A 115239-nucleotide genomic window follows, 5' to 3' on the forward strand; every position below is an offset into this window, starting at 1 on the left:
GGCCATGAAAGATCCCCAGTTTGTGCGTAATGGGCAGCAGCCACTGCAGTTGGTAGGGGTCTATTCCCCTGTCATTCAGGAAGCAGCGGGTTGTTATTCCCACCCCATCCTCTTGCATGAAAAATCTCTGGTGCAAGGGGAAACTGAAACAGAGACTCAGTTTCTGCCTATCACAATGGAGATTGCTAAATGAAAGGGGTGAGATGGACCATTGGTTAGCTGCTTCCCAAGTGAGAGGGGAACAGACCCCTATCGACTGCAGCAACTGCTGCCTGGTCCGGAGGGAATTGTGGGGAAGATTGCATCAGAATTCAGTGGGCAGCACCATAACTGCTATGCTTACACATATGCAAAGACCATATAGGATTCCAGCCATCATCATTATGATGATTATGATTTGTGTCACATCATTTTTCCATCATGGAGACTCATGGGGAGCATAATATAGGAGGCATGGATTCAGATTTTGAAATTCTATCTTTGTTTCCTGCAAATGTACCACATTTTGAACCTGGGCAAAGTTTCTTTCAGCCCTGACAAGACCATGAAAAGAAATATTGGACAAGGTTTCTAAATTTAGGAATTTTTGTAGTATTACCTGTTGTGGTTATGTACCAGACACATAGTAATATATAGAAACCTAGCTAGTATGCCTCCTTAAGTCTGAGGCCAAACCATTCACAATTCTCATGCCCAAGTTAAAATTGGCGATCAGAGCAGTCAACAAAAGCTTCAGTTAATTAATCTTCTACTTAAAGTGTCAAGTTGTTTCTCTGAAAGATGAATATTTTTGGATGATGTATACTAGCTATACAGGTATTACTCATGTGCCTGATCAACAGGTGGGCAGCAGGGGTGGAAATACCACCAAATCTACTCCCTAATCACATCAATTACTTTTTAAAAAATCTCAATTTAGGTCTAGAATGTGCTCTCTCCATTCAGGTTTGGGGAGCCTATCAAGCAAGAGACCCTCCATTGCCCCCTTCCTCCTCACCATCATGCCCTTCTCAGTTTCTCTTTACCCATCTCATCACCCCTAACATCACCCAGATGTAGGGCTGCCATATTCCAGGCTCTCATATCTGAACATTACATACGATTCAAATTACATTTGTGCAGTAGCAACTGGAGCCTGCAAGGAGGGATGAAGCACTTTCCAGTGCCAGTCTTCTTGCACAGTTTTTCTATTTCACTACCACTGCCACATTTTAACCTACCCATTGGCCTGCAATGAAGGAGAACTGCAATGAAGGAGAAATCCAGGATTGGCCCAGCCAGTCACGACATTTTTTTGGTACCTTCAATCTGGGATTTTTCAGGTTTTCCTAGACAAATGGCGACCTTACCCATAGGAAAATGTTGATTCTTGCCTCACTGTCATTGCACACTTTCTCATATTATCTATTGGGGGCACAAGGATGAAGGAGGCGAGTGGGTGGCAGTGGAAAGGAGGAGCAGCAATAACTTCATCAGGGGGCATTGGTAGTCTGTCATGGGCCCAATTTTGTCAACCATAACTCAAAGCCAATGGTTCTCAAACTCTCTCCACCATCAGGGACCAACTGAGTCACACTGGACCATGCAACGGCTTTTTGTTCCACAAATCAAAATAAGAACATAGGAAGAACCATTTTGTATCAGAACAAAAGTCTTATCCAGCATTCAATTCTAGTCCAGCATTCTGTTGCCCACAAGAAACTTTCCAGGAAGACATGAGAGCAAATGCCCCCCCTGAGCCCCCTCCATCTTGCACTCCTTAGCAAAGAATAACAGAGAGGCATATTGCTTCTTATGCCAGAGGTGATATATAGCCATTTTGGCTAATAGCCATTAACAGTCCTGTCTTCCATTATTTTATCCAATTCCCTTTTAAAGCCATCCAGGCTGGCAGTACATCTGGTGCCAGTGAGTTCATAATTGAACTATGAACTATGTCATACCCATCAACATTTCACAGATGAAAGCTGTAGGGCATATGGCCAAGCAATATCAGAATGTGGTCAAGATGGATAACATTATTAAGCAAGGAGGGACTGCAGCTGTTTGCTTTTGCCTGAGTCTGCAAGGTAGGACAAGATCCTGCCCTTTCTGTCCTCCTCTAACCACAGATTAATTGAGTGCAAACTACTTATGACCTTAGTTTTCAGCAACTGGAGTAAGCTGAGGACAAAAGGGAAAAGTGGGAGGAGGAGGAAAAAACTGGGACATTTTAAATGCAGGCAAAAAAGTGGGATGACAGAGGATTAATAGAGACTGCCCCTGCCAAATTGGGACATTTGGAGGGTATTCTGCATGAAGACGTACTTCCTTTTATCTGTCCTGAATCTCTCGCTATTGAGTTTCCATGGCTGACACTAGGTTCTAGAACTATGAGAGAGGGGGAAAAGTTTCTCTCTGTCTACTTTCTTCACACCATGGATAATATACGTCTATCATGTCTCCTCTTATCTTTATAATAATTTAGTTATTTTTTTGCTGCCAGAAATGTATTATGAAATTCAGGACACACCACAGAGATATAGTACTGTTAATTGCTTATTCTTTGTAGGAAAAAAACTGCACATCACAATATTATGAAATTCACATGTCTCAGGCCTTCTTAGCCTGTCCAGTATCCTGCCCTTGAGTGACATGGCCTCAGTCTCTCTTATCAGACAAAATAAACTGAGTGCAAGGTCAAGTGCAGATATTCTCAATTGTTCAGTAACCTTTCTATGCACCATGCAAAAGGAACTTGCAGTGCACCATTTGAGAATCTCTGCTTCTAGGCTGTATGCTCCTGCTCTCTGAGACGAGTACTAACAGCCTGTATTGTTGGTTTGCTTTTTTAACTTCCATGAATAGGCTAGGCCATACCTAATTCCTCTGACAAAGAATATCACCATTTGCCATGTGTTGGTTGGGAGACTGGGTATGTTGTGGAAACAATGCTTGACTGGATCAGGTGCTAGGAGGACTGGCCCCTGGAGAACATGTGGCCCTTCAGATATTCCTTAACTGCAGCTCAAGGCATCTCTAGCTAATATAGTCAATACTGAGAGTTTGTGGGAGTGGTAGTCCAACAATATTAGAAAGGCCGCATGTTCAACACTTATGCATTAGGCAAAATAAGGCAGGTATCATGGACAGGAAATGCTAGCTCTTCTTCCTGGACTCCACAGCTGTTTCCTATGTCTTCCAACTGTCCCAGGTAATCCTCTGCTGTCTCACTTTCTCAGCTGCCTTTAAAATGTCATAGTTTCTCTCTTCTGCTTCCACTTTCTTCCTTTGCACTTGAAATTATTTTAATTACTGCAAATTGAGTTGTACATGCAGATGTTGTTTGTACTCAACTTAGCAAGGGCAGAGTCTTGCCCTTCCTGGTGGTGTCTTCTTCTCCCCCAGGCTTTCCTAAACCCTGAACAAAAATTTCAGTTTCTCTGCTTAAAATAGTAGTTTTGAGTGTTCTTTCCCATTCACAATGCTTGACCTTTTGATGCCAGACAACATCTATTCAACCACATTCAGATGTTGCTTAGCCAAACACGTTCTGGTTTTCATCTGCAAAATATTGGAAAGTATGGCTGCATCTGCACTGCATAAATAATCTGGTTGGACACCACTTTAACGGCCATGGCTCAATGCTATGGAATTCTGGGAACTGGTGCCTCAACAAACTACAGTTCCTAGAATTCCATAGCATTGAACCATGGCAGTTAAAATGGTATCCAATCGGATTATTTATGCAGTGCAGATGCAGACTACAGTTTCTCTTTTCTCGTGGACCCTTTAAACTAGACTGATGATGCTTCTCGAAGATGCTCCAATGGCCAGTGTTGAAGTAAAACTAATCTGCCAGTCCAGCCAGTACATGGAATTGGAGTAGAGGATGGTGCTGGTCTTGTCCTTTGCCTCAGGCAACAACACACACACACACACACGCACGCACACACACACACCTCTTTTTGTCATCTGCAAAAGCTCTGAATGTTCCTATGTTTTGGGGATGTTCTGTTAACATGAACAAGCCACCAAAGAATTGCTGTTGGGCTGTCCGTTCTACTTTTCATCTAGTGAATTTCTCAAAGGAAGGGGATAAGAATTAATTTTGGAGTGTTTTTCCCCCTTGGTACACTCTGTTCCCTGAAAATTCATGTGTTGCCTCAGGTTGATGGGAAGAGACGACTGTCAAGTTTTAGCATCAGTGATCCAGGTGATGAGGAGAGCAGAAATCTAAGGTTAAGAAAGCAAGTTTTGAGAATGGAGGCGAATGATACTTTCTGCAGTGGAGGGAAGGATCTATAGACCCACACCGCAGCACTCAGCAAAAATTCAGGATCATGTGTGTGTAAATATAGTATATCATGTTAAAATCGTCGTTGTGTGCCTTCAAATCATTTCCAACTTATGGTAACCTTAAGGTGACCCTATCATGGAGTTTTCTTGGCAAGATTTGTTCAGATAAACTTTGCCATTGCCTTCCCCTGAGGCTAAGAGAATGTGACTGACCTAAGGCCAGACAGTGGGTTTTATGGCCAAGCTGAGAATCAAACCCTGGTCTCCAGAGTCGTAGTCCAACTCTCAAAACACTAAGGCACGTTGGCTCTTTACCATGGTAAAAACACTACTCAGAATCTGAAACTATATAATGTTTGGCCTCTAGTTCAAGCAATGTCAACAACACTGAAGCCTCCAGTTCTTTTTTAAAAAGAACATTTTAAAAAATGGAAGATAGATGCCATGGCTCAATGCTGTAGAATTTGTAGTTTTTGTAGATATTTAGCCTTCTCTCACCACAGTAACCTACAAACCCCAAAATTCCATAGCTTTGAAACCTGAAGGAAGATAGAGATATCAAAGCTAGCTTGCTTAATCTAATTCTGGTCTAATCAGATAGACGTTCAATTCATATGTTCTGAAGAATCAAAGAAATTATGCGGAAAAATTATATTGGAGGAGGGGCCATTGCACAATATTATTTTGTCCTTTTATTGCTGAGTCAATTTCACAGATATTTGCTTCAGACTCTCATACAGAGGTCCATGATTCAATGGCTTATAATTTAATGTGAAAATTATCACCCATGAACAAGAAAGCAATTGTCTAAAACAGGGTTGGGAAACAGGCGGCCTTCCAGAGGTTGTTAAACTAAAATCTTCATCGGCCATACCCTGCATAGGGCTGATGAAGACTGCTGGGAGTTGCAGTTCAAAAATAACTAGAGGCCACATTTATTCACATACGTGTGTGTGTGTGTGTGTGTGTGTGTGTGTGCCTTCAAAGTGTTTGTCAAATTATGGCATACCTGGCCTAAAGGTATCTATGAGTATCAGGTGTAGTAGTGCTTTCATACCTCTCACTTCGGATGTTTGCATGATATTAATTTGGGAACAAAAGTAGAAGAAATGGTTGGGCTTTTTTTTTAAGACTCTAAAGGACTACATCGTTCTTTGAATCAGTGCATTATTCTCATTACAGATACAGGAATTGTCATACATCTATTTAAGCCTACATACGCTCCAACATTTCAGATGAAAACCAGGACATGTGAGGCCACACAACATCAGAGTGTGGCCAAGATGGTAAAAGTTATGAATGGAGAACTGGCACGTTAGGAGAGAGCGCAGCAGTTTGCTTTTGCCTGAGCCTACTGGGAAGGGTGAGCTTTCGCCCTTTCCACTCCACTCTCTTGCCACTGAGTGAATTGAGTGCAAACTCCTTTTGCATTTGAACTCCATTTGCGGCAACTGAAATAAGCAGTGAATAAAGGGGGAAAGTTGGAAGACGAGAAAGAAACTGAGACATTTTGAAAGCATTTGAAAAGGTGGGATGAAAGAGGATGAACTGGTGCTGTTCTTGCCAAATCTGGACAGTTGTAGGGTATGAACCTGACCTGACCTACCAAAACAAAGGACAAAAAACTCATTGACAAAGAAATACGTTTTTCATTACTGTGACCCAGTAGAAACTCTGACCAAAAAGGTAAATTCATGCTTTTAATTATGCTCAAAATGGAGGGCATTTTGGAGGTCCTCCTGCATAGTAGGCTGAAATGTAGGACATGTCTTGGAACAAGAGGACACTTGGTTACCCTGCTGGCATAGCTCAGTGCTATGGGATTCTGGGAATTATAATTTGTCGTGGCACCAGAACTCTCCGGCAGAGAAGGCTAAATGTCTTACAAAACTACAATTCTCAGAATTCCATAGCATTGGGCGTGGTGGTTAAAGTCATGTCAACCTAGATTATATCTGTAGTGCGGAGGCAGCCTTACTGGTCTTATTTGTGCTCTCTAATTGGTGCCCACTTGAAAAGATGGTATACAGGCTGTGCTGCACTAGCTGACCCTTCTGTTGGTTTGGAATCCTGATAAAACCACTGGTTGAAAGTTTGTTGTTGTTGTTAACCACCCTTAAATTGATCTCAACCCTGTAGATGAGACTCCCTGTCTTCCACTGCTCTGATTATTACCTGCAAAGTCATACCTGTGACCTCCTTAACAGAGTCCATCCATCTAGCATGTGGCCTGCCTCTCTTTCTAATTCCCCCCACCTTTCCTACATTATTGTTTTTCCCAATGAGTCCTCCCATCTCATGATATGCCCAAAGTACGACAGCCTGTTTTGTCATCTTGGCTTCCAGGAAGATCTCTGGCTTGATCTGCTCTAGGACCCATTTGTTTGTCTTTTTGGCTATCCACTGTATCCTCAGCAATCTTCTCCAGAACCACATCTCAAATGAGTTGATTTTCTTCTTGTTTCTTAACTGTCTAGCTCTCACATCCATACATGATAATACATGAATACAATGGCATGTATGATTCCAATTTTTGTGCTCAGTTGTGTATCTTTGCAGTTGCATATCTTTGGTTGAAAGTACTGTGAGGGAAAGAGTTTCAAGGCACTGGCTGTCAAAATATGTGTCAGGTTTTCTCCAACCGGTGCTACAGAGAGAGCAAAAAGGACATCTTCCATTCCTCCTTGTCAGCATCTCAGCCCCTGGGACAGGGCGTCCCCATTGGAGGGAGACGGGGTTCTCCAGCAAGGCACATGGCTCTCTCCTTGGTTATTCTGGTCCTGCCCTCAGCCTCTCCAGTTACACCCTGAGACATAAACAGGGCATTGGAGCTTTTTTTGGTCTCAGCAGAGGTTTGCACAGCAAGGAAGAGGCTAGTCAGGAAAATACAAGCCCAGAGAGTCCTGTTTCTTAGCAACCTCTGGGAACTCCAGTGTGCAGCATATCCTTTAACCTCCAGTCTTTAATAAGGAGGCCTAGCAAGAAATTCAAAGTAGTGAGCCCTTGGCATCCTCTGGGGTTTGGTTCCAGGACCCCCTGTGGATACCAAAATCCGTCAATGCTCAAGTCCCATTATATACTGGGGCATAGTCCAACAGTGTCCCTTATATAAAATAGTAAAATCAAGGTTTGCTTTTAGTATTCTTATTCTTATTATGGAATATTTTCAAGCTGTGGATGGTTGAATCCATGGATAAAAAAATCTGTGGATATGGCCAACTGTACAAACACAGTGTAGTGATTCGAATCCTAGATTAGGATTCTGGGAAACAAGGGTTCAAACTCCTTTGCATCCATGGATGCTCACTTGGAGATCTTGGTCAATTCACACTCTTTCAGCCTAAGAAACAGGCAAACCTCCACTAAATAAATTGTGCAAAAAAACCAAACAAACTTGTGATTGGCTTGCCATAAGCTGGAGTCGACTTGAAAGCACAAAAGAACAACCAAGTACAAAATCCATTCTTCAGAAATGAGAAAAACCATGAGAAAATGCACAGAGAAGATGCAGTGATGATAAATGCTTCACCTGTAAATTTCTTCCTCTTAGTTGTTAAAGACGCAAGAGCCATGCACACATGTACTCATCAGGTTTTTATTAGCTGGCTTAACAACCCTCACTTCCTATACTTACACACACATATATACACATATGCACATTCTTCTCGGCATACCCATAGTTCTGGCTCCAAGAACAACCGGTTGTAGGAATTTTGATCAAGCCTGAACTCTCCCTGGAAGCCAAGATGATCAAACTGAGGCTGTTGTACTTTGGACACATTGTGAGATGACATGAATCATTAGAAAAGACAATAATGCTAGGAAAAGTGGAGCAAAGTAGAAAGAGAGGTAGACCACACACCAGATGGATGGACTCAATTAGGGAGGTCACTGGTATGAATTTACAGGACCTAAGCAGAACAGTGGAGGATATGGATGTCTCATCCACAGGGCCATCATAAGACAGGATTGACTCAAACAGAGTTAACAATAAAAGCTAAATCTAGGGTTGCCAGATTGAAAACTGGAGTAGGCTCCTATGCCTTTAGTGCAATGGTTCCCAACCTGTGGGTCAGGACCCCTTTGGGGGTCAAATGATCCTTTCATGGGGGTTGCCTAAGACCATTGGAAAACACCTATTTAATTATATTTTTGAATTAGCAATGAAAATAATTTCATGGGTTTGGGTCACCACAACATGAGGAACTGTATTAAAGGGTTGTGGCATTAGGAAGGTTGGGAACCACTGCTTTAGTGGTTGTGCAGAAGATAAGTTTCAGCACATGTTCAGCTGGGAATTTCAGCCCGACAGCCTGGCTCTCATGCAACCAGGTAACAAGCAACACGATACTGAAATTCCCTCTTCTGCACACCCATGAAAAGTACAGGAGTCCTCTCCAGTTTTCACTCTGGCAACACTACAATTGCTTCTAAGGAACAAGATTGTCACCTCATCATTAAAATCCACCACCTAATTTCTGAGTAGCTTGATCTGCAGATATCAGCGAGTAAAACATATCAGGGCATGGAGTTACATTGGCTGCCTCAGGGACGTAGCCAGGATTTTAGGAAGAGGGGGTCCAGACTAAGTGCCACCATTATAATGGGGCTTGGGGGCAGCGGCACAGAAACACACACCATTCATTTTTCTAATGGAAATGGGGGGTCCGGACTCCAAGGACACCCCCCCCCCCCGGCTACGTCTCTGGCTGCCTTTCTGTATATCAAGCAAATGTCAAAGGTAGAGGAGCAAGGGTCAATAAAGAAATTGGCAACTCTGTTATAGAACCCAGGATTCCTGTATTTCAGCCATGCCAACACATTGCTGTAAGCTCTGATGTTACCCATCCATTTTTAAAGCATCTGTCTGGATATTTCCAACAGCCTTCTTCTCTACTAGCTGGCTACACTGTAATTCCTCGTTGCAATTCCTCATGAGCGCCCATCACTCCTTAGCCATTATACCTATTTTACATACTGGCTTTTTCTATCATTGTTGCTGCTGCTACTACTGCTGTTATGGTGACCCTAAGGCAAATTTATCATAGGGTTTTCTTGGCAAGATTTACTTATTCAGATTTATTCGCCTTTGCCTTCCTCTGAGTCAGAGAGAGTGACTTGCCCCTGGTCACCCAGAGGGTTTTCATGCCAAGCAAGGATTTGAACCATGGTTTCCCAGAGTCCTAGTCCAACACTCAGACTATTCACATACTGGCAAGTTGTTGTTCAACAGTCCTATTGTCCTAGCTATTACTCCCACACCTGGGGAGGGCTAGGGTGGTTGTTTCCGTTTGGTGTTGATAATTTTCCTGTACATACTGTGGAGGTGCTGGGGAAAGGGAGTGGAAATTAAAAATATTTTCACAGCTGTCCAGTTTTTTTTCACAATTTAATCTTGAATGACTTCAAAAACAGAGCTTCGAACCTTTTTCAATCCTGTTTTCTATACATACACACACACCTCTTCCTGCCCCCCCTACCAAAAAATATAAGAGAGATGCCCTCCAGTTTTCTCTCCTGGAGCTAGCTGCTCTCTTGCATTTTTAGTTTTTTGGTAGGGAAAAGACAGAGGGCAGAGGAATGCCCAGCTGTCTCAGTGTAGACCTAGTAGTTGGTGACTGGAATGAGAATGCACAACCACTGCAGACAGTGACGTCACAAGCACATAAACACTTCTCGCTCTCTCTTTCTTCATTCCCCCCCCCCCGACCCACACACACAATCTCTCACACACAGGGAGAAACAGAGCACAACAGCCCTGACACCAACCGATCACAGAGAGACACCTCACAAAGGATAGGAAGCAACCTCTATGTACTTAGATAAATATCACCCTCCCTGCAGAAAAGAGATATCAGGCAGTCAGCATGCGGATAGACACAAACACAGGCCCAGTGATGTACGAAGTTGTTTTAAAAGCCATCATCTTTTGTTCGCAAAGGCAGTACCAGTGGAGGAAACAATATCAGCTCTCTAGTAATGCAATTCACGTCGGCATGGTGGAGGAAAGCAGCCAACATTCACCAACATCCACTTGCTCTAATATTGCCACCGAAGTAAAACTGTTTTATTGTGAATGCCTTCCAAACTGGAAATGTAACATGAGGTACAGCCCAACCATCAGATGCCTATCAGAAACCAAAAAGGGAAAAAAGGTTATCTCTTAAATGTACAGCAACCAGAAAAACATTAACACATGGAACATGACCATAAGCATTTTTAGATAGAAATAAGACCGACCAGTTCTCCTCATTTTCCATATATGACACAGGCAATGAGTATGAATATACACATTTGGCTTGGCTGAATATGCAAAGAGGCATGGCTACATTGTCTCACCAAGTCTGATCCCCCAGGTTTCTGTCTTCAAGTATAAATACCTGCAACTATATTTGATCGAACTACACCATGATCAACATTTGTATGGCATGGCTGGGAATTATGTGATGGTGTTCCAGCTGTTCTTGGAATGTGAGTCCCAGTATCCATAGTCAACATAGCCAAAAGTGAGGAATATTGGGAGTTGCTGTCCACCCACGTTAAGAAGTTACCTGATTCCTATCCTGGATTTAGATTGTAAGCTCCTTTGGGACAGGAGCCACCTTTTTCATTTATCAAAGCACCATGTAAAGCGGGGAATGCTATCTAACAAACACCTCTGGCCAGAACACACAAAACCTGGCACATCAACTGACTCATGATCACCCCACAAAAGACATGCACAACACTTGCCCTTATTAAAACAAAAAGCATTGGCATGGAAAAGTAAGAATGCAAAATTTTGAGTTAATTTTGCTTTGATAATGTAGTTGAGTTACTAAAGTCCAATCATTTCTATATCAGAGGGCATCTTAGGGTCCCTGCAGAACCTCCTTTGCCTACCCTGTTATAGTACTTTAGACAACATCAGAGCGAAGGAGCTCCCCGTCTTCTCACAAATGTTTCCCTTTTCAGGAGTCCACCTCCAAAACTAATTTCTCACCCCTCTATTCCTGAAGGCTCTTTGGCTGCATCCGCACTGCAGAATTACTCCACTTTGATGCCACTTTAACTGTAATGGCTCCATGCTATGGCATTCTAGAAATTGTAGTTCGTTGTGGCACTAGAGCTCTCCGACAGAGAAGGCAAAATCTGTCACAAAAGTACAATTTCCCAAGCTGCACGAGGTACATGGTTCCATGCCTGGTGGCGATGTCCCAAATTGAAAATCTATTGGAAATGTCTACATATAACAATTGAAAAAATGCTGAATATAAAATTTGAACTAAGACCTGAAATATATTTACTAAATATGGTAAATAAAACATCACCGGAAATCGAAAGGAAACACTGGCGAATTCTCCTCCACTTAGTAACAACAGCAAGACTCCTAATTGCTCAATTTTGGAAGAGAGAAGAGGTACTGGACTTAGACCTATGGTTACAAAAGTTAATAGACACAATAGAGATGGACAAGCCGACAGCTTATGTGAAGCAAAAGAATATTGATAAAGTTGAAAGAGATTGGTATCCAGTAGTATCATATTGTAAATTGAGATGGTTATAAGTAAGGGGTAAAGGTGAAAATTGAATGTATTCGGTAATAAGAAATTATATATATATTTAATTAATTAATTAATTAGCACATTTAAGGACATAAGAAATTTCGGATGTACTAATGAATGTTAGATAACTGATTTATAGATGTAAACAGACGGAAAGGGAACAAGAATCATAAGGCGGGCTGAGGGCAAAGGGAAGGTTTATTTTTGAGAAATATTACGGAAGGGGATTATGTACGAATCAAAGTATGTAACCCAGATAACAATTTTAAGAATCATGAATTTATGTTGAAAATACACAATAAAAAAAGGGGGGGAGTACAATTCCCAGAATTCCATAACATTGAACCATGGCAGTTAAAGTGTGTCAAACGGGATTATTTCTTCAGTGCGGATGCAACCACGTCACATTGGAATTCTACATATGTGGGCATCACAGTGCCCAAGAGATGCTACAGAAAATGGGATTTTTCTTTGTTTTTAAAATCCTAGGCTAGGCAAACACATACTGCACATTAAATCAGATTATTTCCAGTGTCATCCAGAAGAGAATCCTTCTGATGTTCTGTTCTGAAGCCTCTTGTTCTTCTTTCAGGGTAAGCTTTCTAGACCTAGATCAGAACCAACATATACATACATATCCAGATGAATGCTTGATAAAATGATCATGTATTGAATTTAAAAAAACACACACACCCTTTCCCTTTCTTCCTTCCCTCATTATAAATATCTCCAGATTATTTGAGTGTTGGACTATGACTCTGGAGACCAAGGTTTGATTCCCAGCTCGGCCACGGAAACCTACTTGGTGACCTTGGGCAAGTCACACTCTCTCAGCCTCCGGGAAAGGTCATGGCAAGCCTCCTCTGAAATCTTTCCAAGAAAACCCCATGATACTGTCACCTTAGGGTCACAATAACACCACAACAAGGCACACATAAGCCACTACACCACACTGGCTCAGTTTCCACCTGTGTCAACAAGGTATGAGGGAGAGCTTTTAAAAGAAATTCAATAAAGAGACATTACTTTCTATCCTCCAGCTCCCCCTGGTGCCTGCTAACTTTAATTTCAACCAGAACAGAGTGGTCTACAATTGAGAGAACAGGGTTATTAATTTGAAACCATACACTGACTTTTCTTGAGAGCATAATTTTAGAGGAGCATGTTTGTAAGAAGGGAAGGCCATGCATTTTATCTATTTATGTCATCAGCAAAAGTAAACCAAACCATTAATTTGTTGCACATGGATAAGTTGTTTTTTTTAATTATTCAGTTCTACTTACCTTTTGGGTCTTTCCTTCCTATTTCTAGGGAGTTCTATTAGCTTTCAACAATCCTTCATATCTATACTAATAATCTGAATACCTCCTGAACTACTGACCCATCATAGCTGTGTCTTTGTTTAATATAGATATGGGGAACAGTGGAGAGCTAGGAAAATAGCATGATTCAATTCTGCTTTGGTCTGCTTCTCCTGTAATATTGCATCCAGTTCTGGACACTGACAAACTGGCTTATGTCCAAAGGATGACAAAAAATGGCCAAAGGTCTAGAAACCAAGCCCTTTGAGGAACAGATGAGGAAACTGGATACATTTGTTGTTGTTGTTGTTGTTGTTGTTGTTGTGTGAGTCAAGTCGTTTTGGACTTATGACAACCCTAAGGCAAACCTGTCATGGTTTTTCTTGGCACGTTGCTTCAGCAGAGGTTTGCCCTTGCCTTCCTCTGAAGCCAAAAGAGTGTGACTTGCCCAAGGTCACCAGTGGGCTTCATGGCCAGACTGGGATTCAAACGCTGGTCTCCAGAATCCTAGTCCAATGCTCAAACCACTACACCACTCTTGGCTCTCATATTTAGTCCATGAAATATTTGAAGGGTTGTCATGTAGAAGATGAATGCTGCTGCTCCAGGGGATAAAGGTAAAGGTAGTCCCTTGACATGAATGTCTAGTTGTAACTGACTGAAGGGGGTGGTGCTCAGCTACATTTCTAACCCAAAGATCCAGTGTTGTCCAAGGACTACTCCAGTGATCATGTGACCAGCATGACTGCACCGAATGCTGTTGCCTTCCCACTAAAGGGATACCTCTTTATCTATTTGCATGCTTTCGAACTGCTAGGCTGGCAGGAGCTGGGACTAGTGACAGGAGCTCACCCCATCATGCAACACCCGGGCCTCAATCTGCCAACCTTCTAATCGTCAGTATTGGCATCTTAACCACTAAGCCACTGCATCCTATCATCCAGAGGATAGGACACTCAAAATTACCAGAAAGAAGATTTAAACTAAACATTAAGAAGACCTTCCCGATGGTAAGAGCTGTTTGACAGTAGAACACACTCCTGCGAGGTGTGGTGGAGTCTCCTTCTTTGGAGGTCTTTAAACAGAGGTTGGATGGCCATCTGTTAGGAGCATCAATCTGCTTTGTGTATTCCTGCATGGCAAGGGGCTAGACTGGATGACCCTTGTGGTCTCTTCCAACTATATGATTCTACAGTTCTAAGAACTCATAACAATAAGAGCTATTCAACTGTGGAATATCAGAAGATGGACTCTCCTACATTAGAGGTTTTTAAACAAAGCTTAGCTGGACACCTTTCAGGGTGCTTTAGCAGTAGGTTCCTGCACTGCCAGGGGCTGTCCTTGGGGTATCTTCCCATTTCATGTCTGGGCTTCTCCTTGGGAGACTGTGGCGTTTGTTGCTGTAGTTCTCTTGTTCATACACACACACACAATCTCTAAATGACATTTCTGTTGTCTTAGGAGATTATCACACACAGCTTTTAAACCGTGATTCCCATTGGTGATGGTGATCACACAATGCCACTTCCCTCATCTAGCTGCCCCATCCCTTTTCATTCACGAGGGAAACTCATGTATGAATTGCCAATCACACAATGCCAAGGGTGCGAAAAGCCATTCCCAGGACATTTGTGCAATTGGCAGTCATGTGGTGTCATTGTCCCCCCATCCTCCTCATTTTTAAAAAGTTTCCCCTTTTTTTGTGCAATTTCAGAGCCCCAAAGCCTCAAAATTTTGAAAATTTTTTTAAAAAGCTTACAACAAGGCTGAAGAGCTACGTAATTGTGCAAAAAATTGAAAAAATAAAATAAAAACCTAAAGGCATGCTGGGTAAGTTATAAAGGACAGGTTATGGGACAGGATGCAAAGGGAGTACGATGGTGGTGGCAGCTCCAGTAGCGCAAATGGAAGAAGTGTGGTGTTGCCTGCTCCAAAACCAGTATTTTGCCCTTTGATTTCGGCTTGCAGGATTGCAGCATAAAAGAGTGTAGCATGATCATCTTTTCTGGCAGTTTCTGATACCAGCTGCAACAGCTCGACCCTTTTTAATTCCAAGACATCTCAGAACAAATATGTTCCATTTTCTTCTATCTGTCTCTCTAAAGCTTCAGTGCAATTTCACTTCTGCTCAAGGATTGTAAAAAAAGTTTTTAGAATCATTTATCTTTCAAACCTCACACCGCATACTTTAAAAAGTGAAACTGCTACAAACACCCATCCCTCAGAAAAGAATGCATGGACAAGGAGACAATAATAATGGGCAAAATCTGTCAAAATCCAAGAAGTCCTACTTCTTTAGTCTGGAAGATCCCTCTGCTTCTCTTTCACAGACACATACACACATACCTTACCACAAGAATTCACAGTCTAAGGCTGCAGTTCTATCTACATGGGATTTACTTCTGAATTGACAGGTATGGCAGATATAAGGATGAGCTTACTTTGCCTTGGGCCTACTTTGGGGCAGAAATCCAGAAGCTCACTCTACAAAATACAAAGGGACCCCAAATATGGAATATCCAGCTAGTTTACCAAATTTTAAAGAAAACAAGGGAATACAATCACCATCTAAAGAGACACATACGTATATACAATATCTTCTAGCTGCCCTGGTTTGGCAGGAACAGTCTGTATTAACTACTCCCTTTTTAAGTTGTTATTAAAATATCTCTGTTTCTCTGTTCTCCTTGCACTCCTGCTCCCTTTCATCTTTGGCTTACTTCAGTTGGCGCAAACAGAATTAAAAGTGCAAAAGTAGTTTGCATTCAGCTCAGCAGGGTGGAATCTCATCCTTCCCTGTAAACTCAGGCAAAAACAAACTGCTGCAACCTCTCCTAGCTTATCTAATGCTCCTTATTAATAATTTTTGCGATCTTGACCACATGCTGATGTTGTGTGGCCACACGTCCTAATTTTAATCTGTGAAGTGTATAATACACAGGGAGATGGAAGGAAAGAGGGTGGGAGGAAGGGAGGGATCATTGAATCTACTGTTAAATAACCATAGTGCTATGTTTCGATGACACTTGGGCACTTACAGACGTGTAACCAGTTATGTAGCTATGCAGTAACTCCTGGCCCAACTCTACTCAATCCCCACCTATCAAACCAGGGATTGTGAGAATTGTGAATGCAAATACGGATAATGAATACAAAACGATAACAAACAAGTAGCTCTAGGTTACGCATTTGACTGCCCAAGTGAATTCTAACCTTTTGATTTTAGTAAAACTTACTCTTTAATAAGAATATTTAAGAAAAGTGAGGCAATAAAAGAAAGACAAGAGAGAGACACGTTTGGTTGGATAAATATCTTTTATATTGAAATGCATAGGTGAATCCAATAGTCTATGGTACTCGCTACAGGGACCCACAAACCAGAGGGGAAAAGTGGGAGAGATCTGGTTATTCCCAAGCTGGAGGTAAGCAAAGAGAAAAGACTGAGGCAGGAAACTGATGGAAGACTAACGTGCTGGAAGGACTGAGAAAATCACAGGTGAGAAATTGCTGTGGAAATGCCTTGGGATGGGAAAATATCCTAGCATTCTTCCAGTCTTATTAATAACATTGCTCACCATTCATGAATCCTGGAAACCAAGCATGAAAACATTATTTTTGGGCAAGGGAGTTACGACACCCTGAATTCTCCTGCCAACAAGACCACGGAACATGCTGGCTGGGGGATTCTGGGAGGTGTGCTCCAAGCAACCATTAACTTTTCCAAACTCTGTCCAGTTTAGACTGTGTTCTCTTCTCCTTTGCTTCTTTATGTTAGGCATAAATGTACTTGTGGTCTGAGGCCCTTCTTTTCTGTTAGCCCACTCACTTTGTTTGCTATATTTGTTGCTTATGAGACTCTGAACCCTGGCATCACTATCTAACTGCCACCCATCCATGTCTCCAGGTTTGGAGTCCTTGATCTGGCACACCAAATACATAAGACTCCGCTGGTCATGCTATCTGTACATTACAGCCTGCTGTGCGTTTTCTAAAATTCCTCTGCATTTACAGCCTGCCACAGCAGGACTCACGAGGAGGATAACTGGCTGGCATGGTTGCTTGAGCAGAATTAGAGGTTCGATGCAACCTCAAAGTGAGAAGGAATAGACTAAGAGGGACTACCAAACCAGGCACACCAGGATCTGAATCTTGTGCATGAAATGGCACCTTAATTTTCCAACAGAATGAGTCACCCTCTCCCCATGACCCTTCCCCTATTGACAAGCAAATTCCCTTTTTTTCCCCTACCATTTTTGGTACAGCTAAAATTGCCCTGGGAGGTTTCATCAACATTATTATTTTATGGTTAACTTTATTTACACTCCAAATCCAGGATTCATGGCAGCTTAGCACTGAGTTATACCAAACTCAAGGTTTTAGCAACTACATAGCATGTTAAACATTGCCTTTTGAATGTGCCATCCCATGCCAACAGCTGCTACTTGTTCTGATGGGTTTTGATGAAGTATAAATAAGGACCACTCTTTTCCTGCCTTCACCACACAAAACAGATAAGCCTTTCCCACATCAAAAGGTAAAAGTGAAAAATCATGACAGAGTTTATTGGCTACAATCAGGGAGAGGCAGCTCTAGAGAATTCAAGAAGGGGATAAAGGTGCCATCTTGAGCTGCCCACACCTCCTTTTTCACACTGGAAAGAGACTGACAGGCGTAGCTTGGGAGAAGAGATGCAGACGGTTAGATGCACATCTTAGCAGGGCAGAAAGCCGGAAGATATGTAGCAATAAATAAATATATGTATAGTATTCATATAATAGTCCATGCACCAAAGAGAAGAAAAAGTTTGCATTTCGACATGCTGTGTTAATGGAAGAAGGGAAATATTTTCTCCTCAGAGTCTAGCACCACCTCCATTGCTTGTCAGCACTTCCTTCCAAAGTTTGATTTTTAACAGCTGAGTGGGTGACAAGGGCAGCTATGTTGGAGAAAGTGAGGCAAAGGTGTCAGTGAGAGGGATTGAGACAGCAGGACTCAAAAGGGTGAGGACCGTGCCACAGAGAGCGAGGTGTCATGAGGATGGGCAGGGGAAAGGGCTGGTTAGGATTTCATAAGAAATTGTAGAATTGGGCATCCTAACTATGGATGAGGTATGAGGAATTAAGGGATGACGTTCAGTTAGTTATAACTAGTTTAAGATTACGTTCTAACACTGTAGCAGACAGGACTTGGGAAAGCTCCATGTGTGAGACATTAAGGATTTAGATCTAGGGATGGGACAAAGAAAGACCACTGAAGAGATAAGGGGAAATCATTGAAATAAGAGTTTCATTGAGGAAGTAAAGAAGTGTTGATTCCTGATACTTTCCCAATTAAAAATTTACTCCAAGGGAACACAGACTCCTTATGACTGAATATACAGTAGCATATCCCATAATATTTTGATGAAGCATGTGAAGAAAAGTTCATCCTATGTATACACTACTTCAAACAGGTGCCCTTCAGTGACCATGCTGGTTGGGAATGATGGGGTTTGTAGTCCAACATATCTGGAGGGGACCTCATTGGGAAAGGTTGTTATATACAACCTAGACAAACAACAACAAAATAGATTCCTGCACTGCTTCACTGTAGATCATGACCGTGGGCAAATTTCTAGGAATTATGACCATGCCTTTGGGCTCCGGTGATTTCCGGAATTATGACTTTGCTTTAAAACAAGGTGCAGCTCCCCTGCACTTTGTTTGCTACCCCTTAAAGGGTTTTTTTAAAATTTGTTTTACAAAACTAGAGAGGGCTTTGCAGCAATTCCAGCTTTCTTTTGGGGAGGGGCAGTATGACCTATGATGGGTGCTGTTGGCCAAAAACTCTCCCCCCAGACCTCCTGTCTTGCCCACCTTTGGTATATATTGGAGCAATAATTCACAGGTGAGTGGGGGTCATTGATCGTCTTATTATTGTTTCTTAATTTAATTAAATTCTCTGCCTTTTACATTACAGTATCAGGATACAACACTCGTCAAAAAAGAAATCACCGGAGCCCAAATGGCATGGCCTTTAAAAGGATGAGTTAAGCAGCTGCTTCAGATTTGGATGTCAGTTTTCATGACACAACTTCATTTGAGTATGTCACTACTCATTTCATTTTCCAAAGGCAGCCCTGGGGAAAACCATGGAACAGGGCAAAGGCCAGGTCCTGGGTGGCCCCTAGTTAAATTTCAGCCATATTACCCATCACTTCTCACAAAGCAAATACAGCCTGGTCTATTGCCCCTTACTCTTTACTCCTCCCACCCAATAATCACAGCATAAAATTAGCCAGAAAATAATCCACATTCAGGTCGAAGTGGGTAGTTTCTCATCCTACGGAAGTTATCAAGTACTCCAGTTGCAGATGGGTCAGGGGGAACTGGAAGCTCTTCTTAAAAATTGCAAGGCTCCACTCCTCTAAATCCATATTTGAGCAAAGGTATAATCTCTTTGGGGCCTTTTAAAAACAGTCACTCAGGAGACCTTCACAGGCTGGGTTGTGCAGCACCTTTGTACCTCAAGCACTGGCTTTACTGCAGAACAATTTGTACTGTAATGACAGGCACCGTTTGAGACAACACAAGATCAGTGAAACTTGGGAACATTCAAAAAGGGTCACTGTGACTGAGGAAGCACTAGGGGCATTTCTAGGGGACTGCAGGGGGCATGGAGAACACCGAGTGACACCTCAAAGGGGGGCATCTACCTTCTGGTGTGGAGTGTACCGCTGTGCCTCTCCACAGGTAGACTGGGATTCCTGGAGACTGAAGGTTCTGGGAAAGACCCAGTCCACCTGCCTGGAGGCATCAACGAGGCCAGCCAGGGTGCTGTCGGCACTCTACAGCAAATTCTGGAGGCCTTTCCCATCACCAAATGGTGCCTAGACCCCTTCCAGACTTGCAACCAAGGCAGGTAGACTGGAAGAAACTGGGACATAGAGAATCCCTTCATGTGCCCTGGTCCACCAGCCATTGGCAAAAAATAGACCAGGGCCTTTCTTGCCCATAGCAGCCCAATTTACTCCCAAAGGACCACTGTCCTAGCAGCTCTGAGCCTGGGAGGTTACAGCATGAGTTACCACATTGGGGTGACTCCAACCCTAGTGACACCATTGGGAAGGACTCCTATTTAACCAGAGTATTAAAAATCTACAGACAGAATTCTCTATTGTATACCTTTTACATTATTAACTACATAGCAGAGATGCTAAGGAACCCTGTTAGTGAACTGTAAAGATACGTAACAGGACGCCAGCAAGAATTTCCTGATGTGCACTGGGCTTTAACAAAACACATTGGCATTCTCTAGCCAATGTCCCAATGTGCATTAGTCCCACTGTGCACTGGGGCTGGTTGTGCCTTGGGGCTACTTGTTCATTGGTCCCAATGCACACTGGTCCTGATGTGCATCAGTCATTTTACTGGCTCCACTACATAGTAACATATCAGCAACCCCCTGCTGAATACGGACTTTGCAAAACTGTTCAATTCAATTTTCCGCAGACGTAAGTCCACTAACAAAAGACATAAGAAGTCCCCAAGTGAATTCTGGCCTCTGTTTCTCTATAGACATATATAGAGTCAATGCGTGTGTGTGTGTGTGTGTGTGTGCTTTCATTGTTAACCTCACCAGTTTGGTTCCATCGAAGGGAGGTAAAGGAGGAGGGAAGCAACACACTAGAAGAGGCATTTAACAAAATGTGAATGTGAGAGAGGTTGTATAAGGTCAGGGTTAGGGCTGGGTTTCAAGCTGGAGTCATGCTCTCAGGAGCAAATTTCTACAGGCAAGGCTTGACTTAGGGAAGTTTAGTATCCCGGGGTATGAAGAGGACTCATTCTCACACTAGGGAGGTAGGGGAAGGTAGGATTCCAGTTGGGGAGAGGGGCAGACCCGTTGGGGAGAGAGGCAACCCTGTTGGAGACAGGCTTCCCCGCCGCAATGTAGAGGGGTGCACAAAATCAGGGTTGATGTAGGTGAACCCTTGGAATTCACTCTGGTCAATGCTTGCCAGGACCAACTGGTCTGGGGGTGTCAGCGCTGGTGGTGCCCGTGTGAAAAATTTGTCAAAGTTTTCTCCGCTCCGGCCACACTGCAAGGGAAGGGGGAGAGTGGGAAAGGGGCAATGAAAATGAAAAGAGAAAGAAAAGAAGAGTTATCTCTCAATCCATAATACAACTTTTCCTCATTTTTTCCCATCTTACTTGCCCAGTAGCTATGCTACATTTAACTACAATCCTATACAGATTTACATGGAACTGAGGTACTTTGAATTCAGTGGAGCTACAATCTGAGTAGATATGCACAATTCCATTGTTAATGAAATGAAATTGAAATGAAGTTAAAATGAACTGTGGTGTGTAACATGAACTTTCATAGACTTGGTCTGCTTCTTCAGATACATGGAAGTAGAAGAGGGTCCAAAACACACTGCAGAAATATTCCAGTTTGGGACTATTTTAACTGTCCTGGCTCAGTGCTAGAGGATCCTGGAAATTGTAGGGTTTTTTTGTGGTACCAGAGATCTCTGACAGAGAAGGCTAAATGTTTCTCAAAACTACAGTTTCCAGAATTCCCTTAATGTGTGCATTGAGCCAAAACAGTTAAAGCTGGGATTTTGAGAAATGCAGTGGAATTGAGTTGGATAAATTTTCACATCCCAAGGAGCAAGCTGGCATAGCTGAATGGGTCCTGTGAGGAAAGCTACTCACTGGCCTGGGGATGAAAGGTGGAGGAATTTCCAGCTGCTCTAGTCGCTCCCAGTCCATCCAGCGGAAAAAAGCATGTTCCCGAATATCCCGCTCCCCATCTATCCCTGAGCCCAGACGCTTCAGTGGATGTTTGGTCAAGAACTGGGAAAACAGACAGAAAAAGAAGTTTGTTAGTAGTGTCTTCCTCTTCTAAGAACATGCAGATTCCAATCCAAGAATAATTCAGGGTGGAACTAAACATTAGGAAGCAAATGGTCCCAAGTATGTATTTTCCAAGCAGATTGTAATGTGTAGGCTGAGCAAACATACTGGAGAAGACAGAGGAAAGGGGAAAATGTTTAAATCCCTCTGAGACCAGCTGATTCCTCTCTGCAAATGTGTACTCCAGCCATATTTGCACAAAACTGGATTTGATTCTGCGTCAGAGCCCAGCTGAAAAAAAATCCATTAAATCTCCTGAGCAAGCATTTTGCAACTTGTGAAGGAAGGGATATGTGCATACACAGCCCATCCCTGTCCCCATCAGCAAACCAAGATTTCTCATCTTGTTTAGTTACAATGGGGTTAGCACCAGAGGTCAGGCTGCGGGGGGATGGCCACCAGATACCACCACAAAAAAATTTAAAATGCTCTCAACAGCTCCAAACTCCTCTGGAACCTTGGTAGGCAATTTTGCTAGTTTTTTGGACCCACTTGTACCATTCTAGGTCTAGGACAGGTCTTTTTTAACAACACAAAGTGAGTGAAAGTCACTTTCTGGTTTTTTCCTGGCCTTAAAATAGTTGTGGGGGACAAAAATATGGCAGAAATGTTTCCCAAAGGCATTTGGGAGCAATTTTTATTGTATTTAAAAATATATAAATTAAGCAAGAAGGCTAGGACCCACAAAATTGGCCCTAGGACCACATGTGGCCCATGGGCTGCATTTCACTCACCCCTGATATACTACTACCTTTCATAGCACGACAACATCAGGAAATATGAAAAGCTGGTTTTCCTCTGGATTGTGAGAGTTCTGATCCAAAACTCACCCCTTTGCAGATAGAAACAGCTTCTCGTGAAAGAGATTTGGGATAGGACACTGTATGCTCCATAATTGACTGGAAGAGTTCATCTTCATCCTCTCCATCAAATGGTGGCTATGGTCAGAGAGAACCAAAGGGATAGGTGAGAAGGGTTCCCTTTTTTCAGAAAGAGAAACAACAGGAAAACACCAGGTTGGACACCCCACCTTTCTATGCACTTCAAATGCAGGACTTCCTAGCTTCACTAGGATTCATCTTCCAAAACATTAATGTCTTCTCCCTCTTATTAGCTCCATAGTCTTTGGGATCCAGTATGGTTGGCACTATAGAAACCTACTCCCAAAATCCATTTACCAAAGAAACCAATCTTTAATTACAATCCTGTGGGCCATGTGCACAAACACAAATGTGCCCATGAGAAAACAAGATTTTGTATCCACTGGGACTATTGTCTTGGGAAAATCTATTGTCTTTGGGAAATGTGTGGAATATCCACACATAAACCTCCCAAAGGACTGGATCATCTTCATAAGGATCCAGGGTCTGTGGGTTTCTTGCTCGCCTTGTGATTTCATTGTTAGAATCAGATGTCACTTTCCTCAGATACCACAAAGATAATCCTTGAACTGAGTGACTTGAATTGAATAATTGACTAGTCCTTAAACTGAGTGATTTCCTGTCTAGACCATGGAAGGTTACTTTTCAAAAGTATTTAATTGCAGTTATAACCCCAAGACTCAAAGTTGTTGATTGTAAATTTTAAAAAGTATTTATTAATTTACTTTCTCAAAAGCATGTAAAATTGTTAGCCTAGAAGCCTCTGGTCTATGATATCAAATGTTTTCCCCTTCCACTGCCTCAGCATCAATGAAAGGTTGCAAGGCAGTAGCACAAAGCAGTAATTGAACCATGTAATATTCCTTCTTCACAATTTAGTGAGAACATACCCCCATAATGATAAAAGTAACTAAAAGTTGCAGTTACATAGTAAAAGGAGTGAAACCATGTCTCGGTAAGTTACCACAGTAATGTCATGTAATGTAGGGCCTCCATTAGTGGGGAAAGGAACTAATTACAAGTGACTAGTCAGTGTAGGAGAGTTGTTTGAGCATAGAACTACGATTCTGGAAACCAGGGTTCGAATCCTCACTCAGCCATGGAAACCCATTGAGTGACCTTGGGCAAGTCACACTCTCTAGGCCTCAAAGGAAGGCAAAAGCCAAGACAAGACAATCTCATGATGGATTCGCATTAGGGTTGCCATAAGCTGGAAACTATTAGATGGCATACAGTAACAACAAGTTACAAGAAATTAATTACTTCAAAGCTATACTCCTCCTTGATCACACCTACCTGCCCAGCTAACATTTCATACAGAAGGACACCAAATGACCACCAGTCCACAGACTTCCCATATGGCTGATAGGCAATGATCTAAATCAGGAAGGGATGGAAAATGAAGTCACTTCAAGTATTATTTTTAAATTAACACTCTCTGATGTGAACAACTCCAACAATGCAGCTTACATATATACTTGTGTATGTCAAGAAATTTATGTCAAAAAGAATGACCCCAAAAACCTGGGTTGACTTATACACAGGTCAATACAGTACTTGACCCAAGCCTCTTCCTAGCCAGGCTGCCTCCACAAAGGACAGCCCAGCTGGGGAGAGGCTGGGAAGGGCGACCAACTGCCCTGTAGCCTGTATCCCAGCAGGGCTGCCTCCTGAAGTCTGACCCTTGACTTATCCACAGATCATATCGATACCCATAATTTTGGCCCCAAAAGTTGACCTCGACTTATATATGACTTATAGTTGAGTATATAAGGTAACTGAAAACTTTGAAATATAATACAATATTACTGTGACACTACTTATTGTTAGTGCTGTATACAAATTATAATTTTAAAAAAAACACAATAAATTCCCAACCAAAAGTCAATAGAAGCACTAGTACAGCTCAACTAATTATAAGAACCCAGTGAAATATCATTTAGTTTCCAACCAAATGTTAGAAAACTAGTGGAGAAGGTGTTAGAAGTGTAACTCTGGGAAGTAAGTTCCACCATGTTTGTTTTGCTGGCACCAAAAAGGACACCAAAAACATGTTGGCACCATGTAGACACCCTCCGCACTCTCAGTGGAGTAGAAAATGGAGCTGAGTTATCACCGAGGATTCAAGTATGTCTGGCAAGAAGCAAGGTTCTTATGGAAGGAGGTGATTCACATTGTACCAGGGCTCAAGCTGTTTAAAATTCACCAGTGACACCTTAAATTGGGACCAGAAGCCTATAACAAAGTTGCTTCCAAACTGATGTGACAGGCTCTCCTTGGCTTGCCACTGCCAACAGTCCAGTAGTTGCATTCTGAAACACTGCAATGAACTTTTCAAGGGCAGCCCTATTTAGGCACCCATGCAATAATCTAGAGAGTTAGTAAATAGGAGTCCTGGGTCCACTGGAAAAAGATAAGGATCAAATGGAACAGTACATCCATTCATTCACTACTCTGCTCCTTAAAAAGAACTAAGGACAAAACTAAATATGATATTGGGCACTTTCAATATTGAATGTAACCTGAGTTAGGGAAAAAATGAAACACAATAAAATAAGACAGAGGAAGAGGGAAGGTTCAGATCCTCAGTTCACCCACACACACATTTCATTGTATAAAATTAGAATTCAGATCAAACAAACAGGAATAAACAAATATGAGTGCACCTCTTATTCAAATGCATAGGATGAGGAATTTGAAACCAGGACCCTGGTAAGTTTACAGAGCAGTTGCTGATTTAAGATCAGATGGGTCCTGGAAGAGAATTTAAATTAAAACAGAAGGAGCCTGAGTTTTCTTTGGAATGACCAAGTGGTTCACTGTCGAACCAGGAGTAGAAAATTTAGAAGGGGATCTTGTACCTCTGGAGCAATGTAGTCAGGTGTTCCGCAAAATGTTCGGGTGGTAACGCCAGGGAAAATGTTTTCTTTGCACATCCCAAAATCTGTGATCTTAATGTGACCATCGGCATCTAACATTACATTATCCAGTTTCAAATCCCTAGGTAGGAAAGACAAAGTGAGCAACTGGAATACAGTGGAAGGCCTCAGATCACATTTAGGCTGACAGTGCTCAGGATCCTATGGTTTGAAGTTTGGTGAGACACTGGAGCTCTCTGGCTTCTAAATACCTCCTCCCTAAATTGGAAATCCTATGATTCCATAGAACAGAACCATGGTAGTTACAATAGAATCATAGAATGTGTAGTGTGAAACAGCCCCAAACTTCAGATCTGGAAAGGCAGGTATATGAGACAGCAGTCATAGACTCACCTGTAAATAATTCCCTTATTATGCAAAAAGAAGAGGCCAATTGCAATTTCTGCAGCATAAAACCTGTAATGGAAAAGATTAAAAAGAAAATGCATAATGGGTAGGATGAAGTGGGTGAAAGAATGGCTAACATCTCATTAATATCATCGTCAGAGAAGAACTTGCAGTGGTTCTAACACCCACTGCTTGTATTACATTTGAAAGACCTAGGCAGCCGCTGTCTCTAGCCAGCCAAACCATTCCAGAAGCAGGCAGCTTCTTTACACTTGACTTTGCCCCCTGTTGAATACCAATATTCAGATCAAAAATCAAAATCTGTGAAACAAGAGCTTGTAAATTGCAATGAGAGTACTTTTCATTCCAAGTAGAAGTGACAAGGGACCTGAATGTAGACTGGCTTCCTACTGTGTGTATCTAGATTGTATTTTTTTAAAAAAATCTGTATGTGTGTCATGATTGCCTGCGTTGGCTGGCACAAACACTAAGGCAATCAGTATGCTGATATGATACAGTGGGCTCTTGATATCTGCTAGTGTTTCATTCCAATCCACCCCTTGACAAATGATACCAAAATCTATAGAAGCTCAAGTCCCATTATATTAAATAGCATAATAAAATGATGTCCCTTATATAAAATAATAAAATTATGGTTGGGTTTTGGAATTTTGTTTGGACAGGGGATATTTTCAAGCTGTGGATGGTTGAATTCGTGGATGCAGAATCCATGGATACAGAGGGCTGACTGTAATACACAACAGAGCAAATATTATATTTTGTGAATTTAAGCCTCCACTCCTGTTTATTCAGCATCACTCTGCTGCTCCAGAGACTAGAACACAGAGCAATGGATGCAACCTACAAGAAAAGAGATTCCCGCTCAACATTAGGAGGAACGTCCCGACAGTAAGAGCTGTTCAACAGTGGAATGCACTCCCTCAAAGTGTGGTGGAGTCTCCTTCTTTGGAGGTCTTTAAGCAAAGGTTGGAGGGCAATCTGTCAGGAATGCTTTGATTGTGAGTTCCTACATGGCAAGGGTTTGGACTATGATTCTATGATTCTATTCTATAAATGTGCATGGCATTGTACAGAGTAACCAGATATCATTCCCCAATACCAAATAGCTTATGACCTAAAATGACACATTTAAGTTACCATTGGGGAAGGGGGATTTTTTCTGCCTGGAAACACATTCTATTCAGAGTAAACTGTTGAAGGGTAAGGGAGTATGTTAACAATTGGCTGAGCCTGAGCCAAAAGTGCACAGAGGACACCCTTTGTATTTTCTCTTGATCCCATCCATCCATCCATCCATCCCTCTTTTCCTCGTTCCTTCTCTACACTGGACAGACTAATAAAGAAAGGTCTCTTGTGTCAGAGGTCTGAAGGGCCTATGAGAGAAGGGTTTAGCCAGTATATTAGTCTAGGGGCCAGAGAGCCCAGGAAGGATCTGTGAATTTCTGACAGCCCCTTCTTTCAAAAAGAAAAAAGATCTCAAACATATCAAAAACTTTTTAAGGTCTACTGAGTATTGAATCAACCACTGCCAGAGAAATTGATTTTGATAACGTTATTAGAAATTTTGCAGATTAAAAAAGCCAGGAAAGCTCATTTCATTAGTTGATCAGGCTTATTGCTGTTTGTATAAAATATAAAGTACATTGTTATCGGATCATTCTGGGGCACAAAGAAAGGTTACCAATGGTTGTATTCAAATAGCCTGAGATTAGCCATCGTGTTCTATTATGCTTTCATAATGATACAGCAAAAACTGTCTACTTTGTTCATATTTTAGCATAACCATATTTTTCTACAAATAAGGAAAAACTCCAACTTTTAAATTTCATGTTATACCATTATCTTTACTAAAAATATTTAATTGAGAATTTATGGTCCATTTGGACACCCCACACCCTGGAGCTCAAAAGCAGACTTGTTCCACCGTGCAAAATTTCTCTTGGATTCCCTGATCTGAGCCATTCACTCACAGAGTGGCTTTTGAAATGAAATTATATGAAATTAGGCCAAAAGCCACAGTTGGCCCACTTCCACTAAAGAAGGCAACTATAAGCAGGGATAAATGGGAAGAACAGGCATTCATCCCACTTAAATGTACATTGAAGGCTAGTGTGCTGTAATGATGATGTGGTCACCCACAAAGATTTCCCATATGCAATCAGTAAAGTCACTGGGGGACCTTGTCATTTCTCAGTCTAGCCTGGCTGATGGGTTTTGTGAGAATAAAATGGGACAGAGGGAGAACATGTATTTCACTTTGAATTCCTTAGAGAAAGCACAGGGAAAACAAAGTCGTAAATAAACTCTCTTACTTTGAAGAGGAATACACGGAGGAAGATAAACCACCCTTACTAGCCTAACCTGGGTAAGAACAGTAGGCAACAGATCTTCTCTTCAAGGTGCCTGAGTGCATTCTCAGTCTCACATTACAGCCTCATATATTTTTCATATATAGGAGTTCCTTGTGCAAATGAACTGAATTTTCCAATGTAGCACAAACTTACTTTTCATTGTTCTTCTGAGCAGGACAGATAACCCACTCACCAACAGTATATTTTGATCAAAAGCCACACTGATTTACTTCATGCAATGACTAGATGCTTGTTGATTCCATATTGAGGTCACTCAGTTACACAGCTTCACTGGAGTGTAATAATTTTCCATGAAACTGAGCCCTGGTGTCCAATGTTCATAAGCGGAACAAAGTGGTGCAATTCCCGCTTGTGGTACATCAGGCTGTATGAATTCAGCCAGCAATAGAGGGGGGTTATATTTTTAATGTTCCTTCATATACACACTCCCTGCATGAAGAAAACTATCTGTAGTGCATGAGGGAGAAAACCTATTGTTTCATTTTTCCCTGCAGCAGGAAGAAAACTAACATATTTATTTGCCCTCACATGCAAGGATGAGACAGATGAGTATTTACATCCCTACCTGAGCCTATGTTTGACATTATCACTCTCTGCAGGCAGCCCTGACCTTAAGATCGGAGCTGATCAGAAAAGCAGCTCTCTGGTGTGACCATCCTCTGGGTTGCAGTAAGTATTTATAGAAGAAAGGAAAGGAGGGAGAGCAAAGGTTTTCTCTAAGAAACTCACGTACATAGCATGTGGTTCCTTGAATTTCCCAACCTGCTGGATGTGATACATCAGGTCTCCTCCGTTGACATACTCCATTACAAAATAGAGTCGGTCCTTGAAGAAAAAGACCACATTAAGTCTGCTGCCACCACAGACGAACAAAGTAAAGGACCCCTCAAATAATACAAAATGTTCCCTTTCCCAGCACACTTGGGTATGTAGGAGAGTATCCAGTCAATTAACAAGTAGATTAATTTCAATCCATCTTAATTGACTTTAAAAACGTGTCCCAATTAATCAGACAGCATTTGGGGTGAGGGAGAAATGTAATTCTTTTGATCAGAATTACTTACAAATACTGCCATCTTAAAGGAGGCACTCCTTTCTCTAGATACTTATTCTTAAATTATGGTTGCTTTTATGAGTATGTACAAGCATTAGAGATAAAGAGAATATTTCTTAAAAAAAATAATGGCTGAAAAATGTGTTTCTGAATTCTTGAGACAATCCTGACAAGATGAATCCTTACAGAAAATTTGCACATGGTAGTTTTGTATAGGAATCAGCATTTTTCTACACAGAACATGGTATTTCTGTGCAGAAATATTATTTTATGCTCAAAAAATGCTGTTTCCCATACCAAAAAGGGGGTATTCTGCACAAAACAACTGCATGTGACTTTTGTGCAGAGAAACTCCCAAAGCACACACAGTCTTCAAAAACTGCACTTTTTGAGGATTTTCTTGCAGCAAGAAGAAATTTGCTAAAGCTACTCGCTGTTTCCTTCAAGAAGAAAATTAGCAAAGTGTTGCATCCCATTATGCAGCCTCAAATAAATAAATAAAGCAGAGAAAGTGTGTTTCTTCATGCTTTGAAACAATTGCTGTCTCTTATGTGCAAATATATGTGGATGATAAGAAATTATTACATTCATCAGCTAGAAGTTATGGTGTACACGATTGGCAGATTTTTTGATGATGCCTGTAAAGTGCCATTCAAATTTATGGTGCTATATAAATAAACATTAATAATAATAATAATAATAATAATTTACAAGATAGAGTTAAAATGGCAAGCGACAACCCCACTAGGTTGCCAGAGATTACCGCAGTTTGGAAAGTAGAGTGCAGTTGGGTTAGGAAATGTGGACGCTCTCCCATGGCCAAGACTCGCTTTTCCACCATGGTGCATTCTACATCATCATCTTGGATGATCACATCTTTTTTGAGGATTTTAATGGCGAATAGTTCATCTGTCCCACGGCGCTCTGCCAACATCACCTGTGAGGAGAGAATCCCAAAGGTTTGGATTTTGAATTTGGATCTAGCCTTTTCCACAGTCACTTCTTCGACTAGTGGCAGGCAGCCCAAGGCAGTAGGACTGCATGGGCCCTTCCCTGATCTCATGCAGCACTTAGCTTAATTTCAACAGCCCTCAGTGACATGCTCCTTCCCCAGACACCTGTTAGATGAGGAGGAAAGACAGAGAGTGGGCTTGCCTACTTTTGTCACCAAAGTGTATACACTGTTGGCTTCAGTCCCCACCAACCACTGGCATTTGGCCCATGGCAGATTTTTCCTTAAGGAATGTGGCCCTGGGTTGTGGTGTCACTGTGGGGATGTGGGGTGTGTGGACCATTGGCACCAAAAGCAGTATTTGGGACAGGAGCATTATTGGAAACCATTAACAGATTTTTTTTCTGACAAGGAAAAGATTTGATTCCTCAGTGATCTAACTAGAATACAATGACAAGAGAACCATGATGTAATGTGATAAGAAACATTCAAAGACAGAACTGGTGCAAATTGTGCTACAGTTCTGATATCCATCTGGTGATATTCTTTCACAGCTTCCAGTGGGAATGCTCCCTGTAGCATCCATCTTACTGATATATTACCATCCATGTTGACTGAGAGGTTCTCAGAACTGAAATTGAAAAAAGCAACTTTTTCAACCTCTAGTTGAAAAGATAATAACCCATACTTCCTCTAACCATCTGTGTGCTCAGTTGCCAAAGAACAGGCTCACCTTCCCAAAGCTGCCTTTGCCCAGCACCATAAGAAAGTTGAAGTCCGAGATGTGGAAGCGATTGATGCCAAAGAATGCACCACGCTTGGAATCTGTAGGACTCGGAGATGGTGACTGGATGGGGCCATGCCGAACCTTCTGCAGAGCACACGATAATAAAGGAGAAAGAAGAGGAAACAGAGATATGGTGAGAGATGTGAGCACTTCCTGCTGGTTTAGAGTAAGGGGATGGGAGAAGTGGTGCTTTAAACTACCAATTCTGCAACGTCTCTGCTCTCTGGCCTGAAGCTGAAATTGGCAACCTGGATTATTCCAGAAAACATACCCTAGTTCACTTCTTTCTAGGTATGATTAAAATGGAAGCTGGTGAGATGCAGATATCTCTTAAAGAGCAAAAGTACCAACACTTTCCAAAAAAGTAGTGAACCTTTGGAGGAACTCTGCATAGCAAGGGCCAAAATCAGGGGTTGTGAACACCTGTGGGGAGGCCGGACATAGAAGCACACAATATTAAACAGGGTATAGTTCAGCACTAGAGCACACACATTGCATACAGAAAGTTCTCACTCCAATGCAAATATTTCCAGTTAACAAGATCTGACGGCTAGGAAGAACCTCCGAGACTATGAAGAGCAATGGTCTTACTCACATGTAAGAAAGCTTCTTACGTGCAAGATATCGCCCTATGTGGGAAGCACAGAATTAGCTAGTCTTCTCTCCAGTGCTTTGTCTTTTTTTCCCCTCTAGTACATACTGCTCACCACTCACCTTTCTTTCTATTGCAAACAAGACAAAAGGGAATACTTCTTCTCCTGCAGGGCTTGGTCTACAAAGCTGTGATAGGGCCCACAGAGGATGGAGGCTATGCATACTCATAGCTATTGCTCACAAGACATTTGTGTTTCTCCATGTTCAGAGGCAGCATGCCTCCGATCACCAGATACAGGGAGGACAAAACAAGCAGAGATGCTAATCTCTATTATTTTGTGAGCAGCTTTGAAACACCCTAGATGGGACTTGAGAGACTTCTTGCCTAACCAAGTATAGGTATTCCCCCTAAGTTGTCCTTCTCCCCATATTAATGTGATAGAAATCAGCTCTAAGACTGAGTCCTATGGGCAGCAAACAAAAAAAACCCTCCTTCACTCCCATCTTGTTGTGCCAGGAGACGGGTGGATGGAATTGAAGGAACTGTGGATACCTCATAGAGCTCCAGAGGGAAGTTGCAAGCCTGAAAAGTCAAAAAGAGCAGGTTTTAGAGAGATGCACTAGTAACCTCTTTCCCACCCCATCTGAGATTCAACACCAGTTAGCAAGCCAGACTGCCCACTTGACCTCCCTTCACAGCTCCTAGAAGATAAAGTGGTTCATAGCTTTTTCCCTCCACCCCACTCCTCTTTCCTCACAGCAGCAGCATCCCCCCAGCTGTGAAGTGGCATGGCCTTTGTGTTTGCACTGGGCTGGCACACAGTGGGGAACCAGGGGAGGGCCAAATCAAGCTGTGCCCAAGAAGCCACGAGGTTACCTCAAATTTCTGCAGCAGCCCACAGTTTTCTGCATCAGCCACAGGGACACTATAATACTCGCCCTCCTCCTGATTGAGCAATTTGTACCTGGGACAGCAACGCAGACAGGGACACCGGGCAGGGAAGGAAGGTAGGCGAACAAGAGGAAGGAGGGATTATGAAGAAAGAGGAAAAGAAGAAATGGGGGGGGGGGGGAGAAAGACATGGAAATGAGAGAGCAGAGTGAAGAAGGGATGGAAGTAAAAATGAGAGATTTCATGGGTAAGATAGAATAAGATAGGGTAAGACAGAGATTATATAGATAAGAAGATGGATGGATAGATTCAATAGATCAGATATAGATAGATAGATAGATAGATAGATAGATAGATAGATAGATAGATAGATGATGGAACCATCCAGGCAGACAGATAAAACCCCAAAAAGACACCAAGACGGAGGGGGAAAGAGAGAGAAAATGAACCACTGGTGTCCCCTGAGCTGCCAGTCATTCTTTTCCATCTTTGCTTCTGCCCCCCCAAGTATCCCCTTACCAGCCTTCCGCAGGGCCCTTGAAAAGCTCTGAGACCCCAAAGGACATGGCTCCCATGAAATCATTGCGGGTTGTCCGGTCCCAGTCCCACACCTCAACGGAGAGCCGCCGTTCCATGTCACCTGGCTGCAGAGTGCTGGTCAGATAGAAGATTGGGGGTCACAGAGTAAAAATGGTTCAATGGATAAAACCCCTCAGCACTTTTACCCTCCAGCATCTTCAATAACATATACACTGCAGGACTTACAAAATGAAGGTTTCATTCCACACCGGATTGAGAGTAGATCTCACTGTCCGGGTCTTTTGTTTTGTTAGGTTCTTAGGGTCAGGGATCAGCTTGAGTTTCACATAGGGATCTGAGAGGCCATTGGGATCCATTGGGATCAAGTTCAGTGCTTCACCAACTGATAAAGAAAAGGAAGAAAGAAAGGGGGGGAGACAGTATTAGTTTTTAACAGAATATTAGCTTCCAGCAGCGTTAGTATCAGAGGAGAGTGTGAGTAGGCGGAAAGACAGACCTCCTGCATTCTCTAGTGGGTGGAGGGAGGAGGATCTCTTGGCGTCTGTCCCAGGCCACCTGCTGTGGGCCAAGAAAGTTTATGTGGCAGCAATTGCTACCGCCTTCATATGTAGGGGGTGGGAATGGAATAGGACGTAAAGAAGATAGTAGAGGGGTGGGTGAGGAAATCCCCTTCTGTCATGAAAACTGCAGTGATGGCTTTCTTCTCACCACCTACATGCTTGATTCCAGGATGAGGGAGAAAGAAAGAGAGAGAGAGAAAGCATGCAAGAGAAGGTGTGAAAAGCAGAGGCGGGGGATGTCAAGTTCTGCAGCTCGGAATAGAACCCAAGCGTCCTGGCTCCCAGCCTCCACTAACTCAATCACTACCAAAGCTCTTCAGCCCCAGCCAGATCCAGCCCTCCTGCTCCCTTGCTGTTTGCTACTATCTGCTGCCATTCCACAAGATTTTCTTCCCTCCTGTAAAGATCTAGGTGGCTTCCTAAGCAAGTAACCCCTATCATTTCAGCTGGTTGTTAATAATAATCATCATGAAAATGAGAATAAAAAAGAGTTGGGTCTAGACTCAGTAATAATGAGAGTAAACACACTAAAATGAGTGAATCTTAAATTCATAATACAGTGGATCCCTGCTATCCACTGGGAATCAAATCTGCACTCATGGTGACCCTCTCTTAGGATTTTCTTGGCAAGACTTGTTCAGAGGAGGTTTGTCATTGCTCTCCTCCCAGATTGAGATTGCATCTGCGCTGCAGAAATAATCCAGTTCGACACCACTTTCATTCCATCATGTGGAATCCTGGGATTTGTAGTCTGTTGTTGCACCAGAGCTCTCTGAGACAAGGCTAAATGTCTCACAAAACTACAAATCCCATAATTCCATAGCACTGAGCCATGGTAGTTAAAGTGGTGTCAAGCTGCATAATTTCTGCAGATGCAGCCTAAGTGAGTGACTTTCCCAAGGTCAGCTAGTAGGTTTTTATAGCTGAGGTAGGATTCAAAAACTGGACTCAATAAGCACTATACCATGCTGGCTCTCAACAACTAACTTACATTCCACTGATTTCAATAGGCCAGATCTAAGAATAATTAAGTCTGCATCTAACCTATTAATCTTGTTGCTATAATTATACAGCACTATTAGTAGATTTCTAAAACAGAAATGAAGAGGAAAAGACAAAGCAATCTAAAGAATCAGTTATGGGACTAAAGATGGGTCAAGTAACATTTGTTTGTGCACAAACTTATAAAAAGATTCTACACTGAGGTAGACTCAGTACTACATGCACTTGAAGCTGTATCCTGTAACCTTTATGTATTAAAAACATTTTCCATACATTATGCAAATTGAACAAGTATTTGCATAATTTATTCTGTTCTGGTCTGCAATTGGGAGACAATAAAAAGCTATAAAGGGCCTTGAATTCTGGCTTCATACCACTGGAAGTCTCCTAGGGCCACTTTGCAATCTGTGCTGGAATTATCTCTGAGTGAGATGCAGAGAGGGTCCAATGTGCCAGACGTTATATTGAGCTATGCTGGAGACTTCTGGAACTTAGAGCCCTCTTACATAATGTTTCCAAGCTCTGTGACTATGATGCTTAGTTTGCATCTGCTAAGAATTTTTTGAGAAACAGGCTTGTCAGATTCTGGCATAGCAGAAGGATGACATGTTCTTAGAAGAGGAAAATCTCCAGTTACAAGCTCTCAGTGGGTCCTCCTGTCATTGCAAATGCCAATCTACCTGACCCAACCAGTGCCCCAAACCACCTACCTGACTGACTGGCTCTCCCACATAAGCTTAGTAGACCACAAGTTGAACATGAGTCAACAATGTGATGTGCCAGCTTAAAAAACCAATGCAATTCTTAGCTGCATCAACAGGAGTATAGTGTCTAGTTCAAGGGAAGTAACAGTATCAGTCTATTCTGCTTGGATCAGACCTCACCTGGAATACCATGTCCAGTTCTGGGCACCACAATTCAAGAAAACATATTGAAAGCTGGAACATATCCAGAGGAGGGGAACTGAAATGGTAAGAGGTCTGGAAACCATGCTCTATGAGGGCCTTCTTGGGGGTCTGGGTATTTTTAACCTTGAGAAGATTCAAGGTGACATGATATCCATGTTTAAAGATTTGAAAGAATGTCATACTGAAGATGGGACAAGCTTGTTTTCTGCAGAGACTAGCACACAGATTCAAATTACAGAAAAGGAGATTCCACCTAAACATTAGGAATAATTTCTTGATGGTAAGAGATGTTTGACATTGGAATAGGCTGCCTTGGAGTGTGGTGGAGTCTCCTTCTTTGGAGGGTTTTAAACAGAGGCTGGATGGCCATCTGTCAGGAATATTCTGTGTGTTCCTGCATGGCAGGGAGTTGGACTGAATGGCCCTTAGGATCTCCTCCAACTCTATGATTCTATCATTCTTCACAGCAAGGCTGGCTATAGCACTGCATCATCCCCATCACATATACTTTGGCTTCTAAATATGAAAGGCAATTAACAACGATGTAAAAGCCACAGAAGAAGTCTTCACTTAGCTTACCAAATACCTGAGCATACTGAACCATTGTGAAATGCTATCTAAAAGACAGAACAAATGGAGCTACAGTATTTCTGGAGAAGATATTCTACAGTTGAGAGGCCACCACAGAAAAGCCCCTGTTTCTGGACCCCTCCCAATTAAGATTGAACATGGATCTGCCTGGAGTGCAGGGTATCTAAAGAAGATAAGAAACCTCCTATGGTAGCAGGGAGTCCTATTCTTATCTCCAGTCACCTCAGTTAAATACTCCCTTACCAGTCACACGGATCTCATCACTCCCAAATGTCTCAATGTGGAGTTTCAGGCGTCCCCGGCGTTCTGTGTGGTCCACGCCGCACAAACTGGGCACACAATGGACACAGCGTTTGTGCACATTCATCTCGCAACCTGCAGAGGGCAAGAGCTGTTAACTGGGATCAGAAAACCACAGAAAGCAACACAATTCCATATGAGACCTGCAACATTAATCAAATAGTGATTACCATATATACTCAACTGTGAGTCAGCTTCTTGTATAAGTTGAGGGCAGGTTGGGGGGGGCAAAATGATGGATTTTGATGTGACCCGTGGATAAGTCAAAGGTAAAACTTAAGGGCATGTAAAAATGGATCTAAAGGACAAAGCAAAGCGAAATAATGCCAAAGAGCTTACAAAATTCCAGTAGACATAACTGCTTGTGCTCATTCAGAGGGTGGATGAATGACAAAGTAGAGGGTGGTCAGTGCTTCCAAAAGAGATTACACTCTTGCTTTTCACCAGGGGATGGTTCCTTTTTCAATACAAGAGTTAAAATACAGTACTTACATTGACCCATGGATACGCTGACTTAGGTTTTTAAGGTATTTTTTTACATAAATTTCTAGACTTACACATGAGCATATACAATAATCACCTTTTTAATAAAGAACAATTTATGAGTCACAATAATGTGTCCTCCAACTAATCAGAAAGCAACATGTTTTTTAAAAATATATATTTTAGTACAGGGCAAATCTATATGTAAAAGTTTCAGTTCTGAAAAAGAATTCCTTCTTCATCTTTGATATAATGTGCCTTCTAAGATAGTATGTACTGCAATATGCGTATGTGTTATAAAATAACTGTTCTGGTGTGCGCTTATTTACATTAATGCATATGCCTTACATGTAAACTGAGCATACCTGTGAAAGGTCTTTTTGAGACTGATCTCTGAATACAGAGAAACACTTGTATCCCAAAAGCTATGGCATCAAAGACCACCAACAAAGCTTCAGAAAGCAATTATTTGTTTAAAAAATAACAATAAAAACAAAAGTAAATTTAAATCATATATCTGTAGAATTACTATCATTCTTTCAGATGAAATTGAAACTGAGAACATTTAAGGACAGAAAGTCTTTAAAATCAGTAATCCAACTAGGTGCTAGAGGTACAAGGAAAATATTTTAAGAACTGTTTCTTCCAATCAATTGATAAATTGAATTAAAGGACTCAAATTCAGATAATTAATAATCTAAAATGTCTGGGATGGCGCGACAGCCCTCTCATCTGCCCCTTCTGACCATCTCACTGGAGACACATAAGATCGATTCTGGCTATGTTTTTATGCCTATTTTAGAGACTATTTTATCATCTTTGGCAGGTTCATTGAGGACTGTGCTCTATCTCTGGGAAGAATGACTGCAGCAATTTACCCTAAATCTTTAGGAGAAGGAAGACAGAACGTGTTCACAATGTTAGTCACTTCCTCCCATGAGTAAACAAGTTGGTATTTATGAACATATTCAGTAGCCCAGTGTTTTTATGTGATCTGATATGATGGACCAGCAGAGTTTTTCCCACCAATGTGCCAGGGACCGGCACCATATTAGGGCCAATTGACTACAACTGTTTCTTTCTTTCCCAGAAACTCGCCAGAGACTGGCATCCAATAGCTCATGGACTGGCACCAGCCCACAGACCGCCATTCTGCTTAGTACTGCAGTAGCCAGCCTAGTTTCAAGGAGTCCCACGTGTCAGCCTTTCCTAGTTCTGGTTCCAGGACCTCCAGTGCCTCTGCCCTCATCTTGCCTCCATCGGCACCTTCAGCATAAGAAAAAATGCTAACGAAAAGAAGATGTACAAATCATCCAAAAACAGTGCCCTCACTGTATCACCAGTGTGCATAATACCTGGAGGGGTTCATGTCAAATATGGTCTTTTCAATGGCTAGATTCAGAATTTTTAGTTTCCAGTGAGTATGGGTATACACTTTTCAAAGGCTTCTGTCCCATACATGCCCAGGAATATCAATTAGATGCTACCTGCCTGAAGCAAATGTCCATGTGGGCATCAATCCAGGTGGCGTTACTCATGAAAAAAATCCTATCCTAACTGCATGGAACAGTTAGTTCTACATCTCTACGTGCAAAAACAAGTAAAGTGGGGGGGGGGGGGTGTCATAGATTTGTGAGGTGGGAAAGCAGACTGTCGCATTCCAGATTGCAGATGAGAGGAGCACATTGTCTAATCTTCCTTTGTGTTGAAGAAGAAGAAGAGGCTTTCATCCAGTAGACAACTACCATCTGGGTGACTGCATAGCTAGAATTTTTCTCCTTGATGCTCTCATTTTCTCCTTTCACACTGTTTCCTTGAGGGTAACATTCAAAAATGGTATCTCCCACCTGCAGAGTGAAGTAGTACACTCCATTCTACCACCTCAGGAGTCTTTCAGCTCATCAAGCTGCATATATATGATCCAGCCTAAATCAGAACTAATTTTAACAAGAATAATTTTAACACCATCCTGCGTAATATACTCAATGCCTTATCAGTCTACTTTGTAAGACTAATTGACATTTATAGAGCACTTCTCCTAAGTGCTCTAAGAGGAACACAGATGTGTCTCAACCATCGTTGCAACATAAGTGAGCCTCTCCTAACTACTAAGATATTTGTAATGTGGGAGTAATAAGTATACTAAACCCAGCACATCCAGATGTGCTGAACTACAATTTCCATCACCCTGCAGGCAATATGGACATTGGACATGGTGGCTGGGTGATGGAAACTGCAACCCAACATATCTGGAGGGTGCTAAGCTGGGGGAAAGCTGGTTTATTAACATTATTTTTCCTATGTTGTGGATGTCTCACAGAAGAGCTAAATTGGACAGTCACATCAGCTTGATTCCATCCTGTCAATGGTTTTATCCTGTGGCATCCTGGGATTTGTCGCTTGAGGTTAGAGTTCTCTACCAGAGAAGTCCTACCAAACTACAAATCTCAAAATTCCATAGCATAAAGCCATGACCAGGAAAATGGAATCAAACTGCTGTAACTGTGTGATGTAGCTCCTCTTTGGGAGACAAAGTGGCCCACTTCTGAGGCTCTTTCACACTACAAAAAAAAAAATAATACAAGAATTATAGCACTATGATTCCACTTTAACTGTCATGACTAATCCTATGGAATTCTGAGGGTGGAAGTCCGATGAGGCACTAGGGATATGTGCCCTGGAGATCTAAATGTCCCTCCCTGAACTGCAAATCCCAAGGTTTCCCATAAAGTGAAACCATAGTGCTATAATTCTGTAGAGTGAAAGGGCCAGGGGTAGGCAACTATGGAGGGGACAAGGGGCTTTTTTAAAAAAATCCTTTACCCCCATCCAACAGGCCAAAACTTGACATAACTGGAAGCGATATCACATCACTTCTGGTTTTATTTTGGCCAGTTTTTTCAGTGCTTGAAAGGTCTTAAAGTATGAAAGGAGGTTGTGTAGGCAAACTATTGTGTTCTGTAGTCATTCTGGGCCATCAGAAGGTCAGGTGATAAATGCCTAGAAAAAAATTAAATGAAGGGGGGCTGGAACCCTGGGGGCTGTAGAGAAGCTTCTTAATCCTGTTGAATTTTTTTCTTAATCCTGTTGAAAGATCTGAGATTTTGTGATCATAGCTCATTGTTCTTTATCTCCAGGGTGCAACAATCCTCTGATGAAATAAGTCTCCCCACCCCGCCTTCTACAATGCCCATGGCTCAGTTTTTCTAGTGCAATGGGACCACACAGCATCAGAGGATGGCTTTACTCACAGGTGCATTTCATTCCCTGGTGGACCAGCCCATAAAGAAGGGAGCCACAGTGATCACAGAAGGTTGGGCTGCTGTAGCTATGGATTTTGAACTTATGCTTGCTCCGAGGATCCTATGAAAGGAGAAATTCAGAGATGTATAAATCATCAGTGAAGATGAGACCTAGAACATTATTCTCTAGTGTACAGAAACCACATAGGTCTTTCCCCATTTCCATTCTCACCACCTCTAGAAAGATCTGCATACTAGCAGTTTTCTGGCAACCAGTGCAGAATGCAAACCCCACAAGTGTCCCAATTTGTCTGGGACTGTCCCTATTAAACCTAGTTCCACATTTGCAGCTGCTTAAATAATGTCCCAGTTCTTCTCTCCTCCTCAAACCTTCCTCCATTGACCTCAGCTTACTTCAGTTGCTGCAAACTGAGTTCAAACTGCAAAAGGAGTCTGCATTCCATTAACTTGACAGGGGCAAGAGGAGAGGAAAGGCAGAAATCTTGCCCTTCCTTGTAAATTTAGGTGAAAGCAAACAGCTGCAGCCTCTCCTAGCTTGTATGTTCTTCTTTATAAATGATTCTTGACCTCTTGACCACACTCTGATGTTGCTTGGTCACAAATGTCCCAATTTTCCTCTCTAAAATGTTGGGGGGTATGAGGATGCAGATAGTGGAACATCACAGAAAGAAAAAGAGCAGCTGTAAACAGCACTTTTTGCTGTATGGAATGCAACCACAGAAAGAAGATCTGCACATCTTGCCTGAACAGACAATATTAACAGCACAATCAAACAACCTCTCTGGTTTCCCCCAGAGTTAAAGTAACTCTTTACTCTGGAGCTCTGATCACAAGCACAGAAGCCTCTGAAATTGCATGACCTATGCTTTCACCGTGTATGAGGACATGTCTGGAGATGTGTGCAATGGAAGGAGCAAGGCAGGATGAGACAAGCCAACCCTCCCATCCTTTCTCATTCCTTTCCTATGATTCCAGGCCAAGGACAAGGGAAGTGGGACACTGGGCGCATGAAGATATCTGCTCCCTCTGTCAGCTGTATAAATAGCAAGGAAACCGGGACGCTCACCTGGAGTGGAGGAAAGACCCGAAACACTGCTTGGGCTCCCAATCCTGCCCTGTAGAATTCTGCCCATTAAAACTGCTCACATCTTTCTGAGAACCTGAAAATCCCAATATTTCCAGTTTGGGTGTCACTTACATCTGTCTGGGGTCCTTTCCCAGCTCCTGGACACTCGAATGTGACAAATTCGTGGCATCTTTTGTGAACGACAAAGCTGCACACTGAGAAAGGAAAGAGAGAAGGGGAGAAAAAGAGGTTTGAGTGAAGGGAATAAATTTGACAAGGAAAGGGAGAAAGGAAAGAAGAAAAGGAAAGTGGCAACATGGGAATAAAAGGACAAGGAAAGAAGGAAGATTTGTTTTTAATTGGGGATAATTTTGTATCAAGACTATGAATGTATCAGAGGTCTGACAACACAAAACCCAAAAAAGTTGTCTTATGCTAAATCAGGCCATCACACCCAGTATCATCTGTTCTAGCTGACTGTAGCTCTCCAAAGTCTCCTTCCTATTACTTCTATGATGATGATGATGATGATGATGATGATGATGATGATGATGATGATGATGATGATTTATATCCTGCCTTCAGGGGGCACAAGGCAGTTTACAAAAGTTACAGCAGATACAGACAAAAAATCACATCATATAAAAGTTACAGGCATGCGCCTCAAACACTGTCGATTTTTTTTCTCCTGTTTGATTTGTCTAATAAAGAAGCCAGTTGAACTTTGAAACCTTGCATCATGTATTTTGTGCATTTTGGATGGCCAATAAAAGTACTGCTGTTTTGTGGATTTGTGGTGTTATTGTACTATTGAATGTTATCGTTATGGATTTGTAACCTTGGGCCTTGTCTGCATGGGCCAAATAAAACATCCTCCCCCTATCCTCTTAGTGGAGAGTTCGATGATACACAGACCAAAACCCGTGATTTGGTGTGAACAGTCCAGACAACATCCAGCACATTCAGCACCAGAGCCAGGGCATACCCCTCTTCAAACAGACTTTTAACAATCACCAGAGCCCTCCAGAGAGATGCCAGCTGGCTGTTTAAAATGTGTGCCATTGTGCTCCCTGGTGCACCCATGACAGAATGGGTTGCTTGCCCTGAGGTCACAATGAGCAACCTGCCGCCGCCACCAGACAGCACACCTGGACAAGTGTGCAAACAGCCTGGCCATCATTGGAATAGAGGGCCACGATTATGGAGGGAAGCCCAAGTCGCTCCAGGACTAGAATACTCCAGGCTGCCCCCGGAGTATTCTGGCCAGTGCAGACAGGGCCCTAGAGTTACAAATTTGTAACTGGTCTGCATTCAGTAAGACTACATAGCCTTACTGGAAATCTAAATAAAGACACACACACCCCCACCAGTCCAACTTAAGAAATAGCAACTGGATCAGGAGAATGAAATTTCTACCCCCTTCCAGTCAGCAAGGTTGCCTGTGAGGATCAGAAGCAGGACTCCTAGCACAGGTCCTTGCCACAGTCTTGCTCACAAGCAAAAAACATCATCCTTCTTGTACCCTGGTCAGAAGCTGAATGGACCTTCTTCTCCCAAACCAGCCATTGGTTCTTGAAGTGGACTGGAAGGACACCTCAGGCCAAGAGACATTACTTACTTACATCTCCGTAACTATGTAGCTCAGTGGATCCCAAACTGTGTTCCTCCAAATGTTTTGGACCTAAGCTCCCAGAAGCCCCAGCCAAATTAACCAATAGCCAGGAAGTCTGGGAGCTGAAGTACAAAAGACCTGGGAAACTAAAGTTTGGGAACCATTGAGTAGCTGTTCTAGGAAGTTGGTGATAATTTATTAGTGTAACTATTACAGTATAATTACACTATCAATAGAATTAAAAGCAGTTAAAAACATGACCTTTCTAAAGAAAAACAACAAATATAAACAATGCAGCCCTGTGAAGCACCCTGTCTACTGAGTAATTCAACCTTCAAAGGTTTGCCAAAGCAAAAAGGATGTCAACAGCCTATGGAAGGATAGCAAGAAGGGCTAATATCTCCAGGAAGGAAGTTGTAGAACCTTGGAGCAGCCACCAAGAAAGCACTCTCATATGTTCCCACAAGATGTACCTGTGAGGATGGTGGGACAGGGAGAAGGGCCTCCCCAGATTTCAAAGCACAGTCAGGGTTTATAGAAGAATAAAGTTCTTTAGATAATCTGGATTTGGGCTATATAGCTTGCTACATGGTCATTTTTGTAAAAAACTACAGATGCCAGGACTTGAACTTTGGAATTTCTGTACATAATGCTCTAGCACTTGGCCATGTTTTTTCTTCTCAGTGTTATGACTTTGTGTGTGTGTGTGTGTGTGTGCTGTGTGCTTTCAAGTTGTTTCCGACTTACAGTGACCCAGTTTATGGCGAACCTAAGATGGGGTTTTCTTGGCAAGGTTCTGCAGAGGGAGTTGCCATTGCCATGCTCTGAGGCTAAGTGACTTGCTCAAGGGCTGATTATATCACCAGAACATCCTGCATTGAGTATAATGTTATGACTTTATACTCCATGCAAAATGTTTTGTTGATATAATCATCCTTGTGGTTCCTTGCACTCAGTCACTACAGTCTCTTAGAATCATCTTATCACTCACAAACCTGGGAATACAGGGAGATATGCTATACCTTTATAACCTAATTATGGACCTTGGGCAAGTCACACTCCCTCAGCCTCAGAGGATGGCAATGGCAAACCCTCTCTGAAGAAACTTGCCAAAAAACCCATGATGCATTTGCCTTAGGGTCATCCTAAGTCAAAAATGACTTGGAGGCACACAACAATAGGTATGGCTGACTGAAGTGGTACTGTGTGATGGAGTGGAAAGCTGAGAGTATATTCCCGCAAGGACTTGTAGCAGAATAGTTAAAAGCAGATCTCACAACAAGGCAAGAAAAATTCATAGGCCTACTTGCAGATAGAAGTATTATTTATTATTCAAGGCATGTATTTATTGCCTCTCGACGCACCAGAACTCCTGAGGTGATACATAATTGATAAAAGCACTTTATAAAAAATTAAATAAAAAACTAAAGTTGTATAGTTAAAGTAGGGGAAGATTCCACCTCCTTCTGGTTTATATCATACCTTCAACCGTCCCAATTTGGCCAGGAGACTACTGATTAATCCTCTGTTGTTCCGCTTTTTCAGCTGCTTTTACAATGTTCCAATTTCTCTCTTTCCTCTCCCACTTTCCCCTTCATCCTCAGCTTATTCCAATTAATGCAAACTGGGTTTAAAGTGCAAATGTGGTTTGCACTCAGCTAACTGAACTGGGAGCAGAGGAGTGAAGGTGGAGGAATCTAGCCTTTCTCAATAGATTCAGGCAAAAACACATTGCTGCAGTCTCTCCTAGCATGTTTGTTCTTCCTCATTAACAATTTTTGCCAACTTGACCATACTCTGTTTGACCACAAACATCCTGCTTTTCCTCTCTGAAATGTTGGAGGGTGTTCAATGCCCATCTGAGAAAGGCTTAGATATGGTATTGCATCAGATCCTTTTGTTATCTGGCAAAGAGGAATGGATTAAGTTTTCCAAAGTATCCCTAGACAACACTGTCTGGTTTATATTACTGAGATAAGTGAAATGTAGAAAGATCTGAATATCTTGTACTGAAATACTGAGGAGAGTATTGGTTATGAACCCAATGCCTTACCTATGAATGCTCAAAGGCCCTCTATCTCCACATTTGGGGTGTGTGTGTGTGTGTGTATGAATGTTAGTGTGTAACAGTTGTTACCCTGCAGAGACCAGAGGATCAGGTTCAGCAAAGGTATCTCAAGACAGTAGTGCTGGATCAGATTACTGTGACAGGTGAAACTTAGGAAGTTTCTGAAAGTCCTGCTGTCGTATGAGTTACAAACCAACCATGTTTGTGTGTTGTTTGCTTTCAAAAGTCTTTCCTGACTATGGTGACCCTAAGGCAAACCTATCATCAGGTTTTCTTGCCAAGAATTGCTCAGAGGAGGTGTGCCATTGCCTTCCCCTGAACCTGGGAGTATGTGACATGGCCAAGATCACCCAGAGGGTTTCATGTCCAAACTAGGAATAAAGTTTTGGTCTCCAAAGTTGTAGCCCAATATTCAAACCACCATGCCATGCTGGCTCTCCTAGCCAACTATGCCACATGTGAATTTTTAAAGAACCAGAGCCAGTGTGACATAGTAGTCTGAGTGTTGAACTATGACTCTAGAGACCAAGGTTCAATTCCCAGTTCAGCCATGAAACCCACGGTTGACCTTGAGCAAGTCACATGCTCTCAGCCTCAGGGGATGGCAATGGCAAATATCCTCTGAAAAAATCTTGCAAAGAAAACCTCATGATAGGTTATCCTTAGGGTGACCATAAGTTGGGAACGTTTTGAAGGCACACAGCAACAACAACTATGCCTATATGGAAAGGACTTTGTATATTACAAAATATACTTTACAAAACACACAGCTGTTGATCTCAAGCACAAAACTAGGGGGTCTTCTGTTTAGCTCAAGCAAGGGAAACCAGTGGAGTGGGGTTTTGGGGAATGGGTGTGTGTATGCAGATCCTGGGTGTTCATCTGTGGGTGCAGGGTGAGGGGGTGTCCACTCTCCCTTCCCTTCCCCTTACTCTTTCTTTTGCCTTCTGCATCTCCAGGCCTGAGATTTGGAAGATGGATCTCCATGGCAACAGGCGGGGGACGAATCCACAAGTACCCAGCTCAGCGGGGGAGAGTCAGAAGGGGGGGCAGAGAAGACTTTTGCACACAAAGAGAACCCACAAGTATAGAGGTTCGGGGCCTCCCATGCTACTTGCCTCTCCCACCTCCGGCCTTTCTCTGAAGCATCCTACTCCATAACTAAGGCTAAAGGTCTTGCCCATTTTGCATCTTATCAATTCACCTCCGCATCCACCAAAGCAACCAGCACACTCAAAGTGTGCTTGTGCTGTGTGCCTTCAAGTTGTTTCTGACTTAGGGCAACCTTAAGACGAACCTGGTAAGATTTGTTCAGAGGAAGTTTGCCATTGCTTTCCCCTGAGGCTGAGAGTGTGCATAACCCATGTTTAATTGTCAATTGTCACTGGCTGACTGCTGCATGCATCTGATCTACAAGAAAAACCAAGCAGGTGATTATATTCATCTCCCAAGCTTCAACTGCTGTTTCTGATTAGCATATAATATCCCACGAGACTATCTTGATTTTCGTTGCTGGTTCCTGCCTTATCAAGTCATGGTTAAAGTCACAAGAACTGTCCAACCCCTGTTATTTTTTTGCCTGTCGGCAACTTTATCCTCAATCCATCTTTCACTCTGTGACTTTCTAAGTGCCTCTGGGTTCCCATGGCAATGGATTTCCTAGCTAAGGCAGTGTGTGAGAGGGGTGTGCATGTGTGATGCACAACAAACGAAAAGGGAAATACAATGCGGGGTGGGTAGGTAGATGCTGGGACTGGCAATACATGGGATGGGATGGGAGCTGTCCAGTGGATACTACAGTTGGCCCTCCACATTTGTGGCTTTGACTTTTGCAGGTTTGATTATTTGCGTTTTTGATTAATATATTCTCTCTAAGGAGTTTATCACATGGGGAAAATCCCATGCAGAAACGGGATTTAAAAGCTGGAAAAAAACTACAAAAGCAGGTTGATTTTCACACGTGTCGCAGGCAGTGTACAGACCGCCCAAAAAGGGAAGTCTGCCGCCGCCTCCATTTCCGCCAGCGGGAAGCCTCAGCCTCCAAACGGTGAGGCTTCTCGGTGGCAGAAAAAGAAGCCGCAAAAAGTGGCTTCTTTTTGTGGTGCGCAAGTGACGCCACAGTGCACCATTGGCGCACTCACAACATCACCTGGGCACCGCGAGGTGCGGATGCTAGGCGTCCGTTACATCAAAATGGTGGCACCCATGTGGACAGGGCGCCGCCATTTTGTACGTACTCTGTACGTACTAGGGTCGCAGGCATCTAAAAGTGATGCCCCCAGGCAACCCTAGTACATACAGAGTACATACTTGGGTGCACGTTTGTTCAGGGCCATTGTTAAATGGTGTTAACCCAAACAGAATGTAGACAAAAGCCACTCCTTGTTACTTTTGTGATTTTCTACTTTCTGCTTACTTTCCATTTGGGTTAATACCATTTTAACAACAATGTCGTGTGAAAATCAACCTGCTTTTGTGGGTTTTTTCTGATTTAAACCCCTGTTTCTGCATGGGATTTCCCCCGTGTGATAAACTCCTAGAAATGGTCCTCCAGAGCAGCTCTATCAGAAGTTGACCACACAGTTGTGCTGAAGAACCTAGAAATTCCTAGAGAAAACATTTCTCTAGGGATTTGTAGGTCTTCCAGCTTGATTCTATGATCAACATCTGGCAGATGTTGTCCACAGAGTTGCCGTGGAGGACCTGGAGATTCCTAGACAGGTAAAAAGGATAATGTTTTTTTCTTTCTGGTTTTTCCACATTCATGGGGGTCCTTCACCCCTAACCCTAGTGAATGTGGAGGGACTGCTGTATATGCATATCATATTCTACTATTCCAACTGTGCATAACTCAAGCCAGACATGAAGGCCAAAACAGCCTTGTTCCTGCACCCATTTTTATCAGTTTATTTGGCCCCATGTCTCCCTTCTATATTTCAGGTGGCCTGATCATGCTGGGATATTATGTATATAATATCCACTGGACAGCTCCCATCCCATCCCATGTATCATCAGTCCCAGCATCCACCTACCCACCCCATTTTGTATTTTCCTTTTCGTTTGTTGGGCATCACACACACACGCTCCTCTCACACACGGCCTTAGCTAGGAAATCCATTGCCAAAGATGAACACGCTGAGTGCCAGGCCACCTGAAGTATACAAGGGAGACATGAGGCCAAATAAGTTAATCAACAAAAATGGGTGCAAGAACAAGGCTGCTTTGGCCTTCATGGCTGGCTTGAGTTATGCACAGTTGGAATAGTAGAATACAATATGGAACCGAAATTGATTGGCAGGTGTTGATGGAACTGGCAAGTGAGAAGAGGGGGGTTGCTTAGCGATCTCCGCGGCAGCCGTACTGTGGTTTCTTAGCAACCAGCAGGTCTGGACACAGAGAGCTGAAGATGTGCTTTCCAGAATGTAATGCAAGTCAAGAGAGAGGGGGAAAAGTGGAGGGATCCTCAACTGACAAGTTGCCCCTTGATGGGGAGGGTAGCTGGAACACTGTCCTACATGGTGCAGAGAAACAAAATGGGACGACACTAAAATTTAAACCAGACACCTGAAAAAATGATGGTGAAACACAGAAGCCTTCTAGTCAATGCATCACCAGGCATAATGTACAAGTGCCAATGTGCCAATGCAAACCTTTTTCATGATTGCAACAGGTGAAGGAGGAAATTCAACATGGATATTATGTCCGGGGGGGGGATGTGTGCACATGCATGCATGACTTGAAATGTACGTTTGCAAGAGAATTTCTCCATGTAGAATTTCTCCATGTAGAATCATAGTTGGAAGAGACCCCAAGGGCCATCCAGTAGAACCCCCTGCCATGCAGGAAAACACATCAAAGTACCCCCAACAGATGGCCATCCAGTCTCTGTTTTAAAATCTCCAAAGAAAGAGACTCCATCACACTCCAAGAGAGTGTTCCACTGTTGAACAGCCCACAGTCAGGAACTTCTTTCTAATATTGAGATGGAATCTCTTTTCCTGTAGCTTGCATCCATTACTCCAGGTCCTATTGTCTGGAGCTGTGAAAAAAACAAACTTGTTCCTTCTTCAATATGACACTATTAGGAAGTGTTTAACCAAAATCCTCTTTCCTACTATTGCCAGCATGGCTTCAAATCCTACCCTCTGGAGTGACAGAAAACAAGTCTGCTCTACCTTCTCCATGACAGCCTTTCAGATATGTGAAGACAGCTGTATAGATCTGGTAGTCCTTCTGAACAGATGACAAATAGATACATTTTTGCTCAGCTCCATGGCACTGAGAAATCAGTTTTTCTTCTTCCTGACCCAACAAAACTAGTAACTGTTATTCCTTAGTTTTGGAAATCACACTGCCTGTCTCCTGGGTGGAATATAATCTGGTGTCTCATTGCCTTATTATATTTGGAAGGATGCTCTCCATGAGATCGTTAATATTTACTTTCCTTCAACATACTCCTATCTCTTGACATGTCCATGACATGATTCCCACTGCATCTTATCAACCACGTCTGAGTTCAACTGTTTGGATAACTCTGTGTGCATGCACACATGTGAAATCACAATTAGAAAAGTTCCTTTTTTGGCTTACTGCTCCAGAATTCCCCAGGCCAGCATGGTGTTAGTCCAAGGTCTAGTGTCGTGCACGCCTGCTCTTTTTCAATATCAAGTTGATATAAAAAAGGATGTTTTAGGTATGTAGCCAAAAAGGCACCCCAATGCAGGAAACTAGCCATGTCATATAAGAATATTTGTGTCCATAGAAGGAGATCCAACTGGCCCAGCATGGGAGAAGCTCAAGATCACATGGTCAAGATATATCAATCAAGGTCGGAATCTGCACAATCCCTTCATTGATAGGAGTGATGGTGGATGATAGACCTTATGCTTATATATGAAAAAAAAACCTAAGTACAGTTCCCTAAGAGAGGAGATGCTCTATTGTCCAGAGACATTTCCACTGATTGTCCAGTCATTTACAAATTCTCTTCTCATTATTCTCTCATGGAAACTTCATTTTAATCCCAAAATCTGCCCAGGATACATTTCCCCCTAGAAATATGTCTACCAAGGCACCTCCAAATTGGTCTCGCCTGAGATTCAGATAGATACTCTGTCAGTATCTCAAACTGCTGGCAGCTACTGAGCCATTTCACTTCACAGAATCCCCAGATTGAAACCTTTTCTTCTGGAACTCCAACAGTATTACCTTCTCCAATCCTTAAAGTCACTATCTGCTACCACCTTTTATATTGTTACTTCTTCTTAGTGTGCGTGAGACTGTGCTTTTGTATGAGTGGTGATTCCTTTTTATAAAGAAAACTACTTTTAGACCTTGCATTCTGGAGTTCCCTTTCTCGGAACTGTTATACATAGCCTTGATCTCTGCTTTGAGTTGCCCAAGATCTCTCAGTTGTTGTAATTGCGTCTTCCTGGGATCCTGGCATTTTACATAACAGTCCTAACTTCCAGAATTCCTGCAACCAATATGAGATTCTGGGACTTGCAATCCAAAATAGTTAACTTTCCCAAGCTCTGGATACTATCACATTGACCTCTGTTTACAAATTTGGATGAGTGTGCTCACTGCCGGCTGCCCCAAGTTATGCAAAGACTATAACTGTTTCCAGTTGCTGAGGTCTGATCAAAGATCAAATCAGTGACATCTGAGAGCAGGGAAATACACTATCAAGAGGCTGAAAACAAAACCATGCTAGCAATGACATTTTGTGGGGCAAAGGTGTATATTGCTGTGCTGGAACAAATGTACTTGCCAAGAACCTCTAGGCATTGGACCTGTTTTCAGGGTAGCTAAAGAAACATCACCCAAAGAGCCAATTCACATATTGACATATTCACCCACAATGCCACTGGTCTTGCACCTTTTGGATAGCCTAAAATGTAGGGCACAAAGAGTTTTCTATCATATTTGAATATCTCGTTCTTCAATGCTGACACCTGCCTCTCTGGATCCATCCTTGTGTCAATACATTGGCGGGGTATGTGTGTTATGATTTCAGGGTCCTGTCATTCTGTCTGTTGAATTGTACAAAATGAATTAATTACATGGTTTGGCAAGAGGGGTATATGGACAAGGGGTTCTGCCAAGAATTGTTGCATATTTTAGATGGTTATTTTGCATAAGCATGATGGAAGAAAACAGATCTTGCACAGAGACATAATATGAAGGAGAAACATACACTTATAGGCAGGTAACAGTGTGGCCCTCAATACTCTCCAACTAACATTATTTGGCAGGGACAGTTCCAATTAATCATCTCTCATCCCACTTTTTCAGCTGCTTTTAAAATCTCTCTGTTTTCTCTTCCCCCTCCCACCTTCCCCCTTTGTCCTTAGCATATTTCAATTGCTGCAAATGGAAAGTGCAAAAGTAGTTTGCATTCAGTTAACTCAGCCTGGAGGAGAGGAGAACAGAAGACAGACTTGTGCTTTTTCTTGTAGCCTCAGGTAAAGGCAAACTGTTGCAGTTTCTTGTGCTCTTCTTCATTAATAACCTGTGCCATCCTGATCACTGATGTTTCTTGGTTAGATGTGCCCCCATTTTCATCTGAAATGTTGGAGAGTATGCTTTTTACGTCTATCTTAAGGTAGGGGAGATAGGTCATCTAGGTATGGCACTGTGATTTTTGGCTGACCTTTCAGGGGTGTGTGTGTGTGTGTGTGTGTGTGTTGTGGGGAAGTAATTGTCACCCCACCCATATGGAAGCCAATATATGTGTATCTGTGCCTATTCCATATGCCAAGGCAGATGTGTAGCTTTATTATATAGCTTCTTCCCACTCTTTCACTCCCCCTTCGTATTCTCTCTCTCTCTCAGCTTTTTTCTCCCACCCCTTATACACACACACACACACACACACACACACACACACACATTCTGATACGGAGAAAGGAAGAAAACTGGAAGCAGGTGCAAATGTGAAAGTAAATTTGGACCGAAGTGTCAGGTACAAGGGTAGCGAAGAGCCAGAAGTGTACAGAAAATACAAGTAGAATGGAAGAGAAATTTCACAGCCCTAAAATAGATGAAGAAATCTAGTTCAGTGAAACAATAAAACCTGGCTCAAGGGCCATGTGTGTGTGAACTGCCTGATTAAAATGGGAATTAGGGAAATTAGAAGCAATCCAGCCCAGCACCCATACAATCCAGCTCTCTTCTGTGGTAAATTGTGTACAAGTCCTAACTCTCAGCTTTTTTGTTTCTAACATGTTATCCTATCATCGTGGTGTCCCCCCATTGACCTCCCATACCACACCATACAGAACCCTTAGTAATGTTTTTCCACTAATGTTATTCATAAATCATAATTTCCGCATATTGCGTACATCACTGAATGCAATGATAATAGTTGTGACATAAACAACTAGCAAAATCAAAAACACCCACACAATTTTAAACTACAATATCATAAGCCTAGCCTAAAAGTATTTACAGTCCTCCATCCGTTCTCATGGTCTTGAGACTCACGTTCCTCACTTAAGTGTGAGGGACAGAGGGTGAAACAATGCCAGGAATGAAATGGGGTGTTTTGATAATATGAATCCAGTGATACGCCCATGAGAGAAATACGCCTTCGTGGGACAGAAACAAAACAACAATGGAATCAGCACCATTTGTTCACACTGGGGTGTGATAAAGCCCTAACTCAAGCCAGAAGGGGGCTGCACCTATAAAGATGCAGCTGAAAATCACAGAGAAGGAAGGTTAGAATTTATAAGAATAGCAATAGCATTTACATTTCTGTACCGCTTACAATTCAGCACTCTCTAGGCAGTTTACAATCTGTAAGCCAATTGTTGCCAACAAGCTGGGTACTCATTTTACCAACTTACAAAAGATGGAAGGCTGAGTCAACTTTGGAGCCCCTGAGACTGAACTTACAACCTTGTGGCTACAGCACTGCGCCACCAGGGCTCCTTTAACCCTTTTCCTAAGAGCAAACGGGACTTTGGACCACAATCCTTTTGCTCTGACCCCAAGAGACCTCACCCCCTTCTTTGTTGATCGGAAAGTGCCTCCATGAATTTTGCAGAGCATACTCCTTCTCTGAGCACAAAGCTGCCATGGGCAATCCCCCCCTTCACCATCTGGACTCATAAGGCAAGGGGGTGTATCTCCAGCCCCCACAACCTCCCTCTGATAAAATGCTCATTCTTTTCCCAATGTGGTCCTGCTGCCTTGCTTCCATACGCACGATTGTGCTTTCACAACAGGTGGTGCTCTAATTATGAACCAAAAGAACCAACCCAGTAAGGAAACAGAGAAGAAGGTTCTTACCTAAGCATTGCAGCCCCTGCTTTCCAATCCCCCTGCATGAAAAGAAAGAAAAGAAAGAAGAAAAGAAACAGGTTGTTAGCTCACATGAAGCGTAGGATGCCAGTTTAAGCTAGCAGATTTCTCAAATGTGGCCTTAACAAACATATTGATTATAAGGTAATGGGGAAATAAAACCAGATTCTCTACAATCATTGGGAAGAGAGTTGAGGTTTGTAGCTAGAGTACCTGGCAAGTGTGTACATTTTTGGAGTGCCAAATTCTCTGCAAAACAAGAGATCTTTTGTCCCATGTCTGCACATGACTACAACCATTTGCTGTGGATTCATTAATCTAGCATAAAATTGCATTCTACTTTCATATTCTAAATAATAACTAACGTGGGTTAGAATCCCTATAGTAAGCAATGGGTCAAAGCCTACCATTGTGTTACTTTGTCAGTATAGCTGTGTGAGTAACACTGTGCTCTCTTTTCTTTCAACATCCCACTGTGAGCTATACTCACAGGTAAGTAACACATGCTGAGAGGATAAGGCCAGCCATGATATCAATTCATTATCAAAGGAAGTATGACTCTGGGGATCAGTTGCTAGAGAATACTGTTGTGTTTAGAAACCAATAACATCCAAAATCCACATAACAGTGATACTTTTATTGGTCAGCCAAAATGCACAAAATACTTGTTGCAAGCTTTCAAAGCTCCACTGGCTTCTTCATGAGGCAAACATGTTAAACATCATATAGGAGAAGAAGAAAAAATGATAATGCTAATCACAAGCCTGCAACACATATTTTGTGCATTTTAGTTGGCCAATAAAGATATCACTGTTTTGTGGATTTTGGATGTTATTGTACTTTGCTCTATGGCCAACATAGCTATCCCTGGATGTGTTTAGAGGCCTATAGTTCTTCAAAGTAATAATGCAGATTCAGCAGATGGTTAAAGGATGCAGTATGTACAGAGATCTTATATCACCTTTGAGACTAACTGAAAGAAAGAAGTTGGCAGCAAAAACTTTCATAGACTACAGTCTGCTTCCTCAGATGCATTTAGTGGAGTGGAAACCAGGGACAGATATATATATGCCTGTTTAACAATACCTGCAGCAGAGGAGAAACAGACCAGCCCCTGCGCCAGAGGATAAATGGACATAAATCAGACATTAGGAATACACAAAAACTGGTGACAGAACATTTCAATCTCCCTGGGCACCAGCCCTCAGAACAACAAGCCTCTTACCGACTAACAAAGCTATATCTTTAAATTCTACCATTAAAGGATGGTAGAGGCCATCTTGCTAACTCTTCTAGCCTTCCCAGACACCTAACAGCTAACCCAGGGTGGACAGTCTATACTTAGCTAGAACCTTCTAACAAACCTAACCTTGGATCAAGGAATGTAACTGACAGAAACATAAACACAAGGAGGAGTGGGGTGGTACCGTGTTCAAGTCCTGCCTGGCAGCCTGGGGGCTTCTCAAACACATCTGATTAGCCATTGTTTGAACAGAATGCTGGACTATTTGGCATCATACAGTAGGCTCTCTGTATCTGTGGATTCATTATCCATGGATGCAATCATATATGTCATGAAAATATTTTTATAAAATATAAATTCCAAAAAGCAAAGTTTGATTTTGCCATTTTACACAAGGGACACCATTTTACTATGCCATTGTATTTAATGGGACTTGAGCACCCATGGATTTTGGTTTCCATAAGAGGTCCTGGAACTAAATCCCAGCAGATACCAAGGGCCCACTGTACTCTCCAACTGTCCCAGTTTGGCAGGGACAGTCCCAATTAATCCTCCATTGCCCCACTTTTTGGTTGTTTTTTTTAAAATGTCCCCACTTCCTCTCTCCTTCTCTCACTTTTCCTTCAGCTTACTTCAATTGCTGCAAACTTTGAATTCAAAGCCCCAAAGAAGTTTGTATTCAGTTATCCAGCAGGAGGGAGATGAGAGGAGGGGGCAGAAGCTTGCCATTCTATGTAGACTCAAGCAAAAGGAAACTGCTATATCCTCTCCTAGCTGGTGCGTTATTAATAGTATGCCATCTTGACCACATTCTGATGTTGCTCGGACATGTGTCTCCCAGTTTTATAGTTTTTTGTGGGTTTTTTGGGCTATGTGGCCATGTTCTAGCAGAGTTTCTTCCTGATGTTTTGCCAGCATCTGTGGCTGGCATGGCCACAGATGCTGGCAAAATGTCAGGAAGAAACTCTTCTAGAACATGGCCACATAGCCAAAAAAACCCACAAAAAACTATGGATGCTGGCCATGAAAGCCTTCGTCTCCCAGTTTTCATCTGTAAAATGTTGGAGAAGATGTGGAATTAAAACCACTGGGCCTTATAAACAGCCAGCATTCCTGTATTCTGAGTTATATATGTGAGCTAGTTAAATTCATTCCCTCCCCATCCTGCCATCATTGCTGGCAACTGACAAGACAGTTAGTTTCTCAGTGTTCCACTGGGCCTTGATAGATGCTGGGGGAGTTAATGAAACTTCTTTCATCATGCATGAGGAAACATATCTCTGCACTTTTCTTAGCTATTACCAGAATACTGATTGTAGTGTTTTTCCCCCACTCCTTATGGTTCAGGACTTGGATTTAATTAAAAATGCACAGAAGGAATAAACTAGTCAAGCAGGTTATGACAAGAGCAATTCAGAACACTGAAGGCAGAAGGGGGGGAATCAAGCGCTGAGATGAGAGAGCTGTAAATATCTCTGCTCTGCAATAAACAAATATACTTGTTATTTTATCTTGTGCTGGATTTTAGATTCTACATATTGGAGAAAGAGGTAGAGAATCAGTGAGGTGTAGCGGTTTGAGTGTTGGACTATAGCAGTACTTCTCAAATAGTGGGGCGGGCCCCCCAGGGGGGGCGCGAGGCTCCGTAAAGGGGGGCGCAAGGCTCAGGATACAGTGTTATGCTGAGGTGTACTTATAACAATTTTATAGACAAATGATACTATTTACAGTCGCGCGGGGGGCGTGAAATGTTTTCTTCTTCCTAGGGGGGGCATGACAGAAAATAATTGAGAAGCACTGGACTATAGAGATTATCACATGGGAAAAAGGATGTCCTTTTCCTGTCCTTTTCTCCAATCGCACGAAAGGCTATAATACGACATCACACCAATGTGGTCCTTATCCTGTCAATGACTTGTAATTGTCCGCGATTGCATGAAAGGCTATCATAAGATGTTGTACTTATCCCATCATTATCCCATCAGTGAAGTGAAAATGTCCTGTAATTTTTCATTAACAGAAGTTTCCATTATTTAAAAGTGACAGGACAATCCCACTTCATTGACAGGATAAAGACAGGATAAGTGTGACATGTGTGTAAATCTTTCACATGATCACATGATAAGGACAGAATAAGGGCAGGAACGATCCACTTTGCTCCTGTTCTTTGTCCCCCCCCCCCCCATCTGATAATCTGCTATGACTCTGGAGACCAGGGTTCGAATCCCAGCTTGGCCATAAAATCCACTAGGTGACCCTGGGCAAGTCACATACTCTCAGCCTCAGGAGCAGGCAGCAGCAAACCTTCTCTGAACAAATCTTGCCAAATCTAGGTTCACTTTAGGATCGCAGTAAGTTGGAAACAACTTAAAGGCACTCATTACACAGGATGATCTCAGCTGACAAGTGGAAGTAAATACAATTTTGAAATAAGGAAAACAAACAAGGTTAAAACCGGAAAAGCGGTATACACATAAAGCTTTATTATTATTATTATTATTATTATTATTATTATTATTAAAAATGTGGATTTAGGATTCCTGGATTCTCTGGAGTGAAGGAAAAAGGGTTATTCTGCTCAAAGTCCCTCCAAAGCAAAAGTAAAGGATTCCTGACAATTAGAGTAGTCAGGAGTGAAAACTGGGGTGGGCTCCTGTACCTTTAAAGGCTGTGTAGAAAAGCAGAATTGCACCAGATGTTGCTTGTTAGCTGGTTGTATGACAAGTGACACAGGACAGAATTCCCTCATCTGCACAACCATTAAAAGTACAGTTGGCCCTCCACATTTGCAGCTTTGACTTTTGTGGTTTTATTTGCAGTTTTGATTAATATGTTCTCTCTAAGAATCTCTAGGTTCTCCAGTGCAAAATTCATGGAGGCACTTTCCAGTCATCAAAGAAGAGGGTGAGGTCTCTTGGGGTCAGAGCAAAAGGGTTGTGGTCCAAAGCCCTGTTTTCTCTTAGGAAGAGCATTAAAGGAGCCCTGGTGGTGCAGTGCTGCAGCCACATGGTTGTGAAGGGCTCCAAGGTTGACTCGGCCTTCCAACCTTTTGTAGGTCGGTAAAATGAGTAACCCAGCTTGTTGGCAGCAACTGGCTTACAGATTGTAACCTGCCTAGAGAGTGCTGAATTCACTATTAAGTGGCATAGAAATATAAATTATTGGTGGTGGTTGGGAATTATAGAGGGTTGGTGGGGAATTCACTAGCCTGCTCTAGCCACCAGTAATCAATACAATCTGCATAATAATCTATCCTCAAAGTATTCCCACTGCCTTTAATAAGAACAGCAGTTAGGTAGGTTGTTTACAGGACGACAGCCAATGTATTTATAACATTTCAATTTAAAATAAGGATAGGAATTAGGTAGCCCTCCAAATGTTGTGGAAAAACAATTCCCACCCACCCTAGCCACCACAACCAACAATGGGGGATGATGGCAGTTGTAGTCCAACAAGATCTAGAAGGCTGCATGAGCCTCACCGCTGCTTTAAAGGAACTCAGCTTGGCGCACATTCTGAGTAAGGCTTCCAGATCACAGAACTTGGCCCTTCTCCAGTCCTCAAAGTGAGAGGGAGGAATCTCAGAGCAAGAGCACTGTCTTGAAAAGTGTTTGTGTGTATTCCTTATTTGTTAGACCTGGTGTTTTTTTATCTGAATGGCCAACTTAGCACAACTGTGGTTTATGCTTATTGTATCATGCTTACTCACATTACTAGGGTCCATCTCCTGTGCCATAACAAGCTATTATCTTTAGATCTCAGGTTTTAGCCTAGAAATTGCAGGGCCTGGGATGCTTCTGACATGCCAACCCTGGTTCTAGTTCAGGCCCATAATCATAAGGGTGGAACAAAAAACCCACACATTCCAAACATCCCATGCTGAGCGAGTCTGGACTGGGCTTTATTTGTCCTCCCAGTATGCATACTTACTTCATTGGGGAACTCAGTGTGTCACATAGTATGTCCTGTAGTTACAAATATCACACTGCATTTACAGTTACCATACGCTGTGCAGTGGGCACTCCAGATTTCTAGGATTAGGGGTTCAGGACCCCTGTGAAAGTGGAAAAACTGCAAATAAGAAACCAGTAGGTTTTTCAACCTGTGAGAACACCTCTCTAGGAATCTCTGGTGCAACTCCATGGTCAACGAAGATTTTGACACCGGCGTTTACCGTGGGTTAAGTGCTGGTAAAGCACTGGTAAAACGCCCCTGAAGTGTGAGAGTGTGAAAGCCGATCACACTTCTAAAATGTCAGTGAAGTGTCCCTTCACCTCTACTGTCCTTGAATAGTTCATGGAGCAGCCATTTCCTATCAACGCAAAGTTCCCATTAATAGGAAGTGGCTGCTCTGCAAACGATTCAAGGATGGTAGAGGCGAGGGGACACTTCACTGACATTTCAGAAGCGTGACTAGCTTTCACACCCTCACTCTTCAGAGACATTTTATTAGCGCTTTGCCGGTGCTTAACCCACAGTAAGCACTGGTGTGAAAATCTTCTATATCCATGGGAATTTTACCATAGAATCATGCTGGAGGACCAACAAATGCCTAGAGATGTGTTCTCTCTAGAAACCTCTTGGTCCTCCAGCATGAATCTATGGTCAAATTCCAGAAGAGTCACACTGGAGGACTGAGAGGTTCCTAGAGAGAACATAGTAATGAAATCTGTGAATAATCAAATCTGCAAAAGTCAAATCCGTCAATGGTGAGGGCCAATTGCATTTACAAGTACCACATGCTATATTTAAAAGTGTCACACACTTCACATAATTTGAGTATGCTGGTAACCTCCCTCATATGTCCAAGTCACCAGACATATCACTCAAAATTTCCAACTGTGGGACTGGACTAATTTATTTCCCAAAACTCTAAAATGAAACCTTTCTACTGGTACAAAACTGGAAGGAGATGATTGATGTTTATCCCCATGAATATGGACAAGAAAGATTAGTTTAAATATATGTTGCATCAAGAAGGGTTTCTGAGCAGTTATACTTGAGAGGCATTCTCTGAATGTTGAACATTACGCGAAAAATCAACTCATACTTTCTGGGGAGGCATTTTAACAAAATGGAAGTAAAGAAGGAAAAACAGGGCTCATTTCTTCAGGCTGAACAAATGTTTGGGGAGGCATGGAAGGGGAGAACCTGAAGACATAAATTCTGTCTTCTCTTGAAGAGAGAAAAACTAGTAGGGAGGGAGGAAAAGAAAAAGGAAAGGGTTTGATTTATCTGTTTCTGACTGGTATTTATTGTCTTTATTTTTTTCATAGAGACTCCAGCTTATGCCTTTGAGCTTCCACATGCTTTCATGTACCAAGATTGGATCAAAGCTGCCCCACAGCTTTACATCTTTTCAAATGGGTGGACAAAGAGGAGCAGGAGGAGGGCAGGAAGGATGCTGAGATATAACCCAGAATTGTAGGCTTTGAATTCTGTGAAAAGAATAGAGGAGATGGGGGAGAGACAGATACTGCCACACAGGTAGGGTTGCCAACTTCTCTTTGACTGTCAGAGCCTCTCTAACTTTCACAGCTGGTTGCTTCATGACAGGAGAACATCTGGCAGCTGCTGCTTTTCCTGCCACAGAGGAGCAATGAAGGAGAAACTCAGTATCGCTTAATGATGATTAACAAGGCTGAAAACTGTTCCTTTCCAGTTCCTTATCTGCAATTCTTAATTCTCTGTTTGACTTTAAAGGTGTAGATCATGCTGACTAGGGATCTGGGGATTAAATAGCAATACATTCCAAAATAAGATTTGGATACACATGCACCCATCCCATATACACACATGAAAGGACGGTTATCCCCTGCAACAGGGATGGGAGCATCTGTGCAGCTCTCCTGATTCTACTGGACTGCAATTCCCATCAGCCCTCAACAGCATTCCCAGTGGTGAGTACTGTTGCCAGGTTTTCAAAACAGCAATAGTTGATATTCATGACATACAAGATTAACAATCAGGATGGAGCTGTTAACAAGTTTGTGCACTTCCTAAATACCAAATGAAAATATTGATTTCAGGTAACTTGGCCATGTGTTTCTCTGTAAAATTAACATATTGTCCACATTCGTAAATTACCTGATAGACAGTCTCTTCCAACTCTATGATTCTATGATTCTATGAAAAAAGGGGCACTCCTAACAAGAGGGGATGCCAGGCAATCTTAATGAGTGATGTTAGGAGTTGGAGTCCAATAACATCTTGAAGGCTGCATGATTCTCCATAAATTCCTACTAACTGCGGAGTTACCCCCATTCCCCAATGGGGAATATCATCACCTGTCACATCAAACTCACAAATATCAGGTAGCATAATTATCGTGGCAAGTGAAACGAGTGTGTGGCCAGACACATGATTTGAGAAGATCTAATGGTTATTTGGACAATGCTTTGCTGCTTATAATTGTAATTGTGATGTGAAGAATGAAGGAAACTCACTCAATAAACAGTAAGGGTTGCTTCAGTTTTTATAGCAGCTCAGGGAAGCCAGTCCTCTCTGTTGTTTGGACACAAGATCTGGGAGAGCTGATAGCTTATTTGTAGGTGTCTATACATATTAGGCAAATCACATTCTCTCAGCCTCAGAGGATGGCCATGGCAAATTCCCTCTGGAGAAACTTGCTAAGGAAAACCCTATGATAGTTTTATCTTGGGGTCACCATAAGTCAAAAATGACTTGGAGGCAAACATCAGCAGCAAGAAATACATATTTAAAACCAGAACTTGAAACAGTTATTTTTCTTTACTGTAACTCCCAGAATCCCCCAGCCATACCAATGATGTGTTGGTTAATGGATTTTGGAAGATTCAGGTTATGGGGTTTTTATTGTATTTTATATCTGTACTGTGTTATTTTACTGATGTAATCCCGCCTCATTCTGCAGGGAGAGGCAGGAAAAATACAAATAAAAATTATTATCATTATTATTATTATTATTATTATTATTAAAATTCAAGTCTATATTCAAAATTGATCAATGCCTTTAAGTCAAGTTAGGAAGCTGGGAAATGCAAATAAGGAACCAGAGAATAATCTCAGCTGCATACTTATTATGTCCCATTAATCCATCCTTCAGGGGAAAAGGGGGGAACACATGGTTTTATATAAATATTTTCCTTCTACCATGATTATTTGATTGTTCTTGAGGAGGTTTTTTGGTATGGAGACAGGTGTGGGTTTTAGATGTGTGTGTTTTAATATTTCTAAATCTACATGCTACCAGATGTTTGTCCCATTAAGACATTTCTAATTTTGCAAGACCGTACAAAATCTTGGGAAACAGTACTAAAATAAACAGGCAAGTGTAATGGGGATCACACTGATCTCTTCCCCTGTTCTCTTTTAACAGCAGCTTGCACTGAAGCAAAGTAATAGCATTTCTCTCCTTGCCTTGAAAGGTTTCGTTTGCTTATGATGTCAAAGATGAAAACTGGGCCATACAACATCAGACGTGGCTACGATGGCAGATGTTATTAATGAGGAAGAACGCACAAGTCAAGAGAGGATGCAGCAGTTTGCCTTTGCCGAGCTGACTGGGATGTACTGTACTGTACAAGATTCCACCCTCAACTCTTTTATTCCCCCTGCTGAATTGAGTATAAACTGCTTTTGCATTTTAAATTCAGTTTGCAGAAACTGAAGACATAGAGGGAAAGTGGGAGAAGAGAGAATCTGTGCCATTTTGAAAGCAGCTGAAAAAGCAAGACAGCACACAATTAATTGGGAATATGCCTCCCAAATCAGTACAGTAGAAGGGCATGAAAACTGCATATAGAAGTCAAATTGCATGTGTGTTCTCCCTGCCCAAGATGGTTGGAAGACAATATACCCAAACAACTATATACAAAAGTACAGTCATGCTACCTTAGTTAGGGTTGCCATAATGGAGGACCTCCAAACCGGGACAAATGTAGGACCAGGTTTGAAAATGTAGGACTTTTTTATTTCCTGGCTAGGAAATTAAAAAAAGTCCTACATTTTCAAACCCTGTCCTCCTCCTCCTCCTCCTCCCGGCTTCAGAGGACACCTAGGCCGGCTCCCAAGCCGGGAGGAGGAACGGGGGCCGCTTGGAATCGCGGCGATCGCAGCGGTTCCAGCGGCCTCTTCCTCCTCCCCGGCCTCACAGAGGCCTTGGAGGACCCCGCGATTGCGGAGCCGCCTCCAAGGCCTCGCTGTGGCCTGGGAGGGAGCGTCTCCGCAGCCGAAGCTCCGACTGCGGAGAGCGCTCCCAGGCCTCAGCGAGGCCTTGGAGGACCTGCGGCGCATGGAGGTGGCCGCGGGTGGTGCCGTCCCGGTCTGGGCGCCAAACCGGACCAGGACGGCACTGCCCAAACCGGGATTGTCCCACCTACAGGCGGGATATGGCATCCCTACCTTAGGTGGCAAAAGAGTATTGTTCCAATTAATCCTCTATCATCATACTTTTTTCAGCTGCTTTTAAAATGTTCCAGTTTCTCTCTCCTCCTCCCACTTTTCCCCTTTCATCATCAGCTTTCTTCAATTGCTGCAAACTGAAATCAAGTCCACCCAATTAACTTGGCAGCAAGCAAAAGGCGAGGAGGCAGTAAAATCTTGTCCTTCCCAGTAGACTCAGAAGAAACAAACTGCTGCAGCCTGGCTTGTATCTTGGTCACACAGGTTTTCTTTGATGAAATGTTGGAGGATATGATGGCCTATGTCTCAACTGAAATACTGTGAAGTACTGTACACACCATTTTACCAATGCTCACTCCTGCTTATTAACACCCTTGCATTTTCATTCATTTTGCAAATTCAAGCACAGCTGCACTGGACCCCAGGGAGTTATGTTTACATCCAGCATTCAGTTGCTCACTCTTTATACAGGAAAAGGCTGCCTATTCATTTCATTACGCTCTCAATAGCCACTTGAAATGTGACTATGGACCTCAGTGTAAGGGTCAAAGTAAATGTAGAGCCACTGCAGTATAACGGATCTTTTGTGGTTAATGAGCTCAACTGAGACTCAGGTCAGCATGCTCCAGGCTATGTGAAAGACCGTATCTTAAAGAGCCGGTGTGGTGTAGTGGTTTGAGTGTTGGATTACGACTCTGGAACCAGGGTTCAGTTCCCCCTTGGCCATAAAATCCACTGGGTGACCTTTAGCAAGTCACACACTCTCAGCCTCAGGGGAAGGCAGTGGCAAACCTCCTCCAAACCAGTCTTGCCAAGAAAACCCTGTGATAGGGTCACCATAAGTCGAAAACAACTTGAAGACAAACAAAACACAAAAGAGCTTAATAGCAGGCACCTCTCACCACCTAATGATAAACTCTGCCACACAGGGTTGTCATAAGGATAAAGAAAGGAGAGGAGAACCCTGTATATCACCCTTGAGCTCCATGAACAGAAGGTAGGATATAAATGTAACTAATAACTAATTACTAACTAACAGCGTGATCATTATGAGTGCATTTCATCAGCTTTGTCTGGTGAACAGGCTGTACTAACATCTCCTCTCTGACTAGAACCTGTAGCATACTTTCAGATCACAATGGTACAGCTACAGCATGATAATGTGCATTTTCCAAATGTGTGCATTTGTAGTCATATACATTTTTAAAATCTGCACAGGTTTTTGTCTCTCTGAATCATTTATTTATTTCTCTCCAAAACAAGTGCAAGACTAGCAAATATACTGGGTTTCCGAGTCTAGCTGCACTCGGCTGGCAATCTTACAAGGTATTTTGGTAGCGAAATGAAAACCTGATTAATTTCTTTGCCACTCCTAATATAAAACAGTGGCATCTCATTTTGTTTTCTGAGGTAGTGTTGTTACATTGGGCTGCCCTTCAAAATGGCTCAGGAGCATCAGCTAGTGCATAATGCAGCAGACCTGCTCATTATCTGGCATGAGTAGGAAAGAGAGTGATTCACTCTGGTGTGGGGACCATCTGCAGTGGCTCTAAATTTACTTCCAAGACCAATTCACAGTAGTGGTTCTGGACCATCCTGCTTGCCTGGGGGAGCATCTTCTCCTAGATATGCCTCTCCACCTGTGGCTTAAGATCAAAAATGAATTTGTGCTATGTGTTTCATATTTTGGTTCAGTAAGACTTGCAAGGCTGAATCAGATCAGTGCGTGGTAACTAGACTTTTATCTTTCCATGAGAAAATGAGCCAGCCCCTTTCGTCTCCAGCTGAATCTGTTTCTGTCTTCTCCAGCTTTTACCAGACCAGTCTTCTTTTTATAACAAAGACCTGGAAAACTTATTGAAGAAAATGGAAGAAGAAAGTGCTAAGGCAGATTTACTGCTGAACATTAAGAAAACAAAAAAAGATTTTCCATCCCTTGGCTCAGTCATTAATCAGAATGGAGACTGCAGTCAAGAAATTAGAAGAAGAGCAGCTATGGAAAAACTAGACAAGAACCTGAAGTATAAAGATATATCACTGAATACTCAAGTTAGGATGGTCCATGCCACCGTATTTCCCACTTCTATATATGGTTGTGAAAGCTGGACAATGAAGAAAGCTGATAGGAAAAAAATCAACTCATTTTATTTGAGGTGCTGGAGAAGAATTTTGAGGATACCATGGACTGCTAAAATTCAGAGATATAGCCACATTAGTCTATAGAATCAGTATCTAGAGGGATCTTGTAGCACCTTTGAGACTTTTTCTTTCAGTTAGTCTCAAAGGTGCTGCAAGATCTCTCTACATATGGACTGCTAAAGTGACAAATAAATGGGTCCTAGAGCACATCAAGACTGAATTCTCCCTAGAAGCCTAGATGATTAAACTGAGACTGTCATATTTTGGAGACATCATGAGAAGATATGACTCACTAGAAAAGACAATAATGCTTGGTAAAGTGGAGGGCAGTAGGAAAAGAGGAAGACCAAATAATAATAATAATAATAATAATAATTTTATTTTAAATTAAGGACACCGTGGCCCTGAGATCTAAGCAGGGCTGTTGAGGACAAGGTATTTGAAGGTCTCTCATTTATAGGGTTGCTACCATTCAAAGTCAGGTTGAAGGCAGTTAGCAACAACCAATGCATTTTATTGCATTTATTATTATGTTGGCTGTGTTTTAGAAGTTTATGTGTGTTAAATGTGCCATTTTGAGACCACAGCCTGGGCTATGAAAGCAACTCAGAGTTATAAAGAATAAAATAAATACCAGGGTGATATATGAGGTCTGTATGGCAGGTCTTGACTGTCACATCCACAATTGAGAATGAAAATGTTTGGATGTCATCAAAATTAGTTATTATGAAGACTTTAGTGCCCTTTGCCATGTGAGTCACAAATAGAGATGAGGGGTTTAGCCTATTTTGTCTCCACCTGACACTAACCCCTGGTGCTGCGGGGGTGCTGGTGTCAATGCTCCAGGTTTTACCACAAGCTGACACACAGCTGCCTTTTCATCTGACTTCAAACTGAGTTTGACACCTCTTCCATCAGACTTTCTCCCCACCATATTGGATTATTTCTTGGAAAGGATATGTATTTGTTGTTGGTTGGTTGTCTGTATTAATGTATGGGGTGGATACTTACACAATCACAAAAGCAACAGTCATAACAAAGATTGCTCCATTAAATCGAAATTCTGAGAGCGGACAGTAAGGAAGCAAAGCAAGAAACAAGATTAGCCAAAGAGACAACATGTACAATGCAGTTATATAGAAATAGGTCCATAGTGGACATGACACAAGATGTCAAGAATATAATCTGATTTTTACAGTTTTAATAGCAAACATACTGAGGAAGATATTTGGATTAGGACAGCAACACAGGAATTGTGGACGGTACATAACCACTTCCCTAATGAAAATTGTCCAGACTTCTGAATAAATAAGCTACTATTTGTCTTGCAGAGTAAAATATTCTACCTCTAAGAGTTGTTCAATGGGCAAATAAATATCAACTTCAGAGGAATGGTTTTAATTAGACGACATGACACTCATATCCTCCAATATTTCACACATGAAAACCAGGGCTGCATCTACACGGCAGAATTAATGTAGTTCAACATCACTTTAACTGCCTTGGTTGAATGCTATAGAAGTCTGGGAGTTGTTGTTTTGTGAGGTAATTTAGCCTTCTCTGTCAGAGAGCTCTGGTGCCACAAAAATCCCAGGTTTCCATAGGATGGGCCATAGCAGTGAACTATGTACATGTTAACTATGTATGTACATTTGAGATGCACATATGATATTGCAATTTAAAGGTGTAATTTTAATTTTGCTAGTTCTTTGTATTACAACTATTGCCATTACATTCAGTGATATACAGGAATTACAGTCCATGAGTAACATTAGTACAAAAAACATTACTAAGGATTCTGTATCAGGAATGCAAGGAGGGCAATGAGGTGATGACAGCATGAGTTACCGCACTGGGTGACACCAACCCTAGTGACATCACTACCATGGCTGAGTGAAATTTCAACCCTGGTTTCCTGGAGTCCAACTCTCAAACCACTACACCACGCTGGCTATATACCAAATCTATGACAAGATAGGGTCCAGCCACAAAAGACTCCCGTTTAATTCAAAGCAGATGCAAGATGGAATCATAGAATCATAGATAAACAGTAAGAAAATCAGAGGATTCACTGCTACTTGATAGTGGATGCAGCCACTGCCCCTTAGGTTTGTCTCCTCATTTTGGAATAAGACCACTGAATCCACTGGGCCTTATTTGCATGCCAAAATGCTTTAGGATCAGGCTGCAATTCCATACCCTCCAATATTTCACAGATGAAAACAGAGACATGTGGCCGGGCAATATCAGAGTGTGTCAAGATGGCAAAGGTTATTGATGAGGAAGGATACATAAGTGAGAAGAGACTACAGCAGTTTGCTTTTGCCTAATCAGTCTGACGGGAAAAGCAAGATCCTGCCCTGTCCTCTCCTCTGAGTTAAGTGCAAACTACTTTTGCACTTTGAACTCAGTTTGCAGCAATTGAATTAAGGTGAGGATGAAGGCAGAAGGTGCAAAGAGGAGAGAGTGAAGCTAGGACATTTTTGAAGCAACTGAAAAAGTGGGGTGACAGATGATTAACTGGGACAGTAGTGTCACTTGGGGGTGCGGGGGCTGCAGCCTGCGCCAGGTGAAACCCTAAGCGGGGCTGACACCACTGCTCCTCAAACACCTACTTTTTGGCAGAAGTGGACTGTGGCATTCATCTGCTTCCTTTTAAATGCTTTAAAAGATAGTGGGGTGAAGCTATATGGGAGGAGAAAGGCGAGGCTCCAGAATATTTTAAAATTCAAATTTTTAATTTTTTTAAAAAATTAAAATTTTTGAAATTAAAATAATCTTTTTAAATTTTCTTTGAAAACATAACATTTTAACCAAATCTTCACTATGCATATGTAAATACATTTAAGTTGTACATATGATACTGTAATTTGAAGGTCTAATATTAATTTTGCTAGCTGTTCATGTCACAACTATTAGCATTACATACAGTGATATATAGGAATCATGATTTATGAGTAACATTCGTGCAAAAAAGCATTGCTAAGGATTTTGTATGGTGTGAAACAGGAGGAGGCCAATGGGGGGGGGGGGGGGTTGACACCATCATGAGTTACCACACTGGGTGACACCAGTCCTAAGGATGCCACTGAACTGGGACTGTCTCTGCCAAACTAAGACAGTTGGAGTGTATGCAGTTCTTTCACTAGGAAAACCTAGTCAGTGATATCAATGTCCATTTTTATCCCCATCCACTAGTAAGTATATACAACCTCAATCTTATTACCAGCCTAAACTGTGTGAAACCATGTAGAGCATTATTTTGAATGTTGGCAGTTATTTCAATTAAGGAGAAACGTATAGGCCATAAGAAGAAGAAGAAGAAGAAGAAGAAGAAGAAGAAGAAGAAGAAGAAGAAGAAGAAGAAGAAGAAGAAGAAGAAGAAGAAGATTTATATATAAACCACTATTCCGTGTTGATCATATAGGTAAAAATTCATCAAATACAAAATACAGGATAAAAATTGCAATACATAAATAAAACTTCAATAAAAACATTTCAGAATACAGATTAAAAACATACATCAAATCCAGGCCAGCTAAATGTGCTCGGTAATGCTGTACATATAGGGGGGGAGTCATATATCATCAAGGAGCATCAGGGAAGGCTTGCCGAAACAGGAAGGTCTTGAGTCTCTTTTTAAAGAGATCCAGGGAGGTGGTGGAGCGGAGTTCCTCAGGAAGGGTGTTCCAGATCCCAGGGGCCAAGATAGAAAAGGCCCTTTGTGAGGTTGATACATATCTCGTTATCGGGATCCTCAACAGATTCTCCCCAGACGACCTGAGTGTGCGGGGTGGACTATATGGGGAGAGGCGGTCCCCCCCATACCCTGGGCCCAAGCCATTTAGGGCTTTATAGGTTATAACCAACACCTTGTATTGTGCCCAGAAGCGAACAGGCAGCCAATGGAGATCATGCAGAATCGGTGTTATGTGGTCGGCCCCGGGACATCCAGTGACTAACCTAGCTGCCATATTCTGCACTAGCTGAAGTTTCCGGGTTTGGTACAAGGGTTGCCCCATGTAGAGCGCATTACAGAAATCCAACCGAGAGGTTACCAGAGCATGTACCACTGTTTCAAGGTCCCCCCAGTCTAGGTAGGGTCGCAGCTGGCGTATCAGCCGAAGCTGGTAACAGGTGCTTCTGACCGTCGTATCCACCTGAGAAGTCAGCTGGAGCGACGAGTCCAAAAGCACCCCCAAACTGCGAACTGAGTCCTTCAAGGGGAGTGTGACCCCATTCAGGTGGACAAATTTCACCACCCAGACTGGGGGAGCCTATCACTAGTACTTCCGTTTTCTCTGGATTCAAGCTGAGTTTGTTTTTCCTCATCCAGCCCATTACCGACTCCAAGCAGGCATTTAGAGGAGAGATGCCATCCCTAGTTATTGCATCAATCGGGGACACAGAGAAGCATATTTGGGTGTCATCAGCGTACTGATAACACCGCGCCCCGTGTCTCCAGGTGATCTCTCCCAGTGGTTTCATGTAAATGTTAAATAGCATGGGGGACAGAATAGCTCCTTGAGGGACACCAGATGTAAGCACCCTCTTATCGGAGCAAACATTCCCCCAGCTGCACCATCTGGAAACTATCTGAGAGGCAGGAACGGAACCACTGGAGCGCAGTGCCCCCAATACCTAACTCCCTCAGGCGTTCCAGAAGGATACCATGGTCGATGGTATCGAAAGCCGCTGAGATGTCCAAGAGCACTAACAGGGACACGCTTCCCCTGTCCATGCCCAGGATAATGAAATCCCCAAACCCTACTCTGTGACTTCTCAGTTTCATCCCAGTTACTGCACTGGTGCCTTCTCTAATTTGACTACTGAGTTTTGGACTCAGGAATGGAATGGAGAGCTATGGGTTGAAATTCCTGCCTTGCTGGAAAGAGTAATAGGTGACAGTGGGCTATTCAGTGATTCATTAGCTACTTATTTCACAAGATTGTTGTAAAGATAAAAGGGAAGAGGAAGGATGAGAAAAGAATGTAAAACAAAATACACATGCACACACGCATATATCCCCATAATGTAAGAAACTTGGAAGCAGTATTGTAAATCCAATAAGTTAATGGCCATTTCTACACTGCAAGCTCCACCCATATGTGTAAGCACCTATCACCAGTCCCTATAACACCAAACTGTCACAGGCACTGTAGCAAAAATAGCCCCCTGTAGAAAACAGGAGAAGTGTGTATCACCATGCAGGGGATTGTTGTTCACCTTCAAGTCATTTCCAACTTATGATGACCTTAAGACAAACCTATCATGGGGTTTTCTTGGCAAGATTTGTTCAGAGGAGGTTTGCCATTACTTCCCCTGAGGCTGAGAGCATGTCACTTGGCCAGGGTCACCCAATGGTTTTCATGGCCAAACTCAGAATCTAACCCTGACTTCCAGAGTTGTAGTCCAACACTGAAACCACTATGCCATGCTGGTTCTCAAGAGAGGGAGTACCTGAGAAGATATCATGGTTAGCTGGCTGGCTGGCTGGCTGGCTGGCTGGCTGGCTGGTTGGCTAGGACAGTGAAGCACTCCATGCCACAACATTTTATTGTGGAACCCCCTTGTATTACTGAGATAATCTGTGAAACCAACCAGTTGCCACTCTGCTTTTTCTCAAAGGGGCAGGGAGAGAGGAAGGGAGGATTCTTCTTCCTCCAGCAGCCAGACAGAAAACCCTGGGAAGTTCACATACAGGATACTGAGTGATGTTTGTCACCACGACTAGCATATCAGCCGCCGTGAATCCCATTTTGGGAGAAAGGCAGGATATAAACCCCATCAATCAATCAACCAATCAGCAGTTGGTTCCTTATTCCCAGTTCCTTGTACCTGGTATTAAGAGGGCAGCTGCCTGAAGGTAACTTTTACAGCTCAGACCTGTCAACAGACCCATTCTGCTTCAAGATGGGGCTCTCATCCCTTATTAAATCCACCTGTGTTAGGTGCTGACACCTACATCTTGGAGCACAGCTTACTTTGGATGTTTGTGCTTTGCAAATGCTGAGTGTTATTATTATTAGAAGCAACACGTTTTAGTGTTAGCAACTATTTCTTATAGGCAGGGCTGGCCAACGACAGTTTGCTGCCTGCACCAAAAATGGCAAATGGAGCCTCCTGCTCTCCATTCAAGGTGGTGCACAGTAACCAAGGCTGCCTGACTTATTTTGGCATCCAAGGGAGAAAGTCTCCTCAGTGTGTCTTCCTTGAAGTTTTTTTTAAGTAATAAATTAAATAATTTACAATATGATGCATTTTCATATTACCCAAAATTGGCTATCTGGGGTAGCTGTCTTATTCTATCCAGCATAGGTAAGACCAGCCCTTTTAATGGGGCATTCCTATGCAGAGGAGAATGGTACAACGTGGCTTGTAATAAAAACATAGGAATGCCCAGGGATAGCCCCAAAACATTGGCTGCATCTGCACTGCAGAAATAATCCAATCTGACACCACTTGAACTATCATGGCTCCATGCTGTGGAATTCTGGGAATGGTAGTTTGTTGTGGCACCAGACTTTGGCGTCAAATCGGATGATTTCTGCAGTGAGGCTGCAGCCATGGGGCTGTCTGAGATGGAAGACAAGATGGTGCCCTCTCTGATACATCCAGAAGCCAAATGGACTGTTAAATCTTAGCCCAACATTGACCATGGGATAGTGTGTGTCCTCCACCACACCTGAGAAGAGTCGGCTAACTTAAACAGTGCATAGCTGCCTCTGTAGCACACACTGCTGTGTCCTGCCAACATCTCACTGCCACATCTGACACCCAGAATCTGCTCCCAGAGGTGGCCATTTCATGCACCTAATAATAACCCTGGCAGTACCGTAATTTCCCTACCATGTTAAAGCCAGCACAGTGCAGTGGTTTAAGCACTAGATTACGCTTCTGGAGACCAGGGTTTGAATCCCCACTCAGCCATGGAAACCTACTGGGTGGCCTTGGGCAAGTGATACCTCTCAGCCACAGAAAAAGGCAAAAGTAAACTCACCTGTGAACAAATCCTGCCAAGAAAGTCCCATGAATTAGGGTTGCCATAAATCAGAAACAACTTGAAGCCACACAAGAAATTCCATTTGGCTTCAGAATTGTCTGTGTTTGGGTTGTTTCTTTACATGTCCAGATTTTGAGACTCCACAGTGCTCCTGGATTTTTGATGCCTTATGCTGGCTAATCCTTATATAATTTGTTTGTGAGCCAGAGTGGTCCAGTGGTTTGAGTGCTGGACTAATATTTCAAAGACCAGGGTTTCAATCCCCATTTGCTGGCTGACTTTGAGCAAGCAACATTCTCTCAGCCTTAACAGAAAGACAATGGCAAACCTCCTCTGAATAATTCTTGCCAAGGACAGTGTCATCATAAATCATAATTGACAAAGGCACATAACTAATCAACTATATAGTACCATCAGTGTGTACAGTATTTTGCAGTCTCTGCTCCAAAGAGATTACAATCTAAATTTTAACACAGAGAAGGAGGGAGATGGTTACGGTGCAAATAAGGATTCAATTTTAATTACATATGAAGGCAAATATAATAATTGTGACCTTCCATATGTTGTTGGAATTTTCTAGATCACAGATCCCCTACCCTTATGCTTAGTTTTAGAAGGTGAAGGAGTGACAGGGTTTTGCGATAGGCATCATGGAAAGTACAGGTTTGGGGTGAATTTGGAAGAAGAAAGAAAGGCATCATCGAACAGGTGTTGGGAGGACAGCTCGAAACAACAACAGGATAAAGCAGCGGAGTTGGAGGAACACAACGGTCATGGAGAGAGATACATCAGGGTATGATGTGACAAAGAAGGAACTTAGCGATTAGAAAACTGTAACCAAAAATCCTTTTCTCCTGGAGCAGCATCCCATCTCCTTGTGTTCTTGACTTATCCACAGATGAAATACACTTTGTTCCTAGTCTGTTCATAGGAGTTCATCCATTCTGCATGCTTGAAAAATGTTGTTAGAGGATCCACAGAACTGAAGGGTTGCCACCTCCCTGTGGTAATATTTTTATAGATTGTTGATGTTTCAGGATCTCTGCCCATAGTAAGCAGAAAATGTATTACGAGCGGAGTTTCTTGCTAGTTCTTTCAGATGGCAGAATTGTGTGTCGGAACAAATTTCCATCACTCCTACTGCCTTTAGGAATGGATTTGAGAAGAATATGTTTGTGAAAAGGAGCTTCTGGAGGCAGCAAAGAGAAACCTCCAAATATGCTACCAAAAAAGGAGGGGGAAAAGGCAGAGGTGGGAAGGGAGCGATATAATAATGGTAGGTTGTTCTTTAGAAGAATAAGGCATAGCATTGTTATTTGTGTGTCACACCCACCATGAAAGCTGAAATTGGCTACATAGGAATATCTACAAGGACTATTAGGCAATAGGGATCTGTATTCCAACACTAATTTATTATGTAAAATACTTTTTAAAAATGACAAAATAGCCACATTTGTCCTATGATTTCAACAAGCCCTCTGCTGTCCTCTGCGTTTTTCTCTAAGGATGCTTTTAATGGAGAGATGGTCCATCATTTGGCAGGTTACAAACACAGCAAATCTACTGCACAGCTGCACACCTTTTGGCCTCAAGAATAAGGCACTGTGGGAGAGAACTCCAATATGCAATAATTGGAAACAAAATACCTTGAACAGAAAGTCATGATCAAGGATATCTCTTTTGAGGACTCCAGTGTCTCTAGACAGCAGAGTGCCAATTCTAAAGGCATGGATATGTGCCACCAATACCTTTTCTTAAAACCTCAGCTTGGGGTCAGGAATAAGGACTAGGCAGGGATTATAGAGATGGTAGCTAAATAAATTCAGGGCCATTTCTAGTGCAGAATTTAGCATCCTGGGGATTTTGTAAAAAGCAAGCTTCTTGCCTTGATTATTACATCTTGTAATATCTCCATACCCTCCCCTTTCTTCTGTTCACCCCCATCATCACATTGTTCCCACAAAAATTCTAATGATTTCCACAGCTGAATCACCCAAAATGTGATGAATTATCCAGGACTATGCATCTTATGCAAATACAATGAATTTGAATAACATATTCTGACCCACTCCATCCCTGATGGCAGAATTTCCTTTCCCAGTGTCAGAAATTTAAATGAAAGGATGGGATACAGTGCATACATAGCTCAAATGAGATATAATACATACATGGTTTTAGGATAAAAACAAAGATTCTATGGGGACAAATGTAAAGTAGGGTAGCTGGAACAGAGTACTGCAAGAACTCTTTGGTCCTTCTCTTGACCAACTCCCAGAATCCCTGGCCATTGGTCTAGCTGACTAGGGCTTCTAGAAGTTGCTCCAAACTATCTGTTTGGCCAAAAGTTGAGATTCACTGATACAGGGTTATACATTATATGAAAGAAGCTCCCATAAGCATGCTATACTGACTGAACTACAAGATTACACAAGAATATGGATCTTAGGACACAGAACTGAGAAAGGGTGGAGGATAGACAGGGAGTTTAAAGAGTTAAATACAGAGACAACAAAGTTATGGATTATATTCTTAGAATTACAGGGTAGCAACCCATTATATGTGGGACTACAAAGAAACATATTAAAATAACAGAAGAGTACAATGCGTCCTTGGTATTCACTGGGGTTTCGTTCCAGAACCCCCATAGATACCAAAATCCATGGATGCTCAAGTCTCCTTAAATATAGCACTATACTAAAACAGTGTCCCTTATATAAAATGCCAAAATCAAGGTTTGCTTTTGGAAATTTATATTATTTTGGAATATTTTCAATTTGTGAATGCTTGAATCTGAGGGTAAAAAAAAATCTGTGGATATGGAGGGCCAACTCTAGTATGAGGGACATCTGTCAGAGGAGGTGATGGGAGGGAAACTCTGTGTTACAGCAGTTACTTTGCATGTGCAAAGCCCTCAGTCTGAACCTTGGTATCATCAGCGAAGGCACTGCAGGGGCAGAATAAGGGCAAATCAACAGTGCTGAGCCCCTCACAGTCGGAAAGGAGGGCAGAACTTGCCTCTGGTCAAGGTTTTTAATTATTATTGTGCAATTACCCTGGTAGTTCAAGGGGATTTCACAGGGGAGTTTTATAGGGAATCTAAAAAAAACCCACATAATTCTCCATCTGCAACCTTCCCAAGGTTTCACACAGCTTCTTCCATCTCTTTTCCCAAGAAGAGAAAATCTATCAAGGCGGGGAAGACATTGTCTTTGGACCAGTAAAGCCAAGTGTCTTGAAGCACCTAGAGAGGATCCGCTGGTCAGCTCAGCCTAGGAAGTGAGTAAACCCAGCTGGGCTAAACCTAGCCAAACTCTTCCTTTAGCAAGAAATATTTAATTATAAGACCTGCCCAAATCCTGCCTCCTTCTGCATCATTTATTTAGTGTTTCCCTTGTTACAGGGAAGCAGAAGACTCTTCCTCCCTCGTCCACTAGAAATCCTGTTGGCTGGAGAGGATTGGCCCAGTGCCACTCAGAAAGTCTTTTTCCCAGCCATAAAGAGAACTACAAACTCACTTTAAAAAAACACCAAAGTACTGAGTTTCTCAAAATGCTGGATTCTGTTCCTTCACCACCAGTTTACTGAATCATAGAACATTGACAGGCAGACTTGAGGGTCCATAAGGTTCTTCTCCAGACAGAAGAAGACCACAGGGTTATAGAAGAGGGAAACAGGTGGTGTGGCATAGTGGGCTGAGTGTTGACTATGACTCTGGAGACCAGAATTCAAAGATATAGCCGTGTTAGTCTGTAGAATCAGTACACAGAGAGATCTTGTAGCACCTTTGAGACTAATGAGAAGAAAGAAGTTGGCAGCATGAGCTTTCATAGACTTCAGTCTACGAAAGCTCATGCTGCCAACTTCTTTCTTCCCATTAGGTGCTACAAGATCTCTCTTGAGACCAGAGTTCAATTCACTGCTCAGCCATGGAAACCAACCCACTGGGTGTCTTTGGGCAGGTCACACGCTCTCAGCCTCAAGAGGATGGCAATGGCAAACCTCCTCTGACCAAACCTCGCCAAGAACACCCAAGGACTGGTTCGCCTTGGGTTTGCCATAAGTTGGAGATGGCTTGAAGGCACACAACAACAACAACAAAAACAACAACAACAACAAGCAATGAAAAGGTGATAAGGTCAAAGCCAAAGGTGTGATGGTGATGGTGGTGGTGTCAATAGGGTCATGTTTCTCACCAGATGAAGTCGGTGCAGTGGCTGCAGAAGGTGGGCTGCTTGAAGAAGCGGGCAGTGAATTTGTGGCTCTTCACCTCATGGATGACCTTCTGGCGAAGTGCCCCCTTCCGACAGAAAAGGTGCTTGTTTAGGCATTCCGTCTCAGTGGGGGAGCTCAGCAGTGCCATCTGTGCCCCCTGCGGGAGAAGCCCCAATGCCCAGACCCACAGACACCAGGGGGATCAGGACAGCAAAGGGAGGGATGGAAAGGAGAGAAAAGAAGAGTGATGGAAAGCTGGGCAAAGAGAAGGATGCAGGAGCTGGAGGGCTGGGAAGGATGGGGGAAAGTGGGGCAGAAAGTGCTGGCTGGCAGATCCAGGAGGGAATGAGGGCTCAGAAAGGGCTGGATGGTAGATCAAGGTGGGAATGAGGGAGGGGGCAGAAAGAGATGGATGACAGATCTAGGGTGAAATAAGGGGGGAAGGCAGAAAGAGATGGTTGGCAGATCAAGGAGGGGTCAAAAAAGGCTGGATGGCAGCTCTAGGGTGAAATCGGGGGGCAGAAAGAGGTGGTTGGCAGATTTAGGAGGGAATGAAGGGTCAAAAAGAAATGGCTGGCGGATCAAGGTGGGAATGAGGGGGTCGGGAAGAAGAGGTGGTTGGCAGATGTAGGGGGAGAGTAATAGTTGGCAGATCCAGGAGGGAAAGAGGCTGTCTGGCTGGCAGATCCAAGGAGGAACGTGGATGGGGCTCAGCTGGGAAGCAGGGCAGCGATGGAAGGAGGCAGGGAAGGGGAGTTCCAGGGTTGATGGAGGCTGGAGGAGGGATGAGTGGCAGCAGGAGGCAGCGAGCGAGGCGAGCAGAGGCAAGGCAGCAGCTCCGAAGCAGCAGCAGCAGGAGAGCAAGAGACAGACAGGTGGGGGCTCCTTTTGGGGCTGGGGCTCTTTCGCTTTGGAGGCTGAGAGAAGAGAAGAGAAGAGAAGAGAAGAGAAGAGAAGAGAAGAGAAGAGGAGGAGGAGTCAGGGCTTAAAGGGAAGGAGGCGTCTCTGCTGCTTTTTCTCCCACTGCCTTCGAATTGTATCCAGACTGGAGGAATAACCCAGTTTGGCACCGCTTTAACTCTTTGGCTCTTTACTATGGAATTCTGGGAGATGGAGTATGTTGTGGGGTCCAGAGTCTGGATGCAGCCTAAAAAGAGGTGCCAGCATCTCCCCATCCCAACCCCTTCCTAAGAAACCACCATGATTGCAACTTGTGAAAGAAGCTTCTTGGGCTGCATCCGCACTGCAGAAATAGCCCAGTTTGACACTGCTTTAACTGCCATGGCTAAAGGCTATGGGATTCTGGAGGGTGCTGTGGCACCAGAGCTCTGCAACAGGACACTCACATCTTCCATCCTTATCACACGTGAAAACCAGGGCTGCGTCTGCATTGCAGAGTTAACCCAGTTTGAGACTTCTTTACCTGCCAAGGCTCAATGTTATGGAGTTCTGGGATTTGTAGAGGTATATCTCTATCTAGCTTTCTCTGTCAGCCCTGGTGGCATAAGACACTACAAATCCCATTATTCCATAGCACTGAGCCACAGCAGTTAAAGCAGTGTCAAACCGGATTATTTCTGCAGTGCAGATGCCACTTCAGAGCCCAGGTGGGACAAGGGATGGCACAGAAGTTTAAATATTGAGAGGATCTTCTGATTGGGAATACAGAGGAGGATCAATAGGGATTATTGGGGAGAGTCAGACCAAGGTATTCTGGATTCTCTGCAAGAGCAAAGCGATGGAAAGGAGCTCACAGGTGACTATAGAGACCTAGGCCGCGTTCCCACTATGATTTAAAACAAATTGCTGATCAGGTTATATGACCGTCGTTCCCATTTGAAACCAGTTCCGATCCAACTGTGATCAGTTTCAATCACGATGAAGCGAGGCAAATGCAAAGAAACCCACTCTTTCCTGACAGTAGTTCTTTGGCAGTTCTTTTGAAAAGAATAGATTCTGAAGCATGTTCAACAAGTGGGAACAACGGACCCGAATCACATCATTCTGGAGGGGAGGGACTAATGGCAGAGGGGTGTTTACCATCCCTCCTCAGTAGTTTTTGATAGATCCACTATCCCCCCCCCCCCAGCGCTGTTTTTGTGCTTGTGGTGTGACCTATGGGCACATATTTAAAAAAATAAAATTGGTAGAAGATTTGATTCATTGGTTTTGCAACTACACTCATCCCTCCATATTTGTGGCTTTAATATTTGTGGATTTGATTATTCACGGATTTGATTAATATGTTCTCTCTAGGAATCTCTAGGTCCTCCAGTGCAACTCTTTGGTCAACTTTAACTAAAAGTTGCACTGAAAGACCTAGAGATTCCTAGGTGTCTCACAGGTAAAAACATGGTGTTTTTGTTATTTGCGGCTTTTCCATATTCACGGGGGTCTTGTGCCCCTAACCTTAGCGAAGATGGAGAGACAAGTGGACTTGCAATCAGTGAGGCAAGTAGTTGCAAAACCAATGAATCAATTCTTCTATCAATTTATTTTAAAACATCGTGCCAAAAAAAAGAAATGATTACAAGGAGATAACAAAAACATCTGCTTTCATAGTGGGAACGACAGACCTTTGGAATTGATTAACCAATCCGGAGTGAAGGCGAATCCCAAACCAGTTTAAATGTAAGTGGGAATGAGCCCCTAGTATGTAGAGAGATCTTGTAGCACCTTTGAGATTGACACAAAATAAGGACCTATTTTGAGTAAAGTCTGCTTTGGAGAAGCCCTGGGCTGAGCCAGTGCAGTTTGTAAGACGATTGATGAAAGGCTAGGAATTTTGCATTTGTTAGTTCTGGATCCTGGCCTCCTGACAGGAGCCGTGTTTTCTTACTTGGAAGTTCAGAGTTCCCTGTGACAATTCTGAGAGATAAGCTGCCCTTTGGCAAGGTCCAGGCCTTGTTAATGAATAACTTCGGACACAAGATGTGCGAGGTGACGATAGATGGGACTGTCAAATCCTGGTTATAAGGCCATCCGCTCCCAACCCACAAGGCAAAATCTAGTGAGACCCTCCAGAAAGTCACCCATACATCTCAACTTCTTTTCCCCCCCTCCAGAATCTTGAGTCTTTTTTCTCACACTCATACACACACACAACACAACCTCATCCTTCTTCCATAGGATGTAGGCATGCTGACCCCAACCCCAACCAACTTTCCTTGGACCTGTTGGAACACCTCTTCTCTATAATAGAGAGAATCTAGTCTTCTGGACCTTTTGGCCTTCTCTGGATGCAACCAAAGAACTCAAGTTGGGTCTTCAAGTGCATCATGTCCAGGTTTCCCTCGCTGTTGCTGCTGGTCCTGCTTCTTTCGCTTCTGTTCCTTGAAGGCTCCAGACAAATGGGAGGTGAGTGCTTTTTTTGCTTTCCATTCTTTCTCCTTATAGTCCTTGCAACTTTGCCCCTTCACAAAACCCTTAAATTTCATTCATGGCCATGTTGGGTGGGAGCTTCTGGGAGATGTGATCCTACAAAGGAACTTCTTTAAGCTTGTATTGGATCAAACTATTTCTCCATCTGTAGAGGCTTTACCAGAGGCAAACCCCATTACCTGCTACCTGATCTTTTTCACTTGAGATGGCCAAGAGTCAACCATGAGACCTTTTACATGTGAAGGATGTGTTCTTCTATAAATCTATGGGCCATCCACACATTTTCAGGGGCCCACCTCAGAGTTTAAACTCCCACCCCCAAGCTGGTCATTCATTTATGTCTCATACTATGATTCACAGAAGCCAGGTTGATGGTTGCGGGGACTGAACAAAAACAAACCAAGCTTACAGTAGCAAAATCTACCTATCTATGTATCTATGTTAGAGCTAGCATGGTGTAGTGGTTTGAGCGGTCAACTATGACTCTTGAGACCAGGGTCGAATTCCAGCTTGGCCATGTCCAAGGTAGCACCTTTGAGACTAATTAAACAAAAGACATTGTAGTATAAGCTACCATAGACTTGGTCTACTTCCTCAATTGCATCCTTGCATCTGCAGAAATAGACCAAGTCTACAAAAGCTTATTCTACAATGTCTTTCTCCCAGTTAGTATCAAAGGTCCCTGTGCACACTGATATTTAAAGCAAACACAGCTATGTCTCTGAATTCAGTTAATTAAATAAATGTGTTCCTGGGCATTACATCTTTGACAGAAAATGTGTTACCAGAGTCAGAAATAATGTGGAAAAAATAGAGATCTCTTTCTACACCATAGAAATGAAGAGCACTTCAACGTGTTCTAGCAAACCTTTTATTCAATCCAAACAATATGTATGTGTCAAATGAAAAAAAAACAGGTCAGGGATGCCTTTCATAAGCAAACAAAGACATGTTGAACCTTGTTGAGACCACTTGAAGTCTTTTTCAAAATCCATCCAGGGATGATTTTTTCTTTCTTTCACCAGCTTCCAGTTTTTCTTGTGACTTCCATTTTGGTGGCAAGTGGCTGCTTTATTAACATATTAGGGGAAGCTGGTAAGGCAGGATTATCTGTCTTCCACTTTTCTCTTTTGCTGTTCAGTCTGTATAGCAAGGGATTCTAGATGCAGCTCCTATTTACCTGTCCTGTTGTAGGCAGGTACACAAAGCAGTAGTAGGATCTGCTAAAGCCGAATCTCACAGCTCAAACCTTTTGCATCTGTGGCAACCTTTATTTATCCAGCCCTTGTGCATCATATTCCTGCTGCTGAAGTTGCTAAACATTTCCAGCTAAGTAGAGGATGAGTAGTAAAAGAGCAGGCTGGGCTGGAGTAAAAAGACTTTGTAAAACAGAGCTTCTGAGGTATGCCTGCATTTCCCCCCCCCCCCCCCAAATTTACATATACATGGTTTGAAAATATTTTATCCTTTTAAATGGGCTCTAATTTGTTAATTTGTTCAATGTGATTTTAGTCAGTTTAAATTATTTCCATTGTTTTATGTGCTATATTGTTTTAAACTATTTAAAATGGTGTTATTTTATGCTGCTGGGAGATCTTAAGATAAAGGGCAGGATATAAATATTTTAATAAAATAAATGAAAGCAAAATGACTCCCAGGACACGGCTCTCAAACCGTGTTGCCTAAATATTTCAAGCAGTAAAATGCCAGCCGTATCAACTGCACATCCCTAAACAAGTCACAAGAGAAAATAATAGGCTGCTTCATGAGAAAATGATAAAGTTGGGGTGGAGCTTTATCATCTGTTCATTTTTCTTTCACTCTGAAATTATTTTCTTCCTGGTTTTCCTACTGCACTTTTCATTAAAGTCTCAGGTAAGAGGGCTGGATTTATTGATTTGTTTGCTTTTTCCACCATTTGGACAGAATCACAGAATGCAAGCAACTCTGAGTATAAGGCAGTTCTTTATGGCAAGAGAAAGAACTGCAGAGCCACAGGCTTGCAAGATTATATACCCTGAGAAACCTACCAGCATTGGACACACATTTTAGGATGTCAGTTTCTCAGATTTGTCCTGCATCCAAAAACATCTGCCCATTAGACATTTTTGCCTAACATGCTTCAGTGAATTCATCGCGTTCAAATTTCTAATGCATCTCACCTGAAAATGCAAGAAGTGGAACTTCAGTGTCTGATCTCACAGCAAAAAGTCACCATTCTGTCCATTTTGCAGACAGAAAAATTGAGTCCATGCCCAAGACTACCTGGCCATTGTCTAGAATAGGGCTGAGATGTAATATATGTATTCAGTCAATTCAGCAAGATCTGAATCCCACAATTTAGCCACTACTTGAGGTTGTCAGGCTGTTTCTTTTTCCCCCCACTGTTTTTCTAACTTCCATCCACATAACTTCTGATTGTGATACACACGTATTTTTCTCTCTATCCCCATCCATCCAGTCATTAATTGCTAAGGAGGAGGGTATCAATTATATAGCTTAATTTAGTTCTACATATCTAACTATATATTAAATCTATATATCCATCCCGATACAGACCACAGTGCTTTCCCCAATCATGATACGTTTATTTTTAGATCTACATATGCACAGTTGTTACTAATTTGCTGCAGTGGTTTAACAGATTTCAGGATGATCCAGACATATTTCTTTAAGCTAGCACTTTTATGTAAGGCACATCACATTTTCTCTCCTATCTATCTCCCATCTGACATGCAAAAGTATAATTCCTTGTCCCTCTGCATCAGCTAACTAGCATGCTTGGGATAGCAGAATGGGCAGAGCAGCTCTGTGATTTATTAGTGGGATTGTACAACTGGTAATCAATGCAACTGGAGTTTACTTTCCAGTAAACTTAATTTGCCATGTATTAGTTTGAGCTTTCTCCATTCTGTTCTCCTCCTGATGTGTTGGACCACAGTTCCTATCATCCCCTGTCAGCATATCCAATAGCAGGGGATAATGGACATTGCAAACCAGCTCAGCTAAGGAAAGCTGATCTTGTCTTCCTAGTTTTCCTAGTGCATTTTTCATGAAAGGCTCAGGTAAGAAAGCTAATCTAGTTTCATATTTATGCAACATATTTGCACAACAGGTCAGTTTATTTTGATCCAGTATAAAATTGGAAAGAATGGGAACAAAATCTGGGACTTTCACAATCAGTCTGGATATGCCCATTTGTTGAAGAACTTGACTGATTAAATGTGAAATATATATGTTTTATTTGTTTCTTTGCTCCATTACATGCTATGGCTTTGTGGTTTGTTTGTTTGTTTGTTTGTTATTTGTTGTTCTGTGCCTCCAAGTTATGGTGACCCTAAGGCACGTTTCTTCAGTGGAGAGTTGCCATGGCCATCCTTTGAGGCTGAGAAAGTGGTGGTCATTGACATTAGCACAACTCTTCTTGGTAAATTAGAATGGCATGGAAAGATCTTTATTTGTTTTATTTAGAGTATTTATATCATTTATATTATATTTATTTTTATTTTATACTATTTATTATTTATATGTAGAGGATTTTCATTAAGACAACCCATCTCTCAATTCTCTAACACACATACGTACGCACATACCCCATGCCTTTCCATACAAAATATATTCAAGGTGTAATTTGGGGATTAACAAGATTGTAGCATTTTCTTGTTTAAGCATTTGCTTGTTTTAAATCAAAAGTTTATTCTGAATTATATATTTTTTAAAAAGCCAGATAATGGGATCCCATAATACAGTGTTTGAATCCAGGTTCAACAGATACAGTACATTTATGTTCATTGTTCTATTATAGTTTGGGGGAAGTACAGTAAAAGTTCACTGTGCTTTTCAGTTCAGATTATGGTTCAGTTTAATATCTTTCTTGTCAGTGAGCCTGAATGAACAGATCCACAAGGCAGAAATCAGAGCTGCCACAATGGTAATGAGGCGCAGGTTAAAAATTAGATTCTGCAGGACATTTGGGAAGAGCGCTTAGGAGCAAATGAGCCAAGAAATCTATATGCTTTCATTTGCCAAGGGAGGAAAGAGAAGTAGGACTAGGCCTGCCATGATAAGATGACCAACCCAGGTGGCAGATTTTGGAATAACATCACAGGATAGCCCATTGTCGACAAGCTTGTTTATCTTTCTCATATATATCTTCACTATGAGCAAAAATGACCTCTGGGTTTTCCAACTGCGATAACAAAACATCTCAGGCTATCCTGCTGGGCAGAGATCCTTCACTTCCATTTCCCCACCACTGCAACAGACTTAATGCATAAATATTTTATACTGAAGGGAACTGTATACATTTATATATATATTTAGCCGAGTGAGTAACAAAAGAATTTAATAAATTAATTAGCAAAATGTTAAATCTTCTGCCTTCCTCAGTTGCCCAAAATAAAAATGGGTTATATTTTTGCTAATTCGTTTATTACATTCTATTTGTTAGCGACTCCAATAAAAACATACTGTATTTCTTGTTGTGTGCCTTCAAGTCTTTCTGACTTTTGGCAACCCAGAGGCACACCTTGACAGGATTTTCTGGGGCTGAGAGAGTGTGACTCAACCAAGGTCATTCAGTAGGTTTCCATGGCTGAGCTGGGAATCGAATCCTGATCACCAGAGTCCTATGCTCAAACTACTATTTCCCTCTGGCTGAAATATATATAGTTTACTGATTAACTGCATCCTTCCAAGTTACAGAACAAATTTGTCAGAAGTACCATTTGTTTGTTATTAAATTACCTGTATGCACATGCATAGTATACAGACTTTCATTCTCACTCTCAGATCTCATTTTTCCATTCATCCTTTCCCAGCCAAGAATATGAAAGACCCTATGTGTCCATCCCGGAAGAAGAATTTGGCAGCATTAACAGGACATATATGCCAAAGAAGTTGTGAGCGCCGCATCTGCTCCCAAAGTAGGACCTGTGTGTGTGATGGGGACTGTGGACTGAGCTGCATCCCTCCAGGTAGGTGTAAGGGACAGTGATTTTATATTTCCTCACCATCTATTCCACTTGCAATCATTCGTAACCATATGTACTGGGAATCCAACTGTATGACTTCCACTTGTTTCTGCCTTACTCTGCCCTAACTGAATACAGCAGCCACCTTGCAGAGAATCCAGTATTCGTGGGTTTTATAACAGATATAGAAAATATCCATGGATGTTTACCACATAAACATCATTTATCCCAGTCCAGGGATAAGTTTTTAAAAATGACTCTACAGTTAAAGCACATAGCCTTCATTCCCTATTCCATAAGAACCCAGAGTCCCCAGGACCTTCTCTCCCACTCACCCCCCAATATATCCATCAACATCTCCAGTCACATCCCACCTTCTGCGAACCCAAGTTACCTAGTTACAACCTTTCCCCTCTTCTGATTTCACTAAGCCATCATTTCTTTCCTGCATTCGAGAACCTTCAAAAACCTACCAGCTCATGTTTGCTTCTCATTTTCATTGCTACTTAGGCCCATATCCAAAAATGTTGAGTTGGAGTGAGCTGAGTATAATGTGGGTATTAGCATAATGAAATGCAAAGTAGATGGAAAACAGTATTGTAAATACACTGTTAGGTTTTACATTCTTCAACAGGGACGAAAATGTCGACTGGTGATATCAGTGGCTAATGTGTCCCTGTTTTGGGAAGGAAACTTGGGGGACATTGGGGTTCTCAAGTCTCCACAACCCCTCTGTTGTTATTGACCAGGAGACCTGGTTGCTATTCCTCCCATCCCTGTTCTTATTCCTGGCTATCATATTCTTCCTTAACCAAAGGAATTCTAGCATCCAGTTTTGCTCCACTCTTCTATTGCCCCCATTTCGGAACACTCACTAGAGTTTCTTGATCACCTTTGATCCACTAAGTTCACAAGTATCCCTCAGTAGAAGAAATCCTTGCTTTCACCCCACTCCATTCACTAGGCCCCACTTTTCCATCACAAGAAACCTAGGCGTGCTGGTTCCCACTTACAACCATCTTAACCAACCCTGAAAATCGCAACTCTTAATCTCAGCTCCCTATGCTGTAATCTGCCCAAACCTTCCCCTCAATGCTCTGAAAATCCCAGAGTCATCTTGTTTTCCACCAACTTTCCTTCTGTGTTCATTTCAGGCTTGAGTTGTCCCTGGCCAGTGATGAAAGACAATGCTGAGGCACAGCTGGCCCAAGAATCCAATATGTTTGGGGACTTTATGAAAGTGATATGCCACTCTGGATTTAGAATGGCAGATGGACAGGACGTAGCAATGAGTCACTGCCAAGGAGATGGAAAGTGGAGCTTCACAGCACCTTGTGAAGGTAATCAACTATTTCTTACCAAGACCATCAATTTTATAATCACTACTTGCCCCAAACCTTCAGTCAATCCAAAACCATAATTGATACCCAGCATCTTCACCAAATGACTAACTCACACTCAATGCTTCTTCTAATGGGTCTGTCATGGATTAATGTGTGTCATGCATTAATATGTCTCTCCTTTCCTCTCCTCCTCAGACATCCTTAATCTTTCAACAATTTGCAAACCTCCTCCAGAGATTGAAAATGGATTCCATGAAGATGGCCCCTACAAATTAGGAAGAGAGGTGCGTTACGGATGTAACTATGGGTAAGTCAATTATATAATCCTCAGTTCTTTCACTGAAGACTGCCCCCAGAATCTTGATCAACATGCACATGTCCCATTATCCTGCATTTTTGAACTCATGTGGTGTGACAAATATAGCCTTCCCTGCTCCCATCAACACCATCTCTCTGACCAAAAGGCATGAGCAGGTAGTTTATTCTTTATTTCTCTCACACACACACTAAAACTCATCCTTCTGTAAAGTACATGCAGGAATCACCTAAGATTGCTCATCATATCATCTTGGACTACTGATTGGTCTATTTAAATTCCCAAATTCCCAACCTCTTAAAAGAGAGTTCCTGCCCTCCACTGAAATACCTTTCATTGTGAAAGCTTACTTTGTCTTTATGATGGATGACTGAGGGCTCTTTGCTTCTCCACCTTGCAAAAGAACATTACTGGTGGAAAGGATAAAAAAAATAATAATATCAATAGGATTTTTTCTTTATATGTCACAGGTATCGCCTAGAAGGGGCCAGCTCCCTCTTATGCCAAGAGAATGAGGAATGGTCACACACAGCTCCAACCTGCCATCGTAAGTAATCAGAATAAAGAGGGCGGAGGAGACAGGACAGCATTTCTTTTTCACATCTGGAAGGGATGATCCAGGGACATTCTAACACAAATACCCAAATAAAGGGTGTTGGGAATTTCACCTAGAAATAGAATCATAGAGTTGTAGGAGACCACAAGGGTAAATCAAAACTCTTGAGCCAAAATTAAATATTTGTTTCTGCTGTTGTTTTTGTTGTGTGTGGCCATGTCTACACATCCTAAAGAACTACTATGCAAGACTGAACAAATAATTCCAGAACTAACTTAGAAAATATACAACTTACAGTGCATTACCTAATAATGATAAATGACTACATTACTTATCTCTGTGATGGTTTTATATTCTGTTTGTACATTTCTTTGGTATGTTTGTAATAAGAAATAGTTTTTTAAAAGCCTTAACTGGTACTTCTATCTACATCTATTTATACACTCACCTGTAACTTGTTTCTCTCCCTAGCTGTGAACTGCTCCCAACCTCCCAATATTGCTCAAGCAACTCTAGTTGCTGTGCGCAAGCCTGAACATCCAGTGGGAACCGTGATCTATTACTTGTGCCACAAGGACTTCTACTTAGATGGCTCTGAGAGAGTTGTCTGCTTGGAGAATGGAAGCTGGTCCCAACTACCCTATTGCAGAGGTACTTCCTTCGAAATTTTCACAACCTTTTAACTATACTTCATCAACCTACAGATTCAACCCCACACCCTATTCTCCTTTTCTTTGCCATTTCAGAGGGCAAAGAACAAATAAGTCTATTGATCCCTTTTAACATGACTTCTTCCTTTCCTGCTTCAGCCCGCTGTCCTATCTCAGCCCAGCGAAGTCGGGTGATCTACAATGGACGCAAGCTCTGGATCAATGAGATCCCAAATGGTCTGGTCCATCATGGAGAAACTGTCAAGTTTTTCTGCCGCAGCCAGAACAAGACATGTAGTTTGGAGGCTGAGAGCCGATGTTTTGATGGTGTGTTGAAAACGCCTGACTGCTATGATGGTGAGACCACAAAACAAGATTACAATATAGGGGTTTAGTTTAATACAGTGCTGAGGTTTAATCTGTGGCAGAGTTATCTGGAATTGTATTATGGATACAACTGTTTTATGTTCTTGGAAAGATAAATCTCTACCAGTCCTTTCTCTCAACATCCTTCTGGCTTAAAGTTCTATAGTTTATGTCTTCATACTGCGTTTCTTGATCTATGTTTCTCCTTTCAGATTTTACCATGGAGGAGTCCAGTATGTCAATTAAACAAATCCTTATTACAGCAAAATTGTGCAATCAGAACATACAGGAACTAATTGCTTAATTAATTGCTATTACAGAACTCTGTATAACTGCTAAAGAACTCGGAATTGCCATAAAATCATGGGCTTCCTATTTTAGACATTCTGCTATTTTCATAGAGAATTTGCATTACTTTCTGTCTGAAGGATCAGGGCGGAGAACAGAGCACTGAAAATTACTTTTCTGTTGAATTAATATAATATGCTATAAATGAGCAGCGGTAGTCACTGCTCAATGGATGGCTTCAGCATATCATTATAATCATTCCTCGTAAAAGTAACTTTCCAAGCTTGTGGGGAGCCCATTTTTATTACATTTTGAACTTTACCAATTACTTTTCTTTTTTCTTACAGAGCCCACGTATCTGCAATACCACCTATTCCCTAAGAGAGTTGTGTCCGAAATACCTCCTTGTTGAGCACCCTACAAGCCGTCCATTCTTTTACTGAAATGCTTCCATCTTCCTTGTTCAAGCTTGACTAGCATCCTTGAGATGCAGAAAAGAAAAGTGGGGGAAAGAACTGAAACCAACCACATTTAAAAGCAGAAATCAGACTTGGGGATTCAGATACTAGAGACAACACTCTGATAAACACAGCTAGATATTTTATTTATTTTCTTCCTATATGGCTCCATGGGTGAGCACAGCATTTCCCCCCAGTACCCCTTAATCTTACTTACTTTATACAGGTTTTACGGCTGGATCAACCTGTCAGCATCAAAATAATAATTCTGCCTGAGGCTTTCTGAAAATGTGAAGGCAGCTTCATTCTGAGTTCACAATGTGTAAAAATACTTAGTAATCTTATTCCGGTGCATGTCATGTACTGAGTGACTTCACAGATGTTAACTGCAAGACGCAAAAAATAGAAGAACTATAGATTTGCACTATTACTTTTTGAGCTCAAAGTGCTGCGCTGTGAAGAGGTAAGGGGAATGGCCCATTTGAGCTACCTTCAGAGAGTGCAGAGGAGACAAAGTAAATTTGAACCATGGACTTCATCCCTTGCTGTTGATTAGGAATTGGTGTCATGTCAGTTTACACTTAGAAAATTATTCCTCCTGAGCCAAAGGGGTTGCATCTTAAAAAAAGGAAAAGAAGAGCTGTCTAAAGCTACAGTCTTTTGCATGTTTATTGGGAGTAAACAATTCTATTCAACGGTTGTACTTTTTATTGATTATGCATACAATGGGGCTGTGCAGCAGACAAACAACTAACTGTGACCATAGACGAGCAGTGCTATTATAAACAAAGTTAGTCTAACACTGGAAAGGTTGTCCCAAAACCCAAGGTTTTGTACTGGTGGAATATGAATACCCTATTAAGGGAATGGAAATTATAACAGGACAGATGAGAAATGAGCTTGAGATGAGTGTGTGTTTAAAGGCGATACTCCTGGACACTCATGTAAACTGATGTCTACATGACAAACTGCACTTGTTATTCAGAAGCATAATCTTGTGCTTACTATACAACTCTGAGGTACCAAATAGGCCTCTGAGGTGTATGGTGGGTTCATTTATTTGTTTATGATATTTATATTACATTACATAACATTCATATCATTATTGCTTCTCTGCAATAACCCCTCTCCTCGACTCATTTAAAAATCAAGAGTGCAGATCTATTATGTTGAGGGACTGCTAGGAAAATAGTCTTATATGTTCTCAGGGCTTTTCCAGACTACCCAAAAGCCTTGGATTTTAGCTCTACCTAACAGGTTTTTTAAAATATCAATACATGTTTCCCCATCCCAATTTTTTTCTCATACATTTTTCATATTAGCTGCAATGTTTTAAAGCAGAAAAAACTCCCAGAAGTTTCTGATACAAGCCATTTTAACCCTTTCCTGGGTATTTTTTAATATAGGCTGGATGTATGCATTCTGTCCTAGGAGCTTCCAATACAGGCCAGGGTAAATGTCACTTGTCTTCATCTGTTGTCCATCCTTACACTTCCTGCTCCCAGACTCAATGTTGTGTTTGTTTTCAATTATAGTGCTAAAGTAGTATTGTATTCTGTCACTTTAGCTCTATAATATTTTTTTTTTCAAATGTGTGAGACAGAGAACATGGATATTGGTGGAAGAGTGTGGGAAGTATTCATGGAGGTGATGGCAGGGATGGAGGAAACCATGTCCACACCATTTAACCACACCTCAAGCAGGAGCAAAGTGCACTTCAAAAATGCAACATGCAGATCAGGAATAATGCTAAAATTTGCTACAACCAGCAACAAAGCAGGACCAAAAATCTAGTATATTTACTAGATGTGGGAGTGGAAACCATTGTGAAAAGGTTTTTTTGTTGTTGTTGTTGTTGTTGCTGTATGCCTTCAAGTCATTTCCAACTTATGGAAACTCTAAGGTGAACCTATCATAGGGTTTTCTGGGGCTGAGAGTGTGTGACTTGCCCAAAGTCACCCAGTGGGTTTCCATGGCTGAGCAGGGAATTGATCCTTGATCTCCAGAGTTGTAGTCCAACACTCAAACCACTGCACCATGCTGCCGTGAAATCCCAAAACAGAATACATACCCAACTTCTTTCCAGGCAAGCATTCTCTGAAGATGCCAGTCACAGATGCTGGTGAAACGTCAGGAAGAAACTCTTCTAGAACATGGCCACATAGCCCGAAAACCCCACAAAAAACTAAGAATACATAACATTTACCAGGACTATCAGTCTTCCACAATACAAGTAGTACATAAAATGGCAACAGGCTATGCAGCACATGATACCCTCAGTGCAGCCTTCCTTCAGCTGGTGCCTTTCAGAAAAGTTAAGACTACAGTTCCCATCATTCCCAATGCTTATGCACATGCACTTACACGAGAGGCAAGATGCATTGACATTTTGTTCAGATATTTAACTGATGAACACCCCAAAAAGGAAACTGAATTCTAAATGAAGGAAACACCAGCAATGTCACTGTCAAATTTTAATAAGGCATCCCCATCTCTATACCCCTGGCGCAGTGGTTAAATGCCTGTACTGCAGCCATTCACTCAAAAACCACAAGGTTGCGAGTTCAAGACCAGCAAAAGGGCCCAAGCTTGACTCAGGCTTGCATCCTTCCGAGGAGGGAGCTAAAATGAGTACCCAGACTGTTGGGGGCAAATTAGCTTACTTGCTAATTAGCTTACTTGATGTTCACCGCTATGATCTTTGGAATAGCGGTATATAAATAAAACAAACAAACTATTATTATTTTATTCACCTGTGGGATTATTTAGTTAATTCAGACCATTTCTATGTTGCTTCTCATTTTAAAAAATCACAACGAAGTAAAAAAAGAGGAGATTAATAAAATAATAAAAACAACAAGCTGCATTAACAGCAGTTAATTGAAAATCAGGAATAGGCCAGAAAGTAGTGATTGTACTTGTTAAATAGTTAAATAGTTAAACTTGTTAAATAGGGATAGTTGTGCATCATCGATCAGTGGAAAAGGAAGGATGCATCTATTAGATTTCTGCATTTCAAGGAATTTTTATAGGCACAGATCAGATCCATAGAGCGGGTCAATGTTAGAAAGGCAACAGTGCCAGGGATCAAGAGGGCACAGACAAAACCATCCACATCCATCTCTCTTTTTCACTTTTCCTGCTCTGTAATTGCAGACTAGCAGTCTTGCCTGCTAAGGCCTTGTTGTTGTTGTTGTTGTTGTTGTGTACTTTCAAGTCGATTCTTACTTATGGCAACCTTAAGGCATACCTATCATAGGGTTTTCTTGGCAAGATTTGTCCAGAGGAGGTTTGCCATTGCCTTCCCCTGAGGCTGAGAGAGTGTGACTTGCCCAAGGACACCCAGTAGGTTTCATGGCTAAACCAGGAATCAAACCTTAGTCTCCAGAGTTGTAGTCCAACACCCAAACTATTATGATATGCTACTGACACAAAAGAAAGAGGATGACTTATGTCTAATCTGCATTGTGTGACACCACTTTAACTGCCGTGGCTCAGTGCTATGGAATCCTGGGATCTGTAGTTCGGTGCGGCAACAGAGCATTCTGACTAAGAAGGCTAAATATCTCACAAAACTATAAATCCCAGAATTTCATAGCATAGAGCCAAGGCAGTTAAAGTGGTGTCACATGGCATTTCTGCAGTGCGGATGAGACCTGAAGCCTGAACAAGTTTGATCCTGACTCAAATGTTGAAAGAAACACCTTTATATGTGCCCTATTCCTAGACTCACAAGAGGAATGGAATATAGGCTCTCTTTACAACAAGCACAGAGGGCATACATTTCCTTTGCCAAGTGGTTCCCCAGCATTTTCTGTCAGTTGCTAGGTAACCTGTTTTATTTCCCCTGAAATATTTCCTAGCAAGGGAGGTAGCACGGGGAGTAATGAAGTTAATCTTTAGTAGTTTATCATACAAAGGTGATCAGGAGTTTATCCTGTGAATATCCCAGAAAAATCGTGCAGTTACGCATAATGATTTCACATGACGTCACACAAAACCCGCCCTTAAAGTGGTCACAAAGAAACATTAAATGCATCTTTTTACTTTCAGGATTTCAGCAACAATTGCATGTGATAATCATTTGCGCGATTATTCACCATTTTCACTTTATTTGCAGAATGCTTTAAATGTGCTTTAATCTCTCTTTAATGCCGAAATTAGCCCCAGTGTAATAAACTGTCAAGGCACACAACAAGAGTGTCAAGGAACCTAATAATATTCCACGGCTTTTCCATACTCATAGAGATCCCATTTTAAATGCCATAGTTCCACCTTATGGAATCCTGGGATTTGTCATTATGGATGGGAAACTTAGAATTCTTTGCCAGATTTTAATTTCTTCTTTATTCTTTCCCACACCCTTTTTCATTTTTTTCTAGCAGACCCCAGATAGCATTCAATTTACAATTCACATCATCTAATTTGACCCCGTCTCTTTCCCGAAGATTGTAATTTCATTCATAAAATTTTAACATATATTGAGGGGTTCCCTCTTCCACAGATGCTCATTTGTTTTGCACAATTTGTATGTCTTGACCTTTTACTCTCAACCACAAAGACAGCGTTGACATGTTTCTATAATCGTCCTCACTTCTCTCTTCTTTTTTGTGGTCTTCTATGATCTGTTACAATCTCTTACAGCCTTATCGCATTATTGAATAAACCCGGCAGGCAAATGAAAAGACACCTGTGTTGTTGTTCTTTGTCTCCCTTTGCATGACTCTTGTAAAAGTGTGGGAGAGGCTGAGAGCATGTGACTTGCCCAAGGTCACCCAGTGGGTTTCATGGCTGAGCTGGGAATTGAACCCTGGTCTCAAAAGTTGTCAAACCACTAGTTAAAATGTTTCTAGAACTAAATTAGCAAGCAAATGTACCAAAACCCAAAAACCCAATACAGGTTGTAACAGTACAATTCACCCTCCATAGCATCAGCAGCACCACACCTGTTTCCCTTCCCACTCCAGTGGTCTCATTGGTGTCTGGCATTAAAAAGACTTATTTCCCTGCATTTTCCATCCAACACTGAATCTCATCTCCACCTCTTTCTCACCATTATTCATCCCACACACACCCATAGCTGCTAACCCTCTACGCTCTAAGCTTACATTCCAAGCCTCTGAGAACAAGACCTTCAAGGACACTAGATAACTACCACCTGGCACCACTCAGCTCCTATGTATACTAGGCATAGCAAAAACATCCCAACCCCCAGCATCTCCACACATAAAACACATATCTGATAGAATACTAGCAAGGATTCTAACAGCAAGCTTGTTTTGTGCTGCTCCAGAGAACAGGACCCGGAACAATGGATGCAAGCTACAGGAAAAGAGATTCCACCTCAACATTAGGAGGAACGTCCTGACAGTAAGGGCTGTTCGACAGTGGAACATACTCCCTTGGAGTGTAGTGGAGTCTCCTTCCTTGGAGGTCTTTAAACAGAGGCTGAATGACCATCTGTTAGGGATGCTTTGATTGTGAGTTCCTGTATGGCAGGGGGTTGGACTGGATGGCCCTTGTGGTTTCTTCCAACTCTACAGTTCTATGATTCTATGATTCATCATGCTTTTCCATAATGCTCCTAACCTAGCATCCTTCATTGACACTGTGGGGAATTAAAAGGGGTCTAGCAGAGCTGGAGCCAGCATGGTGTAGAGTCTGAGCATTGACTCTATGACTCTGGAAACCAGGATTCGAATCCACCACCTTGAGTCCCTATATTGGGAGAAAGGCAGGATATAAGAAAATAAAATAATAATTTAAAAAAATCATCCTGGATCAGCTATGTAAACCCACTGGATGACCTTGGTCAAATCACACCTTCTCAGCCTCACAGGATAACAATGGCAAATGCCCTCTGAAGAAACCTACCAAGAAAATCCTGTGATATGGTTGCCTTAGGGTCCCCACTAGTCAAAAATGACTTGCAGGTGCACAGCAACAAGACATAGCTGTCCAGCCAGTGCTTGGAGCACTGCCACCAAAGCCATGGGAACAGACTGACGGGTGAGTCTAAACTCACTAAATAATCTGGCAAAATTGGACAACTAAGATGTAGTTGAGCATCTTCCGGCATTATCCCTCAGAAGTGTACAAAATGATCAAGCACTAAGAAATATTGAAGACAGCAATTGTCCTCCCAGGAATAATAAGGGTTGCCTGCAATCTGTCATATGCATATTTACTTGGGAGTAAGCATCAGTAAACACATGGAGAGCACTTATAAGTACACGTTGTGCTTGCAAGAGTCTTTGTATTTATGGATGTTTCAATAATGATGAATGGAAAAATTAATTCCTCCCTCCTGCAAAGTACTGCAAGCAGGCAAAATTAATAACAACCTTCCTGCTGATGTTGATGGCCCCCAATTTTAAAACCGTTCTAGGGTCCTTGACCACATCCAGCTAAATTATGGTAGTTTGGACTAACTGACACAGAAGAAAGAGAAACAGCATATATCCTTGACTGTCTCAATTTGAAAGGGAAAATCCTGATTAATTATCTGGTGTCCCCCTTTTTTCAGCTGCCTTTAAAATGTCCCAGTTTCTCTCTCTTCCTCCTACTTCTCCCTTTGTTCTCAGCTCACTTCAGTTACTACAGACTGAGCTCAAAGTGCAAAACTAGTTTGCACACAGTTAATTCAGCAAAGGGGAGAGGAGAGGAGAGGATAGGCTCAGGCAAAAGGAAAAATCCCAAAATAACTGTTTGTTTTAGTACAAAATAACCATGAGAAGGAGATTTAGCACCATTCTAGGGGAGCTTTATAGTACTGTGGACTCTCTCTTTGTCTGACTACAAGGCAAAACTAAATCATTTGGCTTTAAATTATTGTTTTGGGTGGTGCATCACCTAGATTTAATATCTAGCTTTTCTAATATGGGGATTGGCAACTGATGTAGCACAGCTGCTCCCAAACAGAACAGGAGCCAGGATACTTTGAATAAAAGCAGTGAATAGTTCACAGAATGACTAATTGCCCTTTATTGACAATAATGCGGTGAATCATGTCGACCTCTAGATATTCTTGAACTCTTATCAGCCCTATAGCCAATATGGACAATGGTGATGCATGGGGTTGAAGTCCAACAACACCTGGAGCAACGCATGATTCACACACCTGACCTGGAGAGCCAATTGTTTCCACACACCCCGAGATGAAACCTCGTACCAACACACCTCATCCTGATTCTTCAAGTTTGTAAACTCCATCCTGGGAGTTTAGTTTAACTACAGATCCTATGCCTTTTAGTACCTAGCCAGGATTTTCTGTTCCTCCCCTGTGCCCAGCCTAATGAACAGTCTTGGAAGAGGACTGGAAAGCTTGTTTTCTTTGTGATGCTTTAACAGTTCAATCAAAGTTTTGATTAACCTGTTTCTGCCACAGAAGAGCAACCAAATTAATCTTTGTCGAAGAGTGCTTCAGAGAAAGAGCTGGCTCCTTGGAAATAGCCACATTTTACCCCTCTTAGCAAAGCAAGCAGGAATTTGACCAGGTGATCTCCCCCAGGAGGAAGCTGCAAAGAAAGAAAGAAAGAAAAAATAAGTTACAAACTTTGAAAAACTTATCTGTTCCAAAAGTGAACTGTTGGAGTAAGATATCTGGCTAAGTGCCCTACTCATGAGAAAACAATATGCAGTCGCAGAAATGAAAAGAGATACCAGATGCCACATATGAGCTAAATATAGGGAAACATTTCCATAACCATTTTCAAATGTGTTTACACTCAATCCTCCATATCCACAGATTCTTCATCCACAGATTCAAACCACGATTTGAAAATATTATATATATATATATATATATATATATATATATATATAAATTCCAAAAAGCACAGCTTGCTTTTGTGATTTTATATAAGAGGCACCATTTTACTATACACCATATTTAATGGGATTTGAGTATCTACAGAGTCTGGTATCCAAGGAGAATCTTGGAACCAAGCCCTAGTGGATACCAAGAGCCCACTGTACTATTATTCATGACCCGGAAAGATATTTCAGCCTAAACATAGTGAAGTGGTGGGGAGAGAACCTTGGAATATTTAGTGGAAAAGGAGGATAAAGCCAAGCAAAAGTTGTGCAATGTGGCTGGACACAGGAAAGAGAGAGGCTAGCTTTCCAAGGAATTGCCATTGATTTCATTTTTTAACAAAGTAAAACTATTGTTTGATATGCAAAAGAAGATGTAAAATGGTTGCCTGAAGCCAGCAAAGGTGGGACATACAGGCCTCTCTATTGTAGGAGGAAAAATTCCTGACACTGTTTGTGTATACAGCGAGTGCTTGTGTAAGAGAAAGAGGTGAAGGTCTCTATTGACGAAAAAAGGATTATTTTCTTTTTGCCTGCCAAGTACCCAACCACTGGGCCAGAGGATACATTCTGGGCGCCAACTAGGGTACCATCAAAACAGGCTGCATGAAGTGAGATATTCTCTATCATAGAGGTAGTACCGTATTTCAGAACACTCAGTGTACCTTAAAAGTCTCCCCCTACAGCCCTCTTCTGTGTTCCCTGCAGCCACATGACAAAAGTGCTTGACTTAATTAATAACTGGATTGGCATATCCTCCAGTTCCCTGTTTACCTGGGACATTCCCTAATTCTTTTTTCTAGTAACTGGAAAATAAATCATGCTTTTTTTTTTTTTTTCATTTCCCCATTTTTTCATTTACTGGGATGTCGTGTTTAAACAGTGATGAACTGAGAACAGTTCATCAGTGTTCATCTCTATGTATTCATAACCTCCAAATGACTCTATTTGGCAGGAACAATCCCAATGAAGCCTCTGCTGTCCCACTTTTCCAGCTCCTTTTAAATAATCCCAGTTTCTCTCTCTGCTCCTTCTACTTTCCCTCTTTGTCTTTAGCTTACTTCTGTTGCTACAGACTGAGCTCAAAAGTGCCAAGGTATTACAGTGGGCCCTTGATATCCATTAGGGTTTGATTCCAGGACCCTCCATGGATACTAAAATCTGTGGATGCTAAAGTCCCATTAAATACAGTGGCATGTAAAATGGTGTGTCCTATACAAAATGGCAAAATCAAAGGTTTTTTAATTATTTTTTAAAATATTTTTAAGCCGTAGATAGTTGCATCACTGGATAAAAAGTCTGTGGATATGGAGGGCCAAATGTATTCACTAAGGCACCAAACAGACAGGCCAAAATAAAGGTGCTTTGGGTCACTTTGGAGATATGCTGTTTAAATGATGCATGAATCCTAAGAGACCAGAAGCCACACCAAAGCCATGCTCCAATCCTAAGGACTAGAGTGCAGCTTTGGTGCAGTTTCTGGCCTATTAAGATGTGCGTGTCATTTAAACAGCATATCTCCAAAGTGACCCAAAGTGGACAATTATGGCAACCCTAACAGTCTGCAGCTTTATTTTGGCCTGTCTGTTCGGGCCCTCAGTTAACACAGAGGAGAGGAGAGGAGGGAGCAGGATCTTGCTAATCCTCATTAATAACTTTTGCCATCTTGATCACACTCTGATGTTGCTTGGCCACACATGTCCTAGTTTTCATCTATAAAGTGTTGTAAGGTATGTGCATTAGATTTGTGTTATTTTAAAATAGCATCAAGAAACTGGAGAGACAATCAGCCAAGATTTGTGGAGAGTGAATTAAACATCTTCCACTTAACTGTAATCCCAGCGAAAATACTCCCTTCCACCTTTTGTAGCAGAGAAAAAACACATAAGAATAAATTAACCCTGCAGTATCATATTGGAGACTTATTTAGCCCTGTTCACAAAGGCGCTAACCATTTCCTATTGTCAACCTACAAACAGAGCATGCACACAGTTAACACTCTCAGTTACACTGGAAACATGGAATTCAGAGACATATTTCCTCCAAATGTAGAAAAAAATGTATGTCCAAAATGATTGGTAGCTAATGATCACCTAATCTTAACATAGCATCCATCCCTCTGCATAGAGAATGCATCTCAACATTTCTGTTCCTCCATGTACATGCCTATTCATGAGCACCCGAGCACCATGCTTTGCGCAGGCAGCTGTTTCACACGGTGTATTTTGAAGAATTAACAATATACTTTATATAATGTTTACCTCTTGTAGCCTGGTCACACCCTTTTAACCACACTCTGGTGTGGCCTGGTCACATATGTCCTGGTTTTCATCTATAAAATGTTTAAAGGCATGTGTTTGGATATCATATTCTGTGTAGGTGTGATTGAAGCTTCATGTACCATGCTTTAGGACATCACTGGTGGCTGTTCTTATAACATCACCCTTATAACCTTACCAGGGCCAGCTCCCGGTGATATCACAAGGCATCATCTCAAGGTCTCAGGTTTTGACTCTGAAAAGCTTGGAGAAGTTCATGTTTGGACTATTAGAATTTCCTGAGCCAGCATAGTTGGTGCTTTATAGGGAGGACAATCTGGTAGTTGTAGTTCCAAAAAAGGAACCTTCCAAGTTCTTTGAAGAAGAGCACACTCCTGGCTCCTTTTGAGTTGTTGTAGGACAGTGGATAATACAGGGCCTTCTAGCATTTGTCCTTTCTGTCGTGTCCTTGAATTTATTAATGATTTGCAATCTATGAACAAAGGAACAGCATGTGAAGTCAATGGGGATGGAGAGGTTGGCAAAGAGGTGGCCCTGTTGCCCAAAAGAACATCACAGGCTTCCCAGGAACCCTGTAGGTAGTTTTCTTGAAAGAAACAGTCTGACCTCAATTGAGGGAACCCTGGATAAACATCAGCAATGTTCATAGATATTGCGAGGGAAAGAGCAACTGGAATGAGGGAGCTAATTTCATTTACATGTAAACACTAAAGTTCAGTTTGGAATGAAATTCAGTCAATTCTGAAAAAGCTATTCCTACACAAAATGAAAAGTGCTTTTTGGCTTTTCCTGCATCTGAAACGTAGCTTGGAAGCATTATTCTTAGTCTTACTCTTGACTACAGCTCCCAGAATTCCTCCTACTAGCATGGACAAAAAAATGCCGTTTCTAAGCTTTGTTCTAGAATTCAAAGCCATAGCTGTGTTAGTCTTGAAAACCAGCGTGCAAAGGGATCTCGTAGCACCCTTGAGACTAACTGAAAGAAAGAAGCTGGTGACTAGCATGAACTTTGATAGACTTGAGTCTACGAAAGCTCATGCTACCTACCAGCTTCTTTCTTTCAGTTGGTCTCAAAGGTGCTATAAGATCCCTTTGCACACTAAGCTTTGTCCTGTAACAGAAATGTCAAACCATCTATCTACTGGAAAGCTTTATTGCTGTAATTCAGAAGAGGGCACACCAGAGCACTCTAATAGAGGATTCTAAGTAGCAAATGATACATCCCAGGATTTCATAGGATGGGGCCATAGGCATTAAACTGCTGTAATTGTGTAATTTAGACAAACCCTCAAGTATATTATTAGTACATAGGGCAGGTGGGACCTACAAAACATTGCAATGAACTCTTACCTCCAAGTTTGAATACTCTTGTTCATGCTCCAGCCACATAGGAATGCCCTCCTCCAACAGGCAAACAGAATTTCAGTCCTTTTTTGCCTCACTTTTATTTTCCAACTTGACATTCTGTGATATGCTTAGTTCTCATTCAGCTGGAGTGGTACACTTTCCCCCCTTTACTTTTAGTAGAATATTTTTGGTACTTCTGTTTATTTCAAGCTTTCTCAAAGCATTTCTCAAAGCATTTCAAATGCTATTTCTTTCTGGCCCCAATTTTGGCTTCCTTTCTGTCAACATTTAATTTTGCCGTTAGAGGTTATGGCCAGTGGGCAGGACAGTGGATATTTTGTTTCATGCTCTCCCATATAAAATGCTCTCTGCCAAGAGCAAAGTAGCACATCTAGTCAGAAAGTTAAGTGCATTTGTCTTGCAGGTGTTGAATGAGCTGCACAGAGGTGTCAGCTGTTCTGGGATTGCAAAGCTAGAGGAAGGCATCCTTTGGCCTCTGTTGTTGGGCAAAGGTTTTTAGAAAAGGCACAAAAGCCCACCAGTCCAGATCAGGTGCTATATTGCTGAGACCATGTTTTGAATTTACTTGCTTTCCTCTTCCTTCCATATTCCTTCTTATTTTACGTTGTGGTTTTATGTGCTTGCAGATAGATACTACTATACTCTTTTAAAATCTCTGTACAGCAAAGAGTAAAGATATACAACTGAGCACTAAAGTTAAAAACATCCGATCCATTCTATTCCCATTACCATGTATAGATGTGATAGGTGGAAAGTGAAAGAAGCAGACAAGAAGAAATAAACTAATCTGAAGTGTGAAACTGGAGAAGAGTGTTGTGGATGCCGTGGTTAACCAAAACAAACAAATGGGTCCTTGAACGGATCAAGCCTGAACTCTCCCTGGAAGCCAATATGATCAAATTGAGGCTGTTGTACTTTGGCCACATCATGAGAAGTCATGAATCATTAGAGAAGACAATAATGCTAAGAAAGGTAGAAGGTAGTAGAAAGACTGCACACCAGATGGATGGAGTCAATCAGGGAGGTCACGGATCTGAATTCTGCTTTACAAATACACCTGGCCTAAGTTAAGGCATATGTTGGCCAGGACAGATATCATATGGAGGGCCACTGCACGCACCCAAGGGCCCACATGTTGGGGGCCATGAGGAGCAATATGACAGGGGTGAGGTGAGAGCCAACAGTACACAAGGAAATGGGGGAAACCCTGGATCTGTGAAGGCCCAGGATAGTCATGGATATAATCATCACTCCCCACCTGTTCACATGAACAATCTATATGCACATGCACCATCTAGGACTTATTTGACCCATCAGATCTGGTTGGACTGTAATGCCCAACAATCCTTGCTTATTGGCTACGCTGGCTAGGACTGCTGCTAGTTGCACTCCTACATCATCTGGAAGACCACATAATGTCCACCTATGGTCTATACATCCCAAATGTAGTAGATTTATCATTTATTATTGTACAAATCTAGCAGATCTGGGAGCACCAATGTGGATGCCACTGCAAACCACTACACCAGCATGGCATATTGGTTTGAGTGTTGGACTATGACTCCAGATATTAGGGTTCGATTCCTCGCTTAGTCATGAAACCCACTGGGTGACCTTGGGCATGTCACATGCTCTCAGACTCAGGGGAAGGCAATGGCAAACCTCCTCTGAACAAATCTTTCCTAGAAAACCCCACGATAAGTTTGCCTTTGGGTTGCCATAAGTCGGAAACAACTTGAAGGCACACAACAACAACAAACTGTCCAAATCTAGTAGATTTGGAAGCCGCAGTGTGGACAGCACTGCAAACCCACTCACATGTGCCTAACTGGAGATGTGAAATTCCTGCTTTGTGCAAGAATACACCTTTTTGGAAAACCACCTTAATGCGGATTAGCTGGGGGGAAAGGCTCACTTTCTGTTGTGTAGACAAAACGTTGTGGTTTACAAGGTGCTGACCACCAGATGGTGCTACTGCCACAAAATTCAAAATGGTGGCTGCACAGATTATTAGAAAGTCGCCGCATAATGAAGATGGGTGTGTGCCCAAGGTTGGGAGGAGGAGAAGAGAGAGAAAGAGATACATGAAGAAAGAGAGAAAGAATTAAGTATTAAGAGGATCAGAGCTAGAGTCAGGGAGTTTCATTCATTTGTGAAAGTGAAACAAGTGTGTTGCATATCATAACATAATATATAGTAATATATCAAATATTATGGCAAGCGCTAAGATCTATGTGATATATTGTGTTTCATATCATAACATAATATATATTATGGCAAGTACTAAGATGTATGTGTTATATTGGAGATTATAGGCAATATGTCATTTATGCTAAGCAACTTGCTTCAAGATTTATTTTTCAAAACAAATGTTTTAAAATATTACATGTCATGGAATAATTGAACTGCACTTTTAAGATATCTGCATATCTCACACACACATGCATTCCCCATGGCTGTATCTGCACTGCAGAAATAATCCAGTTTGACACTGCTTTAAATGCCATGGCTCAAGGCTATGGTATTCTGGAACGGTAGTTTGTGGCCACAGAAGTCTCTGACAGAGAAGGCGAAATACCTCACAAAACTACAATTCCTTGAATTCTATAGTATTGAGCCAGGGCAGTTAAAACAATGTCAAGCTGCATTATTTCTGCAGTGTAGATGCAGCCTGAGGTTAAAAACTTCACAAAGCTACAATTCCCAGAATCCTATAACACTGAGCCATGGCAATTAAAGTGGTGCCAAAATGCATTATTTCTCCAGTATGGATGCAGCCTAAGCCGTAAATTGTCATATAACCCCTTTCTGTTCATCTTACATTTTATTTTTGTACATTCGTGGATTTAGAAGAGTTGTTGTTTTAAATAAAACATAAAGCTTTTTTTATGTAAAGGGTTTCCCTTTACAGCCCAAACAGGAGGTATCTTAGCAACAGGCTTTGCAAAAACAGTGAGTTAGCTCAGCCTGGATCATGATGTATCTCTGCTCCCTAATCAGGATGGATGGTTTTAAAATCATGTTTTTTGGAAAGTGTCAGTTATGCGTTCTTTCCCCCTTGTTTGGCTCTCTCTGAATTCCTAAGAGTTTTCCAGAATGCTCAGGAAGGTAGGATGATCAGTAACACTACTTTCCAGTTAACAGACAGCACAGATGTTACTCCACATTCGCCTACACCTCAGTCTCTTCCCCTGGCAATGTTATAGTGTTATCTTTTTTCACAGTAGGAAAGAGCATGCCATGCCAAATTGGCAGCACACTAAACAACAAAAAATTGGGGTGTTTTGTTATGCAGAATAATCTCTGTGCACCACTTTGGGCTGTCCAAAACTAGGAGAAAACGTTGTGGAATTCTTGCTAGTTTATTATTCTCCCCAGTGGGATTTCCCAACTGTCAAGAAAAGCAGTTTTCAGCCTGAGAATGCATAATCATTAATATTCTCTTTCCATCCCTGTGAAAGCATATGCTATGAAAATTGGAGATTTACAAACCCTTATTCGCACAGGTGCGTACAGCTAAATCCATTTGTTAGTCCCAGCTTCAGTAAACCCATTGAATAAATTATAAGTCAACACTAACAGGTTTAGCTGATTCAATGGCTCTCTAGTTGGCACTAACAAGAGGAATTAGGCCACACACACCATTATTGCTCAACAGCCTTGTCTACTTGTGCAAGTGAATGATATGGTAATGTGGACTGTAATATTTGCACTTGGGAAGGTGGTTGCTGTTCCCTCCTAGCCATGATAGTTTCTACTTGTATACATCCTACAACTGTCTTTTGTTGTCCCACTTTTTCATTAACGCTTGTCCCTCCACATTCGCTGGGGCTAGGGCCAAAGGACCCCCATGAATGTGGGGAAACCACAAATAACAAAAACACAATGCTTTTACCTGATAGAACACTCCCTAGGAATCTCTAAGTCCTCCAGCGCAACTCTGTGGTCAACATCTGCCAGATATTGACCACAGAATTGTGCTGGAGGAGCTATAAAGGCCTAATAGAGTCTTCTCAATAGGAATCTCTAAGTCCTTCAGTGCGACTTAAGTTGACCATAGAGTTGCGCTGGAGGACTTAGATAATCCTAGAGAGAACATATTAATAAAATCCATGGATATTTAAATCCACAAAAGTTTAAGCCGCAAATGTGGAGGGACAAGTGTACTTTAAAATGTCCTAGTTTCTCTCTCTTCCTCCCACTTTCCTCATTTCTCCTCGTTGCTGCAAACTGAGTACAAATTGCAGAAGTAGTTTGCACTCATTTAATTCCAGCTCAGCCACATAAACCCTCTGGGTGACCTTGGGCAAGTCACACTCTCTCAGCCTCAGAGGATGACAATGGCAAACCCCATGATAGGACACCCTTAGGGTCACCACATGTTGGAAATGACTTGAACACAATGGTGTCGCTACAGGGGTGCAGACCACACCAGGTGACACCTTAAGGGGGTGACACCACTGCCGCTGAAACACCTGTATTTTGGCAGAAACATTGTGGCACTTGCCTGTATCCCTTTAAAATACTTTGAGAAATAGTGGGAGCAGCGATGCCAGTTTCCGGGGAATTCCCTGCAATCTGTGGATTTCAATTAATCTCTTTCTGGGGATTTTGACTAAATATTCCAGTAAATATTGGGGAATTCCAGGGATTTTGGATTTTGGTGAAACATTCCGGGGAATATCTTCGAGGCTTGTTGGCAGCACTGGGTGGCAGTGAGGTGAAGCTCAGTAGGAGAAGAAAGGAGGGGCCCCAGAACTTTTTAAATTAAAATTTCAAATTTCAAAATTTTAATTTTTTGAATTTGTTTAAAAAATTGAAATTTTGGAAAAATATTTTTAAATGTTCTTTAAAAACATTACATTTCAACCAAATCTTCCATATGTATATGTAAATACATTTAGGTGGTGTGTACGATATTGTAATTCGATGGTCTAATTTTAATTTTGCTAGTTGTTTATGTCACAACTATTAGCATGACATTGAGTGGTAAATGGGAATTATGATTTATAAGTAACATTAGTGCAAAAAAGCATTACTAAGGATTCTGTATGGTGTGAAATGGGAGGAAGAGGTCAATTGAGGGGGGGGGGTGATACAGTTCTCTCACCAGGTGACACCAACCCTAGGGACGCGATTGCTTGAAAGCACACAACAATAAAAATTCAACACCAAAGATGGGGCTGAGTCCTTCTCTTCCCAGTAGGCTCAGGCAAAAGCAAACCACTGCAGCCTCTCCTCCTTTGTGTGATCTTCCTCTTCAGTAACTTTTCTCATCTTGACTGCACTCTGATGTTGAGAGATCTTGTAGAACCTTTGAGGCTAACTAAAGAAAGAAGTTGGCAGCATGAGTTTTCATAGACTTAAGTCTACTTTCTCAGATACATTCGGTGACATTCGGTTAATATCAAAGGTGCTACAAGATCTCTCTGCATACTATTCTACAGACTAACATGGCTATATCTTTGAATTCTAACATTCTGATGTTGTTTGGCGACACGTGTCCCAGTTTTCATCTGTAAAATGCAAGAGGGTATGCTTGTAAAGTGAGTAATCTCCACCTGACATCTCAAGAAATTCCTGGACCTTCCCATCTCATTCTCCCTTCACCCTTTTGCTCATGGAGCCCTGCCCTGGAAATCTAACCTTTAATCAACTAATTGTGTACTAACTAAGAAAATGTACAACTAGCTTTAAAGTATTTTCCCTCCTGCCATGTCGCATTTGACGTCATTTGTTCTAGATAAAAATCAGCAGAACAAAGCTTAAGTTTACTAAGCCTTGCAGTTCTGCATTAACCATACAATCTAGCAACCCTCTGAAAATGACAATGGGGGAAATTAAACCCAGGACTGGGGCTGGGAGCTGAGAGGTGGGGAAAGGGTTGTCCATCTTCCTCCTTCCATAGCTACAATCCTAAGTGCCTGTCCAGAAGCAACTTATTTTTTATTAATTGGGGTAATTTTATCCACATATGCATGTAATGTCTGCTTTAGTCCCTTAAACCAGGAGTTGTTGTTATTGTGGTTGTTGTGTACCTTCAAGTCATTTCTGACTCAAGGCAACCCTATCATGAGGTTGTCTTGGCAGGTTTCTTCAGAGGGGGTTTGCCATGGCCACTCTCAGAGGCTGAGAGAGTGTGACTTGCCCAAACCGTTCAAAATAAAGAAAACTCAAATTTTTCATCTTGAAGTCTGAATTTCAATTTTGGAAAGATCTAGGGGTTCCCAAATATTGGGGCCTCCAATGCTGCTAGACTTCAATTCCCAGAAACCCCTAGTAGTAAGTCCAATGACAACTGAGACCCACTAACTGGGAGCCACTGGGCACATTCCATTGGAAATACAAAATAGGCATGACCAAAATGTGATTATCCCTTTCCAAAGATACAGTACTTATGACAGTCAGCCCTCCATGTCTATGGATTCATTATCCACATCTCCAACCACCCACGGCTTGAAAATATTTTAAATATATATAAATTCCAAAAAGCAATCCTTGATTTTGCCATTTTATTTGAGGGACACCATTTTATTGTGCCATTGTATTTAATGGGACTTCAGCATCCACAAATTTTGGTATCCACAAGGATCCTGGATCCAAACTGCAGCACTTAACAAGGGCCCACTGTACTCAGGCAGGGCACAGCAGAATACAATATCTGCAGCTTGTGAACCCAGAAGTACCTTTTAGATGCCATCCAAGCTACAAATAAAATTAAATTATGCCACACAGGTCAACACAGAAAAACCACCCCCTTTCCAGATAAAGAAGTAACCTGTCCATATTTGTGTGCAAAACTCAAGGATTCAAATCAGTCACTCAAAAATCCCCAAAGTAGATTGATATGCATGTCTACTTAGAAATACCTAAAGGAGATTGATATGCATGCCTGCCTGAATTAAATTGCAGTTTGCTACCATATAAAAATATGCGTCACTTTCCAGAAGAGTAGCTGTGGAATGCAACCCATTTATTATGACATCAGTTTTCAGGAACTAGAGTCCATCAGGTGTATGTGTTATCATTCAAAGTTGACAGGGATATATGGACATTCCTGAGGGATAGGAGGTAGAATTGCAAGCAGACAGGTTATAATTATTCATAGCTTGTCCTTTAGATCTTATTTTCTTTTGTCTCTGTCTTTATTTCCTTGTTTTTATGATAAGACTGACATCAAGTTTTGCATCATGTTGTCTTTGTTGGTGGTGGTGCCTTCAAGTTGTTTTCGACTTATAGAGACCCTAAGGCATTCACTTATCAAGGGGGTTTCTTGACAAGTTTCTTCATATGGGATTTGCCATTGCTATCCTCTGAAGCTGAGAGAGTGTGACATGCCCAAGATCACCCAATGGGTTTCCATGGCCAACCCAGGATTTGAACTCTAGTCTCTCTCAGTGTTATAGTCCAACATTCAAACCATTATCTATTCTTTTAAAAAAAAAACTTGAATCATTCCGGATTGACCAGGGTCTTCCAAATGTACAGTTATATTTCAGTTAATGAAGCAGATTAGTTCCTGAAATTTACTTATTTAATTTAAAATTCTGTACCAATGGTAGAAATAACATGGCTAGAATAGGGATAAGTTCCTGGACCACAAAAACATGTTTCAGAAAAATTATCCAAAACTAGCACTATGCACATGTGAAAGTAAATAACTGCAGCCCTTTCAAACTGCACAATTACAACACTGTGATTCCACTTTAACTGCCATGTCAATATCCTATGGACTCCTGGAATTTGTAGTTTGGTGAGGCACTAAAGCCCTCCAGTTCCAAATTCTACGTGCCTCTCCCTAAACTGCAGAGCCAAGGATTCCATAGGATGTTGTCATGGAATTTAAAGCAGAATCATTGCAGTACAATTTTGCAGTGAAAAAGGCCCCCAGCTCAGATAATCATGCATACATAAGCTTCTCTAGAGACTACTTAAACACTTCTTCCAAAATGCATCCAGGGATTTCTTTTTTCCTTTCACCACTGTCTTTTTAAATCACCTAAATAGATCAGATAGATTTTTTCAATATGTTGGCATAGCGGCTGGGGTCAGGCTTTTCTGTTTTCTATTTTCTCTCTGTTTTGCTGTTCATACATGCTCAGTTAGGGATTCTGAAGGTAACTGAACAGGGACTGCAGTCAAGAAATCAGAAGATGTCTAAGAATGGGGAGGGCGGCTATGAAAGAATCAGAAAAGATCCTAAAGAGCAAAGATATACAACTGAGTGGGAAAATTAGGATCATACATGCCATTGTATTCCCTATCACCATCTATGGATGTGAGAGCTGGACAGTGAAAAAAGCAAATAGGAAGAAAATCAATTCATTTGAGATGTGGTGCTGGAGGAGAGTGCTGAGGATACCATGGACAGCCAAAAAGACAAGACAAATGGGTCCTAGAACAGATCAAGCCAGAAATCTCCCTGGAAGCCAAAAGATGGCTAAACTGAGGATGTTGTACTTTGGTCACATCATGAGAAGGCACAACTCACAATGCTAGGAAAGGTGGAATTAAGTAGAAGGGAAGAAAGGCCACATCCTAGATGGATAAAGAGCAAGGCACAGACTTGAATTTGCAGGACCTAATTTATATTTATGAATTATATTTATTTGTATCCTGCTCTTTTCCCAGGACTGGGACTCAGAGCGGCTTCACAGCATTAAAAACAGTACAATTAAAAACATAAACATAAAATTAAATTAAATTAATAATAATAATAATAATAATAAGTACATTACAAAGGAATTAAATTATTACAATATTAAAACAGATAAGTTATTAAAAGAATAAAATATATTTTTAAAAGATAAAATAAGAGCGGGAAAAACTAACAAATTTTTTAAATGGTCCAACATCCCAGCCTGTCCTTATAGCAATTCCTTAAGCATCTGTGTGAACAGGTAGGTCTTCACCTGCCAGCGGAAGGCCTTCAAGGAGGGAGCCATTCTGATCTCCCTTGGCAGGGAGATCCAGAGTCTAGGGGCAGCCACCGAGAAGGCCCTCCTTCATGTCCCTAGGAACCATGTTTGTGATGGTGTTGGGACGGAGAGAAGGGCTTCCCCAGAGGATCTCAGGACCTAAGCAAAACAGTGGAAGATAGGGAAACTTGGAGATATCTCATCCACAGGGTCGCCATGAGTCAAAATAGACTTGAGGGCAGTTAACAACAACAACAAAAATTATTTACCGGATCAAACTTCATTGCATTGTTTACGACAGACATGCTGGAATCCAACACTGAAAGTCTGTAATCCTCCAGCCCTCCTTTACCATCCTCCCAGTTCTGATGTTGCTAAAAAAACTTAAAGGCAGACAGAGGACAAGGAAGAAAAGGCAGCCAGGTGGGTATAAAAAGACTGTAAAAAGGAGCTTCTGCGTCAAAGGCTTTAAGTGAGGTACACAGCAAGAGGTTTTTTTAAAAAGTCTTTTAAAGATTAAGGCATAACTAAGGCTTGCAGGGTTAGACCAAAGTTCATCCAGTCTGCTACATACTTTGCAGTAATCCCCAATAAGCACCAGGATGTTCAGCAGTAAGTAACTGGTCAATGTGGTTTACCACAATCTGTATCGCCTGCTCACCCTTTTTCCCTTTCGCCTTGAGCAGACATCAGCCTCTCTTGGGGCAGCTGTCTTAACTCAAGATAGCATTCCAGTCATAAAAATGCTTCTTCTTCTTCTTCTTTATTTTTTACTGTTTCACAATCCATTAGCAGCTCTCTCGGAAATTACTTTTGAATGATTCATCCTCGAAAGAGAGGCAACCACCCTCTTAGCTCATGGCCAGACCATCCTCACCCCACCTCTCCAGGGACCAAGAACCAATCCTTTCTGTTAAGCCATATATTTACCAAACAGGACAGGAGCCTGGGAAGGGGAAACAAATTACAAGGAAAAAAGTGGGAGCCAGACAGACTGCACAATACTGTGCACTGTGCTAGGCATGGAACTGAGAGAGACACAGAGAGAGAGAGAGAGAGAGACGTCTGCATTTTCAGGCTCTTTAGCATCACTTAGTATTGCAAGATCAAGTCTTGAAAGTTACTCTGAAGTTTGTGGTTTAACCAAGACCAGTCACACCTACCTTCACAATAGGCGTATCAACCCCAACCCCCATTTGCTGATTTAAAAAGTAGATAAAGCTATCAACAGAAAATGTGACACATCATGCAGAGCTCTGCCCTGTCTGTGTGCCATGCTAGCAGTTGTAAGCACAGAAAAATGCTGTACTGATTAAAGCAAAAGAAAGCGTGCAGGATAAATTACGAAAATCGATCACGTTCGGACAAAGGTGCTCATTTGGCTCAGACCAGCTGACTTTTTGCAAAGGTTTCTTTGAACCTTTGCAAGAAAATTCTGGGATCTGGGCCAAGTAGTGATGTCACTTTTATCAACAGCTTCCCGACTATATATATATATATATATATGCGCGTATGTGTATATGTATAATCAGTGTAGTGTATTGGTTTGAACATTGGACTCTGCAAACCAGGGTTCGAATCTCAGCTCAGCCATATCACCCCACTGGGTGACCTTGGACAAGTCAGACTCTCTCAGCCTCAGAAGATGGTAATGGCAACCCCCCCTGAAGAAACATCTAAACAAAAACCCATGATAGGGGTTACTTTAGGATCACCATAAATCAGAAACAACTTGAAGGCATACAACAACAAATGCATATACATGTGGGTATATATGTGTGTATATATAATACATATACATACATACTGTTAGAGGATCCAACATATAACAGAGAGAGAGAGAGAGAGTGTCCAAATTTGGTTTTCTGGGCTGAGAGTATGTGACTCGCCCAAGATCACCCAGTGGGTTTCCATGGCCAAGCAGGGAATCGAACCCTGATCTCCAGAGATGTAGTCCAACACTGAAGCCACTACTATCCAATAACATGAGATTTAATACGCAAAAGCTGCTGGCTGTTGTTAGGAGGAAAAAAGTCATCTTATATAATTGTACAGTTTCCAGAACAAAAATAACCTTTTTAAAAGGTCAGACTTCTTAAGCACCATTAAAAGAAAGCAAAAAGCAGAGGAACTGTGTTGGCCATAAGAAGTATTCCAGGACCTGTATTAGTATACCGTAATACCTTCACTAGAACACAAAAATATGTGCCCAGAAGGATAGGAAAATGTGTACAAACTTTCAAGATCTGCAGATCTGTTCATGAAAGAAGATTATAAAAGGCAGGTAGTTTTTTTGTCTGTTGTCTGAATATTGTCCCAGGATGATATAAAGGAGACAAGGTTAATAGGAAACTTTGTGGTTTTAACTTTTACTTAAAGTAACCTTGAGGCATGCCGGAAGGAAGGAAGACAAGAAACGGCGATCTTCCATTTGTGGAAAATATCAAATCCAGCTGTAAACTCAGAACTATCTCCAACTCTTTTCACCAATCTGTGATTCATCAGGTGTGGAAAGACTAAAATGAAAAAGATGTACACTCATTATTGCTTCACTGGGCTGCAATGAAATTTTTAGGGTCATTGGAGATGACTCCTGGTAATTTCATCCTCAAAGACACAACTGTCTACCAGTTTCGGACTTACACCGAGAGTACACTGAGAGGCTTTGTTGTTGCCTGAGTCCAGATATTGTCCTCTTTCATTTTCTACCCTCCCATGTTCTCCCAACATTTTAAAAATATTTCTACTCAAAATGGTAGTTTCCTACCTGAAGGATGTTTCTCTAAAACATTTATCAACACACACACACACACACACACATATACACACACACACACACACACACACACGGAATAATCTACTGTTCTTAAAGTCCAGAGTGCAAAACTGTGGATGCTGCCACACTGCAGAATTAATACAGTTTCACACTGCTTTAACTGCCATATTGGTGTCCCAACAAACTACAATTCCCAGAATTCCATAGCCTTGAGCCATGGCAGTTAAACTGGTGTCAAACTGGATTATTTCTGCAGTGTGAATGCAGCCTGGGTCATGTCTGCCCTGAATTATAAGACCTGAGCAGGCCAGTTGATGACCATGGCTATTGGAGATCTCTAGTTCATAGATTCACCATAAGGTCAGAGTCAGTGGAAAAGAACAACGATCTCTCTTCTGCTGGCTACAAATTGATTGAAAATATTTTTCATACTCTCCATTATTTTAAAGCAGGAAACAAGAAGGTGCTTCTTCTAATCTAACACCTTTCTTCCCATGCTAAACTATCTTTCTGCAAATCCTAGTCTGTATCTCTCTGTCGCTATATGTAGTTGTAGACTCCCTACTGTCTGGTTGTGTGTTATATCCATTTATTTTGCAATAGCCTGTCCTTCTCTGATGTACAAGCCAAGAATCATAGAAGTTTAAAAGCCAAAGATTTAAAGGCCAAGAAAGTGATTGTTCTTTAGGACAGAGACATCAGAGGAAACCATAACTTGACTCTAGCAAAAAGTAGTCCTAAAAGTATCTTCACTGCTCTGCTCTCTGCTTTTCTCTTACCACACACCAGGGATATTAATATTCAACTATTTCAGCCTCAGAAATGCAGGTGAATAATTTCCACTGTTTTCTTCCCACTATAAAGAAAATTAATATTTATATGCCATTCTGTCCTGGTATTGACACATCCTGAAGTGTTTGGGGAAATTATTTTGTATTGAAAAAAATGTGAGGTTTTGTGTGAGAGGTATGGGTATTTGCACACACAGAAACGTTATTTCCAGACAGCCATGTGTGTGTTTTTTTATGCAAGATTGCTGTTTTCCACACAAAACCCCAGCAATCTCACCCAACAAAAATCTTGCACAGATAACAATTATCTTGCACTACAAAACTTTGTGCCTAATTTTTTGTGCAGGATTGCTGGATTTTGCACAAGATTTTTTGTGTGCAAGATTTTAAACAGACTCTACCATCTCATGCAAAAAGGAAAAAAAAACAAACAAACAAGTATTTGCTGCACAGAATAATTCTCCAAAACACTTCCAGCTGTGGGAATATGGGAAGAACACTGCGCAAAATTCTCATCACTGTACTGTTCTTCCCAACTAGATTTTCCAAGTGCCAGGAAACCAATTTTTCAGTCAGGAAAAGAAGAACAGCCAATATTCTTTCCATCCCTATCACACCAACATACATACAAACACAAACTCCATTAAGGATAGAATAACTGCATCTTTCGATTGGCTGCACCAGGATCCATCCATCTGGTAGCACCTAGATGAGGCCCAGGAGTAGTGTGTTCCTAAGAAACAGATTTAAAAATTATTGTGAAGTCAAAGACTTTCATGGCCGGCATCCAATATATACATCAACAAGCAATTTGAAGGCACACTCTGATTAAATCTCACTAATATATATATATATATATATATATATGAGATTTAATCAGTGTGAGTGTGCCTTCAAATTGTTTGTTGATGTAATGACAACTGCATGAATTTTTCTGGGTTTTCCTAGACAAGGAACGCTCAGAGGCAGTTTTGCCAATCCATTCCTCTGAAATATAACCTACAGCACCTGGTATTCATTGACAGTCTCCCATCCAAGTGCTAACCATGGCTTACCCTGCTTACCTCCCAAAATCAGAAAGGGTGTGGTGCTTTCAGAATATTTAGGACATGGTTTAACATTGCATGTATAAAATTTCAAAATTGGGTAGAACCCACCCATTCCTGTTTCCCATTCCTGCTTTCAGGCACTGGCTAACAACCAGTGTTGGTAACTGGTCAGTTTCAGAAGGCCCAGTTTGCAGACATAGGAGTTTATCACATGAATATCCTGTGAATATCCCAGAAAAATTGCGTAATTATGCAAAACAATTTCACACAGCGTTCCACAAAACCTGCCATTAAAATGGTCACAAAAAAGCATTAATGCGCATCTTTTTACTTTCAGGATTTCAGCGACAATGCATTTCCAGTATCACTTTATTTGCACAATTGCATGTGATAATCATTCACGCAATTACTCGCCATTTTTGCTTTATTTGCGGGATGCTTTAAATGTGCTTTAATCTCTCTTTAATGCCAAAATTAGCCTCAGTGTGATAAACGTCATACAGTGGGCCCTTGTTATTTGCTGGGGTTTGATTCAGGATTCCCATGGATACCAAAATCTGTAGGTGCTCAAGTCCCATTAAATACAATAGCATAGACAAATTGTGTCCCTTATATGAAATGGCCAAAATCAAGGTGTGCTATTTGAAATTTATACCTATTTTCAAGCCATAGATGCTTGAATCTGTGGATAAAGAATTGGTGGATATGGAGAGCCAACTCTACTTGTACAATGTGCTTTCTTCCCATTACTACATCTCCTGTCTTCTGAGCTGATCAGGTTTGGTGCAAGGACAGCTGACCTTCATGATACAGTATATCCTCCATGGTGCAATGAGAGGATACATTTTTGCCCACAGGCTCTTTTACATAACTTGGATGCTCGTATAATTAAAGTGCCAGAATCGAACCTAGGGAATCCATAGACTTCCAGATGTATTTGGAACCCAGTGCTTATCAGACCCCACACCTTGAGAGCCATAGGTTTCCTACCCTTGCTGTAGATCAGGAGTAGACAACTTCCAGGGGTTGAGATCTAAATGTCCTCTCCACTCATGACCTTGAAGGACTCTCTCTCTCAATCTTTCTCTCCTTTTCCCAAGCAGCATCTGCACTGCAGAAATAATGGAGCTCGACACTGCTTTAACTGCTATGGCTCAATGCTATGGAATTCTGGAATTTGAAGTTTTGTGAAATATTTAGCCTTCTCTGGTGTCATGACAAACTACAAATCTCAGGATACCATAGGATGGAGCCAAGACCGTTAAAGTGGTGTCAAACTACATTAATTCTACAGTGCAAATCCATCTCTCTAACACACACGCACACACACATGGCTTTGCAATCCTAAATCTTCCAATAATGTCTAGTTTGGGGGGGGGGGGATAAAACCA

The 115239-nt window shown here is 41.8% G+C and overlaps 2 protein-coding genes across 2 annotated transcripts; one reads left to right on the forward strand and one right to left on the reverse strand.

Annotated features, from left to right (window-relative positions):
* Positions 1–20071: 20071 nt before the first annotated feature.
* LOC149303687 (protein kinase C gamma type-like) lies at positions 20072–77435 on the reverse strand. The gene is made up of 18 exons (XM_089481240.1): positions 76503–77435; positions 53531–53562; positions 41685–41767; positions 40475–40586; positions 36684–36815; positions 33605–33761; positions 33359–33493; positions 32825–32912; positions 32501–32530; positions 31300–31437; positions 30378–30551; positions 29294–29385; positions 26174–26236; positions 25763–25901; positions 24198–24278; positions 22851–22958; positions 21820–21960; positions 20072–21200 (listed from the first exon to the last, which is right to left on the reverse strand). The coding sequence occupies exons 1-18, from the start codon at positions 76667–76669 to the stop codon at positions 20949–20951; spliced, it is 2124 nt and encodes a 707-aa protein (XP_089337366.1). The 5' UTR covers positions 76670–77435; the 3' UTR covers positions 20072–20948.
* Positions 77436–79505: 2070 nt separating this feature from the next.
* On the forward strand, positions 79506–89568 carry LOC149303688 (beta-2-glycoprotein 1-like). Its single transcript, XM_089480763.1, has 8 exons — positions 79506–79878; positions 84723–84878; positions 86030–86215; positions 86414–86525; positions 87005–87081; positions 87562–87741; positions 87900–88097; positions 88742–89568. The coding sequence occupies exons 1-8, from the start codon at positions 79761–79763 to the stop codon at positions 88804–88806; spliced, it is 1092 nt and encodes a 363-aa protein (XP_089336889.1). The 5' UTR covers positions 79506–79760; the 3' UTR covers positions 88807–89568.
* The last annotated feature ends 25671 nt before the right edge of the window (positions 89569–115239 follow it).

This window comes from Sceloporus occidentalis, unplaced genomic scaffold, assembly GCF_023333645.1.
Source record: "Sceloporus occidentalis isolate IW3139 unplaced genomic scaffold, rSceOcc1.0.p SCAF_14, whole genome shotgun sequence".
In the NCBI taxonomy this organism is placed as follows: Eukaryota; Metazoa; Chordata; class Lepidosauria; order Squamata; family Phrynosomatidae; genus Sceloporus; species Sceloporus occidentalis.

Excerpts from the sequence above, each read along its gene's own strand:
- LOC149303687 (XM_089481240.1), bottom strand. The coding sequence starts at position 76,669 with ATGGCACTGCTGAGCTCCCCCACTGAGACGGAATGCCTAAACAAGCAC. Across the intron at positions 24,279-25,762 it reads CTGACTACATTGCTCCAGAG|ATCATTGCCTATCAGCCATA; the intron begins GTACAAGATCCC and ends TTCCTGATTTAG. Across the intron at positions 22,959-24,197 it reads ATGAAATGTTAGCTGGGCAG|CCACCATTTGATGGAGAGGA; the intron begins GTAGGTGTGATC and ends CTCTGACCATAG.
- LOC149303688 (XM_089480763.1), top strand. The coding sequence starts at position 79,761 with ATGCAACCAAAGAACTCAAGTTGGGTCTTCAAGTGCATCATGTCCAGG. Across the intron at positions 79,879-84,722 it reads AGGCTCCAGACAAATGGGAG|CCAAGAATATGAAAGACCCT; the intron begins GTGAGTGCTTTT and ends ATCCTTTCCCAG. Across the intron at positions 84,879-86,029 it reads ACTGAGCTGCATCCCTCCAG|GCTTGAGTTGTCCCTGGCCA; the intron begins GTAGGTGTAAGG and ends TGTTCATTTCAG.